The sequence below is a fragment of the Callospermophilus lateralis genome, chromosome 17 (genome assembly GCF_048772815.1).
Source record: "Callospermophilus lateralis isolate mCalLat2 chromosome 17, mCalLat2.hap1, whole genome shotgun sequence".
In the NCBI taxonomy this organism is placed as follows: Eukaryota; Metazoa; Chordata; class Mammalia; order Rodentia; family Sciuridae; genus Callospermophilus; species Callospermophilus lateralis.
The window spans coordinates 5,497,021-5,641,199 of NC_135321.1; positions in this window are offsets into that span (position 1 = coordinate 5,497,021).

Consider the following 144,179-nt stretch of genomic DNA (forward strand, 5'->3'; position numbering starts at 1 on the left):
AATAAGCAGCATCAAATGATAATGGTGATATATCCTTTAATTGTGTAGAATTTTCATCCCCAATTTGTGATAAAGATTTTAATAGACATTCCCCCCCTTGAATTTACCAATTATTTCTAAGTAATGACTTGATCAGATTTGTTGAGAACAAACATACACTGCTTTGTGCACACCCAGCAGAAATATATTGCTGATTCTCCCTGATTTTATCCTTTAGAGGGTTGATCTATTTTTAGTATTTTTTAGTTATATCTAGAACATTTTTCCGAAGGACATATTAATATCATGAAGCCGTGAGATTACATTTGAAGGATGTTTTCCCCTTAATTTGGAAAATATATCAAGACCTCAGTCATTGAAATTTCTCAGTACTGATAAGACACAATTGGCGCCTATGTCAGTAATTCAGGCAAGATGCTGGTTGTGCAAGAATATTTTGGAGATTCTTTCCTCCATCATAAAAAATGAAATGGCTACTCTTAATTGGATAAAGTTTGATTTCCCATCTCCTGATATCTAATTAAAAGTATCCATCATGTGTATATATTCTGTTTCTCACAGCCTTATTCCAAAATGACTTTAGATCTTTATGCTTTTGATTTCAGACTCTAATGATAATGTACATGGCTTATTTAAAGTCACATAGAAATGATCATGGTTAGTATATCCCTTTGAAATGAATAGAAAATTCTCACTATTGGGATGGATAGTAAATGAGATCCACTCTCAATAACCTGCATTAATGTCTTCAGTGATTTTTAAAAGAAGCTATTTGAAGTTTTATCCTGCCATAATCAAGAAAGCAAAGAAAATCATTTTAGATTCATTTATCAGAGGATAAATGATATTACTTTTCTTATGCTTTTAATGCTCATATCTCTTATATTAGTTAATTTATATTAACACTGCTCTTTGATAGTCAATGGCAGATTGTGCAGCATTTTTAAAGGAATTAAGATCTGTGTAAAATATGGTAATGTGTTTCACGGTGCAGAATTCTTGTTGTTTTCATTATTTTATCTTGGAGGAAAAGGCATAAGAGCAAATAGAAAAGTAATGAGACAGTGACTCCCTTCCACCTCTATGTCAGAATAGAGCCCACGCTGAGGCGGAGGTGACTTCTGAATACTGTCATGTTTCTTGAGACCAGTGCATTGCCCTAGAGGGCACAGCCAAAGGCTTGCTGTGGAATTTCCTTTCTACAGTGTGGAAAGGGAAGAGGGCTCACTGTGGCTTCCAAGGCCATCATCTGACCTACGCTCTCCTTTCCACTGTTCCTGGCACTTACACTCACTGGCTTAGTATTTTCTGCTCCTGTATGTTTTAACTACATATTCCCATGCACAGAGCTCGTTTGTTTGCTTCCTGATCAATGAATTGATTTAGATTCACTTTTCTAGGATATTGACTTTTTATAACAACAGAAAGAAGAGATCCTTTCTTCCCAGCAGAAGAAAATGTTTCAACCCTGCTGCATTTGCTTCCTCTTAATGTACAACGAACTCGTGAGTTTAAAGCCAAATGTATTATATCACTGTTTCGGTGAGCCTGGGTCTTCTAAGGCTTAGATCAAGGTGCCCATTAACTGGGTGCTCATTGTGAAGCTTGACTGAGCAATGATCTGCTTCCAAGATCCTTCAAGGGGGCACAGAATTGATTTCCTGTGATTGCATGATTGAAGTCTTTGTTTTTGCCCTGGCTTTCCATTCCTAACACTCTCATCAACTAGAAGCTTGAGGACCTCCCCATGTGGTCCCCTCTGAACATGGTTCTTCAAAGCTGTCAGCAGACTCTTCCCCTTCAACCTTCTGGGAGGGAGTCCTGGTCAACATAACATGCTCGTGGTGGTGAGTTCCGCATTTTATTCTCAAGTTCTGCTTGCACTGAGTGGACGTGGACGGGAGCTTACCAGTGTGTACACTATGCGCAGAGCTCTCCTGGGTTGTTTCAAAATTCTGTCTGACAAAACTCTTCAGGCATAAAATTAATAGATTGGCAGTTATAATTATTTGCACTTGAACAATCAATTCATTTGCTAAAAGGTTATTTATTGATTACCTATGTTGAACCAGGATCTTAAAAAATAACATTAAGTACATATGTGAAATAAAAGAACAATTATTCCAGTCCTTCTAATTTATCAAGGCTCTTATAAGTTGTTGTTATAATACAAACATTCAGTAATTTACCTCAATGTTTTGGTTCTCCAATTTGCTAATACATATGCAATATGTGTATGTATTAGCATATGTATTAGAAAATTGGAGAACCAAAATATTGGTGCTTGCATTAAAATATGATATAAAAGAAAGGATTTTTTTTTATCTGTTGCATAATATTTCAGGTTTCCTGGGGAGATATGTTCTTGGTCATGGAAATACAAATTCTCCCCCAAAAAGTTGGGAAAAAAGTAACCTAGTGCCCAGCCAATACCTAATTTAATTCTCAATGAGAGAAATGCTATTAGACATTCAATCTATATTAGCATTTTTGGAAGTTTGTTGATTTTCTATATTAATTTTTATTTATTTTCAAAAATATTTTATTCATAATCTATTGTTCTCTGTTGAATTATAAAATCAACATTTTAAAAATGTAATTTTAATAATCATGCTTTATATGTGTTAATATAAATGATATTTTATACTTTTCAGTTCAAATATTCTATTATAGCCTACATTGTATTATACACTAGAAAATATTCACTGGATTTACTCTTCCCCATTTTAATTACTATTAATTTATGTTAGTAAAAATTAACATGAAGAATTTTTTCCAAACTATTTTGTTACAAAAGTGGTCATTCTGCATTTTTTCCCCTGTAGAATTGGACATTTATTTTAATAAGAAAAAGATTCAAGTTGAACATCGTCTTGAACAATCTTCCTACGTTAGTTTGTGTGAATTGAGCTGCTTTAAATTGCCACTTGTTTGAATGCTAAATGGTGTGTTATTTTATTTCACAAAACTGTATTGAGAAATTCAGGAAGAAACATGACTCAAATGAGGCTGCAGAAGGGGCAAATAGGAAGAGTTCCATGAAATTTTCACAATAGTTGGCAAAATATATTGAATTGGGTGCTAGTCTTTAATCTTATAGTGATCATTGAATAAAAAAATCCTCAAGCTTCACAAAAATTAGCCTGCAAGAAAATCTCACATGTATACATATTCAGGAAAAGAAAGGCAGAAACCATTCTGTATATTTTGCCTGATGAAGTTTATGAACCCAATGCATTCTAGTATGGGAATTACTAGGTAATGATTGGTAGCTGATTCTGTTGGATGCTTTAATAAAGTACATAGGAAATTTAGAAAGCTTCATGGTGCACATATCATGACTATTACTATTTTTGTGTGAAATAAATACACATGAAATTTTGAAGCTTATTTTTCAAGTTTACATAATATGGAATTATAGTTGGCATTTTTTCTTTCAATTGATATTAACAATTATGGTAAGTATATAATGAGTAGGGACAAAATTCAAGAGAATAACATGAAATAATTTTCAGTTTATTTTATTAGAATATATATGTACAATATAAAATAATATATATGTGGTAATAATTTTATGTATTCATTTTCCATATAATTATTATTTCCAAAAAATGTGAATATGAACTTCAAAGTAATAAATACTAAATGAATTATATATTTTTGAATAATAATACATAAGAAACTACAATTTACTTGTTTTCAAGAGTTTACAAATGCCCAAAAGAACAGAACTGATGGTTTACTAGAATAATGCACAGCATACCACTTTAAGTTCATACATATTTAGTGTATGAATTTAAAGAAAAAGCTTGCAGGGCAGTCCTGAATTTCTGAAGTCTGTGTTTAACAGGTATGGTTTGATTCTAGAACTTTGCCCATTAAAAATTAGTTCTTCATTTCATAATTCAACAATTATTTATCACTTGGTTCAAACAGAATCAAACCTCAAAACTACAATGTGATTTATGAGGATCTTGCCTTTTGCAATGGTGGAAGTCTAAGTTGGGGGCTTCAGGCCTGATGCTGCAGATTGAAGAGCACAGGGGGACAGTGGGAAAGAAGATGGCATCAAGTAGGAGATAAGAAGAGTTGGAGTCCAGAACCACCCGCTAGAGGCCCTGATGAGTCTCAAGTCCTGCCTGCTCCTGCTGCCCTTAGCCAGGGTCATATGTGTCTGCAGGGGCATCTCATTTGTCACACACCTAAAACACCTGGCACAGCCATCAGGAAGGGGAAGAGAGCTCCGTGGAAGCTGTCAAAGTTGCTGGGTCCTAGAGCTGCCTCCCTCCACTGCCCAGTTCATTTCCTTTTGCCCAGAACAAGCACTCCAGCTGCTCAGGGTGCCTTGCTTCATGAGGGAGCCCAAGCCTTCCTAGCTGAAGGCCACCTGCAATCTTGTTTGGATCGGGTTGTTGTCAATTTCCAGTGACGTTAAGTAGAGTGTTTTGGACAACTTTGAGTCACTGCGAACAAAAGACCTTACAAGAGCAATGTAGAGGAGGAAAAGGTTATTCTGGTTCATGGTTTTAGAGGTTCAGTCCATTGCTGGTCCACTCCATAGCTCTGGGCCCAAGGCAGAGCAGTACATCATGGTAGAAGGGCGTGGCAGAGTAAAGCAGTTCAGGAGTTGGAAAGCAGGAAGCAGACAGAAATTCTATAACTCTAATGTCACCCTTCTTCATATGATCTACTAAGTCCAGCCATACCCCACTTGCCTCCAGTTCCTGCTCAGTTAATGTATATCAGTGGATTAATCCACTGATTAAGTTATAGCTTTCATAACCCAATCATTTCACCTCTGAACATTCTTGCATTGTCTCTAACATGAGCTTTTTGGGGGACACCTCATATCCGAACCATAATATATATTCTACTTGTGGAAGAGGACCCTTGAAGATCTCTGATATTCCAAACACACTCCTTCCAGTAGTAAGCATCCACTTTCTCCTTGCTATTCAGAACCAGTTGCTACAGACTGCACCACAAACTCCCTTTCATCTGTGTGCAACAGCTGGAGAACCAGGAGGCAGACTCAAATCTTAGTTCTGTGGAGTCAATCTTGTGACCCTTGGTCAGACTGTTTCTTCTTTAAAGCTTATATTTTTGACCAGACAGTCAAAAAAAATTGAGATTTGGAAACAAAAATAGCAGTGGGCTTGGTAGAAGACCTGCACGTAGGGAAGACAAGTTCGTGTCTATAGTGGCTGCTCCAATTTGAGGAGAACTTTGCCTCATCCAGATGGAAGCAGTCCAGAGTTCTGAGCCTGCCAGCAGGCAGCTGGCTGATCCCGCTACAGAAAGATGGCATAGCAGGGGACAAATGTTGGCCTGCTCTCTGCAGATTAGGCACTCTGGAATGACTTAGCCAGAGGAACCTCGGAGAGTAGAAGTCCATGTTGCTGATTCTGTGAATACCTCCATCTGGCCGCCATGACCCCTGATTCAGGAACCCACTGGTGAAGACAGGGGTGCCTGAGGAAAGAGGCGAGCTGAGTCCCATTTTATATTTTATCCTCATTAGGAGAAGTCAACTGACATACCTCTCCATCACATATCCTCGCCACCAATTTTCTAAAACACACTTGTTATTTTATACTATTTTCATATTTCCAAAAAAGTTGGAAAGATAATAGTTACATGTGTTCCCTATACCCAGATTTGTTTATTTTTAATAACTTATGTTAAAATAGTTATGATAATTCCTGAACCAAGTGGACACGTTATCATCCACTAAAGTCCAGGTGCTGTTCATGTTTCCTTGGCTTTGAACCTCATTTCCCTTCCGTCTTGCAGATTCCCCCCGGGGCAGCACATCCCAGGTACTCAGGACATCTCCTCAGGTTCTTTGGCTGCCACTGTTTTTCAGACTTATCTTGATTTGTATGCCTATGACAGGTTTCAAAATGTTCGCAAAATACTGCTCAGCTCATCTCTAGATATGGCTCAGTGGGATTTGTCTCATGTTCCTTTCCTCGTGGTTAGTCTAGGGGCTGCAGAGGCCCGGTGTTACCGTGGTTAGGTCATATCCAGGGCGATATGGTCACCGGGGTCGTCCTCCTGCAGCAACAGGGATCAGGTCCCAACACTGCAGAGCTCTTCTACCCCACCCTTCCCTACTGTCCCCTTTGCAAGTCAGTCACTGTGTGAAGCCCAAACTTAGGGAGGGGGAACATAGTTCCAACGGCTTGAAAGTGGAATATCTGAATTATTTGTGATTCTCCTGTGTAGTATCCAAATCTGTTACCCTAATTTATTTATCATTTATTCTCTGTGGACTTCTGGATATGTATCTTAGTATTTGGATTGAAATATAACACTACTTTACTTTGTGGCTCAAATTGTTCTGGCGTTGGCCAGTGAGGTCTTTCATTGGCTCCTGTGTCTCTTCACTGAACTCATCAGCGTGTGTGTGTGTGTGTGTGTGTGTGTGTATGTGTGTGTGTGTGTGTGTGTGTGTGTGTCTTTCTTTTTATTCTTTGAGTATTTAGTTACTTTGCAGTTTCAGGCTTGTCTTATGTATTTCCTGCCCCAGTTCTTTAATAAGCCCTTTCTCCAAGAAGCCCTGGCCCCTTTCATTGAAGAGTTGTAAGAGAGCTAAGGCTTGAGTGTGAAGTGTGCTTATTGCTTCTAGATTATCATTACTTTTAACACCCTCTTTGGAAAAAGCAGGGGACTTTATGTGTGTGTATTAATCTTTGCATATACACTTGTCTCAATATTCCTAACTGTATCTGTCTGTGTCAATAAGACACATGATCTTTCCCTAGTGGTCTCAAGCCTCATCCATGACACTCTGAGTATCCTAGCCTCCTCTCCTTGCTCACCTGCTCCCTGACACATCAACAGTGGAAAACCACCAACCACTCACTTGCCTAATTGTCCAATTCTGGTGTATGCCTATGGGAGCATCAGAATTGGAACTCTCATACTCTATGGAGTTGGAAAACTGCCTCCTCTGGAGTGCAGAATTGATATCCAGATTCTTTTGCCATTTTTATACACACTCCACTCATTTTCAGGCTCCTTGGTCTGTGCCTTTTCCCGACTCCCTTTGCCGATGCTGCTTCACACACTGCAGTGGAGTAGTGGCTTCCTCTCTGCATTGCCCCCAGCCTCTTCCCCCTACCACCTCCTGCCGAGGCCTCCAGCCAACACCCATCTGATTCTGGTCTCTATAATTTTGCTTGTTTGAGAGAATCTCATCTAAAGGAATTAGGTAGACTTTCAGAGGGACCTCTCCCATTAGCAATGTGTACTTATTTAAGGTAATTATTGCCTTGCATAGCTTGATGGATCATTTATGTTCATTGCTGATCTTTGTGTCTGGTCTGGATGAACCTCAGTTTGTTTATTCCTTTATACACTGAAGGACCACCTGGTGGATGGAATGTAAACACTGCAAATATTTCCTGGAAGCTTTCTCTCTCTCTCTCTCTCTTTTGGTGTGTGTGTGTGTGTGTGTGTGTGTGTGTGTGCGCGCGCGCGTGCGCGCACATGCATGCCCACTAAAGGAAATTGATGCTTTGGGCACAAGGCTCTTCCGCTGTACTACACCGTAGTACCTGCCCACCTCTTCTATGAAATTTTATTTTGAGACAATAGTCTCACTAAATTTCCCCGGTTTGACTCAAACTTGCAACCCTGTTTGCTCTCCCATCTAGACAGTTTTTGAGGTGAACAAAAGTTTCTTAATACCAAAGAGCATGTAGGACAGTGTTTAGCTGGGTCAGCAGCTGTCACACACCCTTTCCACACGGCTGTGCCATTGTGAGGTCTCACTCACAAGGAATTAGCATTTGTCCTGCTCCACAGCCTCATTGGCAAGTGTTATTGTCATTTATTTATTTATTTACTTTTGCCTAATGTAATAGGTACACAATAACATCTCACTGTAGATAGTCACCAACTTCTCAATTCAGGTTACTTCCATGTCTTTGAAACGTCCAGTCAAACATCAACCACAGAGATTGATTACTGCTGACCCTTACCCCTGGCCACCTCTTTTCCAGGTAAGGAGTTTGCCCACCAGAAGGATTTTTCTCCCGTCCTGTGTCCTGTGTATCAGTGCCATTTACACACTTGCCTGTTCACGTTCATGGAGTGCCGTCTTACTCAGCACAACCGCCTGTAAATCAAGTCTGGGACTTTTCTTTCTCACTTATTCTATCACAAAGAACTACCTATCAGGCTGCAGATAAGTGATGTGTGAGAGAATGTAATTTAGCAAGAACAAGCCGTGGGCATCTGGGTTATTTTCTCATGCCACCTACTGACACCTCAGGGTATGATTTTTCCCAGAGTCATACAGACATTGGATGATGGAGTGCTCTGTGCATGCTCAGTTTCACCACTTGGTGTGCCTGCCAACAGCAGTTCCTGGCGAGTGGCTCAGGGCAATGGTAACTTGGTGGTACATTTAGGCCCAGTAGAAAACCTAAACATCTTTCCTAAAAGAATAAGAGTATCCATAGGTCATGCAGCAGTTGCCCCAAATCCTAAATTTCTGTGCTGTGATTCTCTCATAGGGGCCTGCCAAAGGATGCAGACTGCATCCCTACCTACCAGTGACATTCCCAGCACTGTTGATTCACCCATGTTGTAGGGACAAAGGGCAGAGAAGCTTGCAAGGCAGGCTGTACCTGTTGCAGATCTTTCTCTTGTTCCGAGCTGTTCTAGGAAGTGTCAGCTTATGAGTCATAAATTCAAGTAGCACCTCCCTTGAAGTATATAACAGCTTCAAAAACCTTGAAGACACTCATCTCACGTCTCTTTCTTTAATTACATGTTAGGTCCTTTTCTTAGTGACAGGAGCATTGAGATGTAGCAACTTGTCCTTCACCCTGGAAGCAATACTTTAATATGCTCAGGATCACTGGACCTTGGAAGTATCAGTGAAGTTTCAGCTCCTTGAGTTTTTTTCTGTTTTATTTCCTATCCCTGGCATGCAGTTTTTAAGATGGGTCCTTAGTATTTGCTGTTTCCAGCTCTACAGGTCCAATTAGAATAAAATAATCAAGATAATGGACTAGTGTGATGTACTGTGAAAGACAAAGGTGACTAAATGCCCACGGGCTAGATTATAAATTAAAGATGGACAGCAGCTATGTTCCTGGGGTAGCACAGTAAAGATTTATTGCTGGAAGTGCCCACTGAAAGCAAACAGCTTCTAATTTTCTTTATTGGGAGACATATATGGAGGAAATTCATTAGTCCAATAACTAGCTGCATATGAGGTGCTAGGGATGTGTTGATGTGTTTAAACCACATTGATAGAGCAGCTGGAATAGGAATTACCACCATGAATAGGTTTATAATGTTCTCCTGTCCTTTGCCTAGATCCACTGTTCCTCTACAGGCCAAATATTTGAGATGAACAGTAACAAGATGGGATCATCTCCCTTTTAAATTTAGAACTCATTTTAGTGACATTAGTTTCTTCAATCCCTTTACGAATGTGGTATTATCTTCGTTTTTGTGGTCAGATGTAATTTTAGTAGCTTTCAATTACCTTTCCTACTGTAATATCTCTCAATCCATAAGTCATGAGGCCCATGTGGGGATTCTGCCAGTTGCTGAGTATGTCTATTCCAACCATTTATTCCAAAGTGAGAAAAGAACCACAGGATGTGTTTGGAGGCCCACTGGATCCCCTATGGGATGGATTTGCACCGAAACCCTGTTCATTACTTATCCCCACCATTCATTCCCTACTTTGTCTAAAAGAACATGGTGACATTTTATGTCTCCAGAAATTAGGGTCACTCCAGAACCATTCTTTATCAATCTGAAAATTCTATTTCCATTTTCCAAAGTATTATCTCCCTGGCAAGTAACTGTCATTCCTTTGGGAAAGTCTTGGAAGAAAAATCAACACTAAGAATTTTTAGCACTGGAACGAGGACAAGGGAAGCTTCATTCACAGAATTATGGATGCTGGAACTTGCGGGAGTTGTGAAGGTCAGCGATTCCCTCTGTGAGTGACTCATGTTAGATTTCTGTTCTCCGTACTGAGAGCTTCTTTGCTTAGTCCTGTTATTGGAGACATTACTAGGATGCACATCTATTTCATTCATAGCTAAATCATGATCCACTAACCATACCAAAGATTTCTGCACACCAGATTCTTCTGATTACTTGTTGATTCTGTGTCCATGGCAATGCCTATGTGGCGGTGCCAACCCTTGCCATCCCATCTCTGTATTTCATTTGAACATCTCAGCTAATGGCATGAGTCCTGCTTTGATTTCTGACCTATGGAGAAGAGCAAGCACAAGCTCCTCCGAGAAACAGAGTCTCTACTCAAATGTATTTTCATGGTTGTGGTGAAGGCATATCCACTCTATTATTGGAATATCTGTAGTCTTTGGATACCTTCCTCCAGAATTTACCACCAGAGTTCTGTCATTTCAGCTATATTTACTCTACACCATTTTGGGTTGCATTCTAGGACTCTGAGCTAAAATATGCATCCAGAATCTTGCCTTAGTATGTTCATATAAAAATCTTTGATCAGATCAAACTTATATCCCTTCTGCTTTAACCACATATTTTTAAGTTCCTTGTCATAGGTCTTTCTTAGGTATTAGTGTAAATTGATAAAAATTATATAATCCTTTTGGACCCTGATAAACTTACTCAGTGGTCACATTTTGTCCTTCATGCATACAGAGCTGCGGGGACTCAAGTAAAGTAATATGTCCAGAATCAGGGAGCTGTGGCGAGTGCAGGTCCTGAGGCAGATCCACAGTACTGCGCAAGGCACCTGCATCAGGGAGGGTGAATATGTGTTCTTCAGTGTCACGGTTGAGACCTCAGGTATCTTTCAAGAGCTCGTGTGTTCTACAAGGCAGGGATTTTCAGAGGCAAGGTGACTGCATCGTGAGAGGTGTAACCTAATCAGTGGATTAATCCGCCTGATATGGATTGGGTGGTGACTGCAGGCAGGTAGGATCACTGGGGGTGTGCTTTGGGGATATACCCTAAGTCATTTTGTCCTCGAGAGTGGAGCTTCCTCTTTGCTTTCTGGTTGCCAGGTCCTGAGCTGCTTCCCTCCTCCACTCCCTCCTGCCACAATGTGTACCTCACATCAGGCCCCGAATACGGACTCCACCAACCAGGACTGGACCTCCGAAACCATGAACCAAAAAGCAGCAAACAAGCTGACTGAAACATTCCGAGAAAAGGTTTCCAATCTCCTTGGGCAGGAGTCACAGGGCTTCTTCCAGTGGCAGAGAAGATCTGGGGCTGGGGATCCCTTGCTTCATTGAAGTCTGCCCATAGGATTCTGCCCCAGTGTTCACAATCACGTGCCGTCCCAGCCACTATCCTCACTTTGCACCAACAACAAAAGTCCCAAACAGGAGAAATTCAACTCATATTACAGTGAAGCCCCATTGGATCAGACTTGTTGTTTGTTTTTCAATAATATTAGCGCAGAGCGCGCATGAAAGAAAGGTTTCTTGAGGAAGGTAAGAAGCTTCTGTCTACTTATACAGACTTTAAATTGCAAATTTGATGTCTTGACCTCAGCTTTATCTCGTCCTACGCTTTCCAGCTCAGTTGAAAGCAAGAAGCCAATCCTTCACACTCCTTCATTTTACTAAACTGTCCTGAGACGGCAAATACTTTGTCACTCAGAGCCAAGCCCTCCATAAGCACTGATATTCAAACGTGGTACACTAACAGTTTTGCCACTGCATGCCATGGGTCATCTTCCCCCTTTACCCCAGAAACAAGATTACTTGTGCATTTAAATTAAAAAAAAAAAAAAAAAAAAAAAAAAAAAACAGAATAAACAAAACAATTTCAGACAATTTATCTCTTATTTCCAACTTATTTATCTCTTATTATCCAATTTATCTCTTATTTCCGCTATCAGCCAGGGTTCAATGCACGCTGCCTATTTGATTTGTGACAGGATTTGAACGTGCATAATGGCAGCAGATGGTTGAGCAGTATCTCTGTGAGTAGCCTCTGAGGCTGTTTTCTTTGGTTCAATGTTGGAGCAAGTCCACAAGCAAAAATTGAGAAGGAAAGGCAGATGGAAGATGGCGACAGCAAGAACAAGCTCAAATGGTGTATCAGTTCTAACTTCCTCTGGTCTTGCCAGTGCTGCAGAGAGCAAGACCCTTCAAAGAGCAAGACCCTTCAATATGGATCCACCTCCACTGGGAGGCAGAGAAGCTCCTGCAGAAGGATGAGGGAGAGCTGAGTCGCTGCAGGTCCCGCCTCTGCGGGGCACTGATGTGGTGAGGTGGCTGTGCCTGCTCAAGGTTTGGGAGCCTCCCAACATGTGCTGATGCCTTCTCCTCCAGGAAGGGCACACCAGCCTCTCCTGTGACTCACCCCGACTGGAAGACACAGGGGAGGAATTAGGAGAAGAGAGGTGACTTCGTCAAGATGACACATCATAGACACGTCCTATCTTGTTTAAGAGATTGTATTCAAGACCTCATTCTTTTAATTGTTTCTATTTTCAATAGATATTTTTGTATAATATGTGAAAGTAAACATTATTCTAACTCATGAGAAAATACTAGAGAAATTCAAGTCCAGTGATATTCTTCAAAACCACCAACTGGAATTCTTCTGAGGATCAATGTCATGAGAAATAAGGACTGACAGCAGTATTCGGTGACTAGGAGACCTAAAAACAATCAGTGGTGAACTGGTGCAATATAAGTAGGGGTTGTAGCTTCGCCACAGTGAGGTGCAGAGCTAAGAGCTGGTTTGCATGGAGGTACTGCAGAGCACCCTGTGCAGCACCAGGCACATGGGGCTTCTCTGTACTATTTCTGTAACTTTTCTCTAAATAAAAGTTGAAAAGTTAAGAAGAGAACTTTTCTTTAAAAAAACAAATGTCCTCTTCCTCTTCAATACTTAGGTTAACTTTCAAAATACAACCACTATATAGGTTTCTGTTTTTAAATGTTTACTTTCTGGTACCCATTTAAACAACATGCATACCCTCTATTTATAGAGTGAATGTAGTAGTTAGATAATACACAAATGCCCTCCTATGGAAGACTCAGAACTTAGGCAAAGAGTTCGACTGCCTGCTTTTCTCTCTCATACTTACTAGAAATGTTATTTTATGTTGCTAAGAGTTATAACATTTATATCTTATTTTTCAAATTCAGCTAACATTTCCCAATTGTCTCTTTTAAAACCTTCAAAAATACACCGTAATGTGTTTCACATGCCATTTATATGTTCTCATATTATTTATATATTTTTATATTATTTATCTTTACCTATGTAGGATGATTGGATCCAAAACCAGGGAATTATAATTCAATGTCCATAAATTCTTGTTGCTGGAAAAAATTCAAGTGTCTATTTTGGAATCTTTCTATAAAGTTCTATTTTTAATATTTTTGAACATTCTTCACTTCCAAAAGTCATACCACTATTTTGTCTTGTTTCATTTTATTCCTTTTTAAAATTAATTACTTTTTTTTCATATTAGAGACTACACCTAGCTCCTTTTACATGTTAGGAAAGCAATCTACCACTGAGCTACAGCCTCAGACCAATCTAATTTTTTTTTTTTTTTACGTATTTGTTTGTTTCTTTATTGAGATGGAATCTTGTTATGTTCCCAGACTGGTCTCAAACTTGTGATGTTCCTGCTTAGCCACCATAGTAATTGAAATCACAGGTGAGCACCACCATGGAGTATATCATTTTATTCTTAGGTAGCTTTTTATTTTGTGGGAAAACCTCATCATTTAGTAATTCTTGCTATTAAGTTATTATCCACCAAATTTTGAAGTGTTTAAGGGTTTTTTCCCACACAAATGAATTATGCTCAAGTCTATTGCTTCCTATTCTTTATAATAAGGAACAACTATGAGGAATTCTGGACAATATACAGCAAATTTTAGCACTAGATGGGAAGTTCAATAAAAATGTCTGTTTGTTTGCTTGTTTCAGGGTGTTTTTCTCTACTGTTTATTAGTTCTTCCTTTGTTTTTTTTTTTTAATCTTCAGTACCATTTTCCCCCCATTATATAATATTGATAATTAATATTGCCCTCCCTGTATTCACTCTACGTCTCCAAATCTTCCTTTTAAAACTTAAGATTTAAAAAATCTTTTTGTTGTATGTTCTGAAATTTTTCTACATTTATCTCTAGAGCATCAAGTTAGACTTTATCCTTTTAGGATTTGATCTGAACATTGGATTTTTCATTTTGTCAAGAAGAGCTTTAGTTTCCAAGAAATTTCACACTCTCCAGTTGTTCTCATTTCATAGCATCATGTTCTTGTTTTATTGCTCTTACAATCTTTTGAATCTGAGGACACTAGAGCAAAGTGTTGAAAGTGTTAGAGTTCTTTTTATTTCTTCAAGTTTCTGTAATTTTAAGTGTCATTTTTTCTCATATTTTATCTTATCCAAGTGAATATTAACATTTCTTTCTCAAGCTTTAGTTTTCTTAAAATATTAGGTGATATGTGGTTTTAATAATAGGTTGAATAAATAAAAGACCAACTACAATCTATTTTATTCATCTTTAATTATATAGATTTGTTCCCCCAAAATATTTCACTTTAAACAACTGAGAGCTGAATATTAGCGTGATAGTAATAACACAATAACAGGCTTTATTTTAAGGTAAAGCAGTGTGGAGAAGTTAGGTGCTCTTGGGATACACTTTCTGATTCTAATCAACCATCAAAATATAAATAATTAAATAATCCCTATTTATTACATCAAAATATGGAAGATTTTTATTAGCTGAAAAAAAAATGTTGGAGTATTTCTCTCCTTGAAAGTGCTGTATTTTCTTTCAGGGCCTCATACTGTATGCATGGATGTTAAGTAAAGTCAAACACAGGGGTGCCATTGGCGTTCTCCCTGGGGAGGCAATTCCTTTCCTTTAGGTTGCTATTTTTTAAAATTGATCCTAGAAAGAGAAGTTACTAATGCAAGTCTCACATACTTGACATACAATTGAAAGGGGTCAAAGAGAAGACTGGCTCACCCCTTAGGAATGTGATTCTCCATTGGATTACTTAATAACGGCCTCACTAAAATACTAGTATTTTTCATTTTTGAAAATTGTAAGGCAAAATTTAGTGTTTCATCAGGGTATACTGAAGTTTTGATGCTATTTTCCTGGTTTTTTTTTTTGGTTATCAATTTTCTTTGAGTGAACCAATGTGATTGTCTTTCTCTAATGCGATTCTAGTTTTTCAGTTCTACTGTTTTCGTATTTGCAATATCTTTTTTTTTTTTCCTTTCAGTTGGAAAGGTGAGGTAGGGAAGGTGCATCTGTGCCTCTGTGTATGGGAGGGAATGCTGTTGTTTACTTTTATTCATGTCAAAACATTAAACTTAAATTGTTTAATATAAATTAACCTCAAGAATAATCCCTATTTATTACAGCTTTGGAGTCTAGCAGTCCTTTTATTTATTTATGAACCAATTTACATTACGGTGGGGTCACCGATAGAGCCTAGGCAGTCTTTGGTTAAGGACTTATATAGGGATCGAGAGTTAGCAATTTGATTTCAGTAGATGATAGTGGAAAATGCACAGAAAAAAGACTTATGCCAAGTCCAGTGCATATATGTTGGGTTCCCCAGTTTTGGTGGCCACACTGTGGCTGATCAGAAACCTTACGATGTACGGGCTGACCCCCCAGGAAAGAAGCCTGGGCAATAAACAGGTGCACACTTGGACCTTGGTAGACAGCATGTCTTTGAGCCAGTGAAACCAAGTGACCCAGAAATTGGGTTGATTACTATGAAATGGGTTTTACCTAACCCGGTAAGCCACAAAGCTGGGAACACTGACATGCATTTTCTCTCACGTGAGACAGGCTCTGAAGGAATGAGAGGGTTGTGAGGAGCTGAGGGGCCTCTTCACTCCCCCCAGTATCACCATGAGCAACTCCTTAAGGGATGGGTGAGGAAAACAGCCACACCGGCCTGCACATCCTTTTGCATGATGGGTTACATACCCTGGGCGCATGTAGCAGCTCTAGAGTCCTCCGTAGAGCTTCCCTGGAAGGTGCTACATCGCTCTTCTGTCACCATTTAACAAATCGCCAACACTTAGCGGCTTAATAGAACATGCAGGCAATTCCTGTGGGTCACAGCCCAGCATGCTCAGCTGGGTGTCTGTCCATGCTCACACAAGGCTGGGCTCAAGTGGCCAGTCACTCAGCGTTCCCTTCAGAAGCCTTGATGGGGAAAGAATCTGACTCCGAGTTCTTGACATTGTTGGCAGAATTGGGTTCCCTTTAGTTGCTCTTGGAGGACCCCCGTCGCTGACACTGACCCACTCCGAGGGAATTGCACATCATGGCCTTCTCCTCTTTCGCCTAAGAAGGAGACACTCATTCCAGTCTGCCATGGCGCCGACTCACAGCCTGACCTGCCTCATGAGTGGCACCTCATGACTTTTGCCATGTTGCAGATCACGGTTCCACTCATGTTCAAGCACACTGGGTTCAGCAGGGGCAGAGCTCCTTGGGGATGGCCTTAGGGTGTGTTGTCCTCAGATGGTGAGCATTCAGGCAGCCCTGGATGTCTACCTTTCACGCATGAAGCATGGTCAGAGCTAGTGACTCCCGGCTCACAGATAGTGGCTCTTACCCGTGTGGGTGGACAAAGACTTGAAATGAGCCTCATTGTAAGACTGGGACGGGGAGCTCTCCTGAAGCAAGGCATACGGACATATGGCCAGGAGGGTGGACAAGGGTTCGTTACATGTGAAAGCTCACCAGAAAGCGGCCTGCAGATGAAGCTTCTAGTGCCCAGGTTTGCTAACTCCAGCTTTCACAGTTGGCTAATGAACAAAGCTGGTAGCGTGCTAACAATTAATGTTATACGTTCACATAATCACAGGGACTTCCCATGTGCAGGTATGTCTGGTACGGTCATGGCTGAGAGCAATATGCGGCTCTGAGGGTCTGACAGGCCCCATTCCCATTCAGCTGTCCGACTGATCATGTGAGACTGTTGCCATCCACAGGTTGACAGACAGTGATTCTTCCTTGCTAGAGTAGACACTTATTCTGGATGTGGATTCACCTTCCTTGCCAAGCGTGACCATTTTCTATTAGGTAATTAATTAGTATCTTGCCTTTTAAAGGAAGCCTATGTTGAATATGTTTCCTATTGGCAAGGTCACATACTTATGATCTGCCCTATTGTGAGTGGAATGTCCATCTGAGTTCTTGGCCCATTAGTAGAAGATCAATAAATATTTCTTGAAAGAATAGATACATAAAATGCATTAAGATGTCCTAGAATAGAAGTAGGTGGGAAAGAGAAAAGGAATACACAGTGAGGGACTCATAAAATGGATCCCAAATTGAGACTGATACAAAAATCAATTCCTAAAAACCTTTCACGTTTGCTACGAGTGGGCCACAGAGTTGACTTTCAGCCCTGTGGAAGCTGGCCTGCAGAAGGAAGTGGCATCCATTACCCAAGTCACTGTGTCCATAATGGAGAGGGTCCTGGGTTATTCCTGACTTGGAAACTTCTGCTTTTACACAGTTCTTGAATGCAGCCCTTAATGTCTCAATATCTTTCTGTCACCAAGCAGCCTTTCCTCTGAAGACCCTCATAAACGAGACAGTTAATGAAGCTAAACATCTGTTTGGGGGCACTTCATGTTACTTTTGCTTCTTCAATTAAGTGAGAAATTTAAAACTTTTTAAAAAAATTTTCCATTTTTAAGAGTATTTTTCTAGTAGAACTTATTACAATGTATAAAGAAAATATATTTAGGTTGAAACAGATGTATTAATATTTTCTAGGGGGCTGGGGATGTGGCTCAAATGGTGGCACGCTCGCCTGGCATGCATGCGGCCTGGGTTTGATTCTCAGAACCATGTACAAACAAAGATGTTGTGTCCGCCGATAACTAAAAAAAATAAATATTAAAAAAATTCTCTCTCTCTCTCTCTCTCTCTCTCTCTCTCTCTCTCTCTCCCTCTCTCTCTCTCCCTCTCTCTCTCTCTCTCTCTCTCCTCTCTCACTCTCTCTTAAAAAAAAATATTTTCTAATGCTTCCCTTTAACATTCTAGTGGAAATCCTCGAATTGTCCCTATAGCACATTTCAAGAACAAAATATTGATCTTTTAAGCAATCATCTATAATCATTGCTGTTTACACTCAGTTACTAATACCTTATGGTCATTGTTGAGCATGAGATGTTTAATTCCTTCAAAGTTCTGGAAGTTTAGTTCTCTGAGTTAAAAATAAGATGTGAACATACCATGAATAACTGTAATGATAATACTAAGTTTTTGAAATACTTATAAAGTTTGGGCATCACCCTTAGTGTTGTGCATACATTATATTATTGGTTCTTACCAACATTATCGATGAAATTGATTTTCACATTAATTAAATGCATAGAAACCACATATCTAAAAAATCATAGAGTAATAATTCAATCAATCTGTCTCTGTTAGACTCTAAATTTATGATTTTAACGTAAACCCAACATGTCTTTCTTCTGCTTGACCCACCCCCCCAAAAAAAAGATTACAAGAGCCTCTTATTAAAATTAACATGTAAAAATATATCTGCAAATATAACAGAATTCTCTTTAGAAAATAATTTTGAATTTTTAAATTCATAGATAATAAATAATTGAGTTCTGCAATTAAGTGCTGACAATAATCTTGTTATAGAAACTAAAATGGCTGACATGTAATAATTTCAGCATGGAAACGAAAATGCTTCTGCCAGAGGATTTCTAAACTAAAGTTTTTCTAACAATGTTAATGGTTATACAGTGAAATAAATCATCTTTTCCAGTGCAAAAAACAATGACCCAGTCCTGCTGCAGTCTTCAGAGTTTCTTATTCAGCCTTACTAAACTATAATTTTCTCAGTTACACACACACACACACACACACACACACACACTTGTATGCCTATAGTGTTTTTGTTCTAAACACCATTGCATTGTACGTAATCATCTATCCAAAGCTATGTTGATAGATGACTGGGTTATATTCATAGCACACTGGCAAAAAAACTTTTGCACTTGAACATTTCAGTCCTTTTGTGCATCTTTAGTACAGATTTCTGAAAATGGAATAAGTGGCTCATTGGGAATGTGGGATTGAAAGAGCCAGGTCCTAAGACATTTCCTTCAGGGAAGCTGCCTGGATCAGTTCACTTCCTGTACCAACAGCACATTAGCCCATGGCTTGTTACACCCCTCCAAGGTTTGCAAAAATGTTGGTTGACAAAAGCTTAATCTGTGAAAAATAGTAAACTATTCTTTGAATTTCCATTTGTCTATCAGGATAATTGAGTGTAATTTCTCTTGTATATAAACCATTATTATTTGGGGGGTGAATACCATACCCATAAAAATAGATTGGAATAGTTCACATCTTAATTTTTAAGAACTCTATATATATTAAAGAAATTTATGCTCCATCACATGTGTTCTGAATATTTTACTGATATTTGAAATTATTTTGGTTTCCTAAAAAGTATTTTATAATTTTCACCATTAGGATGTGTATGTTTCACTTTGCCCCTAGGTATTGTATCTGTATCATTGATTGCTACTGGGAATTGGAACTTCATTTTCTAATTTCCTCTACCTCTTCTCTTTATCCTTCCTATAGAGAACGTTACTGATTATATGTGTGTGTGTGTGTGTGTGTGTGTGTATAATTTATAATTAGGCATTGCAAAAAAGAACCAAGTAACTTTAAAAACTTTTTCTCAAATTTTGTAAGATAAAATCACTAAGTTTCAATTCATACATTGTTATTTTTAAGCAAAACTTATTTTAACTATGTAGTTGTTATTTTAATACATTTTAAGTGCATTAGTGTAGTAACATCTTCAACTTCAGAGGCAAGCCTGGAACAAATGTCCAAGACAGTCTTCTGGAGATATTCACTTATTTACAATATGCTATAATTTTCTCTGTTTTAGATACATATATACTTTAGAGATATATCATTTCCTGTACATATAAAAATAATAAAATCCTTCACATACTGTATTACATTAACTTCTTTTGCTCTTGATTGCACATAGTGTTAATTACCTAAACAAATGCTTATTTTCAAATGTTGCTTTGTATCCATATTTTGAGTGTCCCATTTTTTGTTAGATTTATTGATTTGTTAAACTCTCAATTGCCTTAAATGTCACACTTATAAACAATCTCCAGTGATCCTGTCTTTCTGGGCCTGGTTGACGGAGGTACAGTTCTACCCATCCACCACTGACATGACGTAAATAATCTTAGCGCTCAATTTAAATTTTAAAAGACATTGCCAAATTGTCTTCTAAAATACTCTAAAACACAAGGAATGTTTATTATCACTTCTCATGTATCCTTCCTTGTGGGGAAGGAGCCCATCAGTGCATGACCTTGGTAAAGACCGCTGCCCGAGCAAGAGCCGCCTGCTTCCTCTGAGGTCACACACCAGGAATTCATGGGCCCGAGAGCCCCAGGTAGGTAGTAGGTATGCACCACATGAAGAATGTCGGCCTGAGACTGAAACCAAATGCAAGTGGACAGAAGGAGCAGGGAGGGGAAGATACTGAGTTTGGATCCCACCATTTGCCTCTGTGGATAGGGCACTGCTAAGTCTACCTCTGGACTGGACTGACATGTGCCCATAAACTCTGTTTGCCTAACGGAGTTTGGGTTCAGATTCTGCACTTGGAGTCCCACACTACGTGTACCACTGCAACCCTGCTACGTGAAGAACAGAGTGAAAAGTGACACTGACCCAGGAAGTGGGCTGACTGAAAGCAGGGAACAGGACATACCCTGCTGTGCCCAGTTGAGAAGTTAGCAATTCCTTGTTAAGCCACAGAAGAGCAGCTGCTTAAATGCTCAACCATAACCTGTGACTCCTGTTGCTGTCTGTGAACTCTGGGGCTTAAGGGACTTAGGAAAAGTGTGTCAGTACTTTGAAATAAGTTGACTAGTTCTTGTCACATTCATTAAAGTTGTCCAGGAGAGAAGCCACTATCAGTCCATGTTGCCATGTCTGAAAGCAAAGAGAAAAAATATATAATACAATCTGATAAAAGAAGCATTTTTAAGATGGCTAGGAGTTACATAATGATGAGATTTGTTTGATTGACTTAGAGGAAAATTATTCAAATGTTGCTGGTGAAAATACTAATAGACTCCAGCTTCACTTGTTCTTAGCTGATTTAAACATCACAATTTTGTAGGTTACACATCATTCTTCTCCCACTGGCTTTGTGGTAGACAACACCTCTGACATGGGTTATGATGACAATGGTGGCCTGAGTTACTTTTTAGGGACTTAAAGTCAGCTGTGGCTGAAAACACTAATGTGTCACTTGACCTGCAGATGTCCATTAGGTGACTAGATTGGGGAAAAAGCCTTGGCATCTCTGCCTTCTATGTGTCTGTCTCCTCCGCTGCCTTAACTTTTGGGGTCATATTCTACAGCTTTGCATGTAGACCTGTTAATAATTTGAGAAATATGTAGTAATATATAGTAAAACTATAATAGGTTTTTCTTAACCCATATTGCTTAGTGTCTCTCTCTCCCAAATCAAAGCTAAAGCCACCTACTTGCCAGTTACCATATACAAAAACACCAAACCACACACACAAACAAACAAATAAATGATAAAAAAAAGAAATGAAGAGAGGTGGAATCCAAGTTTTGAAGATCTCTAATTCCTCTAAAGACATGGCCATCTATCTAACCCCTTTGTTAGCCTAACCTACCCATCTGCTCCCTTATTCCTGTCCTGTGTCTGTAAGCCTCCACCCGTGGACTGGAGAAGCTGATTTGTGAGCATGGGCTCCCATCTATCCTTCTTTGGACTCTGAATAAAGCCTTCCTTTCTCCTCGACACTCTTTTTGAGGACATTGGTTTTCACATGGCAGGAGCTTCCAAACCCGGGTTTGGTAACACTAACATTGTTAATGATGGTAAGATAGACTTTATTCAAGAAACCACTCATCATGGAAGGAGAGTGGACTCATCCCCAACTCTTAAAGGGATGAATGGAAATTCATAAGCAAAGATCAGGGTGGGGTCAGTGGATGGAAAATGACTAAGAGGAAGCATATGGATAAGGGGCTTCTTGCTAAAATGAGTTGAAGGAGTTATTCTGGAAGGCAGGCTGGAGTGATAAGGTATCAAGGTGACTAAATACTAAGGGCAGGGGATTTTTGCTCAATTAATTTAGCAGAATTCTTCCTCAAACTAGATTCTTCATAATAAGAGGGGGAAGCCCAGGTCTGGTCAGGAATAGAACTCAGGGAAGTCCGGCTGAGGTTTTGGTCCAAGGAGCCAGTCTTTGCCAGTTGAAATTTTCGGTGGTTTCCTTTACCAACAGCCCAAACTTCTTCCCCCAACCTCCTGCCCACGATCCCCAACCATCCCCACATGAAGACTAAGTCTGTCTGGACTTAGAAAGGCAGCTGCAGGCAGGGTCAGAACCAACAAGAACTGGGGGCTGTTCCCATACCCCTTCCCCACCCCAGGTTAAGAGAGTCCGAGGTGTATCCCAGTGGTGAAGGGAATGCCCTGTTCCTTTGAGGACAGCTTACCGCAGGCAGGAGGTGAATGATCCAGGGGCTTGGAGGTGTCCAGGTGAAGCCCATGCTAATGGGTGGAAGGCCCCGTTGGCCTCTGGGTGAGGAGTAAGTGGGTTCTCCTGTGAAGGGCAGTGGTCACTCGCTTGGGCTTCCCTGTGGTTGGCCTCTGTCTCAGTCACCACCACCCAGCTCCTGGAGTAGAAAAGCAGCCACAGACCATGCAGAGATCATCAGGTGTGAATAGGTCCAATGAAACTTTGAGCTTGGATCCTGAAATTTTAGTTTTGTGTGATTTCACATGTTATGGAATATCATTTTTTTTCCTTTGGATTTTTAAAAACAACTTGTAAAAATAAAAACATGTAAAAATAAAAGTTCATTGAAAACTGACCCCATTAAAACACAGGGTGGGAAGGATTTGATCCCAATCTCTGCTACAGATGATCACAGAGACCCTAGCACTGGGAAGCAAGGTCTGTGACAGGTCAGCTCCAAGAAAGCTCCCCCAGTCCTTGAAACCAGAAACAACAGGAGCCACGTGTCTCACCCTGTGAATTCCCTGATGGAGGAAAGGCCCCCAGTTTATCTCCGTGGGGATGTGGGTAGATATGGAAGGAAGGAGGCAGTCTCTTAAATTACAGAACCAGGGATAGGCAAATTGGCCACAAGAGTGTACCCCGGATTGCATACTGCAGAGCAAACCTCGATATCACTTTCCAGCGTGTTGTAGCAGCACGATGTGTTATTTCCTCGGCTTGCTTTTCTAACTGGCAATTTTCATCACAGTTATTTTATTTTATATCTATTATGTGATATTGGGCATTTTTGGAGTGGTTATATTCATTTCTTGGTCACAGATTTTCAGTTCACAAAAGTCAATTTTGAAACAAAAAGAAATGCACATCTCCTAGTAAACCCAGATATGGAAGTGAACAAAGTCCCCATGATGTCATGTAACTCCACTGCCTTGTGGGGGGCAATCAATGTTAATGTCCCAGGACCGCTGTGGTTGCAGAGCATTCACAGGGCATCACGGGGCAGCTGAATTCTTCTGTCTGTTCATTCCCCTTTTGGGATTCTTGCTTCTTCCCTCTGAGTGCGGTCAAACAGAGGGATGGCCAGAAACATTCATCATCCCAAACTCAGATGATGTCCCCTATCTTCTCTGGTGTGCTTCCCTTGTCTAGCATAGTGACTTTCATTGCCTGAATTTTGTTTGAAACATCACTGCTTACCAATATCTAGTGACATCTAGGGGAGGCCATCAGAACAGTCACTTTTCTGAACTTTGACACAGAAATGATGTCTGATGTTTGCACTAGGAGACGAGACTAAATAGAGAATTCTAGAGAAAAAGTATAGTGAGCAAAGCCTAACAAATTATGATTACACAGAGGGTTAAAATTCAGTCCCTTAAAACTCAAAAAAATTTTTAATAGATTTCTTACTCGACATCTTTCATTAGTAAGAATCCAGTGCAAAGTGTTCACTGCTTTATGTTTTCTTCTTTTAAGTCACATATATGGACATTTATGGATACTACCTAGCTTACATTCATATTGACATATTGCTAAATATCAGGCTTTAGAGTAAACAATTTTAATGTCATTTCTGACTCTAAATTCTCTAAAGGTTATATGATTATAAATTCAATTTCTAAAAGCCATGTTTGACAATATAGTGAAATATTTAAGAAGTTAAGACTTAGGTGCCAATGTTTGTGATCTGGCTCATGCCCAAAACAACATCGCCAATGCCTGCCACTGTCTTTAGAATGATTAATGATGAGGGAATGCTTTATTCATACCTTATTTACTTATAATTTATTCATTTATCATTCAATGGCAAGCTAGTATGTAATACTAGGAAAAAAACCTCTAGAAATAATAGAATCCAACCTCATATGGAGTTTGTGTTTAGTACTAAAAGGTCAATTCAAACACTAAGTACTCTGATTCTATTCTAGAAGATGATATTGCAGTTCCGCGGGCAGCTATTAACTGAAGGAGGAATTTAAATGCTCACCAATAGAAAAAGGGCATTACAATCTTAAGAATTGTGACAGGGCCTCAAGATGCTCTCAGAGCAGTGGGCAGACATGATTTATGTATTTGTAGGCTGCAGACACCAATGTCTCTCTGAAATGTACTTTTTAGCATTGCAGTTCGACCTCTAAAGGTGCATGGTGGTCTCTCTCTCTCCACCTTGCATTTGAAGAGGGGTATGTTGCAGGCAGCCATGCCAACTTGGACTGGGCTTCTTCCTAATTACCCTCCAGGGCAACCCTCTGAGGAACTCATGTTGCATCCAAACACGTTTGGGTGTTTCAAACTTATCTTGGAGAAGAGCCTGCAAATCAGCCTCATTTTCTCCTTCAGTATTTCAGGGAAATCCCCATGAGGAGGACCCTGTGAACACAGGGGCCTGACCATCAAGGGCACTGGCAAGAGCAAAAGAAGCATTTGCTCACAGAACTGCCTCCTGTTTGCAACGCCTGCTTGAGCCCAGTCTCCTGCTTGTTGCACACTTGACTGCTCCGTGCATACTCAGTTTTGCATCATAGTGAGTCAGATGAGACCACAAGACGACACTATGTTCATGTTTAACATTGCAGGTGGCACAATCACCTGGTATGCCTTTAAGCCCCACCAGAACACAATGGCAAGGCCAAAGGTATTTCTTCACAAGGAGAATATGTATCTGCAGAGTATGCCGCAGCTTCCATCCAGACTTCTAGATATTTGCTTTGTGAGCCACGTACAGGGCTCACCTGGGGATCGGAATGGCCGGGTTTCCTATTGTGGACACAGCATCCCACTCTGTCCTCAGACCAAGAAGTCCAGCAGCTGCACGACTTTGCACCAGCTGCTGGCCTCCCTGCTCTGGACACAAACAGCTGGAGCTCATATACTACTGCATCAGTGGTCAGGAGGCACACTCACATTTACATATACCTATATATTTTATATATGTAATATATACTATATTATATATATATGCATATATATATATATGCATATATATATATTTCTCATTAGATGAAATCATGATGGGAAGTCAGAGAATTGATACATTTTTGAGGCAGTATGGTTAAAGTATCCTATTTTTCCTCCTTGGTGAAACCAAACAAACTTGGGTGCTCATAGTTAACTGTCAAAAAGATAAAAGTGCTGACAGATCAGGAGATGCACATCCAGAACCAGGGCCTTTGTAGACTTAGTTTTCTCTGGTAAATAGATGCATTCAGCATAAAACTAATAGTTGAAATCATTTAGTTGCCTGTTTCATATGCAATTGCTATTCTCTAAGAAGCATCAAGTCACAGAATCACTGTATATATATATATATATATATATATATATATATATATATATATATATATATATATATATTTTAAATCATGCAATACATGCAAACTATTATTCCTGGAAAACTGACTTGAAAAGTTGCAATGATAATTCCTGGAAGAGTTCTGGCAGGAGCAAGTCACCACCTAGGGTGTACTTGTTAGAGGTAGACAATTCTGCAATCTTAGCACCAGGACCTTGGCATCAGCCTTCCCTGAATAACTTCTGCACGTGGGGCAGGAATCTGCTCTGCTTTAATGGAGAAATAACAACAGCTTAGCTCTATTCACACCATTGTACAGACTTCTCAATGATAGTATTTTTGGTGCAGACTTCAAGTGCAGGCAACAGGGGAGAATGAAGGACCTCTTAAGTCTTTTGTAGCACCACTTGCCACTCTAGTTTCTCTCTCTGGAGGCCTGATGTGCAACTCTGATGATCACATGGTATACTGTCAAGTCACATGTTAAATAATACAGGAGTGTGTCCCAGAACTGGCAGGAGCTGAGACACACAATGATTATTTCAATTCACAGAAAAAATATTTTTAGAAATAAAAATAAACATGATGCTTCATGATATATGAAATTTAAATAATGTTAACTTAAAAATATAAATTCCTCAATGAAAGGTCACAGTAAAATGTCATAGGATGGATTGGGCCCCACCCTTGCTCTAGACAATTACTTAAAGGAGATGGATGATCAGACAGACCCCAGGCTGCAAAATCCACATATAGATAAGCAGATCATGACAGATGGCAAAGACTCCACAACATTTGCAAGAGGGTCCCTTCAACAATCCAGGCAATGACAGACTACTTCAGTTCTCTGAGGAGCCAAGAAGCCTCAGTACATACCTGTTTCTTTCTGCACCTGGCTTATTTCATGTAACATGACGTCCTACAGTTCCATCCATATTGCTACAAATGATAGGATTTCACCATTTATAGATAAGAAAACAGGAATGAACAATTAGAAAACTTTGGCCAAGTCAAATGAAAGTTTAATGTCTGGGTTTGCCATGAAATTAAATGTATTACTAAATATCTTGAATTATTTGAGATAAAAGGCATAGAAATTTCAAAATATATTTCTGGTTCATTCAAGATAGATTTTAGAAAGAGCAATTTCAAGGAAGACTTCAATACTCATCTTGAATATTTTGATTGCATTAATTATCAATGTAAGATAGATTATAAAGGCCCTTAAATCCTAAAGCATTTAAAAAAATGTTTTTGCTTAGATTATGGAGGAGGGATAAGAAAGGATAACTAGACCAGGAATTTGTGAGAATGAAAATTACTTTCTACATACACATGTTTTGTGCTGGGAATAGGTTTTGAACATGTGTGTGGTCTTATTCATATAAGAAAAGAAAGTTCTTTCTATTCAGAATAGAAAGAACTATTTTGTAAATACCTAAAATAGTTTTCATGTTTGTTGAGCTTTTCCGCATATTCACAGCTGCGTGGAGTGCCCAGCTCATAACCTTCATGAAGTATGGAGACAAGGAGGAAGCCACTCTCCTGGCTCAGTCTACTGTGGCTTCCTGGGCCTCTCCTGATGACCCACTGCAGGAGTCCGGCCTGCAGTAACTGCTCCAGCACTACTGAAAGCTGTGGTCACCCCGTTTTATTAATGCTCCCCAAGATATCGAGTGATCTCTATGCTCCTTGGAGTTTGCAAAAATACACCAACACACTTCTCAGGGGAAACTTGCCAAGTCTTTTATTAGCTGCACAAGTTTGTTTATTTATTTATTTATTTTTAGATCGCCTTGCCACTCAATCTATAAATTCTTAGTTGAGGATTGAAGTTAACATCTGTTATGAGAAAGATAGTCGTTGCAAAATATTTTTTTCTATAGGTTAGACCATTAGGAGCCATTTTTATATCACTAATAATATTAAGTTAATCTGTCATATTTCATTATCTCAGGTACATGGGATACAAACTGCATCGAGATGATTCCTTGAATTAAAATGCACAGTATTATATAGAGTGATTGAATTTATGGAAAATATCTTCTTTATTCTTTCATGTGTTTGGATTTACACATGAAAATATATTTATCATTTATCCATGTACATATCTATCATCTGCCTCTATGATCTATCTATCTAATTTGCATGTTCTTCCTGGTGCTGAGACCTTACGCTGCATGTTAATTATGCATTCATCATTAACTCTACATCCTAATCAGCCTAGTCTTGAAGTCCTCGTTCAACACACTGTGTGTGTGTGTGTGTGTTTTCATTTTAACAAGTTACATATTCTTCCCCAATCTCAATTTTTGACCTAGAACTTTAAAGCTTAAAAAAAATACTGAAAGAATAATACCTCCCCTCCAGAAGAAATTGACAACAATTAGACATATTTTCTTCTCTTCTCCTTTCCTCTCCCCTGATCTGCCCTTCCTGCATAAGCAATGTACAATTTGAAAGTACAATACAGAAGCCCCATAGCTTTACACCCAAACACATTGGTGCTCCTTTGGGAAGGGAGAGGACACTTGCCATCCCTCATGGAAAGATGTTTTGTAAGAAATAAAGATCCCAAATTTCTAAGACATCTAATTCATATATTTTTTCCTTAGCTTCTGCATCTTTGTGTATTTTTTGAAAGACTGTGTATTCTGAAATCACAAAAGTTATATTTCCAAAATTATTTAAATTTTCACCTTTGCATTTATGTCTGAGCTTTGCGACATTGATTTTTGTGCATGTAAATCACAGGAATAAACTGTTTTTGCTTGTTTTTAACTTGTGGTTATGCGGTTGTGCCTTCATTAAATTTATTAAATACTCCATCTAACCCACAGTTCTGTGATCCCGCAGAGTAGCATCCTCAGCTTTCCACATATTTCTGAGTTCATTGTTTTGTTGTTGATCTACTGCATATTTTCTAATCACTTTATAATTAGCATTACATATTCTGCTACTCTAATGACTTAATTAGTCTAGGTATGCTCAAAGCTTGAACATTTGATAGGGCAAGTGCACTTGGCTAGTACTTTTGCCTTGTATTTATTATTCTTATTCTTATTATTTGTCTTTCTTTAAAATAAATTTTTAAATAATCTTATAAACTTCTCTGGAAAAAATACTAATAAATTACTATTGGGAATTAATTGACTAGTTCATTTGTGGTGATTACACATCTTTATAGTATTTAGTTTATCTAATCGTGATAATATTTAATATCTCTTATTAAAGGATTACTATGCTCCTCATAAAAGTCAGCCTATATTTTCTTAGAATAATGTCTTGGCACCTGGCATATTTTTCTTATGCTTCTTGATGAAATTGAATAAAAATTTTCATTTTTTCAATACCATTAGGAAGAAAAGCAAATGCATACACGTGATACAGCTGCTAAGTTATGCATTTCTCTTTTTATGAATTTGGTGCTTTCTAGAAAATGAAATCATCCTGGAACATTTCCAGTGCCAACTCTTTCTGTCTTGTGTTTATTCTTTTGGTCTCTTGTTCATTTAGTAGCACTGTGGTTACAACACACAACTATAGATTCTCATTTTCAGGTTAGAGAATTTCCCACTTGTTGCTGGTTGACCGAAAGATACAATTGATATACTACTGCTTCAAATTTTATCTAAATGCCTTTTCTGCATCTGCCTTGTTTTATTTAATTTGGTGAATATTTTGTTTAGAACATACAATTGTAAGTTTGGCTGGTAAGTCTAACATAAATATATATTTCTCATCTTAATTATCATTATTGTATTTTAGCACTAGTGAAATAGAGAATATCTCCATTGTCTATTTTATGTTGCAATCATCTCTTCTTCAAGACTTTGAAAAGGCTTCTTTGAGCCTGATTTTGAGAAATTTTAACAAATAATTGCACTGCCTATGTAAAACCATCTAACTCACTTTGGACATTTTATCTTTTTCTTGGGCAAATACATGTGATTCATTGCATTTTCGGATATAATCTCAGATTCATGTAGACGTATGTCAAAAAGATTGTTTTCAAAATAGGCTAGGGAGTTAAAATACAACTTAGATATATGGAAAGTTTTATTTACAGTTATTGTGATCACAGGTATATTAAAACTTATTTCCATTATCTTATTTTCTGCTTTCAATTTATTCTATTTATTTCATCTTTTTCAAACTCTTTTTTTATTCCCTTATCTCATTCTGGTCTTAAAATATCTTTAAATTTTTTTAAAAAAATCACCAAGCATAAAAGTGACTTGCATTTGTTTTCTAGATGCATTTAGGAATTATTTTAATGCACATTTAATCTGGTAAATATGAATTAAGACAATAAACTTATTATCATCCACTCAACAAAGAATTTAAAATGGCTAAATCTGACATCTTCCTCCCTAATTTCCAAATATTATATTTTACTGTTTTAGCTCCTTGTGATTACTACAAAATTGCACAAAATATTTCAGAAACAGATATTAAATTTTGGCAGGTATTCAGGTTGTATCAGGTTAAAACCTCAGGACATTTTCTAAGTCTAAGGATGGCAATTTTCTCAGACACTCCAACTTAAGATGGTCATCAGCACACTAATTTAAGCCATCCCTGCCTGCTCTTTCTTACAGAGCTGAGTTAAGCACCCCAGCTCTTGATTTGTAGGTACTGACTGACAAGTGACTTGTTCCTGTTGCATGAGATACTTCCCTGATCCCTGGAAGTGTCCTCTGGCCTGAGCTGTGCCCAGATACTCTGGAACTCTCAGACTCACATGAGCTCAGGAAACAAGACCTTCCACTGTTGGTGGAAAAGGAACTGCCCAGATTTTGATTCCTCACTTCCCACTAATCATGGACAGTTTCATCTCTAAAGGATTCAGAAAAATCGTGAGCAGCTCGGAAGGCATTAAGGCCTTAGCGTGAAGGACGTTGACTTGATGAAACAGCGAGGACCAGGAAGCTGGGCCAGAGACAGGCCCTGGTCTCAGAGGGGAGCTCACTTTGACTGGGAGCTTAATGATCATGTATGTGTGGCTGTGGCCGCCTCCACCAAGGAATACTCAAGAACTCAGATGAGTCGCTAGCAGCCAGGGACCAGAGGACGGTTCTGTCCTAACTGAAGCATTTTGAACACCTAACACTCAAATTGTAGGAACCAAGGCTCGGATCAAAAGTGATCAATAACATGAGATGGAAACAAAACCAAACAAGGTACATATTATAGGATATGGGGTGACTCCCAAAGACTCAAGTGTCCAAGTCTTGCTCCTCAGTGCAGCAATGTCCAGAGGTGGGCTCTTAGGGAAGATGAGTGGATCATGAGGGCTCTGACCTCATCAGTGATTAATGCATTAATTTGATAATATTATTAGGAGGTTGTAGAGACTAAGAGGTGGACCCATGTGAAGGTAGTGAATCACTGGTGGCACGTCCAGGGAGGGTATATCTCGTCCCAGGCCCCTTTCTCTCTGTCTCTTCACACATCCCTCAACCCTGCTTCCTGGTTGTCATGAGATGAACAACTTTCCTCCCTACTGCCTCCCCTCTCCCTCTCTCCCACATTCCTCTGCCCCACCACAGGTTCACAGCAATGGAGCCAGCTGACCACAGACAGGAATCTCTGAAACGGTGGGCCCAAATAAATCTCTCCTCTTGTAAGCGGGTTTTCTCCAATTTTTATTTTTATCTATCTATCTATCTATCTATCTATCTATCTATCTATTTATTTTACAGCAGCAAAAGGCTACTAGAAAATATTTGTTAGAAATTTAAGTTAGGCCGATTTAATTAGAAATAATACACTATGTACCATCAGCCTAAAATAACACTGTGAAGAACACCGGTGGCTTCTGCTCAAGCCATTGACCTCCATTGCATGGCTCAAATAAATCTGCATGGTTATTAGAAGAAGAAAGAAAGCCAGGTGGTGAAGTTTTATTTTATAATTTTTTTAAAAAGCAGTGGGCTCACTAATCTGTCAATCTCTATAGAAAAAGGGAGAGGAAGTGAATGGTGGCTTCTCAGGGCCCCATGATGGAAAACAAATGTGGTACAGAGAGTAGTTAGGGTGCCCCAGATACGTCTTAAAAGACAACCCAAGGACAGACTGGCGAAGAAGTAAAGGACACGGGGTAGATTTATGAATGAAATTAGGAAAATTCATGGTATTGACTTTAGATAAGGAAAAGACAACCAGTTGATATAATGAAGCCAGTGTCCTTAAGCTACTGTGAAGGCAATTATAAAAGGCATTGCTCTTGGAAGCATCATTAGCTTTTTTTTGGCAATTGAATCCTTGGTTAGTAATTATTACTTTTGTGAAAAGATGTAAATTACTTATACAAATCAGTAAATAAATTCCATTTGTTACACTTTTAACTTTTTATGCATAATTTCCTCAGATGTAGAAAATCGACTAAACTGACTTTGGCACATAGAAAATATGCTTTGGCATATAAAAATCAGAGTATAACAGAGTAGAATCCTTTTGCCTAGGCCTACTTATCCTGTCTCATAAAGAAATTATAAAGCAATGAATTTAAAATGGGTCAGATGAAAGCCATTTAAATTGTGATATATATAATCAATTCAAGTAAGTTAGTGCTACAGGCTTATTGAGACAAATCCTTTATCAAGACATAATGCACTAATAAGAATAGAGTGTGCAGTTACTGTGGATAATGCCTCCAAGACAAGGTAATTTTACTTTATGATGCTATTGTCATCAACACTTTTCCCATGCCCACTGGGCACACACAACTTCTGAGAAAAAATAAGTCAGGGTGAGGGGTTCTGTTCAAATGGGGAGGACTTCCAAGAATTCACAATCTAGGGCTATGCACATCATTTCCTTGAATAATAATAACCTATACTTCCATATGAATTAGGATGCTAAATTTTATCTGTCATCTCAAGATTTTGCCCTTGCAATAGAACTCAATAGTTTTAAGAGGGCTTTCTGATCTGATTATGTGCCCTTTTATTCAAACATAGGTAATAAAAATCCAAAATTCCTATACACTGTCTGTTACCTGCCTGAATACGGCATGGGAGAGCATTCTATTGAAGATTATAGCACAGGCAACAAACAGAAAATTATTATTCAACAGTTTCCTCAGGCTGAGGAGAGTTTTGAATGCTTTGGAACAAGTTTGGATAATCAAAATTCATAAAGCAACAAAGGATGGGTTCATATGAAACCCCAGTGTCATAGGATTCAAATACCTATAGGTGCTTCTCCACTTACGATGGGGTGACATCTCAATAAACCCATGTAAGTGGAAAAAATCCTAAGTAAAAACTGCATTTAATACATCTATTCTACCAATGCTTTAATCTAGCCTAGGCTAGCTCACAGATACCCAGGGCACTTAGATTAGCTCATAGCTGGGCAAAATAACCCAACACAAAGCCGATTTCATAATAGAGTATTCCCTATCTCATGGAATTCTTTGAAAGTCATACTTCAAGGGAAAAACAGGGTGGCTGTCTGCATACAAGCCATGGAGGAGTATTTTGCAGACATGATGGGCTACAAAAAGCATAAAATAATATCCAAGAAACACTGGGGACTCCGTGCACTGCAGCAGGTCACCTATGTCCCCCTCTTGGCATGGCTGACGACACTGTGGCTCACTTCAAGTCATTCCTCTAAATGCACATTGTTTTCATACCATCATACAGGGAGCCAGGAATACAGTAGTAAGACTAAATTCCTTTTAGAAGTGAAAATTAATTTTTAATAATTTAAAAAGAAAGTCTGTTCTGGACATTTAATTTATAAAACTCTTTCTAGCAAGGAAGGTCCATGGTATTGGTGTGAATGAATAGAGTACTTTTGCTGTGATGAGAAATGGAATCTTCTTCTACTTGAAGGTGGAGCATATCAGTGGTGGCACCTCTCTACTTCAATTCAAAAGACTAAATGTGGTCTCCAGCTATGAAATGGGATCTACTGATTCATAATGTTAGCTGAGTGCAGCAATGAAACAGGCACCTTCCGATCTTGGGAATTCATCAGTGAAAGTGATGAGCAGGAGTCCTGCCCTTTAAAGTCATACTCTAGCAGGGAGACACCACTTTGCATATTTGCTGGTTCACAGACTGAAGAATAAGGAGCGTAGGGTAAGGAGGATCAAGAACATGAGGGCAGGGTGAATGGAGAGGACTGTTTATCCAGGATGCTTAGAACAGGCTGATGCAGAAGAGGCACTTGATCAGAGAATTGCAGGCAAGCCTCTCAGCATGGGTGTGGCCAAGAGGCGAGGAGGAGGAGGTGAGGGGGTGAGATTAGAGGGTCTGTGGCCCCCATGCACATAGACCATGCATGTGCTGCAGTTCTCTTACTTTAAAGTGGAGGCACAAGAGAGCTGGGAGGGGAGGAGTGGCCTGCTCTGTGCTGGGCTCTCAGAGGCTTGCTTGGTTGTGTGTGAGGAGCTGACCTCAGAGACGGGTAGAGCAGTCGTGGGCAGGGTTGCTCTATTTCAGATGACACATGACAGTGGCTTGTCGTCACAGGGGAAGGTCAGAAGTTTAGGTGTGCTAATTCTGTATATATTTTGAAAACTGCTTGACTATTTAGAAAGGGTTTCCTTTAATTGGTGAAGGTTTGCATAGGAGAAAAAAGATCAAGCAAGCCTGAAACATGTGAGGCTGAGCGGTTGCCAGCATTGAGTTAGCAACCACGGCACTGGCTGCTATGAAAAGTTTATGAAGACTAGCCAGGCACTTATCTGGGGTCACGTTATGTCTGAGATATCTCTGGAAATGTCAAGCTGTGGATGGGATACATGAGCCTGAAGGGGATAAGACACATGGCAGAGTCTAAAGTTTGGAGAGACAGCCTCATAGAGATGATTTGCAAAGCCACGGATCTGGATGGAATATGAAAAAATGCATACAAGAGAAAGCAGATGTGAGGACTAAACACCGGGGCACTGCAATAATTGATATGTCCAGTGTGAGGGCAGAACTCATTAAATAAACCAAGGAGGACAATCCAATGTCCTAGAAATAAAACCCATGAAGTACTGTGTCCTAGGAGTGAGAGAAGACAGAGTATCAAGAAATGCCCAACTGTGTTCATTTCTGTTTTTTCAGATAAATAAAATAGGACAGAAAAGTGACTGTGTATTTTAGCAACAGTAAGGTCTTTGGTGACTCTAGCAAGATCAATTGGTGGAGTAGTGGTTTCAGATGGATTAGGAAAGAAGGAATTAGTCACCTCTTAGTTTTAGAGAAACTGAGCAGTAGCTAGAAAGGAAGCAATATAAATAAAAATTTTGAGGGTTTTTTTTTTGTTTATAAAAAAAGAAAAGGAATTAAAGGTCTATTTTCTCATTGATTGTTTCTTTTGCTGAGAAGAAGCTTTTTAGTTTGAATCCATCCCATTTATTGATTCCTGATTTTATTTCTTGTGCTTTAGGAGTCTTGTTAAGGAAATCCGGCCTTCCTTTCAGCAAAAGAAGCAATCAATGAGATGAAGAGAGAGCTACATTTTGGGAGCAAATTTTTGCCACACACACATCAGATAAAGCACTAATCTCCAGAATATATAACGAACTCAACCTAATCAATAAAGGGGCTAAGGAGCTGAACAGACAATTCTCAGAAGAAGATATATAATTGGTCAACAAATATATGAAAAAATGTTCAACATCTCTAGTAACTAGAGAAAAGCAAATCAAAACTACTCAAGCATTTCATCTCACTCCAGTCAGAATGGCAGTTATCACGAATAAGAACAACAGTTAAGTGTTGACGAGGACGTGGGAGACAAGGCACACTCATACACTGCTGGTGAGACTGTAAATTGGTACAGCCAATCTGGAAAGCAGTATTCCTTAGAAAACTGGGAATGGAACCACCATTTGACCCAGCTATCCCACTCCTTGGTCTATACCCAAAGGACTTAAAACAGCATACTGTTTTAAGTGACGCAGCCATATTAATGTTCATAGCAGCACAATTCACGATAGATAAACTGTGGAAACAACCTAGGTGCCCTTCAGTAGATGAATGGATAAGGAATGTGTGGCAAATATACACAATTACTCAGCAATAAAAGAGAATAAAACTATGGTATTTGCAGGAGAATGGATGGAGTTAGAAAATATCATGTTAAGTAAAGAAAGCCAATCCCCAAAAACCAAAGGCTGAATTTTTTCTCTGACAAGTGGATGCTAATCCATAATGAGGAGGTGCATGGGATGAGTGGAGGAACTCTGGATGGGGCAAAGGAGAGGTGGGATAGGGCGCATTGGGGTAGGAAAGATGGTGGAATGAGATGGTCATCATTACCCTAGGTAATGATGCATGATTGCAGAAATGGTGTGATCCCACATTGGGTACAACCAGAGAAGTGAAGGCTTCTGCTCCATTTGTGTACAATGAATCAAAGAGCATTCTGCTGTCATGTATAACTGATTAGAAAAAATAAATAAACAAACAAACAAAAAGACTAACAGATTTCGAAACTGCCATGATTCTTTTAAGGATGTGTGATTTCACCATCTATAAACTGTATCTACAATACATTTTAATTCATTGTTTGTACAAAACAGTTATATTTCCTACTAATGGCAATAGTTCAATAGAGAAAAAACGTTGATGATGGAGAGAGTACTGAGAAATCTAGGAGCCATGCACCTGAGAAAGTGCTCAGATAAGCAGAAGAGCAGTAGTCTTTAAAGATGACAGGAACACCTCAGTGACTATTGGAGGGCCGCAGGAGTTGGTGGACAGGTGCTTGTGGTGTGGACAGGCTGTGGCATGTCTCTCTTGATCCCTTCTTCTCAGTGAAGAACAAAGTCCCTGAGAGTGGAAGAGGAGATGCTGAGGTTCAGGAAGAGACAGGGTCATCTGGACAACTCTGACCAGGTCATCTGGATAACTATGATGAAGGAGAACACACAAACCCAGAGCTGCAGGTTCCAGATGGCACTGAAGGAGCACGTGGGTCAAGGACCATAGATTTATTAAATGAGATGAGTCATATCCGTTCTACTTTTCTTCAGCCACTCTAAGGTGCAATGAAGTCTCTGAGTAGACTGAGTTCTTGCCACGTGAATATCTGGAGCATGTGCAGGAAAAGGAGTTTCCTGTCTGACCTGAAATTTAAGCGGAATTCCTCACCCTCAAGGAGTTGAAGAATAATCTCAGAATGGGACAATGAAGCTATTAGATGCTTTGGGGGATAAAAATATTGTGTTAGGAGCAAGAAATAAACTGAAGTTAGCCGGAAAGACAGCTGGTTGTCAAATCAAGATACTTTCCCTTGAAGCAAAGCCAGTTCACCATTTGAACAAAAGGCAAAGGAATATTCAGAGAGTTGAGTTTTGTACAGGGTTTCTACTAACAATGACTCTGAAATTCCAGAAGATACAGATCTTTAGAGGTTGGAGGGAGATGGAGAAAGGTAAATCTAGATATGGAGTGCCTTGGCGATTAAAGCTCAGGTGTTGTGTGTAGATCTGGAAGTCAGGCATCTTGATGAGTGCCCTGGACTGGCAGAAGTTCTTCTAAATTGAAGGTAAAGAACAATGATAAGACCCCAAGTATCAGGGGGTGCTCTTGTCGAGAATCTAGGCCTCACTGATAATGATGAGGATGGAAGTAGATAGCCCCTTGATAATGGAGGTACACGGTCTGGGATGATGGATGCAGAGTCCCACAATGAAGGAGGTGGATGATCCCATGATGAAGAAGGTGAAGGGTCCCATGTTGAAGGAGGAGGAGGGCCTCAAGATGACAGAGATAAACAGTTACCAGAAAACTCCATTTCAGTCCCAATGTTAGGCTCATCTCCCAGATTTATTTCCTGAAAGTAATATTCTCTTTCTGAGTGGTGTTTCTTCACATTGATTCCTATTTTTGATAGACAAGAAATTTTAGAAGCTGAGTTGCACCAAGATTTTGTGTTTTCTGCTCATCTCAGATGATAGAAGTAAGTGCTTTGGGGATGATATCTAAAATAATATTCATGTAAAAGAATTCCTCAAGAGGTGCCTAATTTCAAATTTTAGGGAAAGAAATTATAAATTATAGAAAACATAAAAGTTTTCATAGCTGAATTTTTATCTCTAAATTTTAAATTATATTTCTGTTAGCTCATATCTAATAATGTTTTAATGAGACTTGTCATAGGTTTTTATTATTGTTTTCAAATTTTCTGTTTTTATCAAATTTGTGGTATAAGTTGTTAAAATTAACTAATTGCATAGAGTATTGAACTCAACATAATTCCAGGAACCAAGAATTTATATGAGCAACATACATTTCTAAATCATAAACTCTTTATTTAATATTTATTGCATAAAATATATTATATAATAATTAATTCAACTCAGTTTGGTTGAAATTTTCTATATTAATTGAAAATTAATGCATTATAAAATAAGGAAATGAATAATACATGTAGAGTCTTGCATAATAATTCCTTAGAAGACTTGGTAGTGTACTTTTCATACACAGAGTTACCAAATCTCTCACAAGTTTAGATGGGGCAGAAACCCATTCCCCACCACGGGAACAGAAAAATCCCCTGGAGTTCCATCCCTCCAGCTTGCAGTGAGGGAGAAAGGAGGTGAGAGAAACTTGGTCGGGTAAATGGCTTACTCTGGAAAAGGAACGTGGAGAAAATAATGTCAGTAATAACAATAAATAAAAGAGGGATAAGAAAAGGGGGAAGACAGGAGACTCTGAGTGCATGGGGTATAGGCATTGCAGATATCAATGTCTACGGCGCCGGCTGTGCACGTCCCCATGTTGGAGCACAGGATCCAGCCAGAGGATCAGGAGTGAAATCCCACGGTCAGCACCAGAACTGGCCATGACTATGAGAGGCTTCGTGGGTGTCACAGTGGTGCTGATGTTCTAGTAAGTCTCCTGTATGACATGGTGTCTGCAGTGGTTGTGGTCAGGCAGCCACATTCATGCCACAGCCACCAACTTTGCCAGTGAGTCAGAGTTACATGAGGTCCTGATGTAAAGTTGGAGAAACAGCTCGGTGAGTCATCACGTGACATAAAGGACCAGTCAAAGACAAAGGTTTGGGGATTGGGCTGAAGTCTCCGTTGGCCTCTCCAGATGCAGTCTCCCCCTTTGCCCTCTCATTTTTGACTAGAAGGCTGAACCTCAGGAACTGAATGCATAGACTCCTTTTCCTTGAAGATTCTGGTCATTTTCCAAGGACAGTGTGCATAGTGAAAGACTGGACCACAGAAATGGAGGGCGGTGTTCTCAGGAAACCTCCCCGCCATGCTCCAGAATTGCAGCGACTGCATTTCCTCACCAGGAGCCAGGTTTCTGTCAAGGGGCCTCCCCTTTACCTGTCACTAGCTCCTTCTCTGGACCTACTAGTGGTAGATAGGTATCCTAGGGCTGATGGAACAAAGTGCCACCAGCTAAATGGCTTAAACCAACATAGACTTATTCTCCCATCATCTACAGATGTCAGGGGTCCAGGTATTTTTCCTTATGGAGGGTTCTGTGCACGTCTGCTGCAGGCTCCCCCTTAGCTTCCAGCATGCCACCCATCCTCCTGCGCCTTGGCTTGTGGAACGGTCACTTCAGTACCTGCCTCTGCATCTCTTCATGTAAGAACACCAGTCATATTGGGTTTAGCGCACACCCTAATTCAGAATGTGTTGAACCAAGTACCTGTATAGTTCTATTTCCAAATAAAGGTTCATTCTGATCTTTCTGAGGGACAAGAATGGGGAGGAGGTGTATTCTCCAGCCCAGTACAGATGGTGACAGCTTCCCTGCTCCTGCTAACCCTGGCAGGACAGATGTCATATTTTCTTGCTGGTTGTACTTAATCAGGTTCACAACTTTTTAAGTATGACGTTAATAAACTTTTCTCATTTTCCCTAATTGAATGCTGTGTTTCCTGGTGAGACTGTGACAGACACTATGGCTCGAGGAATCCACACACTGAGAGTGGGGCTCCTGTGCTTAAGAGGAAGATGCCATGCTAACCAGAAGGGGACAGATTAGGAAAGGAACAAATGAACTCGTCACAACCGTAAATCCCTTGTTCATGTAATAGGCCAAAACCAGGGACTTCTCTACAACCATGGAAATCATTTCTTACCACTTCTGTGCTGGGAATAAGATACTTTAAAAATAAACTCAAATATTGATTTTGCAGGTGGCTGAGATACAACATCAGTTCAATTCACAGCCCCACAAGGTCTCCTGTAGAAATTCAGTGCATTGAGGATGAACGAGTCAGAACCTGAAAACTGAGAATGGCGAAATGTAGGAACGTGAGAAGTCTCAAGAATGTGGAGCAGCACTGCATGGTCCTCTGACACCAGCTCAAGCACAAGAGGCATGTACAGAAGTTGCATCAATGAGACCAGAATGTAATTACAGAAAGAGCTAAATTCACTTGTGCCAAAACACTGAACAGAGTTTGTAGATTCCATGAACTAAATTAAGTCATCGAGAAAGATCTAATTATTTCCGTGGCACCCAAAATTCTTGTTGAAATGAAAAGCCCAAAGATTTGGAGCCCTGAATTTTTGGAAAGGTTTTATTATATGCAATATAATCTTCACCTCCCAACGATGTCCCCTGAGATAGTGCAGAAGCCTGTGCTTTCACCATAGTTTTACAAACACTTTGGTGCAGAATTATAGATTTTTAGGAAGGTGCTCCTGTGGCTAATCTCTGTATCTTGTAACATTGAAAGCTACTCCGCCATTGAAATGAATCCACTGGGCAGGGGTGGGTCCTGGTAGGGGCACAGGGCACATGCACTTTAATATCAAGCACTATTGCTTGAGTGGCAATCCTAATGGTGTGACTCACAAGGTTTGGGAAATGGTTATTGGATGACTGGGTAACTAGCATAGTTCTGGGCAACTCACTAACATTCTAATATATATTTATTTAGACTCTAGGCTTAGGAAATAGATCCACAAAAACAGAGAACCATGTTTTCTGATTATTGCACACTTTTGAGGATGCTCAAAAACCCAGAGCTCCTTGAGTGAATGGTGGAGTGTATCATTTCTGAGTCTGGATAGAAAACCATTCAAAGATCTTGGACTTGGAGCTAAAGTATTAACAAACCTCAGAACTGAGGCACCTGAGTGTCTGAACTTTGATGATTCTTCCCTGTCCATGACTAGTACATTCATCTAAGCTGTCACACTAGAGCAAGGGTGCACCAGGAGTTGCCTGGTTGATCTCCTGGTTGAACCCTGGATACCTCCTAGGATACACACACATCTGTATTTCACAGAAGCTCTATTTTCTCCTTCTGTTCAAGGTCAATGGTTCAGTCCAGCATAGTGACTCCTCTTTTTGTCTGATGGGCCACTTAATTTAACAAAGTGGTCTGTGGAAAAGAAAGACAGATTCTGAGAATTGATAGTGGACCGCTATATCAATGCCAAGGAAAATCCCTCCCTATAGCTGCCATGCATTGTGGGATATTTCGGGTGGAGCAGACCAACTCGGGCCCAGGGATATGATACGTACTCTTGAATTTGGAAAATGTGTTACTTTTCAACATTAGGAGAGAAGAGTATCCACAGCCACTCCTGTTTGCTTGGAATGGAGAACAGCATGCACTGATAGTCTTGCTTCAGGCCTTACTGTGCCCCCCTGTCATAAGGAGGGTCATATGAGCTTGATATTGCAGCTGTAAAAACTTTCCATGCATATAATGAAATAATTGATACACACTGGTTATCTGTAGATTAGAAGTACAACTTGGGTCTCACCAACCTAAACTCAAGGTGTGGCAGGGGTTGGACTACTCTTATGAAGATCTAAGGAGGACCCATTTCCATTTCCTTCATTTGATTTATTGGTAGAATTCAGTTCTTTGTGGTTAAACAATTGAAATCTCCTTTGTTTTCAAAACCAGTGAGGATGTATTGAGTCCCTCTCCTTCTTCCTCTTTGAATTTCTTCTTTGTTCTTATTCTAGCTCATCTCTATAAACCATTCAAGGGAGTTTCTCCAAATTTAAGCACTCATATAATTGGGCACACCGGGTATTTCAGGGTAATCTCACCACCGCAAGGTCCATGCCTTAATTGCGTATGAAAGTTACCTTCTGCCAGATAAGTTTTATTGACAGGTTTGGGAGATTAGAGTGTAGACATCATTGGGGGTCATTACTCTGCTCAGCACCAGTCTGCTCTCTGACCCTCACGATGCGTGTCAGTCTTGTATTCAGATCACATTTATCCCCATCCCACGTTCTCAAAAAGTCTCAGTTCATTACGGCACCTATTCCAAATCCAAAATCTCATCCTAAATTTAGCAACTCAGAAAGTCCTGAATCTCATTATCTAGGTCACCTAAGTTAGGAACCTGTGGGCCCAGAAACTAAAATAAACAAACAAACAAACAAAGAAAAGTCATCTGCTCTAAGTGAAAGAGTGAGAGAGGCACAGAACAGACATCAGTCACTCTCCCCTTCAAGGAGAAGGTGGCAGGAGAAAGCAGCTTCCTCTTTCAACCCAGTTGCCAACTCCAACCAGGGAAACCACTTGGTTTCCAAGTCTGGTGCTGATCCCTGGTGCCTTGCAGCTGGGCTCTGAGGATTCACAGCTCTGCCCCTGCTCTCATATGGTCATCCAAACAAAGGTAAAGAAGATGGGGATCCAAGCTCTGGCTGGCGATGACATGTACATATGCTGTCTTAAGTTACAGCCTATTGGGCAGAATTGTGGGCCTCTGTGAAGAGAGAATAATGCCCTTCTCCTAATAGTGTCATTTCTCAATTCCAGGAGTCTGCAAATAGGACGCATTTTCATACTGGTCTTTAATTTAGGGAAATTATCCTTGACTGTTGAGGCGGCCCCAGCCTGATCCTTAAAACCAGATAGCTATCTCTGGCTAAGAGAGAAGAGGAACCCAGACACACAAAGCTTGAGGAACACCTGCTCACACATTTTCTCGAGTTACGATGTACATTCCCAGATGGGACTTAGGGGTGGCCCAAGGTGGCTAAATGGGAGCCACAGTTCTAGGATGTGAAGGAGCTGGATTCTGTAAGAATCTGGATAAATTTTGATGCCGATTCTTCCTAGACCTTTTTAATACAAGCCCAGGTGACTGATACCTTCATTTAGACTCTCTGAATCCCTGAGCACAGAAAGAAGCTGAGCCAACTTGGGGTTCTCACCCCAAGCTGAAAGAAAAGTCATCTGCTTTCTGTGAAGAAATAATCTGTGAAGAAATAATCAAGCATTGTTTTAAAAATGCTGAAGTATGGTCAATTGTTATGTCCAGGATAGGACACTGATGCATCTTGCTCAACTTGCAAAGCTCAGAAATGCAGTGCTCCAAGACGTCAGCTAGGGGAGGCCACAGGAAAAGTTGCTGAGGGCTGGCTGCGCTCTGCACAGATGTCTAAGGAGCATGAACTGGGATTCTCATAAGCACCTCCTTCCACCAGTTGTCCGAAGAGAGCTGCAGGTTGGGCATTCAGCACACAGCTGTTAGCCCGACGAAATCTGAAAGAATAGTGTTAAAAGATACAAAAAGGAGATTGTCAACTCTATGTTGAAAGTGATGCTTTTTATTTATTTAATCATCATAGTATTTAATATTTATGGGACTTGAATGTATCTCAAATGCTATCACAGTATCCTGAAAAATAAATACATTATATTGAAAATAAAAACTAACATGATTTTAAATTATAGAAGTAAATGATGAATTTTAATCTGTAGTTATTATCATTTTTTGGAAGGGGTACCAGGGATTGAGCTCAGTGGCATTTGACCACTGAGCCACATCCTATTTTGTATTTTATTTAGAGAAAGGGTCTCACTGAGCTGCTTAGTGCCTCATTTTTGCTGAGACTGGCTTTGAATTCACAATCCTTCTGCCTCAGCCTCCTGAGTCACTGGGATTATAGGCATACCACCACATCTGGCTATGCAACGGTTATTTTTTGTTTGTCTGTTTTAAGATTTTTTTTATTTGAAAATTTTGTGTACTATCATATATTTAGACATGTGTTGCATAGAAATTCATATTTATTTATATGAATTTTATTTATTTATTTTTTAGTCAAAACTGAAACATTAACCAATGATAACAATCTTTCTCTGCTTGCGAAATAGGGAATGGGACAATTTTAGAGAAAACGCTAACACAATTTGAGAGATTTACAGTTAAAGCTGAGAATGGTAATGGCAACATGTAGAATTTTATTAATTTGTAAAATTATGATTCTCATAATCCCATGATCAAGGAAGATAAATTTATAAGAAATAAACTTTCCTGAGACTTAGAAAAGTTCATTGATTTGCCTAATATTAGAGATGCCTTTTGTCTAATTTCAAAGTTTGTTGGTATGTAAGTATTTTATTACACAATGATTCCTTCATAAATTTAGTATAAAAAGGAATTTTAGAACTTACAATTAGTTTTTATGCATATTGAGTCTCAAAATGTGGAATAAAAAAGTTCTTTATTTTCTTCTTCCAAAAAATGAAATTGTATAATTACATTTGTGAAAGAAAATACAAAAAAAATACATAATTACATTTTATTGTTTTTATTTCTTCTTTAAATATCTCAATTAAATATCTGTTTTTGGTCTGCTATTACTGCTATAACTATCTATGAAAAACTATTCTTAGGATTTTCAGTCTGACAAATACTGTAAAAAAAATTATTTTTGGTATGCTCTTCCTTCCAGAAAGAAGTTAGAAGACCACATATTAACTCATTAACAACATGCCCACCTCTCGATAAGCAAGGATTTTCCGTGGAAAAGCTTTGTCATTATAATGTCAAGTCTCATTAATGATGCAAGTATGCCTTTTAATTTATCTTTCATAATATTTGCTATCCAACTATGTCTACCTGTCAAATGCATAATTTCAGGCACAAGCTGTTCTTTCTTGTATCGAGTTAGTTTTTATACAGGTACCTGAGTTAAAAGTTTGTGGTCTTGGTCTCTTAAAATTATAACTCAGAAAAATGTATAAAAGCCCCACATCAGTGAGGGAGGGGGAGCTTGTTGGGACAGTCGACCTCTTGTGTGGTTCCAGTCGTTCCACATCAGACTGACACTTTCTCAGGAGTAATCGAGTTCCGGTGAAACAAATCCCAGAGTAGAAAAACTTGTTGAAGAACTTTTGGAATTTTTTTTCAGTGGTATGTGAAAAATTATTGCTTTACAGTAAAATTTATATTTATACTAGATGTCACTACCCATATTTGATAGCACTGTCTACTTGAGTTGCATTTAAAGGTTCATACTTTGGACTTAGAAGATCGAGGTGTAATGTACAAATACAGTGAGGGCTATGTATGCAGGGTCCCCAGCATTCCTTCTCAACTCAGCTTGCCCTCCTAGCACCCTCTGCCATGTGAGGCATGAACTTCTTACATGTTCAAGTTCCACAGAGACCTTGTACGATTAATAACTGATATATATAATATTATATTATATATCTAATATTATATTAAATATTATATATATATATAATATGAAAGAGAAAGTTAAGATGTTAAACAGTAAGAAGTATGTCCATTTAAGTTGCTCAGCAGCAGAAGTGCAATCCTTAGCCAACCTAAAGGTCCTAAGGCACAGCCTGACCATCCAATCATAGTGTCTCTGTGTGGTGGGTGCCTGTTACCTTGAGGATGGAAATAATTAGGAAACACAGTGAAATACCAAAAATCCATATAACAGCAACAACAGCAACAAGAACAGTTCTATTGGGTGGAGGGAGGCTGAATTGGTAGAGCAGAGAGGAGTTTAGGGCAGAGGTAATATTTTTGTATGTCACTGTAATGGTCGATCCATGTCATTTTACATTTGTAAAACTCAGAACTACAACACCCAGAATGAACCCAATATAAATGTGGATTTTGGATGATAGTTGGCAGCAACCCTGGTTCATCAGCTACAGTACCTGTACCACACTGGTGGGGCATGCTGATGTGCTGGTGATGGGAGGTAGGGTACAGTCATCATGGGATCTCTCTGTGCTTTTCTCTCTCCTGTGCTGTCCACCTAGAACTTGTAAAATATAAAGTCTAAAGGCAATCAAGCAAGCATATGAACATAATCAAACCCTTCAGACCTTGTGCTACATGGCAGGTGTGGCCTATGGGGCCAGAGCTTCTCCTTTGGGTAACCAGCGGTCCCCACTCACCTGCCTGACACCATGACCACAGCAGTCCTGCAGAACAGTGAGCTCTCTTGGTTCCAAAGCAGTCTGGGAGTTCATGTTAGAATTCCCTTTTCCTTTTCCCTTTTGCTCTGTCAGAGAGCCCCTGGAGAGAATTCCTCCTGCTAACCAGGACCTCAGCACTTCATTTTTGGTTGTGAACTCCCCTCTCTAGGAGTAGGACAGCATCTTCAGGAAGACGAGGTGCCACCCACCTGCTCACAGTGCAGGAACCTTCAAATGCCCAACTTCAACTTTTGTACCTTCTGGTGTCCTGCAGGAATCTGTTCTTCACCCAGGGTTCCTAGGGCTGCCCTTATCTGGTTGGAGATTCAGAGCGTCACTGACCTGTGCACACCTCCCCAGGGCACAGTGATAAATTCAGACTAAAGCAGCAGTCCTCGCCAGCTGTCGGGCAGCTGTGAAGCTTTGCTGGGACATCTCAGCAGAGGCTGAGGCTCTTCCAGGAGGAGCTTACACCCTGGAGGAACCGAGTTAGTCTTGCCCCAGCTCTCTTTCCCCATGAACCATCTGAGAAGCACCAGAACCCTGCCTTGCCAGGGTGCTCCAGCTTTCAGGACCCACGTTAATTTTGTCCGGGTTCCTGACTCATTCTCATAGCAGGAGATCACTGATAAATTCTGAGGTTGTTTTCAATTTCTCATTTGTTTTATTAGTAGAGTATGATTTTAACTTGAAGCAGGCACAGTTATTTTTAAAGACAGAGGTAAATAAATTTTCTATTGAAATGTGTCGGAAATCCTTTTTAGAAATTATAGTCCACTAAAAATACATTTATTCATCAAAGATTAAAATATAGTATACTTAAATAAAAAGTTTGAACATCCAAAAATCTACTCCCTTACTTGAGGTTTTAGAACAGACTAAAATTATGACAGTGGGTTCTACATTCAGCAACTACTTTTGTTATCAGTTACCACTCAAGAATTTTTGTCAAACCAACCATCTGCAAATCAATGGGAGATTTTTTTTTTTTTTTGCAAACTACATCCAAGATTTCTGTTTATACAAGTGACTTTTAAAAATTTTACTATTTTAAAGTTAAAAAGCAATCCTGTGTGCCCAATTCTTAAATTTTATGTAACACTTATTTTTTAGGAATAAAAATAGGGCTAACACAGCGACAATTTATGGTTTCCAGAGTTTCATTTTAAGAAAGAAAGCTTATGACTGCTCTTACAAAACCTAATAATCAAAACTTACTGTGGAAAATGGTGTCACTTTAGTTTTCTTATCTTAATTTTATATCTTATTTCTCCCCAAAGAACCAATTTGTTTGTTTGCAAAGTCCTTTGGAGAAACTTTGCTTCAGTTTTACTTTCATTGCATGAATTTTGAGTGTCAGCTATTTTTTTTTCTAATTATAACTACAATTTTACTCTTAAAGGAAATGCACCCATCTGCTTCTTTCCCAAAGTATGGGCTTCCCTCATATTTGACATCACAGAAACCCTGAAGTCTTGGCACGTTCTGTCCAATCTAAAGTTTACTTTTAATTAATGAGGGAAGGTTCCAAGGAGACTCTAAAAATCTTTCATTTAATATTTCAAAAGAGTTCTTAAAAATCAAATAAAAATGTCCCCCAATATTTTGCATGTGTAATGTAGACATTGAAAAAATTAAGTTTCAACACCCTCCAAATTAATAATAAATAGTAAGGAATAAATGGCAAGACATGTTTCTGAAGATTATTCAAAAATTTTCAAATAATACTTTCAAAAGCAGTTCCTTCTAGCCACACGTGGTTATATAAACTTAAAGTTTAAATAACTAAAATCCGAATAAAATAGACCCATCCCTCTGGTCTCTTTTCCTTTCTATGCTCGCTGTGCTCTTCAGCTAGTGGTGGGTGCTCATGGAGCAACAGTGCAGAGGTGGCCACTGACTGTCTCACCGCTGAGATTTTGTCCAGACAACAATAATCAATATATTATTAATTTGCATTTTTCACAGTCGGTATCAAAAGGCAAAGAAAGCTTTAATAAATCTTGCTACATTTCCATATTATGAACCTTTTTCATGATCATTGTAAATGAAATCTCAAGAGAAAATTTCATCAAAACCTTCTGCAAGCACTCAATCAGTTCACCCACCCTTCATATGTATTGACCCAACACAGTGAAGTGGATACTGTTTAGCTTTTTATCTATCAATTAAAATTTTGAATAAATGACTTGTGTTATAAGAAAACAGATGACAGCAGGCAGGAAAGCTGAACATTTTCTTTATTCCAGTGAATGAACCACCAATCACCTGGACTGAACCCTCTGTGGCATATGAATTCCCACAACTCCTCCAATCTGAGATTTCAGTAATCAAGGTGCCTTAGGATGTTCAGAAGTCTTCCAGACATCTCTTGGCCCCTAGGACTTCTGATGGTTTGATGAAGTATGATTGAGGATGTAGTTTTCATGCACAAATTTGGTTCACTCTTATCCACATTGTATAACCAATCTTAAAATAAGATTTACAGGAAAATCCCTACATGATGACAGTTACTAGATTTAAATTAACAATGAAAGATGGATGAGAGAGCTGCTTGGTGTTTGGAAATAACAGCAAGTGGAAGAATTAACCACTAGTGTGATGTACATAATATTGAAATTAAAAATCAGTTTACTCCTATCAACATGCAGTTCAGCACACATGGACCGGGGGTGAGGGACAGCCACTGCAGCAGCCTCAGTGATTAGACCGTCCCTTAGTGCTGTTCTGCTCCTGCGGTTTATCAAAAGGTTACTTCTGTGGCTTACTGGCCAAGGACATTTGTCCCATAACTGGATTGGGATAATCCTGACCTCCCAGATGTGACTACTTGGTAGAGTAGTCTTCAGGTAAGGCTGGGCTCAACCTCCCAGCTCTAGAGAGTGTGTCAGGAGGGAGAGGGGTGACTTGAGCCACAGTGACCATGGGATTCTAAACACAGACCTCGCTAAGGCAGGAGACTGAGAGGTCAGCCAGTGCCAGGAGCAAGCCTGCTTTTGCCTCCATTCAGACCTGAGGGGGGCGCTAGGACTCCCAGCAGAGGTCTGTGAGGTCACCATTTAGCTTAGGGGTGGGTTCTTCACCAATCTTGTACGTTTGCCTCACCTGTGAAATTCACCCTGCATGCAGGACCACCCCAGAAATTCTGACTTTGTGCGTTTGTGTGGGATTGGGTATTTGGGATTTCACTATTGTATTCCCAGTAGTAATTATGTTCACAGCTGTCATGGAAACTACTGACTAAATGATCTTCTTTTTAGTAGTATTATCAGATAGAATAATCTTACTTTCACATTGAACTTGCATCATAATCTTTATGTGATATTGGATGGCAGATACCTTCTTTTACAGACTTAAATTATAATCAGCTAGATAGTCACTGTCAGATGGTTTGTTAATTATATTTTCTGATCCTCCCCCACAATGATACAAAGTCTGATATCTGAGGTCACCTAATCTTTCAGTGTTATCCTGAGGACCCCAAATACAATGTGAGTGAAGATTTGACTACTTTAGTTTCTGTTCAAAACACCACTCAGTTAACTGGCAATAATACATTGGAATCATTTTCTGGACACTGATTTTTACGTGGTCAGTCTCTTTCTTAAGTTTAACGTTGGCATTGGAGAATATTGATGACCACCTGTGCAGCATACCGGATCTGTGTGAAATCAAGAAGACCAGCATTTGGAGTGAGGGGATTGACGTATATTGGAGGCAGCCCCTACTAGGCCTCCCACAGGTCTCTGCCTCTGATGCACCACACCTGGGTAATCTCTTCTTGAGAAGGAGCTGCGTTTCTGTCTTTGCTTCTGACAGTAGAGCATGGTGGATGTGATGGAGGCTGGTCCTGAGATTAGGGTGTACAAGGGCGGTGGCTTTGGTGTCGTAGCCCCACCCCACCTCCCTGCCCTCTATCTTACCTCTGATGCTCCCTCCTAGGGAGGCTGCCTGCTGTGCTGAGACCCTGAGGAGCCCACAGGAGGGATAAGGCTGCCAACAACCACACAGGTAGGCTCAGGTGAGGCTCCTCTGCATGCCAATCTGCACTTTCCATGAAACCCAGCCCCAGCCAACACCATGTCTTCAGATTCCTGGGGCTCAGAAGATGTGAGAAAGTGTAAATTTGTTGTTTCACATCCCTAATTTGTAGAATGACTTTTCATGTAACTATAGATAAATATTCTATCAAATTAATTAGCGTTGTACAGTGCACTGTCAAGAAGCCAATTCAGATTTGGCGTAATAGTGCCAACATTTACACAGTTGGCACAAGGGGGTGTTCATGTGCTCTGCTCTTTAGGCTGTTCATGGAAGAATTTTTGTTTTGCAAAAGAGTTGCACACAAAATTCAAATTAGGAATACATAAAAATGTTCTTTTTCTGTTCAAAATTTTTAAAAACGGGTTATTTGTCTCTCCATCTGAAATATTTGTGGGAATTTATCTACTTACGTACTCATTTATTTGTTTGCCTATCTATTTATAGCCGGGAGGAAACAGTTACCCCAGGAGGGCTGCCTCATTCCGGTCTCGCTTATCTCTATAGCCGCAGCACTGACCATTGGCTGAGCCCTGGGAGTTAAGTGAGCACACAGCCACTAATGAGGGATGTCATTCCACAGGGCCAAGGCAGTGGGTCAAAATGCACCAGGCTGTCAGCATTGTTTGACATAAATAAGAAGATTCATGAAGCAAATCTAAAGTGTGGTTTGGGAACTGCACGGAGGCTGGTCACGCAGCTGTGTAAAAGCATCATTTAAGGATCTGAATCTCAAGACTCGAGTTGCTTCAGAAAAGTGTCTTATAAACTTAGAGGTATTACATGAGTGGGTCAAGGAATATAAAACTTAGGTCTTAAGGCTGTCACCTCCAGGAGCTCACTGATCAAATGACTGCAATGCTCTCATAATTTATATTCCAGTGACTCACATTCTTATTGCTAAAGACCCCAAATTGGAGGAGGAGAAGCAACTCCCAGCTCTCTGCATAGCTCCTGTAATGAGAAGCAAACAGGGTGCAGAGATGTCTGATTAGAAAAATGCAAAATTACTGCATTTCTGAGAGAAGCACAAATGTGGAAAATAGATATTCAAAGACTGAAATTTCTCTCACACTATCAAAAAGGGTGAAGGTAGAATACTTCCTGAATTCCTCACACAAGCATACAACCTCAAGACAAAACATGACGATTAGAGTAAAAAGAGCTCAAAATACCTGACTCAAGAGCAGAATCTGACTGTCTAAATGAAACACAAGGACTAAATTTTGGGACTTAACCAAAAATACTCTACCTCGAAGGCATACAGTCATCTGTCATAAGCTGTGCAATTGCAATGACTGATTAAACAGTCTTAGTTACTTTTAATATTATTCTGATCTTCCATTTTTAATTAAATTGTAATACTGGGATGCACCTGGCCTCTGTGGCTTGCCCTTCCTTTCATCCACACCCAAATGCTTTTAAATGACGTTCATAAAACTCCAGAGTTGTTCTTTAATGACTCCTTTTGCCTATTTTTTTTTTCTAAAACACTTTAAATTGAGCCCACTCTAATTCTCTGTCTGAAATGCAGAGAGGTGATTGCTTTTTGAATTCCTGTTATAATTAAAACCCACACCCACTTTCTTCATTATTACTGAAGTTGTCATTTTAGAAAAGGAAATTACAACAATGTTATTCAAAACCCCTAGTAGCTCTCCATAATGTCGGGCACAACCAAAATACTTTAACTTGTTAAAAATGTGCCTACTTTACAGTTTCACTTATTAATCAGTTTCGCCCAAGGTTCTGGCCACATTGAACCTGGTGAGCTTTTCTGAGATTACCACATTCTCATGTCATTGTGATTTGGACTCGTGCTTCCTCGTCTTTGACGCCCTGTCTGCGTAGCACCTGCTCTGGTTTTACCACTGAGGTCTTCCCTGGTCACTCTCCTTTTCCTTCCCCATCTTAGAGCATGTCGTCTTACATTCCAGTTTGGCAATTCTCTTAGATATTCATCCCAAAGTGAGCTAATTGTGTGGATACATCATAGACCATGGACTCTCTGCAACACATCAGCGTCTTTCAATCCTACTGTCCAGCCTGACATCTAAATTGTGGAGGTGATAGGCATTCTCCGTGCATCACTGCATGCCTAATTTGACTATATAGCTGACTCCTGATGATGGAATTGGATTATCACGATTTCTTAGTAGAGGAGAACCCAGTCATTACTCTGCAGACCTCAGCCATGAGAAATTTTCAGAGAACTAACAAAATGTCAGCTGAAGGATGCGCACAGAACTGCCGTGCCCACTGGTCCCTGGCCTCTCTGGCTTCCGGAAGACAAATTCAGACTCATTCATTGATTGATTAATTTAGTGAGTATTTACTCTTCAGTTGTCACATCTGAATTCCATTTTGAGGACACATGGATGGCAATGCCTTAAACTATATAAAAGTAATCAATGTTTTCATGGAACTTTCGTTCTAGTAGGGAAGACACAAATGCTCATATAAATATATGCTATTAATATGTAATATGAAATTCTGTGGACTAGAATAATACAGTTTGTATGGGTAACAAGATACAGCTAAGCAGAATAATAATAAACATATCACTTAGGAGGTGACACTTAATGCTATGTGAAAATATTCAGCAAGAGCACACTAGGCACAGGGAAGTATGAGAGCACAGTGCCCAATGTGGTAGATAAAATTGGGTTCCTTAGGAGCAGAGAGAAAGTGGGAGACTTGTTCTGTGAGGGGGGCAAGGTGAGGTGAAGGAGGGGAGACAAGGAAGCATGCAGTCTTACCTGGAAACTAGCATCAGATCCTGAGGAAACTCAGTAACACAGAATACTGTCCTTGAAACAATAGTTAGAGCTTTTGATGTCTTGGGCACCCGTTGGAGCTATTGAATCAGACTCCCTGGGGTGTTACCTGAGAATCAGTACTCAGAGAAGTTTCCATATAATTCCAAGGTGCAGCTAAGTAATAACCCAGGAGCTAGGATGAGAGTGATGTGGGATGTTGAGACAAGCATCACCTCATACTGCAGGGTTGGATGCATAGCCTCAGTGGATGGGAAGCTCTTTGATTATTTCAACCAGAGAAATTATAAGGCATGATGAACATTTAAGTCCATTTCTTTAGCTACTGTGGGGATAACTGACTATAAATTCAACAAGGAAACTGGTAGGAAACCCATCATAACTTTAGAGGTAGGGAAAGACAGTGGCCAGCACAGGTTAGGGAAATGGAGCTGATGAGATGTGGACTACTTCATGATATGCTTTGAATTTATAGCCAATAAAATCAGGTGAGGACTGTGTTCATTATGAGGGAAAGAAAGGAGTCAAGAACTCTGGTTCAGGGCTGGGTATTCATCACGGTGGTAGAGCACTTGTCTGAGATGCACAAGTGCCTGGCTTCTTTCCCCATACCAACAAAAGGGGCAAGAAATTGGCCTGACCATCTGGTGGTGCCATTTATGGACATGGGAAGAACGGGGAGAGTCTGCCTTGTGGGGAGAGGCTGATGATGGTGAATGAACAGTTCTGTCTTAAACACACTAATATTAGATACACATACATACATATATATGTAATGTGAATAATAAAATACTTATGAGAATTCTCAGGTGAGATGCTCAGGAGGAAATTGGATTCAGGAATCTGAAATTTAAAGGAGAAGTGAAATCTACTGGTATCACTAGTATATCAGTAATATTTATGGATGAAGGTGATGTCATGTATTTACAAAGTGAGAAATAGCTTTTAAAAGGAGCCCACAATTAAATCCTGGGGCACTACAAATTGCAGAGCTTCTGAAAGACAATGCAGAGTCAGGCAGAGATTGAAAAGGAGAGACCAAAGTTTTCTTGGAGAGCTAGGAAAGTGGGAGGTCCTGGGAGAAAAGAATAAAAATTAGTTATAACAATTGCTGCTGAAAGTAAAGTTACAGATAAAAGATAGAGAAACCTATTGGGCAAAATGTACATCATTTGCGAGTTTGATAGGGGAAATTTCAGTGGAGTATAGGATTCAAGGCTCAATTTGAATGAAATCAGAAAAAAATGGAGAAATGGTGGAGAAATAGGTTCAGTGAACATGGAAAATGTGAGGTATTTTAGAATAAAATGTCCCAGAGATCTGTGATGATGATTGAGGACTTTTTATTTAGAAAATCCTGTTGTCTTTAAATTGTAAGATATTAGAATGTTATGGTATGAATATTACTGGGTTTTTTTGCACAAAAGGGAAATAATAATGATATATGAGGGAACAGGTTAATAACTTAGGATCAGAGTCTAAGTCCAGACTTTTGCTCCAGATGAGCTGACTCATTTCTCTGTGCTCACTGGTGTTCCCTCCGTGAAGTACCTGCTAATTCTGAAAAGGCGAAAGGGGCCTTGGTTATTAGAGCAAGGTTGGTAGGAGATTAAACACAGGACTGTGGCCAGAAAACAGGGTGTACATGGTTCTTAGTAATAACTGAAATTTTGCATGGCTAAAGAGGTGCTGGGAGATAAAAGTTGAAGTCAAGTTGGTAAAGGAATGGAGGGCAGAGTGTTCTGTCATATATGGATGTTGAAATGAATACCAGAACAGCTCTGGAGAAGAAAACAGTAAACATGTTCAGTGCCAAGATGACTTGGTGGCAAAACCATCATTACGTTCCAGAAGAGTCATCTTCATTCTGTCCTGAATAATGAATGAACTCCTGAGGTCACAACTACTATAGTAACAAAATTTTGGATGTGGTTTCCAGCTTTGTGGAATGTGGATTTTATATGTGATTCCCAAACCAGTCTAATTAATAATCTTATTGGAGAGGGAAAAAATAATAATTTATTTTTTCTTCATTGCACAAAGCCTCACGTTTAATTCATGAGTTTGGACTTTCGTGCATGCCTTCACAATTCATGAAACCTGAAAAAAATGGATGGGTATCACACTTGTTCTCACTGTTTGTCTATCTCTTGTTGCAGAATATAAATGTTAACACATTGTCATAGCAGCTGCTACTGCAGAAATTAGACATGCACAATTGGGACACACAGTCCTAAAGTGATAATGAACTACGGTTTTAGAATATTCACATTCTCACCAGTGTGGCCATGTCTTAGCGTTTCTCTATCCTGTTTTGTTCTCTGGCATTATCTGGGGCTCCTCTCTCTACTGCTCTGCCTGGGATCATTTAAACATTCTGCAGTGCCTCTCCGGCTTTGCTCTTCCCATCATCTTTCACTTCTTCTTGTCTTTGCACCCTGTTATCACTTCCTGGGTTGGAATCGTTCTCCTGATGTACCTGCCTAGCCCATCCTCTGCGACAACAGCAAAGGAGGCCTTCTCAAGGAATTAGTTGACCCTCCCTCTTGTGAGTCTGCAGTCCTTCTTCAGCACACCATGCTGTTGCTTATTGTCAGTACACTTGTTTTTCTTAGTCCTCGTTTGTATTTCTTATTACCTTTCCTCCCTGGACACCCATAGAGCATCTGACACATCATTGTGGGATTCACAAACAGATGGAATAATGAATAAATGAATAAGGATCGTCTTTATCTGAACTGTTTTTTATGCTGAATAATATTATTTAAACATTTGAACTATAGTTATGAGGCATGTGAGATTTAGAATGACCAAAATCAAGAATGGGAGAAATTGAAGTGAGTAACATAGCTCTATATTCCATGGAAAGGTTCAAAAGAGTCTTAGCTGCTCCTGGTTGCTGGGTCCTGAGCTGCTTTCCTTGGCCACGCCATTCTGCCATGATGTTCTGCCTCCCCTCTGGCCCAGAGCTCTGGAGCGGGCCAGCCATGGACTGAACTTCTGAATCCCCATGAGGAGAGCAGCTGTGCCCGGCCATTCCCACCCATTATGATGCTCGGCCTCACCACAGCCCTGAAAGCAATGGGGGCAGAACACTTCAAAATCGATCCCAGGGTTTCTGGAAGCTGGACTGGCACCTGGAAGGTATTACCTGAAGGTATAGATGTGCAGAGTTCAGTGGACGTCATCATGAACAGACAGTCCCTGGGCTCTGGGGGGCACTGGGTCAGGACACCCAGTAAGGCCTTTCATATGGACACCAGAGACTCCCCAGAAGCACCCTAAGCCAAGCCTCAGCTGCAAAGAATTGTATGTAGGATTGACTGTAAGTGATGATCCAGAAATTTCATTATGCCTCATGGTATGTTTCCTGATGAATATATTATAAAGTTGTATTTTGTTTCCTCTTTGGCCTATTTCTAATCCTCAGTTTAATAGGCCACACTGTGCAAATTGAAATCAAAAGTCTCTTTGAATGTTGTCTTGCCTGAACTTACTACCAAGAAATTGGAAAGAAACATCTTATGAAAAGTATCTTAATATAGTTTTTTAATATTTTAATATAATTTGTAATCATTACCAGAACTTAAAAATGGCTGATTTGTAGAAAATGATGAGTAATGTATAATTAATATATAGTAATCAGATAAATGGTCATGTATTATAGAAATGCTTATTACGGCAGTGTAGTTTGCATAGAGTAAATAAAAATCAACTATTTTTACACAATAATTTAATTTGGTAGACCAAAATTTGTAAAGAGGACCATTTTAGAAATGTCACATTTAAAAATAAATTTCATCTCAAAAGGTAAGTTAAATGTCATTGGGACAGGCAGAAAAAGGGAATGAAGAGTTGTAGCTTAGTGGATAGAGAAATTCTGCTGTGGGTGATGAAAATGTTTTACAGACTGATGGTGATAATGATTATTCAACATTGCAAATGTCATTAATACCACTGAAATGCACACTGAAAACTCATGGAAACAGATGGTAGATAGTGATTTTCAAGGGCAAGGGAAGGGTTAGTGGGTACAACTTTCAGAAACACAAGGGAAGAGCTAGAGAACCAGGACAATATTATGCCTATAGTTAACAGCACTGTTTTGTATGGTTAAAAATATATTGAGGGTAGGTCGCATACCAATATTCTTACCATTACTTTAAAAAAAATGGCAAAATTTATGTTGTACATGGTACAAGACCCTGATCCCTAGATTTACATTCTTAAGTTTCAGTTACCCACAGTTGACCATGGTCTGAAAATGTCAAATGGAAAATTTAAGAAATGATTTCATGAGTTTAAAAAAAATTAAGATGCAGATGTCACTGCTGATGAACAATTCCTCTTTCTAAAAGTAGATTATCTAAGAGATATGTTTAAGTGATCCAGAGAGCTATTATTCTAAGCTACTGACCCTCTCTATGGTCACTTGACAGTGGAATGACAGTAGAATCTGTGCAGGAACAATGCTGTACTTTATCACAGGATATCACCTGTAGAGTGCAGCTAATTTGCATGTCAGATTTTACCAAAGATTGTGTAGGATACTCTTGATATTCAGAAGAGACATTCTGTGATTTTTAAGACCATCATATTTAAAAACTCATGAAGGATCATGATTGTCCAAAAAATAATGCCATTTCTAATTTTAAACTTTTTTTTTTTTTTTTTACTTATTTTTTTCCCCACTAGCAAGCTTGGCCCTTGGACTGCTTTCTTCTGCGTGGTCCGTGTTTGTAATTGGCACACTTGCTCAATAGCACAACTGTCATCACCTGCCCCTGGTTCTGCCTTCCCCACGGCCCTTTCATTGCTTCCTGGGATTAAATCACAGGTAAATTACCTGCACTCACCCTTTTCTGTCTTCTTCTTCTGCAGAGGTTCAACCCAGGAAGTCAGGAAGTCAGAAACAGTGACACTGGAGCTAGTTTGGGATGCATGAATGAGACTTTCTCATGTCACTGAAAACATGGATCCTTAAAGAATGGATACACCACAGAGCCAACCAGGCTGTCATATCAGGGCTCTGTAATTATTTGTTCATGGAAGTCAAGCTTGGAGTTGTGTAAAACAAAGTTATTGGTAAAAGTATGAAATAGAATGCAAAGGGCCCCGCACACCCGTTTAAGGAGGGCAGGATTTAGCTCATCTGCAGTGCAAAGCCATGGAAATGCAGTGCAGTGGACCAGCATGAAGCCATGGCATTTGTGTGGGTGGAGATGTATGGAAACCCTATGAGACTACTAAATGACAATTGCAAGAGGATGACAGATGGCTGCCAGCAGGTTTGGAAATTAGAATAAGTAAACATGAGAACACTGAATGTGGTTGGATGGGGACTTGACTTAGTGCCTGTTTGGTGGCAGTGACACTTAGTGGCACTTAGTGATGCTAACAGAATGACAATTATAGGTGAAGCAACTTGAAGGAAAGGTGGGGTCTGAAGAACAGGGCTATAAGTTTGCTGTTCATCACTTTGAATTTGTGCTGCTTGTCACTATTCTGCAGAGGGAATATTCTTTGGAACCTCAAAGAGGAGACCATAGCTGTGAAGTTTTAAGTCCTCAGGAGAACACGTGGTAAAAATGTGGTCATCGGCATCCTTATGTATGCTTAAGGAGTGTGTGGCAAGGAGCCACAAGGTCATTTCCTTATGGAAGGGTAGCAGATGTTAGTTCCCAAAATCCATGGATTAATTACAGTGTTGCAAGACCCTGTTCTGTGGTGCCTTGACAGTCCATAGCAGTGTTCCAGGCCCAACACTCTCACTTGAGAAAGTAACTGCTGTAGTCTGACCCACCCAGATTCCTATGCCAATTTATTTTAAGGTATTTGAAGGCAGGTCTGAAAATTGGGCACTTCATCAGGTTACCTTTCAAGGTGTAGAAGCCTGGTCAGAACTCTCAAATGCAGAATGGGTTAAAAAGAGTTTGAAGAGAGTGGTTTCACACAGTCACATCATCTTTGTAGGAAATATCCTCTTATGCTAGAATTATCTAACTGTTACTCACTTATAAACACATAAAGGGACTCTTGCAAAATTATCTTTCCTCATTTGTATTTGTTGTAGGTATCTGTGCACATAAATAAATGTGTATCTGTGTGTGTGCAAAAAATACAAAGAGCTAAGAATATGGCTGAGATAACAAAACCAAATAATAAGATACTTTAATATATCATATGTTTTAAGTAACAATATTAAATTTGCCTGTTTCTCAACAAAATAGAAATAATGTTCAATTAAATGTCCAAATTTAAAAGTCTTAATAAGGATAGTACTGAATAGAAGCTTGGAAAGTATTTCTGTATTCTTGATTGTGATTTAAAGATTTTAAGTTTCAATGAAAGATTTGAGGACTTCATTTTTCACAGGAAACAGACTGATCATTCAAATTGGATGCTACAGACTTTATTGCAACCCTTGATTATCTTTCATCTCATTAAAAAGCTGTTGGAAAATAATTTATTATTTAGTTGTTAACAGATGATAAAAATTCATTTTTGCTAATGGCACAATCTGATTATATTTTATTACCCAATTTTTATTGGTCTTGATAAAAGGGCAGTATATTAATTATATCTCTGTTTCACCATTTCAGAAAGAGAAAATTATATTTGAAGAACTAGGGCTTGCTTAGATCACATAGATTTTTCTGTATTTTAATTAAATGATTTTGAGACTTAAAGTAGATATAGCAACTCTGGTACTTGATAATTCTTCTGGGGTATCATATCCTACTAGGCAGTTCATACAGAAATTAGAATTAAATTATTCTTAGTACATTTAATGGGACTAAAATATTTTTATGATTTTAGTTCTCAATGAACTGGATGAAAATTGCAAAAATCTAGCTTGTACATGGCCTTAATATGAGGAGACCTTTGCGGGTACGTCCTGAAGAGAATGAAGGAAGGGTGATGTTTTCTGAGCTGATTCTTCCTATAGTCTCCCAGTTACTTTCCACACCACTTCCATGATGCACTCTGCGATGGCAGTTACTGAAGTGTTCTAGTAAAGTCTAGGGACACTAAATTTTCTTTAATTTTTCTTGGTATAGAAGAGCCCAAACTGAAACATGGAAAGTCATATTGCCTAAGAGAAAGACCTGTAACCTGTAACCACTCTTGTCTCTGTATCTGCTTAACCCTGTCTTTCTATACCTCAGCAGGCTTTTGGGTAGCTAAAAATGTCTCCAGTAGGCGAATAATCACCTGTAAAGATGTTCACGACCTAATCTCTGGTATTTCACTCACTCATATGTCACGGCTTGAATGACATTTCCTCCTAAGCTGTTGAAGTCCTAACTCCCAGGATCTGTGATCATGGTCTTATGTGGAAATAGGGTTCTTGCATATGATCAAAGTAAGAGGAGGCTTTTAGGATGGGCCCTAATCCTACATGACTGGAGTGTTCATGGCACCTAGCCTGATATGTGTGGAAGGCCCCAGAAGAAGACTGCAGTCGGTAACCCCCCCTGAGGCCGCTGACGATTGGAGAGACACTGAACAGCTCTCAGACCTCAACAGGTCAAACTCTGCTGACACCTGTGATTTGGAAGTCTGGCCTCCAGAATGTATTCATTTAGATTCATTTACCTTTAAACTTGTTGAATTTAAATTTATTTTAATCTGTTGTGAGACAATGCATTTCTGTTGCTTAAGCCATGAAGTGGGTGGTGCTTCCTCAAGGTGACCCTAGGAACTACAACCACACCTTGTTGTTATGTGACAAAGGGAGATAATTGAAGATGTTGTTGCAGATAGAGTTAAATTATTTGGGCAGGTGCAAGTTAGTTCTAAGAATTGTGAAAAAATGGAAGAGGATGGTTAAGTTTCAGTCAAAGCAGAAGGATTTGACTCTTGACTCTGTCTTTGAATTTGAAGCAAAGAGTGTCAGACCAAGAGTTGAGGGACATCCTGAGTATTGCCTCCTCCTCCCTAGATGCCAGATTCTTCCCACACAATTCCAAAAAGAAAGCATTTCTGCCAATGCTTCCATTTTTTAACCCAGTGGAACAGCTACAGATTTAAGGTTGATGAGATTACTTTTTCTTAAGCCACTAGGTGTGTGGTCAATTGTTAGAACTGTCATGGTAACTGGTATGTCTCTATGGTCCACTGCTATAGGGAACTCCAGGTGCAGTTTAGGGAGAAGAGTAGCCCACATATATCTTGTGTTTTGTTTTTTCTCCATGGTAATGCTGTATCTGTACACCCAAACTCAATGTCTTCTAAATAACTGTTTTGCTTATTTGCAGTTCTGGGAAATGGCTGTGGTAGATCACTTCAGCAATAGGGCTGTTTCAGGCTTAGTCACATCTGCTTTTCTAAGGTTCAGGTGAAAAACCATGGGGCACCTGCAGGGAGGGCTCCTCATGGTCACCTTCAGGAATGTGGAGAAAGAAACAGAAGCACGTGCCTCTTACATTGGTAGCTTGGAACCTGCCTTTGTAAAACCACCCTCTCTCCAGGAGAGAACACAAGACCGTGGCCACACCCAGCATCCCTTGGAGTGGGGAGTGAGCTGTGGAACGGGGAAAGATGGTGACCACAGCCACCTCTGAGTCCAGCTTCCTCTGACACAGGCCATGCCCTGGGCAAGGCAACATTTCAGGTCTGCTTCAGGAGACAAATATCAGCCATGCACAGGTACCCAGTGGGGCGATCCCTAGTGAGATCAGCAACCCGAGGGCTCATGGTTGAGAACACAAAAATCCTCAAACTCACAAAGGTCAGTCTGCTTTCCAATCATTGCTGCCCTGGAGCCAGCAATGTTAAACAATATCAGTGATGAAGGGACTCTCACTGCCGTGGTGGATGCCTCCCACACTTGGCGCCACGTGATTTCTACTAGGCAACATCATAGGTGTCAAGTGAGTAAAGGATTATTCTCGATTTACAAAAGGAGTGTAATTTTGTTCCTCATTGGTTTGTAAACCAGAATATAATTTTTTCAGAAATAAATGGGACTGTTTCATTCAACTGTGAATGACAGCATAATTAAAGCAAAAGAAAAGTGAATTTGGGTAAAGAACAAAAAAAATATGAAAGTAATATTTGTTTAAGAAAGTTTTTACATACGTTAACATTTCTTTGAAAGAAATGCTTCTTGCAATAAATCATCTAATATTTCAAGATTCTTCATTCAACTATTCCAAGTGAAAAATGTTGCTGAAATTCTTGGAATTTTGAAAAGACTCAAACATGTTAACATTCAGCAGTGTCAACTTCCTCTCGTCACTTCATTCCATATTTCTTTTTGTCTCAACAGTGATGACAATTTGTTCATTTTCGGTTTTAATGTTTCCTCTCAACCACAGATAAGCAGCTGATGGGTGATTGTCTGAAGAACTATTTATCTATCAATACCCTCTTACTTCCTCTTTCCTGTTTCAATAGTCTGAGTATAAATTATTCCAGAATTAGGTCATCTGGCATTATGTTCAAATTGTTTTGTCATATCAGTTGTTTTTAGCATTCATAATCACTTATTGTGGTAAATATACAGGATAATATTTTTTGGTAAATTTTTTTCCAGGATAAAACATAGTCAAAGACATAATTATGGCTTTTTTCCTTCCTTAACATAATTTCTTATTTTTTATTATATCTTGAACATTTTTAAAAACTTTGATCTACCTACTTGCCTTGCTTTTATATTTATATTACTAAATAATAGACACAATTATGTCACCATTTAATCTTAACAGTGAAGGAGGATAAGGTTTCACAGCAGTAGAAATAACAAATATTTAAATCGCTCAAAAATTGGACAGAAAAACTTAACAAAACTTTTAAACATTACCTAAGAACATTCTCTCTTTTTGTTTTTTGTTTTGTTTTGTTTTGTTTTTTACCTACGACTGATGTTTTTCTTTTCTTTCCTCAGGTCCTTAGAAAAAAGTTCTATATAGCCTTGGGAACTCCAAGTTTCAGGTCCCATTTGCAATAAGACTTTTAAGTGTTGCTCTTTGTTCTACCATAGACAGGCCCAGAGAAACTGGGAAATAAACCACTTTTTCAGACCCACGAGGGAACTGACTTGCAAGGTCTGTGGCGGTCCTGAAGTTCTGAGGGCCCATGAATACCCAACGGCTCATGTGAGATTTGCTTCCACAGTCTGCTCACAGTGATTTCAGCTCAGGAGACCAGAGGTGGACTCGTCTAAAATGTGTGGGACTTCTGGTCCCCAGCAATTGAAGTCTATATTTCTGTTGTTTTCAGCCACTACAATTGTAGTAATTACTCCCCATCAATAGGATATGAATACAGAAAGACACAGTATATTTCACATTTCATATCATTTGCTGAACAAAATGATAAAATTGGTTTGTACCATCTATATAGAAGAAAATTGCATTAAATGTGTAGTTTTTGCAACAGTGACATTTTCTCTTATTATTGCCACATTTATGTAATATTATTTAATTCAAGTTCAAAAATTAACCATTTATTGCCTTATCTAATTGTGTCTGAATTTGTCATCCATGATTTTATCTTTGAAACAGGAAAAAAAAAGAAGGTGTTCATGTTGCAACTTTGAAAGAAAAGTTTCTATAATGTATGAAAAGACACACTGTATCATAGAAATAAAATCCTTGGCCTTCCTCAATATTTGCCTATCCTCTGACTAGACATTGATTTGACAAAAGAATTTAAATCTCAACACTGATAGAAGTTAGTTTTTTTTTTTTTTTTTTTTTTCCTTTGTGTTACTGGGAGTTTAAACCAGGGTGACTCTACCGCTGAGCCATTCCCAGGTCCTATTTTATTTTTAGTAGACAGAGTCTAACTTGTGCAGGCTGGCCTCTAAGTTGTGATCCTCCTACCTCAGCCTCCTGAATTGCTGATATTAGAAATATTAGAAGTAAGAACTTTAAATGTTACTTTCTCTGGGGTTTTCACCAGTTTGTTCACTACTTCTACAGAAAAGAGTAACAGAATAGCAGATTAGGGGATGACGAGGATATAGGAGTGGGTGTGGTTAGTGTGAGAAAGGCCAAATGATCTCAGCATAAGGAGGGACCTGAATTCCAGGAAAAGCAGGTGCCCACCGAGAATGTTCACAGAGAAGAACTAGCCCATTTCCACAGGCCGCTGGCCAATCGGCAAGAGCAAGTCGTCTTCCTTCAGAACTGTGTAGAGCAAAAGACTCCAGATCAGCCATCAACTGGGCCTCAGAAGCCTGCACCGACAGGACGCCACCTCCTCTCACTGTGGCGATGTAGCTATGAAGACCAGGCTTCCAGAAACACTCGTCCTCTCTCCAAGCAGAGTCTGCAACAGGAAAACCTTGGGACAGATACCAGCTGCTCCCGTAGACACGCGTCATTAGGAGCTCCAGTAGTGCTGAAGCACTCTCAGTTTGGAGGTTGGATGTCTGAGAACAGGGAGCCCCGTGGTAGGGTTCTGGTGAGGGCCCTCTTCCTGGTGGCCAATGGCCTCCTTCTTCCTGAGTCTCCACGTGGTCATTCTTAAGTATGTTCAAGCAGAAAGAAAGAGTGAGTTCACTGATGTCTCTTCTTTATAAAGACAGTACTGCTTCAGGACCAGAGCCAAACCTGACCTTATTAACCCTTCTTGACCTCCCATGGTGCAACTCAGAGTGAGGGATTATTGTAGCTAAATAATTGCACATAATATATATGAAAGAGGAGAGGAGAAATGAGGATTGAGGAAAGGAAGGGTGCTCCTGACTATTTCAAGTATTAAGAGAGACCTTTCTGCATACATGGCCATCTACCACATCTTATTCTAAATTTCTTACAGGAAATGTATTTCACCACCTCAACTCCTTGGCCTCCACACCAAGATCTGAGTCTCTTTGGTCCTAGGGTCAGCCAGCCGCCGGCAGGGACAATACTTGGTTTTTCTGCAGAGGAGTCTGTCCTCTGGCTCTTTTTGGATTCGCATGGGGAGACATGTGGCTTCTCTGAGGATGGATTCCCCTTTGTGAAGTCCTCATGGTCCCTCCTGCTTCAAAAGCATGACATTGTAAAAGAGTCACATGATTTCCCAATGAAGTTAGCGTGGTATTTATTCCAAAATAACTGTTTTCCCCAATATACTAAACTAATTTTACATGGCGATGAGATTGCTATTCAAGTACTATGTGCATTCTGTCACTGCTGTACAATATTAATATAATCTATTGTGTTTAGCATATTTAAACACCTAAGAAAACTACTCTTTTAATAAGCTAACATTGAGTTTTAGTGAGAAAACCTGCTATATCTCAGTTGTAAAATTAAGTTAAAAACTTCACAGGCAACTCAAGGACTCAGGTATGTATTGGGAAATGAATGCTTTTTATAGGGATTGTCCATTTCCATTTAATCATTAAAAAAAAATGAGTTTTGTTGGGAGGTCCTGGGACCTCCATTGTGTCAGCACATATAGGAGGGCAGGGCTGGGAGATTCTCATTCGACTTCCAGGGACAAGTGTAGCATCTGGGTTTGGGAGGTCAAGAGTCATCTATGAGCCAGGACAGTGGATCATACCTATTATTCCAGCAACCTGGGAGGCTGAGGCAGGAGAATCACAAGTTTGAAGTCAACCTCCAAAACTTAGTGATATCCTGTGGGGGAAAAAATAAATTAAAAGGGCCAGGAAATGTGGCTCAGTGATAGAGCATCCTTGGATTCAATCTCTGCACCCCATGTACATGCGCGCACGCGCGCGCGCGCACACACACACACACACACACACAATGCCTGAGCAGCACAGCTCCTTCAGCTTCTGCTGAGGAGCTGCACTTACTGGGAGATCATGATAACATCACTGAACCACTGACATCACGAGCAAGTGGAAGACTCAGTTCTCTGTGGAGAAGAATTTTCCTCTGCACCAAAACAGTTCACCACCTGCATTCTGACTTATTCCATAGATTTCAGGGGGCGGGGGGATTAAACTACTTACAGCATTCTGGGAGTGAGGGGTAATACTTAACCCAAAGTGGGGAGTAGAAGAATTTCAAAGTAGGACAGAGGAAATTGCCAAATGGCAAATACAAGATTTTTTAGTTTTAACAATAAAATGTATCAAGACTGTCTTTTATTACATGTTCTACATTATTGGTTCAAGTTTTATAGAAACTCATAAACCTGCTATATAAAAGGTGGGTCTAGATGTATTAAATATCCATCATAAAGAAGGGTAATAAATAGGCATTCAGTGTTTTTCCTTAATGGAGAAAGAAAATAATTTCTTCCACATTATTTTTAGCTCATTTTTTATAGGACTAAGAAATTAAGTGATGATCCAGTTATGAAGCTAGACTTGACTGTGTGCTCCACTGCCTGAAAGTGCTACCAGGCTGCACCAGCCACCTGGTGACTTACCACCAGACCACAGAGTGTGACAGTTCCAGCCACTTTCCTTCAGAATGTCAGACACAAAAGGTAGAGTGCACTTTTGTGGCTAAGGGTGAGTACATATTAAACAAGTCTATAAGATCTCTTTAATTTATCTTTGGTGACTGTAGCCACTTCTCTTTGATTCTTTTAGCAGCACTAACAGGAGGGATTGCCCTTAGCACTTCACTGTAGACAAAAGCTGTTGTGATCACCGAGGTCCCCTTTGTGAGTGACTAACTTCACAAATCAGCCTCAAAAATATGGAAACAACTTTAGGAACTTGAGCAACTGAGGCGTTGAATAATATTTCTTCCAAAGATAAGAAATGATAAGGACAGTCTCTATATTTTAAAATCAAACATTTTGTCTTGATATAATAGTAGATTTATATAATTATAAGAAACATTAGAGACTTTGCATCACTTTTGCCTACTTTGTCAATATGGAAATATATTGAAAATCATAGCACAAGGTTACAAATCAGGTGCTGATGTTGGTGCATTCAAGACACCACATTCCCCACCAGAACCCCTCTCACGACCATGTCCTCTTCCTTCCCACCCACCTGGTTCTTACTCCCTAGCAACAAAGATCCATTCTCCACTTCTAAAATTACAACCTTTCAGGAATGGAGCCTGATGGAGTTGTACTGCAGGGAACTTTGGGTATCAGCTTTTTTGTTTTAATCAGCATATTTCTCTGGAGATCAATCCAGGCTGTTGATGTATCAATACTTTACTCTATTGCATCGTTGGGGAGGATGCCATATGTTAAAAGGTACAACCTTTCTACTTTTTAAGTTCTGTAGTCAATTTGAGCAATTATAACAAAACAAAATAAAGCAAAAAAAAAAAAAGAAAAATTCCTGAGTTGGGCAGATGGCAGAACCAAAACAAATTCCGAGGACTCCAAGTCACAACATGACCTGACAGCCTTAATCGTGACCATCTTGAATGGTTGATTGGTTACAGAACCTCCTGCAATTCACTAAAGCTCAAGTAGGGTCATCAAACTCCATAATGGTTGGGTCAGCATGAGGTTTTGGTCCAAATCAATGGCCTCCCACAAATTTTAATCAACACATAGTATCAATACAGCACACTGGGTTTAACCCTGACATGCTGAAGGAACTCTGACCAGCATAAGATATTCTGCATAAAGCTGCCATTCACAAGAGCACATTTGCTGTTGGGTGTGACAAGTGCAGGTCTAGTTGTGAAGGAAACCGTCAAACTCTCCTCTGGAAGCTGCTCCATTTCAGCTTCCCAGAGGTGGCCCTGGACCAGCGCTCCAGCTCCTCCGAGTCCTTGTGCTTGATGTGTCACTGGTTCTTGTTCAGGAGACACATGGTGTGCAGATATTTCTCCATGATTGTTGCTTCTCTTTCCATCCCTTTAACAGTCCTTTCTGGAGCCATGTTTTTAACTTGATGAGGTCCCCTGGGTATTAAATCTAAGAACACTTTGTCTTTCCCTCAATGCCAAGACTTTCTATGTTTATTTTTTCAAGAGATTAATAGTTTTATATTATCTATTTAAATCTGTGATAAGTTTTATCTAAGTTATGTGTAAGAGATGGGATTTACATCAAGATTTTGTATAATATTCCCTAATGTGGTGTGGTGTTCTAGCACTTGTTGAAAGTGCTGTTCTTCCTCTGATGAATTTTGCTTTCTTTGGGACACTTGTGGGGGTCAATTTCAGTTTTCTCTTCTGGTCCTCTTTTTCCTTGATTTCTTGGCCTATCTCTTCACCAATGCTTAGCTCCGGCTTTTAAACCGACATAGTAGGCCTTAATTTTTGGCAGCAATATTCCTTCAATTTGGTCTTAATTTTCAGGATTCCTTTTATAAACTCTTCTAATTTTCATATTTATTTAAAAATAAGCTTTTATACTATCCTGATGGAGTTTTGATAGGAGTGAGATTATATTAATAGATCAGTTTGAGAAGAACTCTCATTTTCACTGTTGAGTTTTCAAAACCATGAATGTAGGGTATCTCTGCTTATGTAGGTCTTTTTGAATTTCCTTTATCTTTTAAAGTTGTAGCATACATGTTTCCTAACCCATTTTGTTAAATCTATCCCTCAGTGTATGAATGATTCTTCTGAGTGACAATAAATGTCATTGCTTTTTAATTCTCAGTTTCAACATGTTAAATATTTAAATATTAGTATGTGCAAATATGTTGTTTCAGGTTTATATATTGAAATCTTTGCCATCTACCAAACTCATTACAGTTCTGATGTATTTTCTTTTTTCTTTCTTTCTTTTTTTTTTTTTTTTTTGCTTTTTGCCTATTTCTTAGGATGTTTGACATGTACAGTCTCGCCATCTGCAATCAGGGATGGGCTGACCTCTTCCTTTGCAAGTATGTGTGCTGCATATCATTTCTTTTTCTTGCCTTATTGCTGCTTGGATTTGTGAGTTCATGTCCTCTGCTTTATCTGGGAAGCTTTCAGTCATTATTTCTTAGACAAATCTTTCACAGCCCCTTTCTAGTTGCCTTCTGGGACTCTAATACTGTGCAATTGTACCTTTTGTCCGAGTCCTGAGCTCTGTTCCTTATCTGCACTCAGTTGGATCTGTCAGCTGTGGGTTTTTTGTTTTGTTTTGTTTTCTTTATTTGGATGGGGGAAGTTATTTTGATCTATGGTTTTCACCCTTATCCCTTGTCATCACTATATGTTATGAAATCTGTCTAGGAACCTCCTCCCTTTCCTCCCATCTTCCCTCCCTCCCTCCCTCCCTTCCTTCCTTCCTTCCTTCCTTCCTTCCTTCCTTCCTTCCTTCCTTCCTTCCTTCCTTCCTTCCTCTTTTCTTCCTTTCTTTATTTCTTGTACCAGTGATTGGATTCATGGGCACTTAACCACTGAACAACATCCTCAGCATTTTGGTTTTTTTTTCGTATTTCATTTAGAGACAGGATCTCACTGAGTTGCTTAGGGCCTTATTGAATTTCTAAGGCTGTCTTTGAACTTGCAATCCCCCTGCCTCCACCTCCCAAGCCTCTGGGAATACAGGTGTAAACCACTGCACTTGGCTATTGTCTTTCTAATTTTTTTTAATTATAAAATTTTTCACTTCTATATTTTTCATTTGGTTCTTCTTTATAATTTCATTTTAATTAATTAATTAATTTATTTATTCATTTTGCTCCAATTGTTATCTATTCATTTGCTTTGGGATGATTTGTGATTACTTATAAAAATTATTTCTGAGTGGTTGCTTTAAAACTCAGATGATTTGAACAGCAGATTTATCTAGGTTCAGCACCCATGGATTGGCTTCTTCTATTAAGCCTGTGAATGTCCTAGTTCTTGTTATAATGAGTAATTTCCTTACAGTGTGGAGGGTATTTTAGTTATCGTATCGGGGAACTCTGTGTCCCATCTAAATTATACTTTGTGTATTTTGACATGGTACATCCTGTCGAGGTTTAGCACACATATGTTTGGCTGTGGGCTGTGGATCCAGGAGCAATTTAATTAGCTTTGAGACCCACTATCTGTCATCTTGGTCTCTCCCTGGACTCTGCTGGCACTGTGTGAGGGATGAGCAGGAGCTTGCTCATGCCAGGTGACCTGTGGCTCCAGCTGAGGAAAGAGTCCACATCCTGGGTGACTGAGGGTGCTTCGTGGGGCAGAGTTTGCTCTTGGTGGATGCCCCTTGCCAACAGACTGTGGCTCCTGAGTGGGGGGAGAGTCTTGGGACCAGTTGTCCTGTGTGGAAGGAGCCTTCGATGGGCTCTGGTCAGTCCAGTTCTGCTGTTGAGATTCTGTGGCAGAAATGACTGCCTGGCCCTCATCTGTTGCTTGCTTGTGGGGAGAAGAAAGGCTAGGAAATGCTGTCCTTGCTCACCTCCCCTGTTGGGTGGTGGTTGTATGATGTCTGGTCCCTATGAGGCTCCTCCAATGTCCCTAACCTCCCTCTCTCCAAATTCAGAGTCCTACTTCCCTTGTCTCTTTTTTTTTTCTGTTTCTTCTAGGTTTATATTTTTGTTTAGCAGGGAGTAGCAGGTAAACAAGAGTCTACACAATTGTGTCCAGATTGGAAGTCCAGTGTAGTTTTACAAGGTCTTTCTATGGCATAATCTCACATTGTACAATTATGTGTCAGCCTTGAATGTGTTCTAAGAAGGGATGTCTTTTTTCGTGAAGCTGCACATGGATATAGTTATGGTCCTAAAATATGGTCATGTACTAGAAACTTTGGAGTAAGTGCTATAGAAAGTTTCAGAGTATATGCAAATGCTCATCTTGCACTTGTGAAAATTATGTTTATTAATACAGGTTTTTATATAACTGTCCTTTAGATTTTACCATGCCTGGTGATTCATCATTGTGACATATCACAGCACAGCTGGTTGCCAGGAGTGACATTATAGCAAAGATTTATATAAAAAATCTAAAAGTTATGCAGCTATGATGCTTCTACTCCACGGGTAGCACCATCAATACTCACATTTAGGATAATGGCTCTGAGGAAAAAAGTTCTAGGAAGAAAAGCTATAGTAATGAAATTACTTGTCTCTGACATTCTAGCAAAGGAAACATGACTATAAAATTTGTATCTAAAAATATCCACTGAGCTCAAATAGTTACATTTGAAAGTGAATGGTCAGTTAATGAAGGTCTTTTGTGGAGGGGCAGAGTGTTCATACAATTGTTAGTAACTTTGTAATTATGCAAAGATAATGTCATTTAGTGGTTTTTAATTTGACTTTCTAAATCATTAGGTTGTTTCAGTTTATTGTGATAAAAATTATCATTTGGTTTGGACTATACTTACTATTTGGTTGATGATTAGAAGTTATTAAATTTATGCTCAAATGATCCTGTATTTAATGATTGTTGTAGAAAAGAGTAAATATGGATTTTTCTTCCCATTACCTTCAAGTAAACTTTGATCAGAAGATTTTTCTACATATGTCTGTATATATTCATACTGTTTCTTTGACTACGTGTTCAAAGCCAACATGATAGAAGAGGAAGACTCAGATCTTAGTATACTTCTAGCTTTCAGGACTTTTCCTTTAATGTCCCATGATTAATACATAAACAAGTATTTTAGTCCAGAAATTTCACAAGAGGTCTAAGAAAACCACAGGTTATCTTTTTTTATTATTATTCCTTTCATCCACATATGTGAATTGAAGAAACAATTTAAATGGTTATATTGGCACATATGATTAAAACAAAAGAAGAAACTATGTTATTTCTGACTTATACATATAATTATTTTTTCATCCAATAATTCCTAAACTTTAAACTTTGAAACGCCTTCAAGATGACCTGTTCTTATTGTACTGACCCCCGGGAGCTCTGGAATAAGATTCAGAACAGTGCTATAGTGAGAATCCATGATGTACCTGCTGAGGTCTCTGGCCCTCCATCTCAATGTTGTTGACCCCTCCTGTGCCTGTGATGTGTCAGTCTGTGTGGAATAGAGGCAGATGTTATGCTGGGCCTCTGTGAGCATCATTTAATTTTCTAAACCAATCTCCATTTTGAAAAGAATGACACGTACTCATTAAGGTTCACTAAGATTAGAGACCTGTTATCTAATTTAATTTCTACATTTCCATTTTGCTTATGAGAGTTAAATTTTATGCTGTAAAATATTATTTCAACAACATCACACACATTTCTTAGACAACTCAAAACAAACCTCACAGTATCTGGATGCAAATTCTCCCAATGCCAATACCATGGAGGGAAGATCCTTTCCTGCTGCTGTCACCATCCAGGGGCCTCTAGTATGGTGGGCAGAAGTGGCAGAAAGCATCCAGAGGATGCCATTGGGTAAGGGCATTGAGGACAGAGGCAAGGTTGTGTGGTAGGACAGGCACTAAATTTCAGTTTCAATTTCTTCTTCGATATCTCTGATCAAAACAAGAAAAATACTTTCACTTAGCTTTCAAATAAGTGAAAACGGTGTGACCACTGCAATGACTATATGCAAGAACCCTCCCCACAACATTCTGATGCTAAAACCCTAATATCAGGGGGGTGAATCCAGGATGAGGACCCCTAATAGGGAAGTGGTCATGAAGGCGGAGGTTTCATCACTGGGACTAGATAGACCCTTTGCCCTCTGCCATCTGAGGACACAGCCCTGAGAGGAGAGACTCATCAGAGCACGTCTGCTTGGCCTGGATCCTGGAGTTGCCTGCTGTCAGAACTGTGAGAAGTAAATTTCTGTAACTTCAGGCCTCTCAGGCTGTGATATTTTGTCTTAGCAGCCTAGTCAAGCTCATGCAAAATGTTAAATCTTCTTGACTCTGTAATGATTGGGAGTATCTAATCCAAAATTAATAAATAGAGAGTTATGGATTTTAATAATAAATATGTTCTCCAGTGTGAGCTCTAGTGATCGGCTCCAACTTATATTTACACGAGCAGTTTTAGCCATGAGCATGAGTTTTGATCAAGATGGAATTCATGGATCTAAGGATTATAAGCCAACCTTCTAATGTCAAACATAGCATTTCTGAAATATGTTTATTGAATTATTAAGTTTTGCTTCATTTAGAAAACATATCATAAAACTGGAAAAAGTGCAAAATATTTCAATATTTTTGAATAACTATTGTAAAAATAGTTAAATAAGTATAATATTTAGAGATGACATGACAAAGAGGCACACAGCATAAGATAATCACAGGTTATGACTATATTCTAAAACAAAAATACATTGACTTTTTCCAGTAATATCATTTTTCAAAAACATCTCATAATATTATGAGTTGATGAAAAAATGTGTAAAATAATATATTTTCACCCAATTTGATTTAGTTTTATAGCTGAATCAAGTGCTTGGGTCAGACTTCTTTGGTAAAAATGAAGATACATTTCTCTCTGAAGTTTGTAAATTTCAAATTTAGTTGAAGAAACATCAAACTTCTCAAAATGCCCTTCATAAGAGCCACTTTATTGCTACAATAAAACTTTTCCTCCCATGACTTTCTTGCTACTGTTTACTTGTATCTTCTCCTTGTCAAATAATACCCAATATCAAGTTTAGGATATGTAAAGAATTTTATTTATTTATTTACTTAATCTTTCTTTGGGGGAGGGGGAGGGAACACCAGAGCTCTGTACCAGTGAGCTACATCCTTAGCCTTTTTTATTTTGTTTTTATTTGAACAGTCTCATTAATTGCAGAGGTTGGCCTAGAACTTGTGATCCTACTGTCTCAGTAGGATTGGCATTACAGCTATGTGCCACCATCTTGGCCTGAGTTTTTTACTAAGTACAAGCAAATATTAATACATGTATGTAATTGTGTATATGATTATATATTTGTATATATATGTATCATCTATTTCTAAAAAGTATATATGTATATTTTTATGAATCTTGCTATTTTTCAATTAGCTATTTTGTTGTTGCTGTTGTGTTTTTGAACCAAAGTGTGTTTAACCACTGAACCACATCCCTAGACCTTTGTATTTATTTATTTTTTTGAAACAGTGTCTCACTAAGTTGCTTAGGGCCTCCCTACGTTGCTGAATCTGACTTTGAACTTGGGATCCTCATGCCACAGCCATCCATTTTGCTGAGATTGCAGGTGTGGGCCACCACTTTGGCTCAATTAATAAGCTATTTTTGGAAAACAGTTTTAGGTAAGAATATTTCTATATACTTACACTCCCATGTTTCTTTTCTCCTCAAACTCTCCCTATAATAAACTCTTGCACAAGTCTGCCACATTTTACAAAATATCGATGCATTTTTAACTCAAGTACATATTCTAAATCAGAGTTCAGTCCTTGCCTTGTACAAGCCCATGGGTCTTGAAAAATGCATAGTGTGGTACCTGCAGCATCAGATAGCAGTTTCACTGACCTCTGACTCTCATGTGCTGCACTGATTCCTTTAGTCCCTTTACCCACTGAACAGCCCTCAGCCACCCATCTGTTTTACTGTCTCTAAATTTGTCTTTTCCAGAAATTCATAGACTTGCAATCACAGAGTATATAGCCTTTTCAAATTAGTTTCTTCCTCTTAACCACTTGCTTTTCTTGCCTATCATTTTTGTTCCTTCTTAGTTATCACTGAATTATCATTCTTTGGATGGACTACCATTTGTTTATCCATTTACCTGTTAAATTGTCCCTTGGTTGCTCCCAATGGTTGTCAATTATTAACAAAGCTGCTGTCAACATTGATATGCAGATTTTGGGGTGGGATTTTCAACTCTTTTGAGTAGACAACTAACAAATAATTGATAGTGGGATTGTTGGATTTTATAGTAAGAACATGTTGAATTCTGTAAGAAACTCCAAACTCTCCTCCTCAGTGATGGACTACATTTCCTTCCCCACCAATACTCGTCAGCATTTGGCATCATCAGCATTTTGGATTCTAGATACTCTCATAATGCTTAGGGGCATCTCACTTTTGTTTTAATTGGCATCTCCCTAGCAGCATATAGTGTCAGATACTGAATTGTCATCTGTAGATCTTCTTTGGTGAGGCATCTGTGCAGATATTTTGCTCACTTATAGTTGGACTATTTGTACTCTTAGTAATGTGTTTTAAGAGGCTTTGTATATTTTGCCCATCCTTCATCAGATACGTGCTTTACAAAGACATTCTCACAGTTGTGACTAGTCTTTTCATTCTCAGAACAGTGGGTTTAACAGAGAAAAGTTTTAAAAATTTGCCTTCACAACCCCCCGTCCCACTTGGGCAAGGATCATGCTTTTAGGTGTTGTATCAAAAAACTGAAATTACAGCTAAATATCGATAAGTCCCATGACACCAAGAGGTTTTCCTACTTTATATAAATTTTATGTGTAGTTCTATAAACTATTTATGATTTATTTTCACTATATCTCATCACTTCTTCCTCCTTTTATTCTTTTAATCATTTTCTTATATATTTCCATTTCCACATATTCTTTTTCTTCTACTTCTTCTTCTTCTTTTTGGAGGGGATTGAACCCAGGGGTGCTGAATTATCTCCCTGGTCTTAAAATAATGTGTGTGTGTGTGTGTGTGTGTGTGTGTGTATCTATATATATATATATATATATATATATATATATATATATAATTTTATACAGGTCTTGCTAAATTACTGAGGCTGTTCTCACATATGAAGTTTTTCTGTCTCAGTGATCCGAGTTCCTGGGATTACAGGCTTGCATCACCTTGATTTTGTATAATCAAAACTATTTTTTCCCTCTAAACTGTGTATTGTGGTATTCTGTATCACATATAATTCATGTAATAATTTTATTGTCATTCTTTCCTCATTAATGAGTAATTCTTTTATTTTTAATCTTCAGTCTGAATTTCATCAAAGAAAATAAAATGTTTTCACTCATATAACACAGGTGATTTTTATTCCCTGACATCACTATTCTATAGTTTATTATGTTGCCAGCTGAGAATGTTATCTTTATTATTTCTACTTTTTCAAGTTTAAGCTTTTCTTTGTGACTTAATGCAATAGTAGTTACTATAATGGTGATTTTTACTTACTTGATGTAATAATGAGTATTCCATATTCCAGGATAACAAGAATAATGGTTTTCAATTATATAGACCCTGCATGATCTAAGTTTTTATATTATATTTTAACTTGATTTGATTCTGTGCAGAACAAATTCAGTTCTGCTACTGTAATACTAATACAGAGATCTTCCATCTCTTTTTGCTTACATGACATGTAGTGGTAGTTTTCTTATTTAGATAGAGCTGTGCATGGTTATTGTAGCTTCATGGAGAACTGCAAATTTTAACATCATACAATGTTTTTCACTTAAACATTTTCTTTTGCAATTGTTAGATGTGGCTTTGTGCCTCTTTTTTATTTTTGACCTTCTGAATCAATCTACATTTGGGATATAATAGGAAATTAACTTCAATTTTTTTTAATCTATGTGAGGTTGTTTTCTATTTATTATTGTTTCATAAGTATAGACTGAACTTTTTATGTTTTATTCAATTGCTTGCTTTTAATGTATATTTTTAGTACATGGTCTTTCCTTCATCTTCAAACATTATTTACTGAGTGTCCTCTCTTTATCTCTTATTTTAAGTAGATTACATTTTTGTTCAAAACTTTATTGAACATTTTTAGTGCTCTTAACCCTGAAGGATACCTATAAATTCCCAATTATGAATAATAACATTGTCAAGATCTATGATTCCTCTTTAACTTTCCTTTTCCAAATCGTCAAGATTGTCGCCATTGTAAACCAGATTGCTGGCTTTATATTATGTTTACAACTCCCTGCTGTTACACGGTGGCAATCAGTAATTCATACTTTTATTTCCATACTTTTATTTCCCTCTTTCACTTCAGTTCTTTTTGTGATCTGTGTCCCTTCTCGTCTGCTCTCAGGCACGTCCCCTTCCCTTCTGCTCTGCAACCCACATGTCTGCGGTGGGCTTTGTTCTGAGAGTTCTTAGGCTCAGGATCCCCATGACTCCTCTACCCATGGTTTCCTGAAGGGCGTCTTACTGAATCATATTGATCTCCTAATAATTTCTTGAAAACAATCTCACAGGAATAACGTTCCTCAAGTGAGTGCAACTTTAAAATTTCGATACCTTGCGTAATTAAGGGGAGGCTGGGGGACGCAAAGCTGGGTGCTGGCTCATGCCTGGCTCCTTCAGAACCCTGCAGATAGAATTCTGCTAACATTGAACAGGACCAAGCATGTATCTGGGCCTGCTATTGACTACCTTGTCATGACTGCATTCTCTGTCCACCTGCCCAAGTACTGATGCCTCCTCATTAAATCCCCGCATTTCTATTTTGTTTATGTCTAAATTGTGAATTTTAGGAAGATTTTGCCTTTAAATGTATAGATCCAAGCTTTTCTTATTTTAGGGACTGTGGTTGAATCACAACTGGAACATCCATTCATTACTTATTACTTTCACTTATATGTGATTCCAATTCTCTGCACATTGTCTTTTTCATTTCTTCCCTGTCTATATTTTAAATCACATTTAGTCTTCCTTTATTCCAACTCAATTTATTTATACTTCCTCATTTATATCCTCTATGCCCCTCAAGTCTTTTCTAGTCTCTTGTGTCTATTCCTCTGTATATTTTTGCTTTTCCTTTTTTATTTCTTTCTTTAATTTTACTAAAGTAATTTTTATTTTTCAATTGTCATTTTTTTTTTCCTGGAATTTTTCTCTTTTTCCTTAGAGTAGATTTCTATCAATGATCTGGTAGAATTTTTTGTGTGACTCATTGCAGGAGTAGTCGCTTATTTTAAATGAATATGATTGGGATTGAGTTAATACCTGTACATTTTGCCATTATCATGGCATATATTTGCCATTGTTTATTTTTCTATATATTTGCAATTATAATGCTTGGGAAGTTGACCAAGGACCCTTCTGTTTCCTCCAATGTCCCATGTTACACTGGGGCAGCAGGGGTAGCTAAGAGGACCCTGTGAGGCTGGAGAGAGCAGTGAGCGTCTCTTCCACTTGGCTTTCTGGCGCTCCTGTCTGCTTCTAGTTCCTCAAAGATCTCCCCGCAGCAACCCTTCACCACAGCAGCAGGTCCTCCCCAGGGAAGCTCTTGACTTCACTTGAGTTAATTACATATTTTAAAGCCTTGTAGAACCAGCCCACCTGCCCCTTCTGTTCACCCCCCACTGGCTGGTGCTGCTTTTCCCAGGCCTGATCGCCAGGGTTTGGGGACTGTTCCTCTAAACACCCAGTTTTAATATGTCCAGATTTTTCCCTTTGTTTCTGAGTCCAAGAAGACACTGAATGTAATAAGATTTTACAAGTGACATCACTACTAAACATCACTGGTGGGATTCTGCCTTTACTTGAGGTGTCAGAGCTGCATGAGAGCATCCTCTCATTGATGAGATGGAAGAGACACCCCATAACCTAGGAAATAACGACTTTTCTTGAGTCCATTAGGGAGTTGAGTCACAAGGCAACCAGGTGGGCTGAATTTTAAAATGCAGTAAGCCTCTGAGGGGACACTGGTGATGTTTCATCTTTGACAGAGCAGGAGAAGCAAGTGACTGCCATCAAAGTAGGCAAGAAGACTGCTGATATTTTAATGAAATTTTCATAGTCATGTGGGACTCTCATGATGATTTAGAACTTCTCAGAGTTCCTGGCACAAAAGAAGTTTTCAGTGAATTGCAAGCTCTTTTCCAAGGACCCAAACCCTCAGGATAAAGTCCTTGGGGGAGGTTCAGACTCGAAATTGTCCAATTTGGTGGAATATAGGCACGGAAAAAAAAAAAAAAATCTACGCTCTTTCTTTCATTTCAAGCAAAGTCTTAAGCCTCCTGGGGATAAATAGAAAATATTTCAATCTCCAGAGTCCAGGCAAATATCACTGGCTTCCTGGTGGTTAACTGGAAAGAGGACTGGATGCTCCTGAGGAAACCAGAAAGCCACTGGCCCCTACATCTGCTTGTGTTTTTTTTTTTTTTTTTTTTTTTTTTGGTACTGGGGATTGAACCCAGCTGTTCTTCACCATTGAGCCACATCTCCATTCCTTTTTGATTTTAAGACAAGAATTGTTGAACTGCTGACGTTGTCATTTAACTTGTGTTCTTCCTGCCTCAGTCTCCAAAATTGTTGGGATTATAAGAATCTACCCCTGGGTCTGTCTGGTGTCCAGCTCCTGTCCTTCATCCACTCAAAAGCCGCAGAAACCTTCCTGCCCCCACTTCAAGCAGCCAGACCCCACCTTATGAGGAGAAGGAAAAGAAAAGCTGCTTCAGCCAGGGGAGCTGCAGCCAAGACGCTCAGGCCCCGCATCCCTCCCTGGAAGAAAACAGAGTGTGCACACAGAAAGCCTCCATTTAAGTGAGCAAGCTACTGTTTAGTTTTTAGAAAATATCTGATTATTCCTGTATAAAAGAAAATATCATCTTTATTGGGAAAAGACTGTAACTGAACTGTGTGTGTGTGTGTGTGTGTGTGTATTTAATAAGTACAACAGTGAAATAAGTGAATTCAGCAGGATTAAATGAAATTTCTATTGTGAAAAACTAATTTCCAAAATCATAAATTCATTTTGTGACTTGCTACAAACAATAAGGTGTTTTCCCAGGTTCTCTCATGGCTTTCTGCAACCAGAACTATAAGTTTTAAATGTGTCAAATGGGGCTGAGAGAGAGAGAGAGAGAGAGAGAGAGAGAGAAACTCTTAACGATGGCACTACTACTGTTCGAAGAGCAGGGTGTGCTTTGCATGTCTGGACAATCAGTGGGACCCTGGAACAGAGGTTGTCATGATCTGCCTTTTCCAAGGGTCGTGCCACCTGGGAGGAATGGACGGCGCTGTTGCTTTCTGGATGTAGGTAATGAGACCAAACAGAATTAAAAGGTATTCTGGGACAGGAGTCAACAGTGGAGAGAGCAGCTTTGACAGCCACTGTAGTTACAAAAATTTCTACAGACATTGATCCTATGGTTTTGCAAGTCAGTCATTCTACCAGGTTTTGTCAAGAATGTAGCTTTTCAAAAAATAGCATTTCTGTCCAGTTCTATTTTTACTGGGATCACATATCTATAGAAATAATTATTTAATGTATATACCTTATATTTATATAGAGATTGACAAATTGCAGTATTTCCTGATGCTATGTAATGTCATTTTATATGCATGACAGTACTGTCAGGCTCTCATTATGGACAATGTGAAATGTGATTTTTAGATATATGAAATGGTTTCATCAGTTCCCATGATCTGTAAGTGCTTAAGATAGAATGAGTGGCCACTTTTCTGTCTCCTGCCTGACTTCCCAAGGAAAGTACAATGTTTTAGTCAGCTTTTTCACTGCTGTGACTAAGAGACTTGATAAGATCAACTTTAGAGCAGGAAAAGTCTATTTGGGGATCACAATTTCAGATGTCTCAGCCAGACAGCTGGCTTCATTCCTCAGGGCTCAAGGTGAGGCAGAACATCACGGCAGAAGAGTGTGGTGAAAGGAAGCAGTTTACATGGTGATCAGAAAACAGAGAGAGACTCCACTCACCAGTTACAAAAATGTCTACCTCAAAACCACGCCCCCAGTGCCTCATCTCCTCCAGCCACACCCTGCTTGGATTAAAGCTCTCATGATCCCACTGTTTCTCTTCTAAATCTTCTTACATGGTATCTCTCACCCATGAGCCTTTGAGGGACACCTCACATCCACATCATAATATATGGCATGCTTGGTGTCCAATACTTCTGTGGTTTGAATGTGCATAAGTTAGAGAAATCTGAGCAGGTGATTTATATCAGTTATTCCATGCTAGTAATTCTCTCTGCCCCTCTGTCGCACTAAGTATTCTTTACCAAAATTATTACTTTGCCTTTGGTAGACTTTGACTTTAGCTACATAGGACAAAATATTTGCATTCACATTAATTAAGGCATGCAAACAGAGTGCTGTTTAGAAACTGGATCCTCAAGACCAATCAAGTTAGCCCAATGGGCAGAATACTTTTCATGCACAATTACCTATTTATATATTGTCCCCACTTTTTTGTTGTTGGTAGATTATATTGATTTTCCTAGTAATTCATTATCAAACAAGAAAAATTCATTTATATTCAGCAAGTGTTTTGTCTGTATTCTTTATATAAGCAAATATATAATAAATGTATATTAATAAACAGGGTCTCACTAAGAGTCTGAAGGTCATTTACAAAAAAATTACAAGGTCCTTTAACAGATAATCTGTGACAAATCTTTAAACTTGGAAAATTACTGTGATATTTGCAGTTATGCTTCAGGTACTTTGTGGACGTCAGCAGGTCACATTCCTTTAGGTAGGAATGAAAAGACCTGTTATTTTAACAACATTTTCTAACACTTAAGTCTTAGAAATTTTTCCCATAGAGAAGGTCACTATGTCAACTTTATTTATAAATGAAAAGTACTAATAGTTAAAGAAATTACATTGTACATAAAATAAATTTCAAAAAAATTGCTTGTAATCAAAATCAATAAACAGGGATTGGGATATGGCTCAATGGTAGAGTGTTTATCTGGCATGTGGTAGGACGTGGGTTTGATTCCCAGTACTACAAAACAAACAAATAAATAAATAATTAATAAACATTCTACCACAGAATATAATTCCTCCTAAATTGTCAAATGTATTAAAAAGCATCCATTTGTTCATTAAAAAGATATATGTAAATTCATATGCATTCCCAACAGATGTGGGCATCCACCATCCATGGCAGAGTAAAGGTGCATAACATTTGGGCACTGATAAAGCTATCATCCTCTGGCTAGACCACCTCATGCACTTGCAGACTGTAACAATCCGTTATCACATGGAGGAGGGTTGAATCGTCCAGTGTAAAGCTAAAATTAAATATATATATATAAATAAATAAATAAATGTAAATATATAAAAATAAATAAATATAAACATATATAGAAGAGCCCCAGCAGAGCTGTTTGAATCTGGCCCTGGAGATGTGCGGTCCTTGACTCTGCAAGCACATTATGTTAGCAAGTGACACCGCAAGGCACAGCTATGTGAGGCACGGGGTTATGTTGATGATAGATGGGCATCAACCTTGGAGTTCAAGTGCACTAAGGTATCGATTCATGGCTGATCATGTGTGAGATCAATAATTTGATCTGTGGTAGTGGAATTTGAACAAGTAGTTTAAGAAATAGTTTAGGTGAATTTATTTGAATAGTTCGTTCTGATTGTTGTCTTCATGAAACTAACCAACTGTTGCTTATAGCTTCTTCCTCCTAGAAATAGGTACATATGGATGCTTATATACATATTTGTATGTGTGTGTGTGTGTGTGTGTGTGTATACACACACATGTGTGCGCATGCCCTTGTAGACATGTACAGACACATGTTTTATGTCCTTTTGTAAACACAGGTGCATATGGATGGTGCTTTTCAGAACCACATTTTACCTGATTACATATCTTCCTTGTGTTCATTAACTACATAAATAAAAGAAACTATCTGCAACTCAATCAAAGGGTAACAACTGGAATAGATATTCCATATTTACCTGTTTTTAGATCCACAAATGTCTCCATTTCTATATTTCATGTTTTCCTCTAAGACTTCATTTATCTTATGAAACAACTCTTGCCACTTGTTTATTTTTTGTTTGTTTGTTTGTTTGTTTCTTTGTTGTGCTGAATTTTAGTTTCTAAACATACATGGAAGAAGTGTCCTATAATAGGCTCAGATCATTTTTCTTCTACAAATGCACAACGGTTATTGACGGTAATCCCTGTGTTATAAATACAGAACCATACAGTGGGCAAGAGTCAAAGTGTTTTCCTTCCTTTATTAGGACAAATCTTGCTGTTCACTTTCAAAGGGCAGAGAACTACTAGTCTGAGAATGAACCATCAGGTGAGAGTGAAGGAATTCTCCTTAAAACAATAGTCATTTGTCTAGTACATAAAAAATTCTGATACTTTGTTTCAAATGATTATAAATTTTGTCTTTTTCTCTCCCTCTCTTTTTTTTTTTTTTTTTTTTTTTTTTTTGCGGTCTCAAAGCTGCTAGTTGTGAAGAACATAAGCAGATTGCTCTGGAGAGATCTGAAACACACCTTCCATGTTCTTAGTTGCGGAAGCCACCCTTTCTTTCCTTCCATCTTCAATTTTCCCTTAATTATGTGTTCTTTCCTTTTCATGCCACTTTGTCTTCATGAAGGGCATGTTCTTTTAACTTGCTACATATGTAGTGCTTGCCATTTCAAAATGGTTTGATATTTTGCTTATTGAACCTCTTCACAGTATCCTTTTTATTTTCAGGATAATAATTGATATAACATTCTGCAGAATTATTCTTGTGATAATTGAAACCTCTCATTGTACAGAACAAGTGTTGTCCCTATACTGGCTTACTGAGGTTGAATGTAACCATATTTATCCAGGATTGGTGCTTCTTAACACATCATTGAAAAATCCTCACTCACCCCTTCTTTTGCCCTGAGCCACGGTTGCTGGCTCCTTGATAACAAGTGTGTGTTGGGCCGATGCACAGCCAGAGAAAGGCAGCAATCAGACAATGTGCACCAATTTCCACCCCACTGGTCCACACCGTTCAGGGTTCCTGACTCAGATCCAAAATGTGTGGCTACACTGGAACCACTGTCTCCCGGGATCCCTTTCCTTTATAGCATGCACAGAAGAATCACTGGAGGCCCGTGTTTTAAGGGTTGTCAGGGCGCCAGGGCTTGTGCTGCCTGCACAGGACTGACCTGCGCTTCACCCCCTTGGTGCAGCCCTGCAGCTCCTCCTACCCACCTCAGCTCCTGTCCCTGAGAGGCCTCTGTGGCCGGCTGCCTGCTCTTGCTCCAGGTCCCAGAGCCTCGCTGCTCCTTTATGTCTCCTTTCCATGTGGAGCTTGTTTTCCTGAACTTTCCAAAGGTTCAGATGGACTTCTGTGAGTTCAGAGAGCACTTCTCTCGCTGTTTACACTCAGTGTGTGGCTATGGGTGAACTTCTTCACTGGCCCGCCCACACTTCAGACTAACTGCTATTCAGTTGGTGCACACCTATATTCCCACCTATAATCCCAGCAGTTTGGGAGGCCCTTCTTCCCTCCTCCTGCTTGGCCTTCTGCTGCTCCAAGGCAGGGGTGCCCAGCGCTCCCCTGTGGCTGCCGGGACTGTGCACATGCAGTCGCTGGCACAGGTTGATCCTGTGCTCACCGAGCATCACCGCCTCCTGCTCTGCCCCTGGCCTGTCACCTCCTCATACTGTGCTTCGTGGGGATTGTCAAGTTTGACAATTAGTTTTATCTAAAGACAAAAACCAGATTTTTTTAGTTCTCTGTTTGTTGTTCTAGTATGTCAGGGTTTGGGGTTTTTTGTTTGTTTTTTTCTTTTTTTAATGTCGTGGCCAAGAGAACCTGACAAGAACAACAGAGAGGAGCAAAAGGCTCTCTGGGGGTTCCTGGTTTCAGAGGTCTCAGTCCATAGACAGCTGGCTCCATTCCTCCAGGCTCCAGCTGAGGCTGAACATCATGGCAGAAGAGTGTGGTGGAGGGAAGCAGCCCAGGACGTGGCCACCAGAAAGCAGAGAGAGAGAGCCTTCACTCACCACATACAAAATATATACACCAAAGCCAGGCACCCAGGGACTCACCTTCTCCAGCCACACGCTACCTGTCCACAGTTATCCTCCAGTATTCCCTATCAAGGGAGTGACACACTGATTAGATTAAGGCTCCAAATAACCCAATAATGTCACTTTTAAACTTTCCTGCATTGTTTTACTCATGTGCTTTTGGGGGACATCTCACATTTAAACCAAAGCACTATTTAATTTTGCTACTTTTATGTGGCGATTCAAAAAATGAAATAAGATGTAACTTGTCCTTGCTAACTTCCCATGGTCCATCCCAGCTTTCCCTTTTTTACTAATTTATTTATTTTTTCATGATTGTTATCATTATCAGATATTCCTAAGTATGCTTTGCTCCGAATTTTATTCATACAGAGCTGGTATGTTGGTGCACACCTATAATCCCAGCAGTTTGGGAGGCTAAAACAGAAGGATTGCAAGTTCAAAGCCAGCCTCAGCAATGGTGAGGTGCTAAGCAACTCAGTGAGACCCTGTCTCTAAATAAAATGCAAAATAGGGCTGGGGATGTGGCTCAGTGGTTGAGTGCCCCTGAGTTCCAATCTCCTGTACCAAAAAAAAAAAAAAAAAAAAAAGAAAGAAAAAAAGAAAAACAATACAGATAAGTTACAAAATTCTTGAAGCTCCTTAACTACAACATTGTCCAATCAATAGGCATTTTCTTACCAGAAGGGTATTTTAAAAAAAACTATTTTTAATAACTTAAGATTTTACATTTAAAATATTTAATTATTACTTAAAAACTTTAACATCAGTTCTGGCTTCAGTTGTCTATTTTTCAAACGTGAAAATAGGTTTAGCTTTGAAATGATTTGAAGAAACATTGAGTCTGGTATTTTAATAACTTTATTTTGTTAATCAGCATTATTATCCTCCCAAACTGGCACACACCATAAAATTTTTCCCCCAATTATTTAATCATTTGTAACTATTTTCTGCTCACAATACCCTGAATAAATAATATTTCAGGAAACATTTTGGAGATATTGATTTTCCCAATCTGCAATACATGAATATAATAACTCTTTTAGGCAAAAAGCAAAACCTACAGTTTATACTCAGTAAACCAAGATTAATGTTTGCTGATTCTTTATTTACATTTTCAATGCTTTGGAGTCAGTTTTTTCAAGACTGTTTTAGAGAAATTCAGATGGGAATGCTGGATGGAGCTTTGTTCAGCCTCAGGTTCAACACTCAGTGTCCTCGAAGGTGCTCCCTGGAAGCATTCTTCCATTTCTGGCCACGTGGCCCCTAGATTCTCAATGCCCCTTGGTTTGTTTCTTTATTGATGGTTGGTGTAAATCACAAGAACACCTCCCTTGTATGCTTGGTTCACCTTGTGAAAGGTGATGGGCAAGTTCTGAAGGTGCCAGTTATCAAACTTACTGTCTCCTTAGGAAACTCCCATCTCTTTACCAACAATCCTTTCCTCCTTCTGCACCAGAACCATTTCAGTGGCTGCATGTGCTCATGTGGGTATGGATATATAAACAGATGAATGCATCTTGTTTAATCAGAAAATCCCCTTAAACAAACACATTCCATGAAATCATCTTTTGGACAGGAAATATTACAAGTTATTCAAAAATAATTTACCCCCTGCATTTTCCTAGCACAGAAATTAATGATGGTGGTGTCTCATACCATCTGCTTTAGAGATGTCATGGTGATGTGATGTGGCTCTAAATAAAAATAAATACTCTCACCACTGTGAAATCATAATTTTTATTAAATATTTTTTCTTTCCATAAGAAGTTTAAAAATCATAAGGTAAATACATAAGAAGTTCATATTAACCAGTTCATTTAAAAAATTGAAGAACAAATAAAAGTTAAGAAACAAATATCAATCCATTATATGAATGAATTTCAGCACGTATACACGTTAACCCACAGAGGTTCAAGCAAATGCGTTGCGTAGTCAGGTCAGTAAAGATGGGGTGACTGGTTTCTTTGTTCAGAGGGATTTCAGTTATTTTAGTTGGTTTAGATACAAACTTTCCTGGTGAGACAATGTTGTATGTACCTGACAAATAATAGAGTGAAATCTTTGCACTGTTCTTTTGACTTTAATCCTAGAAAATGGAGAGTCATTCATAATAACCATGTTTCTGTTCCTAATTATCTGATGCAAGCCTTAGTCAACTGAAAATAATGGCATATGTAGGTGTACCAGGGAGCTTCTTGGGTGCCAATCCAACTTGTCCTTGCGGAATCAGCTTCTGAGCAGCACTGTTCTGGGGTCAGTGTCTCGTTCCTCGTCTTGGCGCTCTTTCCATCTTGTCCTCGTTGTGAGAAGGACAAGATGAGAAGCCAGTGGGTTCACTCTTTCCTCTCCACTCCTGTTCACCCTTAGTATGCAGTGAACCAGTTTTGGGGTGCTTTCTCTGTCTTCATCTTTCCCATAAAACTAGGATCCTTGTGAAGCTCTTATGGCTTTTCCATCAGTTGAGATTCTCTCTCCACTGAATTCCCTTAGCCCTTGGTTCATTCCCATTGATGACATTCATTGTATCATGGATTGTTCTTTAGTTGCTTCTGTATACACAAAAGAAAAGGGCTGTGCTCAAGCTGTCTGTGTTCCTGTGATGACATGCTCAATGACTTCCCAGAACCCTGTCCTTTGTTCCTAAGTGCACTCCACCGGCAGCTCTCAATGGCCAGGGTTTAAATGGCCTGTTGAAGAGGTGTAAGTCGCATCCTTGGCACTGATGGAAGTGTCTGTTAAGTGGCTTTAATAAGCGCCACAAGTGTCGGTGACAAGCTTCCTTCTGCTGTGGTGGTTAGAAATGTACTGTCAACTGTAATAAATACCTGGAGCATCTTGTCTGTATTTTCCGCATTCTATCAAATGGCTCTCCAGAAGATTTCTGGGCTTAAGCAGGTTTCAGGATGTATTATAAAAACCCCTGTTCTAAAAGCCATCACCTCACCAGTCAGCACTCCTGAATTCTTACAACAATGATCGGAGGGACAATATATGATAAGTTATCAAGGGAGTCTACAGTTTTGCTCATCATGTAGACTGTCCCCTCTTCGGTGTTATGCTTCCATAATGTCAAACAAGGTTCAGATTCCCAAACCCATGATGGTCTTCCTGCCTCACCACCTGTCAGCCTGTTATTCCTGGCTTTGGTTTGTCTCTCCCTCTTATCCACCTGGATAGTGTGTGTGTGTGTGTGTGTGTGTGTGTGTGAGAGAGAGAGAGAGAGAGAGAGACAGAGAGAGACAGAGAGAGACAGAGAGAGAGAGAGAGAGTTCTCAAGGTGATCCTGTGCAAAGCATGGCCCAATACATCTCTCACGCTAGAACATGGGCCCACTTTTCCTTTTCTTGTCAACTTTGTGTGAAAACCAGTCCACGGTTTCACAATGATCCTCTTGCATCGTAGATTTGTTTCCCCTTTCTCTTTCCATCCTCAAATACCAAAAACAGTCAGCTGCAAAGGTGCACAATAATTATGGCTGAGATAAATTAATAAATAGATCATTCCAAGACATAGAATCCTGGACTAAATAGAATCTTGACTTTTTAAAGAAATGACTTAAATGTTTATGTGGTTGTAGGTTAGAATACATTATTTTTATTTCCAAAAACGTGTTTCTTCATTGAGGATGTAGAGGAAAAAATAAGTCACTTGACTCCAAGAATAGTCATTTCCAGGAGTCATTCCTGGACACTACGCTTTCGTCTCTCAGTCCAAAGGGATGCCTTGGGAGGCGATGCCTGTAGAAGCCATTGTTCATGATTTCCAAACCCCCGTGCACCTGGAACAGCAGAGGAGCTGGGGAAACACAGGCTCCAGCCTTGAAGGGACTCCATGACGAAAACAAAGGGACACGACGGGTGCTGGAGAAATCAACACTATTTACCACAAGGAGTGAATATTAGATCTTGGCGAATGCTTTTGGAGTGGCTGCACACTTGGTCTCTGATGGTGTAAGCCTGATTTTGAATAGGTAATGGCTGGAGTTTATTTGATTACCTATTAACTTATCATTTTTAAAGTTAAAACCACAAGGGATTCTCAACACCTTCTAAAACTCTGAAGAACAAATTTAATTACTAGATCAACAACAACATTGGTTTTCAACACCGAGTTGTCTTCCTTGGTTTCCTTCCTGTAGGAATTTCTACATGCCTAACCACTCTGGTCCTTCCACTCGCTGTGACTTGGTGTGGGTTTCCTGGAGGTGTATACTGCCTCAAAGAAAAGAGCCTAATGTGTTGTTATTGACATGAGCTGTGCAGTGAGACAAGCATGTCAGGTCAGTCAGAAATGGAAGAAAAGCCGAACAAATGTAAAATAGCTCCCTCCGCCTTCTCCTCATTGGTGGATTGAGTGGCTCTAACTTCCTGCCCCTCCTTTCCTGGCATGTGGTTATAGTGAGGATCTCTTAGCCTTTCACAGAACAAGGGATTTCACATATGTGACATCAGCTTGCCTGCATTGAAATCCTGAAAATGTTAGGAGCTGTGAGACAATTCACAATCAGACCTATAATCCAATACCCTGGCATGGGGGCTGAGGCAGGGGGGGGTCACAAGTTCTAAGTCAGTCTGGGAAACATAACAAGATCCTATCTAATAATAAAAAATGCAGGAGCCAGGAGATGTAGTTCAGCAGTAAAGCATTCCTGGGTTCAATCCCCAGTACCCACCTCCCCACACAAGATCACTCTGAAGTTTTTAGCCTGCTTCTTGACAGCAGTGATGTTTTGTTGGAACTGGGGATGAAGTAATTTGCTGGGGGCCATAGGATCTTTGAGCATCCTCCAGCAATGTGAAGAACATTCATGAATGTACGTCCTCAAAGAAGATTTGACAAGCCTTCCCCTTCACATGACAAGAATATGATGTGAAGAAGAGAATTCACCAAAAAGATTACTGGAAAATTGCACAAAAGATAGGAAAAAAACCAATAATGTATATTTGGAATATTTTACTTAATCCAACAAAGTCGAGAGAGTCCTTAAATGCTTTAGAGAGTTTTGTGATATAATTTGATGTTACTAGATTGTTAATATTCTTATAAAAATAGAGAAAATATTAATTTTGAAATCATCCAGATGAAATAGGTTGAGATTCTGGATTACTATAGTTACACAAGAGCATGGAGAGAATAGGGCACATTTTTTAAACAATTATTAAAAAGCACAGAAGGGATACAGTGTGCCAGCTGACTGAATTTTAGAAATGAGATGTGTATTTTTGGTTATTTACCTTGTTAATTTGAATTAATAATTAACTTTAGCAGATTTGTACTAAATGTCAGAGGATGGGTGAAATTTTGAGGTTATTGAACTAGATAAAATTACTTCTCATTCATTTGGATATTGGAACAAGAACTAATTTTCAAAAAAATTTGTACAGATAGGCTGGGTGTAGTGATACACACCTGTAATCCCAGCGACTCAGGAGGCTAGGGCAGGAGGACCCAGAGTTCGAAGTCAGTCTCAGCAACTTAGTGAGGCCCTAAGCAACTTAGTGAGACCCTGTCTCTAAAATATATATTTTTTAAAAAAGGGCTGGGGATGTGGCTTAGTAGTTAAGCACCCCTGGGTACAATCCCTGGTACCTCCCCCCAGAAACAAAAAGAATTGGATAGACCCCAGCTGCGCTCTCCCCAGGTGCTCTGCAGGCCAGCCCACTAGTGCTGAGCAGCCCAGGCCCAGCTGAGTCCCACTGCACTCTCACCCTTGAATGGCCTGTTGCTCTAGGATCCCCAAATAGAGGCATTCTTTAGGGACATGGGTTTCTCTAAACAAGGAGATATCTTCACCTAAGAGTAGCAATGTGGTGACATAGAGGGCCCCTTAGAACCACAGTTCTTCTCTAAGGATGTCAAAGATTGGAATTCAATTCTCCAGTGAAGGCGGTGACAGTGCCAGAGGTCCCATTGTTCATAGGTCTTTCTGCGTGGAAAGCTTTTCCTACGCGAGGTCTCAACTCCAGAATAACAGCAAGAAAGGCACAGGGGACCCAGCATCCCAACGACACCCTGTCTCCTCCGCTGTATGTGTCTGAGAGCATACCACAGCTGCTCCCAGGAAAGTGATCACATGGGGCCAAATCATGCACATTTCCTTTGGAATCAGTTCACTGATTAATTAAAATATTATCAGATTAAATGTCTCTTTAAAGTTATATTTCCCTTTATAGGAATAATAAAAATTGCTTACCAAGGTAGCTAACATTATGCGAAGTGAATTTAGAGGATCTTATTTTTCATTCGTCTGTCTGTCTTTCTATGTATTTACCTTGCTCTTATCACCATGGTAACTCTGTATCTCCAGAGTGCATATCATCAAATGAAGCTCTCATTCAGCTCTCTTTCTTATAATTTCTGCAGACTTACAAAGAGTTGGATATTTTAAATATAGGCTTCTTACATCTTCCATCTGGGAGCATGGGGGAAATTTTTTAAAAACCTAAACTTTTCAATGTTAAAGCAATCTTAGAAGTCAATAATGCTCTTCAAATACAAGTGTGTATGAGCAGGTATTGCCTTATTTTTAAGATGGTGTCAAGTTTTGGAAATTACATGTTTAGTAACTCGTCATTTCCTAAACATGCACCGTTTCTTAAAATGGGAGGTCATTTGACATTTTATCCAAAATCTTCTCAAAATATAGACAGAGAAACTTGTGCTATAGTCCTCAGAAAAAGAATCAATAGTTTTCTTTTAAACATCAAGACTCCTGTTATAGAGGAATTTAATATCAGCACTTACAGATCTAGAGAAGTATTTCCTATATCCTTAGAAAAGAGGGTGATGGGACTGCCCTTAGAGATATAAAGTATAAATTTAGACAAAATGCAATATCAAAGTGATACTCAACTTGACCTCTCAGAAAAAATAGCAACAGTGATGACTATAAACAAACCAAGCCACTTTCCTGTGCCAGGCAAACATGACAGTCACTTCACATTTATAATTAAAAATCTGAAACATGTGCATGTCCATCACAGAAGGTGCTCAGTGATCTTGGGGATGTGTAGATGGGAGTTCAGGGAACAAGGTGCCAACAATGCCCATCCCTGAAAGCTCAGGGCAAAGGTCACATCCTCCAGCTGTTGTGTCTGATCTTCTTTTATGTGAGATGAGGAAGCTCATATCTGTTTTTTTCTTTTTTTCTCAACAAGTAATTGCTATTGTCCTTAGTGTGAGATAATGCTGTGTACACAGAGCTTTTGTATCAGGACTGAATCCAACAGCACACTTGATTTTATTTCTAACTGCAAATTAGTACACTGATTTTTCTGGTTTTATGAAACAGTCTCCTGATAAGCTTAATTTAGATTTCTATTGGGGATAAGGTTCACATTCGGGTGCAGAATTTTAACTTAGTAAGGTTAAGCTCAGATATGGGTAAATTCAGCCAGGAAAACAAAACACAGAGGAACAAATGGTCCTCTCCATTTTTTTGTCCTTTTGAAAACATTATTGTATTCTAAAAGTTCTTCAGGCTTATGCAAACTTAGAGCTGAGGAAAGGGACAAGGACACTCCAGTGCATTTGATGCCCAAGTCAAATGCAAGCCCTCAGGCATCTAGGAAGCTTCCCACACAGAGTTGCTGCTTGGCTGTCCAGGTCTGGCTTCTGCAGACCAGCTCTTTTCTAATTTCTTACTCAGAGCAGTACAGTGAATATATTTTGGACATTATTAATATCCTGTTCCCTCTCCCCCTTGGCTACTTCTTATGTCAGAATTATCTAACCAGAAAGGAAACAGAAATTTTCCCTGGAGGCGACACCACTCCTCTGTGGTTAATGGAATTTCTACTAGGATTTTCTGTACATGACATGGGAGACACATGGGGTTGGGACATTCCCCAGCTTTTATTTCACACGTATAGCCATTTTATAAATGAAGGTGGACACTATGCCCAGATGCACAGGATCTCAGCAGGTTGCTTTGCCCTGCTTCCTGACAAGAGAGAGATCTAAAAGTTGGAGCAAGGTGAGCCAGAGGAAGATCCTGGGACGTAGGGCCCCTTCCTTTTTAATGATTACCTCTCACAGGGATGGCTTCGGTCCTCAAGAAAAAAAAGTCCTGGTTTGATAAACAACTGAGATGTGAGAAGACCACTGCTGGCTATGACGTTCTTTTCCACATGATGATGATGCTCTAAAATGGATTGTGGGGACAGTTTTACAACCCAGTGGCCATATTAAGATCTAGTGCATCGTAGGTTTTAAAAGGGGGAATTGTATATATATATATATATATATATACAATTAATATCCTGTCCCCCCCCATATATATATATATGGGGGGGGACAGGATATTAATTATCTATAAAAAAGAAGGCATTCATGCCTTCTTGACCAGTTGAACTGCCATCTCATCTCTGCCACAAAGAGGGGCATCAGATTAATGTTGTCATAGCTAAAACATTTATTCAGCACCTACTGTGTGCCGGCCACCTGGATTATGGCTTCAGTATACTGATTAAGAAGATAAAATCCTTAACTGCTTCAATTTACAATCTAGTGCAAGCACCTGAGAATGGGAAATGACAATGGAAAACGTTGAGTCTGTAATGCTGTAAATTATTGGTTTATTCTTTGTAGGTACAATTTGGGAGCACATAGGGGGTCACATAACTCAAATTTAGAATCCAAAGCAATTTATTAAAGGTATTACATGTGAGAGGCAAGTAGATATTAATGACAGCAGGAATGTGGAAAGTAGGCCAAGAAGACAGAACAGCAAGGCCCACTCCCTCCACGAGATAATTATTATCAAAGAGTGAAACTCAAATAAGAAATGCAAATAGTATGAGAAAGACCTTTAAAATCATGCCAAGAAATTTGTATTGAATGCAACAGCAGCCCATTGATGAGTTTTAAGAAAGGAAATTGTTCAAATGATCTGATTTACACTACAGAATCATTGCTCTGGGACCCAAATGGGAAAGGAAATCTTAGGGGGCCAGTTCTAGAGACAGTTATCACCCTTTAAAGATTTTTGCAGCAAATTAAGAAAGAAGTGCAAGGTGCTTTGTTGTGGAAAGTCTTGGGTTTCTAGTCAATTAATAGCCATCATGGGGTTGCAATGCCAGGATCCAGGGGTGGGCAGAAGTTTAAGCCCCTTGCTCTTCCATGAGTTAAGTGTCCAGAGAAAGTCCGTTTTGCCTTCCCCTCACCACCCTCCCTCCCTTCCAAACCATTTAGTCCTACAGGCCTGTGGAGTCCAGAAGGAGATCAAGTGGCTTGCCCAGCTGTCCGTCTGGTGGAGCGCTCCCTAAGGTCATTAGGTCCTATTGATTGGTGGAGGTCTGCAAGACTGCGATGTGCTCAGCTGATTTTCTGTCCTCTACTTCTACTCAACATGGAGAGAATGGAATGGAGACCATCAACAGCAATTGAGGTGTGTTTATTTCTCCCTGCCTGACCTGGGTGTGTGCTCTCTGCACATTACAGTTCTGTATTGAGAGCATAAACGCAGGGGACCTCACGTGAAGTGGCAGCTTTATCAGCAGGGAACAGCCCCCTTCATCCTTGCTCATGGGCTTGTTCTGAAGTACGTGTCTAACATTACCATAGCCACTAGAGGCTTCTTTGGTTTAGGGTTCTTATGACATATCTTTTTCCCATCCTTAATTTATATCATATTTGTGTCTTCATATATAAAGTGAATTTCTTTTAAGCAGTAAGAAGTTGGTCTTGCTTTTCTTTCTTTTTTGTTTTTATTCAATCCCACAATCGTTGTTCTTAGTTGGGATGGTTTTAATCACACTCACATTTAATGTGACATTTTTATATTCTTGGATTTAAAATAATGATGCCCTATTTGTTTTCTATTTATCCCTCTTCTTCTTTGCATTTTGCTCAGTTTTCCTGGCTTTGTTGACTATTTCTATGATTGCTCTCAATTCTACCTCGTACATTTTTTCATAAAAATCTTTGCGTGGTGTCTTCATAAGCCTTTCCTCCTCCTACCTCCCGTCCCTGGGGAGGAAACATCAGCGATGCTACAATGCCCCTCAGGGATTCTACCATTTACATCATCTTCTGATGACAGATTTTTGTCCCTGCTGTGTGTGGTGTTTCCTGCCTCTTGGCATGCCTGGTGATGAGCATCAGACCACAGTCATTATGGATTGTGCCTTGTCGGGGTTCAGGGGGGACTCCATTCAAGTAAAATTTCTTGGACTTTAAGCTGAGTTTAATTAAGTCACTTAGAAACCATCTGACCTCTGTGAGGCTTGTTTTTCGCTTCTTTAGATGAGATTATGTTGACGTTCGTGTAGAGAGAGTCTTGTCCCACTGCTAAGTGACTTTCTGGGCACTGCTGACCAACAGGACTTTCTGCTCTGAAGACCATCATGAGTCTCTGCAGTGCCGTGAGAACCCCCGTGGTCCTCCTCTGTTTCTTTGGGTGCGTCCCTGGCTGTCTTCTGGTTTCATCACAAATGTGTCTGATGGCTGCTCAGGTGATCCTGGAAGACTGTAGCTCTCTGTCTCTCTCCTGCCTCCTTAAAAAGCGTTCTTTATCTGGGACTCCACCTGCAAGTCTATCGCTGTTTCCAGCTCCCTCTCTTCATTCAGGGACACGCTTCCCAGTTGTTCTCTCTGGAATCTCCCTGTAGTTTTCTGAACAACTGCGATGTTCACACCATTGGCTTATCCTCTTTCCAGGATCACTGTCTGGCACTGAGTGATGCCCAGTGTTTGAAACACTGTTTTACATATGCTCTGCACTTGGTTCTTTAGGGTAGGAGGGTAATTCTGGCTCAAATTATAAGGTTTGGATCAGAGGCAGAATTCTTCTGTACCTAATGCTTCGATTTGGTAACTTTAAGTAGCTAGTGATGAGTTAGTTTCTCTTTACACCCAGATGTTTTTCTTCTCTGACTTTAATCAACTATTATTATATTTTAATTTTTCGCATTCAGTATTATATTTTACTTCAAATCAGGCTCTATTTATTTAAGTATTTACTAAGAAATATTATACAAGTTATACTCAAGAAGAATTTTTATGAAGTGGAATTCATATAAATAAAATGACCTTTCCTTTTCCATATCTTGTTGAAAACAGAATAAATGTACTCATGTAGACTGAAATTTTCTTCTACAAAGGCAAGGGAATCACAATTATTTTTATCATGTTTCCCAGCAGGCATTTCTTTTCTATCCAAATTTGGAGTATCAATGTTCTACTGACCCTTCACTATCTAATGTGAAATAATTGTTAAAATCTTATCATTTGGCAGATATTGGTTTAGATGTTTTCTATGAATTGGCTCACTTATTCCTTACATACAAGATGGGTAATTGTATTAGTTAAGATTCTTCAGAGAGGAGTAAATAACAGTAGAACATGCCCTCTCTCCCCCCTGACCACAGCCACACCCACCTTATACCTATAGGCTCTTGCAGCTAAGACAGGCAGATGGGGAGAGCCAATGGTGGAGTTCTGGTCAAGTTTGAAGGTGTCAGAACCAGGTGATATAGCTCCTTTCCAAAGCCTGGCATGCTTGAGACCCAGAAAGAGACAAAGTTTCAGAAAAAAAAAAAAAATGACTTCACAGTTGTAGGCAGTAAGGCAATACGGATTCTTTTACACTGGAGGGAAAATGATCTTTCTACTCTGTTCAGATCTGTCCACATTAGACAAGACCGTTTGTTTCATTCTTTCTGTCAATTTAAATGTTAACCTCTTCTAAAAATAACCTCACAGAAATACCCCAAATAGTGTTGGGCCAAATGTCTGTGCACAGTGGCTCAGGTGAGTTGAAACATAAAATTAACTCTGGGGAAATTGAGTCCTAGGAAGGCGGATTAGCTTACTCATCAAGGTCACGCAGAACATCCTCCACTGAGTGAGGATTTGAACTCAGTTCACCCATCATTATGCTCCTTCTGTATAATTTCCTGAAGATTAATTCTGAATAAAAGCATTTTAAGATCTGTCTCTTCAGAAGACAGGGAATAGGAATTTGATTATTGATAATCACCAAAGGAGTTCTGAGTTTTTTTCATGTAGATGAGCATCTAGCAAAATTAAGTTCTTACTTCAGACCCCACTTGATAATTTCTAGTTCCTTTTTCTGCACTAAACTTCTCTGGTGGCAGCAATCATTCAAATCGTTACAGTGGGCATTCTAGAAAAGACTGGATGTTCTGTAGAATATCATGTTCCTACTACAGATGAGCGTTCATAATTTAATGGACCTTTTATTCTGAACTGTGTTGATATGCAGGAAAATTAAATTCTAATTTACAAGGCTTATGAAATATCCTAGTTAAAATTAGAGCCAATTCGTTGACTGGTACAGAAATAATTTTTAGCAATAGAGGAGAAAAGGAGAAATAGTCTACAAAATGCCACTCTTCCCAGGTGAGATACACCTGGGAACAGAATTACATATTCAAATATAATGTGGACATATGGTTTCTAACTTTTGGCTTATACAACTGTTGATCTCTTACATGCCTGAATCTATAAAGCCAATATATTATGCGTATGAAATTCAGCTTTTTCTCAACAACTATCAGGACTATCATAATTTTCCTGTTTATATATAAATTTAGGAAAATCTGATCTTAAATGAATAGAGGTATTGTAATTTACCTCTCATTTGTTCAAATATGATTTATAGTTACTTTTTGGTCTTTTTATTGAACATATTATAATTTGCTTACTAATGATTAAATAGTCATAATTTTGCCTTCAACTTTTAGTGACTATACCCTTTTGCGCATGTGTTAGTATGTCATCAAACAAAACTCTAAACAAAATATTGCCAGGCATGTGACACACACATATAATCCCAGAAGCTCAGCAGGCTGAAGCAAGAAGACCCTGAGTTCAAAGCATGCCTCAATAACTTAGTGAGTCCCAAATCAATTTATCCAGACCTTGTGGTTAAGTGCCCCATATATTGAAATAAGATGTCCTTCAGAGTATTGCTGTATATATGGTTTCAGTGTTTAGAAAATATCTTATTTCATTACCTTTCCACATATTTAAATAAATCAATTTGACATGATCTCTGATGTAATAGTACACTCTAATCTACTGCAAATGTTGAAAAATATGAATTTAGTAAAGTTAATGATTTCATTAATTACCACAGAAAACATCATCAGGGCTATTCAAACATACTTATAGTTAAGGATGGGAAGACACATTTTCTAATTTGATTACTTTGAAGCAGTTGGCTTAAATTGCAAAATACATTTATATTAATCAATTCAATACCAATAGTATTTTGTTTGTAATAACTGAGTTAAAATTTCCATTAATTAACTGATCTCCTTTAGGTTTGAAGTTCCATGTGTTTTGACAAATATATATACTCTTATAGCTATGACCATGATCAACATATAGAACATTTTCATTACCACAAAAATTTTTTGTGCCTTTTGCAATTAATTTTCCAAACTCTATTACCCTTGCCCCCTGGCAATCATTGCTCTACTTTCTATAATCAAAAGAAAGTTTCATCAAGCTCCAGGATTTCACAGAATTGGAACCCTGAAGAAGGAATATTTCATACCTGGTTTTTATTTTGTTTAGTTTAATAGAAGTAAAAGTGTTTCTGGGACTTATTCATGGTGGTGCTCATACAGAGGGTCTTCAAACCACGGTGATCTGGCAGGATCCCTCCACATCCTGATTGCACAAAAGCCTACCCATGCATACCACTTCCACTCGTCATCTTTCACTGCTGGGACTAAAGTACCCGACAAGGCCCACTTAGAGGAGGAATGTCTATTTTGGTTTCATGGTTTCAGAGGTTCAGTCCAGGGCTGGCCAGCACCATTGCTCTGGGCCCAACATCATGGGGCAGAACATCATGATGGAAGGGCATGGCCGGGGAAAGCTCTTCACTTCATGGTGACCAGGAAGAAGAGAGGGAGGGAGGAGAAGAGGCCAGAGGGAAAATGACCCTTTCCAGGGCATGCCCCCGTGACTCACCTCCTCCAGCCTCACCCCTAAAATTATATCTTTCATAATCTAATCATTTCACCTCTTGCATGAATGCAGGATCTTTTGGGGACACCTTGTATCTAAACCATAAAACAACAATTTCATTTTCACTTTTAGTATTCAATAAACTTGAATCATTCCATAATTTATTATAAAATGGGCATGTGTCAGATGATGTTCCCAGCTAGAGGATAGTATAAGTGTTCTGAGTACATTACAGATAGGTTAAGCCTAAGCTATAGTGCTCAGTAAGATAGATATAGTAATGCATTTTTCCCTGCTATATTTTCAATGTTTCTGCTACCAGTCATCTGTTGATGGACATATGGATTATTGTCACTCTTTGTCATGAATGGTACTATTATTTTATATATAAATATATATCTTCTTCCTATATATATATAGTTTGGTGTGGACATGTTTCTCTTGAGTCCATTCCTAGGGTTTGTTGAACTTTATGAGATACTCTAATTGTTTCTGTCAGATACTGTAACAAAAATGATTGTTGCATTTTATATTCCCACTAGCATCATAAGAGAGTTCCAGTTGTAAATCTTTACCAACATGACAGTGTGGGCCTTTTAATTTCAGTAATTCTAGTAGATTTCTGGTGGCTTCTCACCATGGCTTAGTTTGTGTTTCTCTGAAGAGCAATGGTGTTGACTATCGTGTGGGGACTGTTACTCATTTGTTCATATTATTTTTGTGCAGTTTCTGCTGAAGTTATTTACCAACTTTTGCCATATTGTCAAATTAAGAGAAGTCTTTTTATTTTCAGTATTTATGAACATTGTTAGAAACAGGGCTTGCAAACTTTTTTTTTTCAGAAGATAAGTCATATTTTGATGTTGTTAATTAAAACTTCTTAGGACAATGTTTTTAATGGTGAAGATTTATTTATTATATTTTATGTTTCTTATCTGCAGAAACTTCTGAATATAACCAAATTGAAAATATTTTGTCCTATAATTTCACAGGAGATTTTTTTTAGCTCTTATACTTAGATAAGTCATCAATTTTAATTAATTTTTTTGAATAATGCAAAGTCATGTTTGAGATTTTCTCTGTTACTCTCTAATTGTTTCAGCACCATATGTTGAAGAACCTTCTTTTCTTCTTAATTACCATTGGCATTTTGTCAAAAATCAATTTACCATATATGCATCTACTTCTAAATTATTTATTGTTCCTTATTTCTATATCTATATGAATTTGCTAATATACTATACTTCCTTTGTTATTATATTTTATATTAATAATTCCTATTATGTACTATAAATCTACTTTTCTCTTTTTATAATTTTTTGTCTTTTCTAGGTACTTTCAATTTCCATGTTTTTTTTTTGTATGTGTGTGTGTACACACACACACACACACACACACATATTTACAAAGATGTTAGAAATAGCTTGTCAGTTTCTGCTGGTTAATCTGCTGAGATTTTGTTCTAAATTACATTGCATCTATAAAGAAATTAGTTTATAATTGATGTCTTAATAACTTCAAGTTTATTTTTAAAATTGATAATAACTGTGGGGTATAATATGATATTATGATACATGTGGTTAATTAACATACCCATCACCTCCCTTATTTATCCTTTCTTAGTGATGAGAATATTTAAAATCTACCCTTAGCAACTTTGAAGTATGCAATGCATTATTGTTAACCATAGCCACCTTGTTGTGTTGTACACCACTAAAATTAATTTCTCATGCCTGGCTGATTTTGTACTCTGAGACTAACATATCCCCTTTATCTACCCCTCCTCCACCCAGCCTCTGGCCACCACTCTTCTGTGTCCATGACTTTGACGTTTTTAGACTCCTCCTGTGAGTGAGATCATAGAGTACTTGTATTTCTGTACCTGGTGTATTTCATTCAGCATGATGGTTTCTGGACTCATGCATATGTTACAAACAACTCACTTCCCTTCTTCTTTTCAAAGGCAAAATAGTACTTCATTGTGTGTTTATGACACACTTTCTTTATCCATAAATTATTCCCTTGTCACTTAGATATCATAAATAATGCTACAATGACCATACAAGTTTGAATATTTCTTGAATATACTGATTTCACCTCATTAGATACATACTCAGCAATGGGATGGTATATTATATGATGATTTTATTTTCCATTTTTTAACCATCTCCAAAATGGCTGCTCTAATTTACATTCCCACCAACAGTATATGACTGTTCCCTTTTATCCACATCCTTTTGGGCATTTGTTAACTTCCATCTTTCAAAGTTTTTAAAAGACTTATTTTTAAGAACATATGATCATTGTTCAAGTGCCTTGGGTACAATCTGATTTTTGATACATGCATACATTATGCAATAACTAAATCAGGATATTTGGCATATTTATTCCCTTAAACATTTATTATTTTTTGTGAGGACTCAATAAAAATCCCCTCCTGTGGATATTTTGAAGTATACAACATATTATTATCAATTATTGCCATGAGGTTATATAATGCTATTCCCAAACTCCTCCTATCTTACTTTAACTTTGTGCCCAATGACCAACCTCTTACCTTATCTCTCTTGGGGCCACCCTGTCTGCAGCTCATGGTAACCATTATTCTATCTACCTGAGGAGACTGACTTCTTTAGGGTGAGATTATGCTGCATCTGTCTTTCTGCACTTGGCTTATTTCACCCTACAAAGTTCTCCAGGTGCATCCATGCTGTTGCAAATGATAGGATTCTGGGTGTTTAGCAGTTGCATTAGTGTTTCATTTTATGTACATACCATGCATTCTTTATCCATTCTTTTCTGATGGACATGTAGGCTGATTCCCTAACTTGGCTATTGTGAATAATGCAATGATAAACTTGGGAGTGCAGATATTTCCTCAATATATTGATTTTATTTCCTTGGGGGTATATATGCCCAGAAGTGGAGTTGCTGGATCATGATTTCTAAGTTTTGAGGATTTCCCATAGTATTATAATGACAGTCCTAATCTATACTTCTACCAACAGTGTGTCAGGGCTCCCCTTTCTCCAAATCCCCAGTTCTTGTAATCTTTTGCCTTTTTGAGGACAGTCAACTATCTGGAGCGAGGGGTTAACTCATGTAGTTTTTTGGGGTTTTTTTTTCCATTTTTCTATTGGTTTGTGATGTTGAGAATTTTCTCATATACCCGTGGTCCATTTGTATGTCTTCTTTTGAGACATGGGCTCAGGTCTTTTGCCCATGTGTTGTTTGGGTTTTATGATTCTGAGTTACTTATAGGTAAGGATTCCTTACCTATTTTGCACCTTAGCCCCTTATTGGAAATGGTGTTTGCAGGCATCATCTCCTGTCTGTAGCTCATCCCTTCACTCTATTTTTTTCTAGTTTGGCTCAATCCCATTTGTCTGTTTTCCTTTTGTTACCCGTTCTTTTGGTCATATTCAAGAAACCATTGCTCACATCAATCTCATGGAGGCCCCCAGCCATTTCTCATGATACTTTTTACAATTCCAGGCCTTAGGTTCAGGCTTAGATCCATTTTGAGTTGATTCCTACATTCCTACTTATGGGGGTGAGGTTCGGGTTCACACTCATCCTTCTGCGTTTGGAGACTCAGTTGCCCCACCATTGTTATTGAAGATCTGGTCCTTTCCTCTAGTTTGTTGTAGGCACTTTTGTTGAAAATCATTTCAGAAAAAAAGGCAGATTTATTTGTGGGCTCTCTAGTCCATTCCACTGATTGCTGTGGGTCTTTTTACGTCAGTCCCTCGCTGTTTCAACTACTGTAACTATGTGACATATTGTAAAATCAAGTCATGTTATGCCTCCACCTTTGTTCATTTTGCTCAATATTATTTTTTCAGTTCAGGTTTATTTGTGGTTCCTTAATAATATCTTAACAGTAATATGTCTTTCAATGAGTAAATATTATGCATCTTCACATATTTAGTTCCCCCGCCCCAGGTACTTTGGAGCCAAAGTAGTGGTGTCTCCATTATTATCTTAAGCTAATCCCTGTATTTAACACTTTTGATATCACTTAAGTGGTGTAATATAGTTTATATTCCAATTGTTCTTTCCAATGTGTACATGGTTGACTGCGTATGTACTTTACTTTTTATCCGGAGTCCTTGCTAAACTCACTTATTTTATTTGAGAGATTCATTGCGGTATTCACTTCTTATTTTTATTATTATTGATATACACATTGGGGTATTCACTTAAATTTTTATTATTGTTATTTGATATACTGATTGGGATGTTCTAGATACATAATCCCATAACCTACACAAAGAATTTTCCACTTCTTTCTGGCGCCATGCTTTTATGACTTTGTCTACCCTTTGCACTGGTTAGAGACTCTGTTCAATGTTGAGTGGATGTGATGTGAATGATGGAAGTGGAAGTCCCTGTCTCACTGCTGTGCAGAGAACATGTGCACAAAGTTTGGCCACTCAGTGAATGTTGGGTGCAGATTCCCTGGGACATCCTATTAACCCAAGAACAATTACTGCTATTTTTTTACTATTTTTTTCTTACTTGAAAACTAGGATAGAAGTTGATACTTGTCATTCATTGCCTTTTCTGATTATCATATATCTTTTCCTCCTTTATTATGTTAATATAGCAATTTGCGTTTTGTAATTTTCAAATTTTCTTGTGCTCAAGACCTGAGCACATGTCCCCTTACCACAATGGAAAATTAAAAATCAATAAAAATTAAATAATAAAAATCAAGAAAAATTAAAAAATAGAAATCAATAAAAAATGTTATTATAAATATTACTCAAATATATGGAAATGAAGCAGTATAAGGTCATGCATTTGACACATCAAGTAAGAAATAAAAGAAAATATTTGGACCTAAATAAAATAAATGTTAGACTAACTGAAATGAATCTAAAGCTGTTCTCAGAGTGGGATTTATAGTTTTAAACACTTATACTAACAAAAACTCACAAGAGCTATACAATGAGTTAACTGGATTTAAATTACAATGACATACATTTAGTAGCAAGGAAAAATAATGATGAATGCAGAAAGTAATGAAGTAGAACACCAATTATAAACAAAGTCAATAAAACCAAAACTCTAGGTATCTGTAATGTAATTTTTTATATTTAAATTTTACTTTCCATTCCAAACAATAAATTCTGAAAGGAATTTCAGATGTCATGTAGATTATCAAGTAGGTACTTTGTTCAGAATTCATATATATCAAAAGCAGGAGCGATGCTGCTGACTTTCTGATCTTGAGCAAGTCTATGTTGGTATAAAATCTCTATAGAGTTCAAGCTGTTATAGCTTGCATCTGTCAGAGTCCAGATAAGAAGACAAAATCATGTTAGCAATTGCAGGTGGACTTGGTGCAAGAACTTGGTTACAGGAGGAGCCAATGATTGATGGAATCAGAACAGCAAAGTGGGAAATTCTGTGATTCTCAGGGATGTGACTCAAATGTTGCCCCTTAACTAAAGAAGTAAACATCTTTCTAGAACTCAGGAAATCTCCCTATGAGCTGATACCTCTGCTGCAAATGTTTCATGTGTCTCCATGAACTGCTGCTCCTGCTGCTGAGCAGAACTGCAGAGGCCCTGCCCTGGTGCTGTTGGCACTGCAGGACCCCACCCAGGCAGCGCACAGGTTCTGGGGGCACCCTCCTTCACAGCAGGTGCACATCTTTACTGAGGACTTTACCAGGCCTCAGCTGCCAAGGAAATGTGGGAATGGAATTCAGGAGTTTTCAGAACTGGGAAGATTATGGAAGCACAGACCTGGGGATGAATACCAGGGGCAGTGCGCTCCCTGCTGATTACACAAAGTGGTCATGGCACCTGAATCACACAGCTCATGCCTCTTTCTTTTGTTGACAGTTTTAGCAAATCTCTAGGTTAGAAAGCAGTATTCAAATCAGTTCTAACTGTACTTACAAATCTGGATGCCAGTAGTATTCATGCTTCATAATGCATTTTTGATTTGTCTTTGATATAATATTTGGAAATGCCATTGAAAATATGTAGCTCTCATTTAAACCATAGTATACATAAAACATATAAGATACGACTCTAATCCCATCAACAATATAATTTTTCCCAGTAAAAACCACACTATATCATTTCCCTCTTTCAAATAGTCTACTGATGCCTATTGCTGTTAAAATAAAATCCAAAGTCCTCTCCGTGGCCTACAAAAAGACACCGTGCCTGGGTCTGCAGAGAGCATGAATGGCATATGGCACCCTGGTCACCTCATTCACCAAGCTTTCTGTAGCTCCCACAGGATAAGCTGCTTTTTAGGGGACTTTTCATCAAATCTACTCAATATATATACATTCTGCTTTCCTGATTTTTGACCTAGCTGGCTCCTCAATTAAGTATCAGCTAAATATGCTTATGCCATGAAGCCTTCACACCAAGTCCTTCCTAAGACACTCCAAGGCCACCTCCGGAGCCCGTCTCTGAAGTGTTCTTGCGTGACACTAAGCAGCATCTTCTTGCTCATGTGTGCATGTGTCTCTCCCTCCTTGGATACTGTCAACTGGATTCTCATGATTCATTTTCTCCTTTCTTTCATAAATTAGTGGTTTTAAGTGGGATATTCCTACAAAATAATCTCTCAGACACCTTTGAAGTTAGAGGTCTTATTCTAAGTCCCTCAGCCACCAGCGAGAGGGAGATCTCTGTCTGTGATGTCATTTCTAATTGGCTGTCGTGACATCTGCCTGTCCTTTCCTTGAGGTTTGCCAGCCATTCCTCTTGGTGACTTCCATCAACGTTCTACTTTCTGAGTTTTTTTCGGCGGGGGTGGGGGGGGCAGGTACTGCAGATTGAACTCAGGGGCACTCAGCCATTGAGCCTCATCCCCAGCCCTTTTTGTATTTTATTTAGAGACAAGGTCTCACTGAGTTGCTTAGTGCCTCACTGTGGTTGCTGAGTCTGGTTTTGAAGTCAGGATCCTCCTGCCTTAGCTTCCCAAGCTGGTAGGAATCACAGACATGCACCCCTGGGTCCAGCTTCCTTTCTGATTAATGAACACGAAGGAGTTTGGATGATGAGATATGAATAATAATAATATGACTAAGGTCCCCCATCTTCTTCAAGGCTGTGCCAAGCCCAAAGTCTTCTGTCATCTTCTTCCAGTTTTATTGCTGAACTCAGAAACATAGTCATCAAGATCAATATTCACTGGTTGGAAACTCACCTGTTATTGGCAAACTGTAGCTAAATAACAATAACTGGACTGAAGATTAGAGTGGTTTGTTTTACAGCATACAGAAAATAAATCATTCAAAATGCTTCCCCCTCCATTTTAGTTATCACAAATGTTACAAAGCTAAAATAATCAGCTTCCTGATTTGTGCAAAATTATTCTAAGTTTGCATAGGTATTAGAGACCAGTGTCATAGAGGGCATATGGTACAATTCTGAAGCTGGAGGGCCACTTCAAAAACAATGTTTAAGTGGATCCTGTGCGCCACGTTTGCTAGACAGTCTTGTACTCTCCTTGAACTTGGGTTGGCCTTGTGTCTGCCAATATGGTGCATTGGAAATGTTGATCTGGTAGGTTTGGTTTTATCCTTTAAAGCTTTGGTTACTTCTTTCTTAAGAGGGGTCACTTACAACTTAAGAAATCCGTTCACCTTGGAGACCTTTATGCTTTGACGAGTCCCAAGTTCGCCATCTAACAACGGATCCAGAGGATGAAGGGAGAACAATGGAGCTAGGAAGGTGAGCCAGAACCTGGGTGGCATGGGAAAGGTAACTGTTTCTCTGGGACTGGTGGCATCTCTATGGGTGGAGTGGCGAGAGATGAGGCTGACAAGGATGGCCATGGTGACTTTGAAGTGGGATAAAAAAATATGTAATGCATTTGACAGATCCTTTGGATTCGAGGAGACTCAGAAGAGAGTATCTCAGAAGAAGGTATGATCTGACAGCCCAGTGTTTACTTCCTTGCCAATAGGAATTAAGGCAACTCTAACTGCTAGATAAACACATACCCTATGCTTTATGATATGACAACAAGTATATGTGTTTCTTGCTGACATTTATGTTCTGGGCAAACAGTGGCCAGTTTAGGCTATAAATATTCATTTTTTAATGTGATATGTGTGAATGAGTAATATTGTTTTTCTACACAAAAATTTGGTTGAGGATCTTATTTATTTTTTAAACTAGGGGAACAAAGATCAATCCCACCTCTAATGAAATGACTTATGTGTGCCAGTGTGCTCACCATCTCAGAAAGGCTTGTGATTGCTCACTGCAGTTGTATTTTTTGATGCCTTTCATTATTTTATCTTTTATTGTAGTAGAAAAAGATGGAAAGGCAGACACTTTCAAGGACACACGTATACACAGGCACATGCATTCCCGATGATAACTAATAGTGTGATTTTCACTAAAGCACTTATCACCTGATATGGTGAAAGTTATGTGTCAGGCACTAAAACAATGTACTGAATAGTGTCCTGTATTTGCATATAGTTCAATACCCATGACGAATGACCCACGGTGAACAGCAGCCGGGGCTAAAAGCACCATTTGTCAAATCCATCCTGCTCTGCATCATGCCTCTCCTCTGGTTGCCAGCTTTATGAAAGAAGCAGGAGCATTTTTGTGTGAGTCCCCACATTAACCTCATATGAACGTCTTCCTTAGGTAAAGACTCAAAAGTCTCTCAGCAGCCCTGGAATCAAAGAATGATCTGGTAGCATGGCCAACATGACTTCCATTCTTGGCTAAAGCTCTCATCTTTTTCCACTCTATACTCATGTCAGCAAAAGAGGAGCAGAACCAGACAATTTAGAAATCCAGGTTCATAATACTGCACAGCTTTTGATTAAGGATTATTATGCAGAGAGATAAAAATTTTTCCCCTGGTGATACCACAAAGCTGTCTTGGTTCATATAAACCCCCAAAGAGAAATACAGTCCAACTTAGTTTTCTTTACTGTGATCTTTCATGTGATTTTCTCTCTCAATTTTCCTATTGTTTGCTGTATCCAACCTTCAAAATCCATTGTGGTACAGTTTTCCTTTAACACCTCAGAATTTTCTCCTTGAACAAAAGTATGCTGGTTGAGGTTTCACTTGATTGTCTTCACTTATAAGTGGTAAGGTCTATTTAAATAATATGCATTTTAAAATTTATGCAAATAATGAATTTCCATTTCTATTTAAGCATTCAAGCATTTTTCTTCTCATTTGCCATATTAACAAGCCCATATTTCTCACAGAGAAATTATAGTCTTTATACATTTATAGAGCACAATTTTTATGAGACGATGTTGTTGCTGCTCCTTCAATAATTTTATAAAATACTTTAAATGATATTTACTATGTTATGACACTGAATTATATAAAAATAACCTTAACACTAAAATTTTAAATAGAATACATTTATAAAGCCATGTAAACAGATTTTTTACGGGGTTGCACTGCATAATCACTTCAATCATACTTTTTTTCCTACCAGACTGATAATTCATGAAGTTATAAATCTCTATTAGAACTCTGATTATGGAAAATTAGGAATATCTACAACAGGTTTAGATATTATTAATGCCAAAGCACTGCACATGAAACAGCAATAATGAATCAAATTCACAATATGCCTTGAACTCTGGTGTCTACTTGATAAGAATCTATCCACATATTTTCCTCCTAGACCTCTCAAGGGGCACACTAAACACCTAGCAAAGCAAATCTAATAACAAGACTTAGGACTTATTAAAATTCTCATTGAAATTCACTGATTTCCCACAAAAGAATATATGCTAAAAGATAGTATGATGTAGTTAGGCATTATTTGTTAAATAATGGAAAGATAAAATAGGCTCCCATTTTAGCACTGATGGCCAAGGAGCTCTGGATATTTTAATTTCAATAAAGAGAAAATGTATTATTATTGAAAATATTTGAAACCCTAGTTATGTAAGCTTATTGCTTTACCTTATATAACAATAATACTGTGGCTGACACTGAAAAATATTATAATAATAAAAGGTTATTATAATATCACATTAATAAATGATAGCAATGTGTTGGACACTGTACACAACAAGAGTTATAGACATGCATTCTGGCAAAGGAATTTTCATTCTAAGTAAAAATAAAACAACTAGATTTTAGTTTGCAAGATGCTCTTCTAATGTTTTATGTGTTTCACTTCATTTTTGTTGTTGTTGTTATAACAACTTATTTTACATATGGAGAATCCAAGGCTCAGATGCATGGTTTGCTTGAGTTACACATGCAGTATCTCATAGGAGATGCAAACTCAGGCCAGAGTGGGATCATCAAAACTAGACAAGCAAATGGTTCTTCAGACACTTCAAACAAAGGAGGAAAGACAACACAGTGCAAGACTAATTTCAGTTTTATTATTTGATAACTTTCCTTTCTTATTACTGAAGTTGGTGGATTCTAATTGTCCCAGTGGAAAATACTGTTTGTGGAGCAATAAAGAAATCACCAGTAAAACGATATATTATGGTGTATGTGTATGGGTGTGTGTATTGTACATAGGACAGAGGAAATTTCATGGGGACACAAACTAAAATATAAATGCATACATATTCTAATCGGAGAGTTTATGAAATTTCAAGAAAAAAGTTTTTCTTTTTTTGCAGGGGGGGGGGGTTTACCAGGGATTGAGCTCAGTGGCACTGGACCACTGAGCCCCATCCCCAGCTCTCTTTTGTATTTTATTTAGAGACAGGATCTCACTGAGTTGCTTAGCGCCTCACTTTTGCTGAGGTTGTTTTTGAACTTGTGATCCTCCTGCCTCATCCTTCCAAGCCACTGGGATTACAGGTGTGCACCACTGCTCCTGTCAAGGTTTTCATTTTTAATGGTTTTGTTGAACATTTAGAGAGGTCCCAGAGAACAGGAAAAAAAAAAAAAAGTAATTCTACTTAAAATACATGAGGAAGTGTCTTTAAATTGTTCCTGCTGAAAATTTCTTAGATTCAATCACCTCTGCATGTGACCATGCCGCTGTGGAGCCTAACGGAACTTGGCCCCTGCATTTGACAGGATGGAAGTCAGGAGGAGCCTGCTCCAGGATTCTTTCCACTGAGGAAGAGCAAACTTTCCTACGCAAATTCACTCCTCATCTCTTACAGGGATGGTGGTGCTTATACCCCGGGAATAAAGGTCCACGTGGGGCTCAGTGCAGCCATGCTCCACTGAAGACCCCTGCAGGAACCACTGGACCCCGCCCCCAGGCAGCTGAGCCTTGCCATCTGGGAAGCCGAGGGTGGCCTCCCGCTGCTCCTGCACATCAGGCTTTGCTCAGCAAGGCCAGGAAGTCCTATAGGAGCAGATTTCCACCCCAGAAACAGCTGTGGGCTCCTGCTACAGGGGTCTCCTGCACCTGCTGTGCACAGTTCTCAGCACGTGCTGGTGACACACAGGGCTTCAGCGTGTGTTAGCTGCCATCATCGTCATCATCATCTATTATGATCAAATTTGCCTCCATCTTTTCAGCCCTGTGAACATCAGAATGACATTTTCCCCCCTCAACATGAGGCAAATACTCATTTCCCCCCGTGTATCCCCGCTTCCACCAAATATTGAAACAGTCTAAGATCCACGGAAACTCTTGTAAGTATAGCCTTTTCCATTTTCAGTAGCTGCTCCCTATCCAGGGCTAACTCGGGTGCAATACCTCATATTGTCCATCATCTCCCTGATCTTACTGCTTAACCCAGAAGAAAGCCCCTCCGGAAACGCCCCTCTCATGCAGATTGCTTCCCCACCCTGCCTGGGCTCAGCAGGCCATAATTCACCTACTGGTTATCTGATCCTTGGTTTAGGGTCAGCTGTACCTGTACCGTGGCTTGATTGCAGGTACATAAAATGCCTGGTTTTCATCTGTATCTGCAAAGACAACAAAGGCGCCCTTGCTAGCCTGGCATTTGTAGGAGTGGTTTCTTCCCCTGAGAAATGCATTATTCCATAGTAAGTTGATTGCACTGTTAAAAATGAATATAGACATACGATACACTACTCTTAATTAATGTGTTCACAGAGGTTAGGTTATTAGGACTGTATTGGCATTTTGTTTGAGGAGGAGAGGCGGGATCCATGGGAAATTCCCACTGCCACTTAGCACAGAATGAGAGCGCAGTGCAGGCTGCTCTGCTGGAGAGCCCTCCACAGCCAAGTTGTGTATTCACAGGGCTTGGTCCTGCGCAGAGGAGGGATCCTGCCACTTGGGTCCTTTCTGAATAAATTAAAAAAAAAAATCATCACAGGTTTTCCTCTGAAATACTTTTTTTGCTTCATGTTGGTTGATAACTCTCCAATTCATCCCATTTTACTTTGAATAATGGGATTCAAAGATCCTCACAATTCTAAAATGAAATACATCTGAGGCTGCCTGCTATGGGGATGAAACATGAAAAGGCATCTGAAACTTTTGAAATGGAAAATGGGGGGAAAAAAACCTGTGCAGATCAAAATGCATTTCATGTTCAAAATTTTCCAAAGAAACTGACTTCCTGAAACTACTTTTCATAACTTAGCTTCAGGTTTCAATTGGCCGGTGCAGGGTAACAGAATCAGATGCCACAGTGCTTATCAAACCTTTAAAAAAAATCATTACTGCTTCCAAACAGTGTTCAGGACTAACATTGCAGGCTGCAGGGTTATTATGTATTCAGTGTCAAACACGTTTAGCTCATTAGTGATTGAGAGTTGGCAATCATGGCTTTGCTTTTTAAAATATGTCTGAATACACAAGTGACTTAATTCAAAGAGTAACATAAAAAAAAAAAAAGAGATGATGAAACTCTAAAATAATAATATGGTGATGATTATTTTATGTATTACCTCAGCAGGCCATTATGCCCAGATATGTAGCAAAATGATATTCTGGATGTTTCTGTGAGGATGTTTTGGTTAAAATTAACATTCAAATTAGTGGAGTTAGACTAAAGCAGATTGACCTCCATAATGTGGGTGAGTCTCATCTAATCAGTTGAAGATCTGTCTAGAACAAAAGCCTATCCTCTACTGATTAAGAAAATTTTGCAGCAGGTGATTTCAGACTCAAATTGCAGCATCAGCTCTATGCTGGGTCTCCAGCCGGAGGGTCTTTAGAATATAACTGCATATTTTGAACCTGTCAGCTTCTATAAGCATATGAGCTAATTCCTTAAAGTTAAGCCTTTCCACATTTACATGTACAGACTATTGATTCTGTATCTCTGGAAAACCCTAATATATATATATATGAATGTGGGTAGGTGTGGGTGGGTGTGTGGGTGTATTTGCTGTACAAGCAAAAAAAAAGGGGGGTACTGTGCTTAGAATTAGATTTCATTCCTCATATGAAATCAAAATTTAGTCTCATTAACTTTCTCAGTATTTGAACTTGAAAAACCAGCCTCTATCTCAGAGCAAAGCCTGTCCAAGGAAGGGACATGACCTTAGTCCTTGGAAAACCCCACAGAGCACTCCTAAGCACATTCCCACCCTGCTGAGTTGTTTATCTACAAATAACAGGAGAGATCTGCTGTGCCAGGTGTCCCTGACTCAGTCAGGCTAGGTGGGGATCCATAGCAGCCCCCTAGCAGCCACCAATCAGCATGAGACAGGGAAATACCTGGGATGCCAGTGGTTTATGGTGGTTGATAACAAGTTGGGAAATCATGTAGTTCAGCATGTACACCCCCCTTGGCTCAAACCAATCAGTTCAAACGAATTCCCCTTTTGTACTGACCAATCACCCCTACCCAGCTTGTTCCCGCCAGTGAATGTGCCAATCATGTTTTAGAGTTGTTATTTGATTTTCCCGCAGTGTGTGATGATTTGCTATGATGTATGTGAAGTCCCTGCCCTCTCCAAAGAATGTATAAAACTGCTGCAAACCCTGGGCTCGGGGCCTCTCAGCGTCACCAGTTGTTGTGTGTGCGCACGGAGGACCCAGCTAGCTCGCAATAAACACCTCTTTGCTGCTTACATCGAACTTGGGTCTCTGGTGGTCTTTGGGGGTCCTGAATTTGAGCACAACAAACTAAAATGACATGCTATATTTCTATTTACTGAATTGCTATGTTATATATGACCCATATGCACACACACAGAGGCACACATATGGAAGAAATATAACTTGATAAAACTTTTCTGGTAGGCTCCTTAGTAATATGAATCAAGGTCATAATTTAAAAAACATTTATCATTTTTACTAGCAATAGTTAATAATTTACCTAAGCAAACTTTTAAATTAAGAAAAGCCAGGGGCATTACATATATTTTTACCATAATAGAATATGTTTATAAGAAGACAGAAGAAAATTCTGTACTTATTGTGAAGTTGGGACATTTATTTTTTTATTTTTTATTTTTTTTTGGCTAAAATCTTTTTTTTTAATTGGTTGTTCAAAACATTACAAAGCTCTTGACATATCATATTTCATACATTAAATTCAAGTGGATTATGAACTCCCATTTTTACCCCAAATACAGATTGCAGAATCACATCAATTGCAGAATCACATCGATTACATGAGTGATATGAGTTACATGAGTGATATGTGGATGTGTAACCAAAGTTGGGACATTTAAACAATCAATAGTTGTCATTCACTTTGCTAAAGATGAGTATCTGGCAATTACATAATAAAGTACTTTGTGAAGCAAAATGATACCTATGTGTAAAGAGTGTTATTTTACAATCTAGGATTTAAGCTGCAATGTCTTTGGATGCAAACACTACATTGAAGTTACTTTGGAGTATGAAGCATTTCTTCAGAATTTTTGCTTATGTGTACATTTATTAATTACTAGACATCTTGGGAAAATCTTGAATTTACAGAATGCTTATAACATAGTAATCCACTACTAATAAAAATGTTTTCCTATTTGGGAGACCACTTATATCTGCCGAGTTAAAAGTAATTTTCTGTAGTCCTTGTCTAAGCCAATGCCACAGGTAGGTTCTGGAGATACTGGAAAGGCCCAGCCTGCTGTTAGCAGACGACGTCACTGTGATGATGATGGATGGGTATTGAGCCATTAGCCACCCAATACAGGGCACACTCCAAATCATTAAACCCACACTGGATTAATAATTTAGGAAGCTCATAAAAATTCCCTAAATCTTAATCTTATGATGGTTAATAAAGACACAAATAAATTGATCTGGCCTCTCAAACGAAATATGAGAGGTAAGTTTATTGATGTGTGCATCTTTCATTAGTGTTCTAAACTTTGTTTGTTCTTTTATTGGGGTATAAACACATAATGTAGATTATACCGTCTTCATGAATTTTTAGGTGTGCAATACAGTTTGGGTGACCATAGACACAATGTCACACAGCAGAGCTAGGAAAACAATCTTGGGGAAGAGCACGAGGAAGCCCCAGCCCCTGTAGCCTCCTTTGAACTCTTTACTATCCATCCGTCACACTCACGGATGGGAAGATAAAAAATGTGGCACAGATGAGAGTGGAATATCACTCAGCTTTACCCAGGGGCTCCCAGCCCTGCCACAGCAGAGACCCCCGAGGACATTCTGCTGAATGGAATGAACCAGGCTCAACAGGTCCGGTGTGGGATGAGCCCACTTGCAGGAAGTCCTTCATTTTATTTAGTTTTTATGAACATATGGTGAGATTGACATTTGGCATGCAGTTCTGTGAATACCCAAATCACTGCGACCCATGACACCGTTCCTAACGCTGCATTCACAAGTTTCATGGCCTCAAAACACTCCCTTTACCTCTCACTTTGCAGTCATAGCCTCCCTACTCCTCACTCAGATCTGTTTCCCATTACTGCAGATCATCCATCCATCTATCTATCTATCTATCTATCTATCTATCTATCTATCATCTCAGAAGTCCGTCTAAAGGGAATGGTCCAATACCCCAAGCTGGTGCCCTCCACAAGCAGAAGGTCTACAAGGTCTCAATGCTATGTGCCTAGGCCTGAGCCCTTCCTCTCTCCTGGTGAGCAGTGTTCCTTCCTAGGACCACACCCCGGCTGGGTTTCCCATTACCTCACTGAAGAGCATTTGGGTGGATTTTGTGTGTGTGTGTGTGTGTGTGTGTGTGTGTGTGTGTGTGTGGTTATGAATGAACAGTTGTAAATAATTGTGTCCTTTATTTGCAAACACAAGTTTTCAATTCACTCTGAAATATACCTATGGTTAAAGGGATTGCTGACTTACATGGGAGATTATGTTTATTAAAATAATAAAAAACCTGCCTGTCCATTTTTCAGAGTGTTGTAACCCCTGCACCCTGCCCCATATCATGAATGGTGAGTTTTGCCACACCACTATTGGCTCCTGGGTTGTGTCAATTATTTCAGACACTGCCACAGGACCTCATCAGGTTTTTTTTTTTTTTTTTTTTTTTTTTTTAAGAGAGAGAGAGAGAATTTTTAATATTTATTTTTTAGTTTTTGGTGGACACAACATCTTTTTAAAAAAATTTTGTATGTGATGCTGAGGATCGAACCCAGGCCACACGCATGCCAGGCGAACATGCTACCACTTGAGCCACATCCCCAGCCCCCTCATCAGGGTTTTGATGTGCAGATGCTATTTGGCATCCATGTTCTCCTGCTGAAGGGTCTGTTCAAGTCTTTCACCCATGTCTTAATATTGCTGTTTTCTTACCACTTATTTTTCTGTTTATATTTTTATACAAGCACTTTTTTGGATAGGTGGTTTGCAATTATTTTCTCCCAATTCATGGCTCATGTTTTCATCCTTTTACCAGAGAGCCTTCAAAATGGGACAAAATCTTTACCACCTGTACCTCAGATAGAGCATTGATCTCCAGGACGTATAAAGAACTCAAAAAACTCAACACCAAAAACCAAATAACCCAATCAATAAATGGGCTAAGAAACTGAATAGACGCTTCACAGAAGAAGAAATATAACCAATCAACAAATACATGCAAAAATGTTCAACATCTTTAGCAATTAGAGAAATGCAAATCAAAACTGATTGATTCCATCTCACCCCAGTCAGAATAGCACTTACCAAGAATACAAACAACAATAAACATTGGTGAGGAGGTGGGGGAAAAGGTACACTCATACCTTGCTGGTGGGACTGCAAATTGGTACAACCATTATGGAAAATGATATGGAGATTCCTCAGAAAATTTGGAATGGAACCACGATTTGACATAGCTATCCCACTTCTCAGTTTATACCCAAAGGACTTAAAAATCAGCATATTACAGTGGTGCAGCCATGTCAGTGTTTGTAGCAGCTCAACTTACAAACTAAACTATGGAACCAATCTAGGTGCCCTTCAACAGATGAATGGATAAAAAAATGAGGCATACACACACACACACACACACACACACACACACATATATATATATATATATATATATATACATATATATGATGGAATACTACTCAACCTTAAAGAAGAGTGCAATTATGGCATTTGCCCATAAATGGATGCAGCTGGAGACTATCATGCTAAGAGAAACAAGCCAATCCCCCCAAACCAAAGGTCAAATGTTTTTTTCTGATATATGGATGCTAATTCACAATGGGGACAGGGATCTAGGGAGGAATAGAGACACTTTAGGTAGAGGGGCATGAAGGGAAGGGAGAGAGTATGGGGGTAGGAATGATAGTAGAATGAATCAGACATTATCACCCCATGTCCATATATAACAATACGACCAGTGGGATACTACATCATGTATAACCAGAAGAATGAGCAATTATATTCCATTATATATGATGTATCAAAGTGCATTTTACTGTCCTGCATAACTAAATAAAATAAATTTAAAAATTTTTAAATATTTTATAGACCAAAGGATTTTAGTTTTCCTGAAGTCCCGTTTACACTCTTTCCTCTTTTTGGATTACACATTTGGTCCTTTCTGAAAATATTTCACCTAAACCAAGGCTATCTAGTTTTCTTCCTGTGCTTTCTTGCAAAAGTTAGTTTTTACTTTTATTTTAACCATCCATTTTGAGGTAATTATTGCCTAAAATGCAACATTTAGGTTAAAGTTATTATTTTTTGTAGGTGGCTGTCTAAGGTTTTTCTAAAACGTGAGTGGAAACATTGGCTTGTTCTCTACCAAAATGCTGTTGCCAATTTGCCAAAAAGCTGGAGGCCATATTCTGGACTTGACACTCTCCCACCCTTTACCAGTATAACACTGGCTTAATGACCACAGCTGCATGGTAAGTCTTAATAACGGATGATGTGGTCCCTCAGACCAATTCTGCTTTTGAAAATAATTTTGGCTATTTTAATTTCCTTGCCTGTCTTATAAAATTTAGAAGCAGCTTGTCTACTGCAGCAACCACAACAAATAGTCCTGTTGGAATTAATTGGAATAAATCTATCACCTTGAGAGGAGTTGTACAGTTCCTGTGTTGAATCTTAAAAGTGAACTTTGTGGGTTTCTTCAATTACATAGACCATTTTGATTTATTTTATCACTATTTTGTGGTTTTCCAAAGTACAGATGCTGTGCATGTTTCTTGAAAAGCTGCCCAGTTGTGCCATTTTCTTTGGAATATTATTTAGTAAATGATATTGCTTTTTTTAAAAAAATCAAACTTTTAATGGAGATTTATTTTAAACAATGAATTCATCCTAATTAACAGTTATAAGACCATTCAGGCTATATATTTTATTTTGAGCAAGTTTTAGGAGTTTGTGTATTTTGATATATTAGCCCATTTTATGGCCATCTAACTATACAAATTTTTGTATATGAAGTTATTTGTAGTAGTTTTCTATTCACCTTTGAGTATTTGTAAAATCCATACTGAGGGCTTCTCTTTTTTCTTCTAATATCTATATTTTACCTTCTATTTTTCAAAAAGATCTCTTACTGAACTTTATTAATTTTTCAAAATGTATTTCAAAGAATCAGCTTTTGTATTCATTTTATCATTCTTGCTTTCAACACTATTGATTTCAACCTCTATCCATACTGCTTCTGCCTATATGCTCAGTTTTTGTAAAATTTGCTTGTCGATTTCTATTTCCTTAAGGGGGAAGTCTAGAACACTGATTTAGAACCATTTTTACAATCTAACAGGTACATTAGGCATTGTGTATATTTCTCTGGAAGCGTTGCACTGCCTGCCTCATTTTTAATTCTTGTGTGTGTGTGTGTGTGTGTGTGTGTGTGTGTGTGTGTGCTGATGGGAGAGAGCTCAGGACTTCACTAGTTAGGCAGGTGCTCTACCATTGAGTAACAACCCGAGCCCCCCTACATCAAAATTTTATGTACTATATTTTACTTAATTTAAGCTATCACACAATTATTTTATAATTCTACCATTGAACCATTTGGAAGACTGTTGTTTACAAATACCTGGAGCGTTTTCTTGGTCTCTTAATATTACACATTTTAAATTCATTTCCTTTGTTCCCTGTTTCCCTGGGCATCAAATTGGACATCCTTGCACAAAACTCAGCTTATGGTTAGAAAAGTTTTCCTTAGATGTGTTACATTTTGCTGCCCAAAGCACAGAGGCACATTTTTGTCTCATGGTGAGAGGTGTGAGACAGTAATTTGAGCTTCAGTTTGGATCTGTCTCACTCCCTGCCTGATCTTAGGCACCCTCAAAGTGTTATAGATATATGCAGCTCCCCAATGTCTGTACAGCTTACCTTGGACCTTGTGGAGCACAGGTGTCCAGGTGGCTTCCCAAGGCATTCGAAAGCTAACTGCCTCCTGCTTTTCTAATTAATCTGTGGCATCAGGATATTATATTAATATTTACTCTATCTATCCCAAACTGAATATTAGATCAGAAATGGGTTTTATAGACATGGAATTGACAACAAAATTTATGACTGTGTTTTTTTGGGTCTTTTAATGGGATTTATCATATGGACACAGCTGTAATTGAATATTATTATTCATTACATGTCTATGTAGACTGTTTCTGATCCCCTTTCCAGATTAGACAGAATGTATTATTAACTCAATCCTCCTGCACTCTAAACCTGAGTTCGTATAATTCTGCTATGCACAAGGTGTCAGATCTTAATGGCAGCTGTGATTGGGGCTAGAGTTTGCTTGAGTTTGAGCTTGGATCACTTCATTATTATTCTAGAAAGGGCATCCTGTTTTTTATAGGCACCAGGACAGTGAGTTACTTGGAGATGTAGAGCCATTCTGCAGTCTCAGAGCTTAAGGAGAGCCCAAGGATCTAAAGCAACCAGAAACTTCTATGCAGATGTGTAACCCCTTCTATTGAAGACCTGTTTTTTCCATATTTGCCAAAGGGAGTTTGCTTCGACAGGGGGTGTGTTGCCCTTTAAGTTCAGTTCCTGGGACTGATTCCTGGGGCTTACCCTAGACTTTCTTTGCCAAGTCCTTACAGGAGATGAGAACTCTAACAAAGCATCCCTCCGGCCTTCAGTATTACTGTTCAGTTCCTGTATTTGCTCTGAGCCCTCCTTTTTCTTAAGGAAGAGAATCAGTGATGTTTACACGAGGCTTCCAATCCCATTATTTTATACCTACCTTTTCCTTTTTGAACTTCAAAATCTTGACACGACACAGCTGATAGTGCGTTCACTCCTACAGAAATGTCCTTCATTCACCTTGGATAAGGCTGAACACCAGAACTGCCACTCTGTCAGGTGGGCCTGTGTGGGCCTCCCTTCCAGGGATGGTGATTCTCAGGGCCAGGGTGGCCTCCAGTGACCTAGCTCCAAAACCCCAGCCTAGAGCCACTTTTCTTAGCCCAGGTCAACTATCTACCATTCCAATTTAGACTTTCCAGAGTCAGACACTGAAATGCAGTTTGGGTTACAAGATTTTATTAGGAAATAATACTTGTGTAAAGAAGGGAAGAATATAGGATCAAGGGAAAGAGCAAATCAAAGGGCTAAGGAAGGTGAGTCAGGAGGATTGCAGGTTCAAAGACATCCTCAGCAACTTAGCTAGACACTGTCTCAAAAAACAAAACAAACAACAACAACAACAAATGGGGCTGGGATGTGTACCTGTGGTTGAACGCCCCTGGGTTAAATCCTTGGTATAAAACAATGGAAAGAGAAAAAAAGCTAGTCAAACTGCTATGCAAGCATGCTCAGTCAATCTGGAGGGCAGCACTGGAGACTGGATTGAATCAAAGCGGCATCTTTGATTCCATCTTTTCCATTTTTCATTGTTTCTCAGATACCAGATGCAGCTGCGCAGGAGAAGGGTCCCCTTTAGCATGCAGTTCTCTGCTGCTGATGGCAGTCAGAGTGAAGCTGAACGGTGGAGAATGGTGTGTCTGCTGGCCACACTCTGCAGAGCCTGACTGCAGCGAGTCTGCAGAGTGGGACCTGTGTGTGATATTTTGTGTCTACCATGATAATGATTGTTTTCACTTATTCCACTACATTTTTTTTCCAATTTATTATGATTTACTTTTTATTTTTTGATTTTTTTGGAAATAATTTATCCTCTGCTTTGTTAGTTTCCTTAGTTATTTTCATCTGTAATTTTACATTTGGGAAAGTTGTAGTATTATTTTTAGTGGTTCCTCTTAAAATATTGTCATACATATTTGATGTAGAATAACTTTTGTGAATACCTCATTATTTCTTCCCCAAGCCATCCGGAAAATGCACAACTTTAATTCCTGTCATCTTTTGCCTTCATACGTGTTCTTTTTTCTGACTATATCTACACACACACACACACACACACACACATACACACACGCACGTAATCCTTTTTATAAAATCATGAAAACAAATCAGTCCATCCTGCTTGGCCCTCATGACTCTTATGACTATAGCAAAATGTCCCTTTGCACTTCCTGCAGGACTCATGGCCTTTCCTCCCCTTTCCTCACCCCCAGGTGTTCAGTCTGCAGCTTTTGTCCCTGGAGGTGATCATAACCCTCCTAGGTTCCTTTGATGAAGATGGGAAGGAGGCGAACTCAGCCTTTCCTCTTTGGAAGGTCTTCATTTCACCTCGACTTTGTGACGATGATCTCTCCAGCCCGGCAGCTCTTGGACACTGTAGATCATCTTCCAGATGGTGATATTATTACATTGCCTCCTTTTTTTTTTTTTTTTTTTTTTGCATCAGAGAAGTGTGCCATAGACCACATCTCAGATATTTCTCTCTGGTTTCTCTCTGCTCTCCTTTGTGTCTTGGATACTCCATAATTTCAGACAACAAGCTTCTAGACGACTTTGTATCTTCTATACCTAGGCTGCTTGAAACCCGTTATCCTCACTGATCTGTGTATTCCTGAGTTTAGTTGGCTCAAATACAATTCATTAATTTTCAAGCATTAGTTCTCCTCAAATCTATATTGTTTATTCATGATAATTCTGCGTAACTCCTCTTTAATATTTTATTCAACCTAAAATGACTTTCTTTAGGTCTGTTTTGAACTTTACTAAATGATTGTCAAAACCATCATTACAGAGATCCACTGTTAAAGTTTCAAACATGGTTGTCTTTGGTTGATTCCTTATGTATTATGCTCTCAAATACATCTAAAAATATTTCAAATTCTTTTTTCTTTTTCTTCAATATTTCAATTATTCAATATTGAATATATAGCTATTCATTAAAGTGTATTTAGTAATACCCATTTATCTTGTCCTTGGTATATTCTAGTATTTCTATGATAAATATTGTTTGTTCTTTCTAATCACTATTGTATAGTATAGACTTGTTACTTTTTTCATGATGGTAAATTAGGAATTCCTACTCATCTTTCAATTTGTGGGAATCTTGGAGGCACAAAAAGGGATATTTCCACTGAAAAACTGGAGACAGTCTATGTCAGGGACAGTCATACCTCAGGAGTGTCAGACTCTTGTCCCTCTCAAACACCCCTTACCCCTGTTGCCACAGAAGTGTCCTGGTCAGAATGGGGCTCCCATAGATCTCTATGTCCCCTGGGATTTTGTGAAACCTTGCTCTGCATATGTCCACTAACACCAGAATATTCACATTTGACCATTTGTATTTGCCAAAATCTTCCAGCTCTACCCTTCCTGTCATCTCTCCTATTTTTTAAACCAATCCCTATGATAAAGTCATTTGGTGACCACATTGCTCAACTGTGTCCAGCTGGACAAAGCCTGACAGCTAAGAGTCACCACCAATAACCCTACTTTTAAAGGCAGCACACAGACATTTTTCTGCGGAGTCTTCAGTGTGCGTAGCCCTGACCGGAGCCTTCATTCAGGAGGCCTTCCACTCTTTCTCGACACCTCATCTTGTTGGCTTCATTGGAGGCCACAGTTTTTGGATACTTTTCTTAACCTTCTTTACGTGTTATTTTCCTCTGCAGACATAAATTCTGAATTTCTTACCTCTTTGTTGTTAGCATCTCTTTTTCTTTTGACCTCTTCATATGTGACTACATCATTCTTACATCTAAAACATGCCATCCGTGATCTAGAAGGTTCTCTAGGACCAACTTCTCTAAGTTTTGGTCTATGCCACAGTCTCTTAAAGACTTCCTTTGTAAATGTGCTAAGCTTTGCAAATATAATTTGCCTCAAACACATCTATTCTTCTTCAACCGTGAACTCCAACTCAATAAAAGGCATTACTACTACTTCTTAATTTCTTCTAGTTCCTGTTTAAATGAAAAACCTAAAATTTCATTCCTGATTTTGCCTCTGTAAACACTACATTCAAACACATTGATAAATATTTGTCTTCTTCATATTTACAAAAGTTGTCCATTTTTATTCCTCTCTAGTACACCTCTGAGTGTCCAGATAACTGCAGTATCCTTGTTTTATCTCCTATCATTACAAAAGTATTCTGTAATCTTAATCACACTGCTTTCCTCTTTAAGACCCTTTAAGTGGTATCTAACTCTTGTTTGATTTAATTCAGAATTTTAAGCACACCTGAGGCCCAGAAGATCTTATCCCTTAAATGCGCAACCTCTTGGCATGCTGTACTCCTTTCATTGTTATTCAGTTTTGCATTTTCCTTTCCTCAGAGAGATATTTTTCTAAGCTGTTTGAAGTAGCTCAGTTTCCTTAACATGGATTGCTCGTCATGCAGTAGGCTTAGCCTGCATGATTACTTTGGTTTGAGGTGTGTGGGATACTTTTCTGTGCTTTGTGGTGTATTTAACATCATTGCTGGCCTCCGTCCACTAGAAGGCAATAGCACCTGCAGCATGGCGGTCAGACTCTCTAGACACTGCCAAGGCATGTCTAGACTCTGTACTAGATTTTTTAGCAGCATTCAGACTTCCTTTGCCAGCATTGCAACAGTTTTGCTTATGTATGGGATTGGTAATTTATTAGACTCTGTACTAGAATATTTCATAAATGTATGAAGGTCCCATATTGCATTTATTTTTTATCATATAAAATGAGCACAATGTCTCTCAAAAGAGAAAGCACCAAATACTCTTTTGAGTGTATGAATAAAGGCAAAGATCATTACTCCTGGAGCATTAAACTGGAAGATTGACTCAAAATGTTACAAAGAAGATAAGTGCACGATGAACCGAAAAACCTCAAGTAAGCAAAAAGTGATAACAACATATTGATTACATTAAAATGAAAGGAGTGACAATCAGATGAAATAGCGTGGAGCTAAGAAACAAACTAGAACTGAAGCACCTGTACAGAATTGATGATGTGCCACTAGGCTTACTTTAACATTAAAATGATCATCTTCCATGCATTCAAAAGAATTGCATTTCAAGCTATTATAAACTAATGTAACTACTAAAATTAAAATATTACAGAACAATGACAAACTACTTCACTTGATGTAATTTTAATTTAATAAAAGTGTTGGGTATATTTGATATACCAAATTAATATTATGGTATACATGTATGCTATATATGGACAATTATTAACAATATAAAAAAGAAGTGCTTTTATATAATTAAGATGATTAAAACACATGCATATAAAAGAATATCATTTCAACATATCAATATAGAGTGGCCAATACAAATACATCAACAATTATTAGGATCTATGACTAATTGATGTTCAATTGGACTCAATTCAATTGCCCTTTCTCATTGCACCTGATGCACTCAACTGATTTTTATATTAATAATGTCTGTATAAGTACCAAACATCAAGAACTGAGGTAAGAAGACCAGGAATATTTTCCTTTTGAGATATAAGGTGACCATAGTTCTTTTAGTTTTAGATGCTTTTATGCTTTATACTGGAATGAATTTAATTCACAAGTAGTGTAGACTTGTGGATAATTTCCTCCATTTGATATAATCAATTGAAACACATTCAATGTCTCATTTAGGTGATAAATCATGGGATTTTTCTGATTGCATGTACAATGTAATTATTAAATGGATATTTCCACCATATTTTTTCTAACTAGTTTAGAAAACTAAAAATTATAGAATAAAAGTGTTTAAAAATGATCCCCAACCCCAAATGCCACAGGAAGTTGTGCATTTGCTGAGATTTCATATGAAAGTTTATTATTGGGAAAGGTTGTTACACATATTTTACCCAGTACATTTCTAATCATTGCCGTTGTTACAAAATAGGCCTAGTTATTTTGAAATATTCTGTCAGTAAACATAAAGTGGCATATACAAAGTGAGCATGATTTTAACGAATCGTCTCCATAAATTTATAAGCAGTTTTATAGGGGTACTAGGGGTCTAAGACTGGCTAAATACATTTGTGATTTATAGCTATAAATGTTTAACACAGCCCCTCCTCTTGTTTTTTTTCTTTTTCATTTCCCTTTGTTTTTATGTTACTAGTTCACCTGAAATATGGGATGCAAAGTGTTAGTAGGGTCCCTGTACAATGTCCCCTTCCCCCAGGGGTCCTGTGGCTCTGACCTTCCTGACCCAGCAGATCTCTAGTAAACACACCACTGGAATTTACTGGCTGGGCTGTGACCATGAAGAATTCACGTGCTTCTCTGTGGTTAGCTCTCATTTAAAAATACGTTTAGGAAGATAGCCGTGTTTAGTCTACATTGGTTATCATAAATAAATTTGAAATGTGCACGTTTATTGGGTATAGCTGTCGGAAGAAAGGACATATCATGCAGAATTTGTAGCTATATAAGTATTAAGTTATAAAAGTGGAAAGACCCTGAAAATAAGTGGCTTCCTTGTACCAGTTTCTATTTTACTCTGTTTATTGTCTCGTTCTGAAAAAGTAATTTTAGGCAACCATGCCACACAGATGCAGAGTGTACTTCTTCACTATTTTTCTTCTTCATTAAGAAATTTTGTTGATGGATATGACCTGCAGCTATGCAGGAGTCAACCCGATAAGGTAGCCCTTTGTAGCAGTGCATAGGAAGAGACTTTAAAGCACTGCCCAAGAAGGACATGTGCGTGCAAACAGGGAGGTTTGAGAACAGGATTTGGCCTCTACAGCCATGGGGCTTTCTTCTTTATGCACCATAATTTTATGGCATCAGTAGCCATGGTTATGTCCTCTTATTTTTCAGCAAGAATAGAAGTCTTTTGAACAACGGGAAAAGGCAGTGAGAATCTCTTGTTCTAGTTCTTCTCTTTTTAGCTCATGCCCTCCCGTGCTTGATTATCACTAGGCTTTAGCCTTGTTGAGTGCACCATTGAGCAGCAAGGAGTAACCTCCAAGTAGCTGCAGCCACAGCCTCGCGTTGTCTAGTATGTGCTGTTTGGTTAGCATTTCAGATGCGTCATAATCACATATTAGCAGGGAATATGAGAATATTGTTTTGCCACAGAGAATAATAATGGTGTTTTCCAGCTGTGGTAGCACTCTCCTGTAAATTGTTGAGTATTATTTTACTTTTTAATATTCCTGAATTAAACATTGTTATGTGGACAAATAGTCCTTAGTCTTTGGCAATAATGAACATAACAATAAGAATTTTTCAAAGTGGTTGGAAAGAAAGCATAAGTGGTTCTGTTTAGGTAAATAATACCTTATATTCAAGGGTGTTAATAGATTCAGAAATATTCACTTATCCATCAGAAATTCCTTGAGTGAACTTAAAAACTATAGTCACATGCTTTTCTACTTAGTAGTGGTAAGTAGGATGTTTGTTTCGGATAAGAAAAATGTTAATCTTATGTGACTTTTTTTTTTTTAATCAAACCCGTTAGAATCCACTGGTAGATAACAACACGCAAGTCATAATTGAAAAGCAAAGTGTCTCAGAATCCCAACAGTACTTAGAATTAGGCATAAATCCTTCACAAAGTTTTGACATTTAGTGTGGGTATAGAGGAGTGGCTATGAGTCACCAACTATATATCAAGTCAAGGGTGGGTGAGATTTCTGGAGACATTGGGTGGATGACATTTTGGATTTACAAATGATTTTTGAAGCAAATAAGTTCTTGGAAATTTTTTAGTTTTGCAACAGGACCAAACCTATATTTTTAATAAGGAAAAAACGTACAATTTATAAACACAAATTTTCTTACCAAGTTTCTTGGTCCTGTTCTCAGTTCTACAATTCTTTTATATACATGATATCTCTGAAGCATACTTCTTTTTCAAAAGATGCTGTTTGTTCTTGCTCAAGGGTATTGATGAAAAGTGCTATTTATGTACAAAGGAGAGAGCCAGCATCACATGAAATATATTTTTCATGAACTATAAAAGGTAGACCAGAGAAACTAACTTAACCATTTAAAAAGAGTGGTTCTTCTTTCTATCCTTGAGTTATAGGAGAAACTACTGTGCAGATTCTGTGTAGAATAAGGAAATCAAATTACTCTATAGTGTCTTTAGATCCCCTCTTCTATAAATGTTCATCTACTAAAATAAATTATGTAAAATTAGGTATCATTGTATGTTTTCCTTGATAGTGACCTGGTGCATTTCCAAAGGCATTTAGCTGGGATAATAAATTTGAATTCTAGCACCAATAAGATATTTTAATCTCTGCTAACTCAAAAATCTATTGCAAATTATCCTGCTCATATTTTCTTCTTTTGTGGATCATAGGAAATTTGTATTTATGTAAGACACAGTCTCCAATTCTATTAAAGAATTATGTGAAATGGAAGTAAGACAGAAAGCGAGGAAAATAACTATTATGTTTAACACAGACAGAAAATTCATGTGAACCATAAACATTTCACAGCAACTCAATAGAATAACTTTTTACTGATATTATGATTTAATTTCTGTTTTTATTCTATCTTTGTATATTTATACTTGTTAAGTTTCCAAGTTTAGTTATAAAACTATCTTATCCTTTAGTAATAGGAATACATAGATATTTGTACATATATAAGATACAGATTTAGGTGTTAAAATAAAAATCTTATTAACAACTATGAGCTGGGCATTGTGTTCCATGCTTGTAATCCCAGTGACTTGGGAGGCTGAGGCAGAAGGATAATGAGTTCAAAGCCAGTCTCAGCAACTTAATGAGGCCCTAAGCAACTCAGGGAGACTCTCTCTCTCTCTCTCTCTCTCTCTAAGTATATTTTATGTATATGTATAAATAAAGGTCTTGGGTAGTGGCTCAGTGGTTAAGTACCCCTGGGTTCAATCCCCAGTGCAAAAATAATAAATGACTGGAGTGATTTTCTAATATGATTTATTTTCTTTACATTCTTGATATCAGTATTTTTAAAAAAATCACAACCCTGGCTTTTATACCTTTTATTGAAAGACATGCCATGTCTTCAAGAGTGTAAAATTTACCTTTGTCCATAAATTCCAGAAATAATTCATAACATACATCCTCATAAAAACGACCTTGTGACAGAGCCCTGCTAAAATCCTTACAAGCCTTTGTAGATTCTGGCAAATTCATTCTAGCATGCATGTTAAATGGCAAACCTAGAGGCGGAGCTGAACACAGCCACAGGACTGATCCCACCTGACTTCAAGACCCACTCTAGGGCTAACTACAGCACAGAGAGTGGTGCTGGAAGGAGAATGGCACCCAGATCAACAGAACAGAAGAGACAGCCTGTACCCACATCCCCACAAGTATAATCAACTGAATTTTGACAAAAGCACAAAGCCAACTCAAAACAAGGATTGTCTTGAACAAATCGTGCTAAACAATTGGATGGCCTCCTGCAAAAAATAAACTTGGGCACAGATATCAGAGCTCCAACAAGAAACTTGGACTGCAGCTATATTTAAATATAGCGTAGAAATATTAACAATTTTAGAAGAAAATGTGGGATTCCATATGACCTCTTCATGTAGCATGAACAACAAAAATGATGACTTGGAAGGTATTAAAATGAAAACCTTCAACTCTCTGAAAAATCCCTGTCCAGAGAATGAAGGGATAAGCTACAGATTAAAGGACCATATCACCAAGACACCTGATAAAATACTTGAATCAGAAATATACAAACAATACTCGTAATGTAACAAAGAAATTTAAAAATGTACAAAAGATCTGAATAGACATTTCCCCCTAGAAGACATACAGATTACAGAGAAACCAATGACACATATGTCCAGCATCATTTGTCATTAGAAAAAATCAAATTAGAAAAGGCTGAGCTGCACACCTATTGGAATGTCTGAAATCCCTAAACTGGCAATACCAATTACTAGAAAGGAGTGGGGTAATGGAAACTTCTATTCATTACTGAAGGGAATGCAAAACTGGTACAGGAACTCTGGGAGCATTTTGGTAGTTTCATACAGAACTGAACACAATCTTATAAATCCAATAATCCTGCTTCTGCATGTTTACCCTAATTATCTGAAAAAGTAATTATGCATGAAAACCTGTATGCAAATGTTTATAGTAGCTTCCTTCAAAATTGACACCCACTGGAAGCCATCAAGATGTTCTTCAACAGGTGAATGGATAAACAATCTGGGTTATGTTTGCAAAAGAAATTCTATTTGGCCTTACAAAGGAATGATTTGTCAAGTTATGTATAGACATGGGACTCATAAATATTTGTGATTAAGTTAAAGAAGCCAGTCTGAAAGATTATAAAATTCCATTTATAAGGCTTTCTAAAAAAGGCAGAACTATAGAAACAACCAGCAGATCAGTGAGTGCCTGAGATTCAGGAGTAGGGGTGAAGAGTGTAGACATAAAACATAGGGTAGTGAAAATGTTCAGTCATGTATTGTGAGCATAGACACATGGCCCTGAGCATTTGTCAAACCAGATAGAACATTGCAGGAAGGAGGATATATACATAAAATTATGCATACATAAATCAAGGATAAACCATCAAGAGCCTGGAGAATTTCAGGATATAATGCAGAGTATGCCCAACCACACTTGATCTATGAAAAACATATGGATCAACCTCACTGAAGGGGATGGAAGAAAAAGTCATTCGCCTGAGTGGCTTTGTAAATAGGTGACATTTGTAAAACCAAATGCAAAAGGAACATCGCCTAATCCTGGTACTATGATTTATGCGGTTGTTTTGTTTGGTGCCTGGGTTAACACTTGTGATCCTCTATGCATACATACTGGAACGGAGCAGTGAAGTAAATGGGGGAAGGTGGTAGAGGCCAGGTGTCTCACTGTTGGGATGGACGTAATAGGTAAGGAAGGGTAAGAGGTAAGGATGGCCCGGTGGAAAGCAATTATCGATGGGGAGGTCAGCATGGAGAATACTGAGCCTTGTGTGGTACATCTAGAAATACAGACGTGTGCACATGGTTGGCACGCATGAGCACATTTCTTGCCTTTTCATCGAAAAGGTCCGGAGGATATTCCAATAGTGATGAACACACTGAGGATGGATTTTAGTTTCTGATTATGTGCTGTAATGAAAGGAACCAAGCTTTTTGCAGAAATGACTGGCGATAAGATTGAGGAAGGAAATATCCTAGACAAACCTGGGGCATCTTGTACTGTCTGAAAATAAGATGTGCTAAAAAATAGAATGAGAGAATGTCAAAGAGACTTGAGCCAACTATGGCTGTTTCCAGTGTCCATAGCTGAAAAATTTGAAGGACAAAATAAATAAGTAGTACCATATATTACAATTCAAAACTTAAAGCCAGTTCATACTGTTAGAAATAAATTATGGAATGAATTAAGAAGTGAGGAATAATGGGCAAGTGTTTTCAGTACTTAGCTTTGATTGCCTTCCTCTAGGGTAGGGAACCCATCTGGGCAGTGTTTAAGCTTTCCTTAGTGGGGACCTTCTGGAAGGTTCAGTGTGGAAGGGGTGGGAGAGAGTAACTTTGCTGTTTAGAAATAGACAGTCACTACCTGAGTGAGGTGGCCGAGGTCAATGTCCATCAACAGTGATGTCATGCCAACAGTAGGTCCCTGTGAAGTGGCGTGTTGACAGTGACACTTGTCCTCTGTCATTTCTCAATGTCTTATAATATGAGAAAACTTCAGATCAGTCACAGTTGAGAGACATTCCACAAAATATCAAAACTGTCCATATTATCAAAAACAACTCTCCACAAAAATGATAATTACGTGAGGAGTCCGTGTATTTATTAACTACGTTTAAACATGCCATCATGTGTATGTTCTTCAAAATATGCTCCACACAAGAAATGCATTCAGCTTTATCTGTCAATTAAAAATAATAGTAGGAATAAAGATTGTCAAAAAACAAGGAAAGTCCAAGAAACTTTCACAGTCAAGAAAATCAAAGGAGAGATGACAAATAAAACATAAGAATGGACCCCAGAACTAACAAACAAACAAAGAATAAGGCATTAAATAAAAATAAAGAAATGTGAGCGAGTGCCTAAGCTGCTAACAGCCTGTCAGTGCTGATTCACTCATTGGTCCCCAGCATCTCAGCGTGGTGTCACCTAAGTGATCCTGTTCTTGGAGACTCGGCACCTCTGCAGCTTCTTGTAATGTGAATCTTCTAGTGTTAAGATCATATTAAAATGCTGTTGTACCCAGTAAGAAAATGGTATTTCCATTAGAAGGAATAAACTTAGTTTAGACTTTTTTTTTTTTTTTTTTTTTTTTTTTTTATGAATGCCATGTTTTATGAAAGGGCAGTACATAAATGGCATTGAAATAATGATTGATTTCAATTGTTCTTTCATCTTAAGCAGGGCTTGTTTTTGTGTGGTAGACATGTAAAAATGTGAACAACAACAATAACAAAAAAAACAAGTCTTACATTTCTAAGAGTTTGAAAAAGCAAACAAAGAATTAGACTCTGTAGTTCATAAAACCTAGAATATTTGTCATCTGACTTTAACAGACACCGTGGACCCTTGACCTCAAACCTCATGGTCATTTTTCTTATGCTTCTACCAACAGCTGTGCTTATGAAGATGAATTTGAGGAAATTAAAAATGAAACTGGTATAATTGGACAACATACATTCATGGAGACCCCATGGAAGAAAATGACAAATTCTACAAAATATGAACAACACAAATATGTTGATTACAATGAGGAGAAAGCACACATTGAAGTTTAGAAATTGTGAATTTAGTAGACATCAAAAGCATTCTTTAGGTGCTGGGGTTGTGGCTCGGTGGTAGAGTGCTTGTCTGGCATGAGTGAGGCACTGGAATTGATCCTCAGCACCAGATTTTTAAAAATAAATAAATAAAATAAAGGTATTGTGTCCATCTACAACGTGTGTGTGTGTGTGTATAAATAAGTGCTATTTAGGCAAATGCTTAACATTGGGAGCTAGATAGCTGAAATGTTCTGTGACATAAATAGATCTAAATTTGTGTTAGTCATGTCCAGATAAAAGCACCATAATGTTTCATGAAACATTTTTTTTTTTTCTGGGAAAATTCAGAGGTCAGGTTGACCACTTCTTTTCCACTTTACAGAGAGTCTGTCACTGTCATTACTGTCCCCTAGGGGACTGCTGCGCAGTCACAGAATGCATGAGGAAGGGGACAAGAGGGAGCCCCAAAGGCACTTCTGTGCCCTGTTCCTGCAACTGTGAGGGCAATGACAACCCTCTGCTTCACTGTGACCCATTTTAAGCTTCGCTGAGTTTGGTTGTGTCATTGTTTATTTACTTGTTGTTTCATTTTATGTTTTCATCTAATTGGACTGCTTGTTTTGTTAATAAAATATTTTAAATTTTATCTACTTTTCTTGTTAACATGGTATTGCAGAATAATCTATTTTATTCTATTTTGATTGCCTTGGTTTTCTATGTTTTCGTTTACACATTGTAAATCTACAGACATTTAAGTATTATTAAAAATCACCCTGTATCATTTTCTGTTTCCAAGTAATAATGAAAATATTCTTATACATTAATTGTAGATATGTCAAATGGTGTAGCTGCTTCGGAAAATAGTCCATTAGTTCTTCAAAAAATAAAGCATAGAGTTACTGTATTACCAAGCAATTTCCCTCCTAAATATGACCCAAGAGAATTTAACATATATGTCCACACAAAATTCTGCACAGGAATGTCAAGAACAATAGTATTCATTATTGCCAGGAGACAGCCTGAGTGTCCGTTAATTGGTGAATAGCTAAACACAATGCGGCATATACATGAAATGAAAGATTATTTAGCTAGAAGAAGTGACGAAATGATAACATGGAACAGTATGGGTGAATTTTAAAACATTATGGTGAATGAGATAAACCAGACAATACAGGTTATGTTATTATCACTTTTATATGAAATGGCCAGAATAAGCAAATCTATAGAAACATTATATAGATTAATAGCGCCCAGAGTTCACAAGTGAGTCAGGGAAACAGAAGGACAGGGACAGTTGGGCACTGCTAAGATGTCTGGGATTGCTCTTTGGGGTCATGAAATGTTCTGAAGTTGGCTGGGGCAATGGTATAAAATGTGAATTATATTTCATTAAAGTTAGAATCTTTATTTATGGAAAATCTATGGAGAAATGGCAAAAATTAAGGGCAAGAAGTGTGGAATGGTTTTATTAGAAATGATATTGGCCTGGAGCCTGGTCAGAATACTAACTTCAAATTTATAAAATTTGCATCTGTTCATTACAAAGATCAAGTGTACCTTCATCATGTATTTTACCCCTCTGGTTATTTATTCCATTCTCTTTTCAAGTTGGCTTTCATTGCTTCCCTTTGTTTGCATTAAGTGTGGCTTATGAAACTTCTGCATTTCCACTTAGCTCAAGTGCCATCAGAGACCAACCATAATCATGTCATATGAATTCCAATTTTCTACAAGAGAGAAACTAATTAGGACAGTTTAAGTAAGGACTTTATTTCTATCAATTCAATGCTAGACAAGGGACAAGGTTAAACATTGCATTGCTCATTCCTCCAGACTTGTGGAATCACATTCATTGAAAGAGGACGAGGACACGGCAGACCCACTGGAGACCCCTGCGTCCATGCCTACCTCCATCCCTGTCTGTATCTGTAGTAGATGGGAGGTTGGTCATGACAGGACCACTGGGTAACTGCTGCAATCTCTTTCTATCTGTACCTCTCTCTGTCTGTTAGTAGACGGAAGATTGATGGGTGAATTATGAGGAATAAATTTCTGAACATCAGGGTTTAGACTTATTGCTTTGTTATTGACAAAATTGCTTGTTATGCAAGTTTAGCTATTCCAGATTCTGTGCAGGCTTATTAAAGATGAGCTAGAAAGATGATGAGAATTGAAATGAAAGTGATTTTGTCCCAGCACCCTCTCGGGTTTGTCATTTTGGCAAGGTGGTTTGAGTCAGTCATGGAGCCTGGGTAGCCAATCTAGTGGTTACCACATAAGTCATGCAAAATCACAGTAGATTGTCCAACGGTTTTAGTTTTGACAATAATTGTGAATATGCTAGATTCAGAGAAAAGAGAATATTATGAACATGGGTTGTGGGATAGATGGTAAGCATTCTATTAGAAAACCATGAATCAACAAGTATTCAAAATCTAAAGCATCGATGGCAGAATAACCAGTAGAACTAGAGATTCATTTTGTTGATATTAAATTTATTCTTAACTGATTCATGAAAAAATAAAAAGTGTACATCTGAGACTCTTACTAATATGATGGGACTCCTCCTTTAGGTAGTGTGCAGAAGTCCCAGGGAAAAGGGCCGGGCACACAGGGACCATGACAAGGGAAGTGGGGTGCAAAGCTGACCACAGACCTCCCAAACTCAGAGAAAGAATACACAGAGGAGACACAGTGGGGCCATCCCTCCCTCCTGCTTCACTCACCATTCAGCTGCCCAATGACAAGATTCTTAAATTCTGATCCATCAATCCATCTATTTCTGAATGATTGATTTCATTAATGGTCATTTGGTAATTTTGTTAATCCACGACATATAAAGATCATGATTATATAAACAATATAAATGTTATATATAATTATATCAGTATGTTAGTAATATACAATATAAAATATAGCATAATATATAAACATTGATGTTATATATTTATATGTAAACTATAAATACACATATATTTCTATTATATATTTTTATATGAACTATGAATACATATATGTATAAATACTTAACTATGACACTTAGGTGGTAAGGTCCTTTTTCAAAGTTCTAGAAGTCTGCTGGATTGGAAAGACAATACAATTTAAGTAATACAGAAGCAGTCTTGATCAATATACATTGACCCTAAAAGAAATAAGAAGTAGCAAATTTGAAACGCTGTGCATATGGGAAATAACTGTGTAGCAATCAGTGATCTGGAGCACAGACTGGGAATGATGCAAGGGGGAGGCATGAGTCTCATCCATCGCCTTTGGGAGAAATGGCCTAGCATTTCCCTCCACCAACTCCACCCAAGGATAAAGAAATCAACCTTTATGTTTTCAACGTTAGATGGATTCAGTAGAAAAAGAAGTGCGCCCACGAGTTCTCTGAGATGTTGAACACAGCGAGCAGGGTGAGAGCAAACACTCACAGAGCAATCCTTCTCTGCTCCTTAGGATTATCCTAATGCACAGGAGGACAGACGTTCAGGGGCACCCTTGCACTTTTCAGGACTGGAAACATTTACATCCCCAAAGGCATGAGCATCATCTTGTTCTCTCAAGATTCCTGTTTTGCACTTCAAATTACAATAATACCTTTATTGATTATCATATACACTTGGAAAATAGGATTCTGTATACCATGTGATGAGAGAACAATCAACTTTTCCATGTGGATCTCCACTTAGCCCATTTTCTCCAGTATCATTGGCTGACAGTGTCTCCAGGCCCCATCTACCTGCCACTCGGTGAACACCAGAGTCCCTCCACCCACTTCCCCCTGCTCCTGCAGGCTCCTGCAGGCTCCTGCTTCTCTGCGTGCCATCCCCAGGCACTCACCAACAGCACGACTTTATCCTGAGGGCTAAACTACTGCACGGTTTCAAGATCGCCTTGCTTTTGTCCATTTCACATAAAATCTCAATGTTAGACAAGGTTGTTAATTTCTAAAAACTGCCTTGGTATTTTAACTGGAATTGCATCAGAGCTATAAAATTATCTGAAAACCTTCTGTGTGAATTTCAATGAGAACAAACAAATGGTAAGGACAGGCAGCACATGGATGGACCCACAAACCCATGACTGAGTGGAATCGGCCGAGAAGGAAAGGACTCATGCTCCCCTGTACACAAGGTTCAGTAGCAAAAGCTGATCTGTGATGACAGATGTCAAGAGAGGAGTTACTTTTGGAAAAGGGCAGGAAAAATAAATGAATCAGTTATTTGAGTTCATTTTACTTAACAACACACTTAGGTTTGGGCATTTTCTGTATGTATACTACATTTTTGTATTATATTTTATTTTTTTAAAAAAGATATTATTTAAGAATTGGGAAGCCTAACCATCATATTTTCTTCTGAATAGAACAACAAAAACAAACCAACCTAATAAAAAACTGCAAGGAGTTTCTTCAGAATATCAAAGACATATGAAGTAGAAGAACTCAAAAACCAATAAATTGTGGCTTAAGATTTTAAGGAAAATAAAACAACCTAAATAAAATATATTAAATAATGATTGAAAAAGGTAAAATACAGAATGTGAATATCATAAATATTAGTAGATGTAAGTATGAAGATTATAAATATGCAAAGATGATTGATGATGGCACCTATGATAGCAATGGATAGGCAGTTCTAAAAATGATTTGATGGATGGAATTTTGTAAAGGAGGAAGTCAAGACCCTATATTCTTGATTTTGTAAAAAAATATATTGCTCAATTAAAACTGGGAAAATCAAAGTAATATGATAAATATGTCTATTTTTAAAATAACCATCTGGGGCACAGGATAGTCACAGCCTCCATCGGCCATGATGTCTAATGATCACTGTGGATTATCTTCTGCAGCAGTTCTGGTAAAAGGCTTTTCACTATGAGTAAGCTCTGAGTCAGGTCAAATGAAGAAAAGTGTGTGAGTGGGATTTCCAGGAAGTTGAACTTGGCACAGGGCTTTGGAGGACAGAGGTCCTGGTCAGCCTCAGGGGCTGCAAGTCTGCTGTTGACATTGAGTTGGGTGCTCCGGCTTCTAGCTCTGCCACTGAGCTGGGGAGACTGCGGTGGACACGGGAGAAATCCTACTGCCGCTAAACCCACTCAAACCCATTGTTCTTTCCAGATTTGGTCATTTTTTCCCTTGAGTAACTGATTCCCAGATTGTGGCAAGTGACTTTGACTTATTTTAGGAATTCTGAAATCATCAGTTTTCCCCATTTTTGTTACTTTTATGTAGAAGAGCATTTTTGCAGATATTACTTCTCTAACTTGAAAGCAACACTAATGGGAATTACCTTAAGGCCTATTGGTGATGACTTAATGAAAGATATCTACATGTGTAAATTTTGAAAATAACAGCAATTTAAAACATTGCCAAGTAATATCAGATCAAATAGAAAATGCTATTGTTAGCACATTTTTGAAGTTTTTATGTGTTGAGTCAAGAAGTAAATGTCTCAGGTTTTTTCTTAGCAGAATTATGAAATGAATTTTACAGAGAAAATCTTGAACAAATATCCTATATATTCTGAGGTATTGAAAATTATCTAAGGCTTTGAGAGTACATATGAGTAAGAAATGGAAAGAGTAACAGTAATAAAATATTAAGATGTTTCTTTATTCCTGGCAATCGTCTTGTTTTGGCTTGTTGGAGACTCTTGGACATCCCTGAGCTGTAGAGGAAATGATTCTTGCATGTTGCAAACACACTTGGGTAATGTAGATTCTAAACCTAGAAATGAGTTTATACTCCCAGGGGTCTGAGTTCCATTTACAGTTGGCAAAAATGTATGTTTCAAAATAAAAGTCACTGTGAGTAAAGCAGATTCCTACCATCTAAGCCACTGAAAAATGTGTAAACTGTTTTTTGAAAAGTCTTGAGCCCACACAAACAACCTCTCTGTGGCTCAGCAACGCCATGAGGAAGAGACAAAAGAACACAGGACCACTCTGCAAATCGAAGTCTGCGTAAGAGGGAAGGCAGACGATATGTGAGGTGACACAGTTGGCTTTGATAAGGCACAATCCTGAGTTCCAAATTACTTTGCCATTGATTTAAAAGTTCCAAACCATCCTCTCTGCCCTGAGTTTAGTTACAAATTTATGTCATAGGCATAATTTCTAAGACAACTTAAAAAAAAAACACCTATAAAATAGATTGTAAAAGCTTGAGAAGTGAAAGAAAGCCTCTGCTCTTCTGCTTTCAGGAATGGTCGCCTCTTTGGGACAAAGTCCAGGGAATCAAGCCATGTTACAATAATGTGGAGCACACAGGACCAGCTACTGGTGGAGGAGCATTGCTGAGTCCAATCTGCTGACATGGTGAGGACACTAGGAAATATCAATTAGAACATAAAAAAAAAAAAATATTTGTTAGAAACTCTGTGTAGCTATCCTTAGACAGGGCTGGGGTTTATCAGGGGTTATTAATGTGACTTAATTAATTGTTATTATGAATTATCCATTTTTTTGTGTGTGTGTGTGTGTGGTGCTGGGGATTGAACCCAGGACCTTGTGCATGCAAGGCAAGCACTCTTACTGAGCTATATCCCCAGCCCCTCAATTATTTGTTCTTCATTATCAAGGCTAATATTGTTCCTTTAAAATAATATTGGAACATTTTTACTAATATTTTAACTACTAGTACATCTATTATCATGGTGATTGTCTACTCCATCTTACAAATTGTCTATTCCATATTACAAATTCTTTGATTGACAAAAGCTTTGCTTAAGAATATAAGAATAATAAGCATTGAAGAATCCGGGTAATTCTTGGAAATGACTTCTACATTTAAATAACATGTGAATTGCATCCAAATGAAAAAAAAAAAAAAAGACAAGAATTTTCCCCTTAAAGTGATATCTAAATATGTATAAATGTTAAACTAGGTAAAAATTGCTTCTTATTCTTAACACTTGTTCTCTAATATTGTTAAATGATTGTTGACAAAATTTTCAGTCTTTGTCCTTTTCCTCATACTCTTCTCGATCTCCTTCAGACTCATAGCTTGGTGGGCAGTCCTAGCCAGGGGTGATATGGCACAGGAGTGTCCTGGAGGGCAGGACCCTGATGTGTTTCTGAAAGTCCAGTGCTAATACCTTCAGGAATGACGGCTCTGCACGGAAGCAGAGTACTCCCAGGATGCAGGGGTGGAAGAGAAAGTGGGCAATAGACTCCTCTCTAGCCCTATGGGGACTCCTGTTCAACATTTTGGAAACTCTCCAAGAAGAGAAAGTGATCCCACAAAGGAAGGCTTTCTCTAGGAAAATAAGGCCAAATGCATGGAGGATCACATCCTGGAAGAAAAATGACTTCTCCCCGAGCATGCTAGAGGCATTAAGGGCCTTGAGACCAGAGCAAGGCACCGTGTCCACACCAAGAATGGCAGTACATCAATGTCCATGAAACTTTATTTGTTATAACCCTGGGTTGGGAGCAATCCGAATGTCCATCACTGAGTGGGTGGATAAACCACGTGTGGCCTATCCTTGCAACAGGGAGAAGCCACTCGGTGATGAGGAGTGATTAGGCACTGATTCACTACTTGCAACTGTGAATTGTGAATTGTGGGTGCCAATAGAATAGAATGGATTCCTCAGCAGACCAGGAGCACACCTGTGACAGTGATCACTGCTGTGTGTCAGAGCAGCAGCTCTCCTTTTCCTTCTGCTACAAACCTCACATTATTCCCTTGATGTGTACTTGGTGGGAAATGATCACTTGTGCACTAAAAGCAGCTCCGTGTTTTTAGTTTAGCTAAGGTGCACAATACAAGATAAGCAGGCCTTGATGTCATCGGAAACACACAGGTGCGGAGGGAAGGTGGTCAGTACTGATCCAAAATTTGAAAATTAAGTACAAAAATTTAAAAAATAAATTCTCAAGGGGAGCTCCTAGAAGATACATAATAAACCCTTAGAATGCAATTTTAGAATCAGTATTATATTGGGAACCACAAGCATGTAGTCATAAATGGTGTGGGTTTGAATCTAAATGCCAAACACACACACACACACACACACACACACACACACACACACACACAAATAGCTGTATGAATTTGAGCAAAGTATTTAGCTTCTTTAAGGAGTGGTATCCCTGTCTACCAAAAAACATGGTTTTATCAATCTCATAGGACTTTGTGTGAATTATATTAAATAGTTTATACCTGCAACTTAGTACCTATTATACAGTAAATACTCAATAAACACTCATATGCTCCTTTTTTTCTATTGCATATAGAATAAAATATAAACCTACGTGAATATATGTTTTCAAATAGGCTCTTAGTTGTGCCTTTGGTGTGTTGTAAAGCTAAACATTCTTAGGTTCAAATTTGATAACATGTAATTCAATGTTCTGAACTATCTTTTTTTTGTAAAATAAAATATTTATTTAAATAAAATACTGTTGTTTGGCATAATTTATGATGTGCTATTTGAGTTCATCTATAACCATGGACTCTTTGATAGCTCCTTATTCTTCTATTATATGTTTTAAAGTAGGTTAAATTGAGTTGTAACTTTGAAATTATAAATTAGAATTTGAGAAATAAATTTTGGTTATTAAATTATAAGTAATCTTGTCACTTCTTATTTCTGGGACACTAGCATTATTTTAGACAAATGTAAACATGTATTTTATAATGTGTTCTTATTGAATTTCATATGATGATATTTTTTATATAGAAAGTATGAATATTTTCATTAAATATTCTTTGATATTCTCGTGAATAAAATTAAGTGTTGCATAAAATGCAAAGAAAGTGATTTGCTTTTTTATTTTATGTGAACAAGTGTCCTGCTCAGGACAGATTGGAGTGTTCTCTAGAGAAACGTAGACAGTTCCCAGGAAGCTGATCTGCTCCTGCCGTGGGGCCCATCAGGTTTGTGCCTGGGAGGAGGAGTGGACTTTGGGGTGGATACTGAACAGCACAGGGAGGCACTGGAGGCCAGCCACAGGCTCACTGCTGCCTAGACAGGGGATGCATGTCGAGTGGGTGAAGTGTCATGTCCTAGTAATTGTTCTGCAAGGCTCATGTCTGTTTGCTTAATGATATTGGTATATGCATATTTATGAAGATTTTTACTTAAAAATGTCCTCAATGGAACATATCACATTTAACGACTACTTGAAATGAGTTTATTGAAATAAAGCAAGCAGTGTCCTTGGGATAGCTAATATAATCAGGTTGTTAAGAAAAAAGCAGCTGGGCTGGGGTTGTAGCTCCGTGGCAGAGCGCTTGCCTAGCATGTGTGAGGAACTGTGTTCAATCCCCCAAACCACCTAAAACTAAATAAATAATATAAAGGTATTATGTCCATCTACAACTAAAAATATTTAAGAAACAGGAAAGAAAAATGCAGATCTCTGCATAAGAAGGAAAGGCATTCTTAAGCAGGGTGCTATAAAGTTTCTGGGTGTCTTGTTTTGGACAGTGGCCGGATGGTACTTGGACATGGGAGAGCTCCAGACAACCTAAGGCCTCCATAGTAACCGTGGGCTTTCTTCTTACAGATGATATGAAAATCTTTCTATGCTTTAAGACGTAATTTGCCTTCTGCATTCATTAATATTCTGTTAATACCAGATTGAAATAAAGCAATGAGTCCATTAGTCTAATTAGTCCCAGGATTTCTGAGTAGTCATATGCTCTGGGGAAATTCAGCCAGGCTCCTTTTTTGCCCCTTACCTGTGTGAAATAAAATGAAATCCCTTGGAAGTCTGAAAATTCTAAGCTGTATTACCCACAGGTCCAGGCCCCCTACCCTGAGTACAATAAGATGGAAGTACACTTGTGAATTTTGGTGTAGAGCACCATGCGATGACATTGAGGGGAACTGGAGGAGGCTGGGAGACCTCTCAGACACTCTGGCTGGTCTGACCTGAAAGTAGGGCTGGGGGTAATAGATACCTGTGCAGGTCTAATAAAGTATTGGCAAGGCCAATGGTGCACACCTGAATCCAAGTTCCTTGTCAGAGGCATCTTCTCTCTCCCAGGAAGTGTTTGCTTTGGCATTCTGATGTGCTCTATCACAGGCTGAGAGCAGCCTGTGCAGAGGAGGACCTTGAAGTCAAAATGGCAATGGGGTCAGAGCACAGTAGTCATGGCCCTGATTTATACCCCTCGTTGCAGAAAACATGAAAGGCTTGTTTTCAAACACTTCACAATTAATATGAGTGGTATGCATAGATGTCTAGAATGATATTACAACTTAATGTGCTAAAGAACTTAAAAAGGAACTGAATAAATGCAACATAGACATGCTCAGTGTAAACTAGGGTCTCTGGTCACTTAGTGAAAGGTTGTTGATAGAGAACACGTTTGTTACCAAAATAATCATTCAAGATCTTGTCATTCAAGATATTACGGGAGAAAATGTACAGATACACAATGGAGCACCAATCAGCCACAGAAAATAACAAAATCCTATCTTTTGTGACCAGGTGGATGGAACTCAAGTGATAAAAGCCAGACACTGAAAGGCAAGTACCTGCTATGGTACTCACGTTCATATATAAGAAATTGATCTCACTGGAGTAGAGAATGGATGGGGACTATCAGAGGAGGCAGAGGTTGGGGAGAGAGACACAGGGAGATGTCCTTTAAGGGACACATGGTGACAATTCTGTTCTGCAGCATGATGACTGGAGTCCATGACTATATGTAATCCACTCAGGTTGGTCTCATTTCTTTAACAAATCTGCTTTCACTAAACTGATTGTGAACCTATGTGCATAGAAAAACTACAGTCATTTTTATAAGTCTAATTTTTATTCCACATTCTTAAGAAGTCCAAAGGAATGTGGATGTTAAATGTTCTTCACCACAAAAATGATACCTTTGTGAGGTGACACATCTGTTGACTAACTAGATTTAATCTTTCACAGTGTATGTGCTCTTTAAAACACCATGTTGTATATGGTAAACACATATGGGTTTAGACGTCAGCTAACAAAGAAGGTATAGAAGACAGATTAGTTTTAATTTGGTGAAAATGTTCATTAAGGTTACATAGTATTCGCAAATATAAAATTTGAAACATTTCACCTGTGAGTGGAGAGGCAAGAATGTTTATAATACTGGTTTCAGGTAATGAATTCCTAGTTGGGTGTTTGCATATTTTATTTAAAATATAGTGGCCTTGATACAGAAGGTTTCACCTCAATTATGCCATTTGGATTCATTGCCTGACTGCTAAGTGATCCTTAGATATACTTAAAAAAAAAAACTGTGGTTTTATATTAGTAAATATGTTTATTAATGTTATGTTTCATTGCCCAAAATGATCTTGAATGGTTGAGATAAAATGAGTTTAATTATAAGGGTGAAATTTTTTATTAAGCAAAGTGTCATAACTAAACTTAATGCAATGTCTTTTGGATCATTTTTGGCTGATTTTTAAAGTGGTATTTTACTGATTTGTAATTATCATTACACATATTTTTAAAAATATTTTGTATTATTTTGCTCATCAAATAGCTACAAAAAATATGATTTGACCTTGGCCAGACACTAATCGGATTGGGTATCTTTATTTGAATAGCCCTGACTTTTATACAGCCAATTTTGAGCTATATTAATATGTAAGTGATCTCCCATATACCTCCAGGAAAATTGTTTCTTGGAGTATTCTAACAATGAGGTGCATTTATAAAATATGTCTTATAACAAATAATTAATTTTGATTTGAATACATTGGACTTATAAATTCAATTAGTCTATAATTATGGTAAGGGCTTTGGCTCACATGTCATCATTGAAAGCTGGTGTGCATAAAAATAATGATTTAGCTGTTCTATTCTTATTTTTGGACCATAATTCTTCTATTGACTACTGCACAAAATGTTTTACTAATTTTTAATAGTTTAGAATTTCTAATTATCTTATTCAATATATAATATTTTTGTTAATAGTGAACAAATTATGTCCTTAGTTTAAAATAAAAACATATTTGTAAGCACTGAAATGACACTATTCTAGTGAATCCCCTGAAGTTCATTTACTTTTTCCCATTTTTTCATATATTTTATCACCTGCTCAGATGGACCACTGTCTTTTCAACTAGCCTGCCTTCAGTGACCTGATTTTAAACCTACACATACGTAAAACCTGTTCTCATTGTTAATATGCTTCTAAATTAATTGTGGAATAGCTTATTCTCCCATTAACTACAACCCTCTTTCTATTTATATTTTTAAAAAATTAAACTTAAGGAAATGTTGAAAGATGGAAGCTTTTGACTTTGATACATTTGATTTTTTCTTATATATTTAATGTAGTTTTAGTTAATTGATGAATTCTCATTTTGTTTGGGAGAGGAACCATGTAAAACGGTAGCAGGTCTCATGCAAAGTGTAGGTATGGATCTCCCTGAGGGCCACTCTGGGGCTCTGTGCTGTTGCTCCAAGCAGGCACACAGGTGAGTTGATAGTGCATTCACTGCCTCTGGACAGGTGCACACCTTTGCATCTCCCACCAACACCTACCTGCTGGGTTCCAAATCTTGTTTTTCCCCAGCTGAGGTTCAGCATGCCCGCGGGGGCATGCATGTTACAATCCACAACCCGCTTGGGCCAAGGGTCTTCTCTCTTGTGACATCCCCGTTGCCCATCCTGTCACGTGGGCATTTTCCCTGATCTTCCCCTATCCCATCGATTCCTGAGTGCTGGTAATTTTAGTTCATAAGTTTATGAATGGCTCTCAATTTCTCTGCAAAGCAGAGTTCGTCTCAAGGAGGAAATGATGTTTCATTTGGGGATGAGAACTGTCATGAGGATGACTGACGAGAGACGCCAGTTAGGGAAGGGTGTGAAGATGTGCATTTGATATCACCTTGCTGGCTACCATCACAGAACAAGTCCATAAAGACTCAGGAGCTTGACAGGGATGTGTTACCTGGTGGGCTCTGGATGGCTGTATCAAGAGGTACACTCTACACAGCGGTACAGGCAGAGAGGAATCAAGGAAGTGGTTGTGTCTGCTGCCTTCAATTTTTTAGTTTTCCTTAGGCAAAATTTTCACTCTGAGAATTTAAAAATTTCGCAAAGCATCATGGATCACCTTCGGAAGCTATTGGGGAAGCAAGTCTTGTGGACAATGTTATATGGAGTTGAAAAGCAGTGGATTCTTTGGGTATGTCTATTGGCCTGAATGACTGACAAGAGTAGGTGATTACCATGCTCACTACCTGGCTACCATATGCTCTTCTCAAAATGTGGGTCTGACAATGACTAAAGCACCCTGTACTTCCTGTTTCACTTTCACCAAAGATCAGACTATGACCATGGTCCATACTGGCTTATAGGTTCCACAGACTACCCAGTGTTTTCTCAGACCACATTCACCCTGACCCCTGGATGCCCACTGGCCATTGTCCCAGGACCAGTATCTCCTACCCTCTTTTCCCAGTTTTTTAGTGACCTCCTTTCAACTCACAGCACACTCATCTCACTTTCTCAGGAAAATTTCATTCCAAACTTTCTTATCTTGTATTCCACTGAGTCTTTTCATATGGTCACATGGCGAAGAATAGCTTTCTGTGGTATCATATTCCGTTTCCATTTTATGTTTATTGATAGGATTGTCTGTTGGTCGTTCTTTCTGATGGCACGTTTTATAATTAAAGAGGACAAAGCCATCATTTTAACTGCTCTGTGTAATTGAGCATGGT